At 36.9% G+C, this 125,162-nt stretch overlaps 6 protein-coding genes across 11 annotated transcripts; 2 read left to right on the forward strand and 4 right to left on the reverse strand.

Moving 5' to 3' along the window:
• Positions 1-17,294: 17,294 nt before the first annotated feature.
• Positions 17,295-20,445, reverse strand: LOC137958781 (superoxide dismutase [Cu-Zn] 1). 2 transcript variants are annotated; one of them, XM_068805910.1, is made up of 8 exons: positions 20,336-20,445; positions 19,505-19,593; positions 19,239-19,340; positions 19,029-19,124; positions 18,877-18,908; positions 18,715-18,790; positions 17,648-17,701; positions 17,295-17,543 (listed from the first exon to the last, which is right to left on the reverse strand). In XM_068805910.1, the coding sequence occupies exons 2-8, from the start codon at positions 19,578-19,580 to the stop codon at positions 17,521-17,523; spliced, it is 459 nt and encodes a 152-aa protein (XP_068662011.1). In that variant the 5' UTR covers positions 19,581-19,593; positions 20,336-20,445; the 3' UTR covers positions 17,295-17,520. The 2 variants fall into 2 exon arrangements, with proteins under 2 accessions (XP_068662011.1, XP_068662012.1); XM_068805911.1 differs by lacking the exon at positions 20,336-20,445 and adding an exon at positions 20,255-20,317.
• Positions 20,446-21,550: 1,105 nt separating this feature from the next.
• LOC137959221 (coiled-coil domain-containing protein SCD2-like) lies at positions 21,551-67,220 on the reverse strand. Of its 5 annotated transcripts, none has more exons than XM_068806588.1 (24): positions 66,936-67,220; positions 66,779-66,831; positions 66,301-66,630; positions 66,066-66,200; positions 65,789-65,932; positions 65,535-65,702; positions 64,857-65,012; positions 64,224-64,388; positions 63,885-64,057; positions 54,450-54,528; positions 54,185-54,226; positions 53,982-54,044; positions 52,009-52,058; positions 51,905-51,932; positions 43,897-43,968; positions 43,739-43,813; positions 43,587-43,647; positions 43,147-43,260; positions 42,814-42,929; positions 40,453-40,528; positions 39,731-39,775; positions 39,548-39,588; positions 26,732-26,858; positions 21,551-21,951 (listed from the first exon to the last, which is right to left on the reverse strand). In XM_068806588.1, exons 3-24 carry the CDS (start codon positions 66,577-66,579, stop codon positions 21,854-21,856), a joined length of 2,307 nt encoding a protein of 768 aa, XP_068662689.1. In that variant the 5' UTR covers positions 66,580-66,630; positions 66,779-66,831; positions 66,936-67,220; the 3' UTR covers positions 21,551-21,853. The 5 variants fall into 5 exon arrangements, with proteins under 5 accessions (XP_068662689.1, XP_068662688.1, XP_068662690.1 ...); XM_068806587.1 differs by having other exon boundaries at positions 66,301-66,708; XM_068806589.1 differs by having other exon boundaries at positions 64,857-65,009; positions 66,301-66,708; positions 66,791-67,220.
• A 25,891-nt stretch (positions 67,221-93,111) lies between these two features.
• On the reverse strand, positions 93,112-106,892 carry LOC137959583 (protein NETWORKED 3C-like). Its single transcript, XM_068806944.1, has 4 exons — positions 106,802-106,892; positions 106,245-106,269; positions 93,492-93,873; positions 93,112-93,354 (listed from the first exon to the last, which is right to left on the reverse strand). Exons 1-4 carry the CDS (start codon positions 106,890-106,892, stop codon positions 93,112-93,114), a joined length of 741 nt encoding a protein of 246 aa, XP_068663045.1.
• LOC137958383 (uncharacterized) lies at positions 94,428-103,904 on the forward strand. Its single transcript, XM_068805363.1, has 6 exons — positions 94,428-94,516; positions 101,553-101,626; positions 101,723-101,754; positions 102,753-102,994; positions 103,154-103,390; positions 103,564-103,904. Exons 2-6 carry the CDS (start codon positions 101,574-101,576, stop codon positions 103,570-103,572), a joined length of 573 nt encoding a protein of 190 aa, XP_068661464.1. The 5' UTR covers positions 94,428-94,516; positions 101,553-101,573; the 3' UTR covers positions 103,573-103,904.
• On the forward strand, positions 94,431-99,470 carry LOC137958382 (U3 small nucleolar RNA-associated protein 18 homolog). The gene is made up of 2 exons (XM_068805362.1): positions 94,431-94,516; positions 97,376-99,470. The coding sequence occupies exon 2, from the start codon at positions 97,392-97,394 to the stop codon at positions 99,087-99,089; it is 1,698 nt and encodes a 565-aa protein (XP_068661463.1). The 5' UTR covers positions 94,431-94,516; positions 97,376-97,391; the 3' UTR covers positions 99,090-99,470.
• Positions 106,893-114,051: 7,159 nt separating the features above from the next.
• LOC137959105 (acyl carrier protein 1, chloroplastic-like) lies at positions 114,052-117,110 on the reverse strand. Its single transcript, XM_068806409.1, has 4 exons — positions 116,920-117,110; positions 116,086-116,190; positions 115,027-115,149; positions 114,052-114,419 (listed from the first exon to the last, which is right to left on the reverse strand). Exons 1-4 carry the CDS (start codon positions 116,971-116,973, stop codon positions 114,291-114,293), a joined length of 411 nt encoding a protein of 136 aa, XP_068662510.1. The 5' UTR covers positions 116,974-117,110; the 3' UTR covers positions 114,052-114,290.
• Between the last annotated feature and the right edge of the window lie 8,052 nt (positions 117,111-125,162).

A 125,162-nucleotide genomic window follows, 5' to 3' on the forward strand; every position in this document is an offset into this window, starting at 1 on the left:
TTTTGGCCCTCATTTTGTGTCTTTCAGGACATTCTAACCCAGAAGATTCTTGGTTATGGTGTTAGACAGGGCAAACTCTACTATTTGGAGTTGACAAAGAACGGGGGATCGAAAATCAGTCAGACAAATCAAGCTAGCAGTGAAGATACTGCTCAAACAACTGTATGGTTATGGCACCGACGATTAGGCCACCTTTCCTTTGGTTATCTTAAGAAATTGCGACCTCAACTTTTTTCAGATATGACTGATGTGCATTTTCATTGTGACACATGTAAATTGGCTAAAAGCCACCGTATTGCTTATTTCCCGAGTTTGAATAAAATTTTCGAACCTTTTGCGGTTATTCATTCTGATGTTTGGGGTCCAGCCAAGATTCCCTCTATTTCTAGAGCTCGTTACTTTGTGACATTTATTGATAAATGCACTAGAATGACTTGGGTATCTCTGCTTATTCACAAAAGTGATATGTGTCTAGCATTTAAAAAATTCCATACAATGATACATACTCAATACCAAAAGCAGATTCGTGTTTTGCAATCTGACAATGGTACTGAGTTTGTTAATGCTTCTCTCGAAACTTTTCTGACCACTCATGGAATTTGTCACCAGACTTCTTGCACCTATACTCGCTAACAGAATGGATTGGCAGAAAGAAAGAATAAACAACTTTTGGAAGTAGTGCGTGCCTCTCTCTTTGGCATGAACATGTCTCGACTTTATTGGGGCGAAGCTATCACATCTGCTGCCTACCTCATCAATCGAACACCTTCTAGAGTACTTGATTTTCAAACTCCTCTACACAAGCTGCAATCCCTGATTTCAATTCCTCATCTTCCGAATCTTGAACCCCGAATTTTTGGGTGTACCGCTTATGTTCATATCCCAAAGATCTTGCGAAATAAACTTGATCCATGTGCCAAGCGATGTGTATTTGTTGGGTACTCTGATTTTCAAAAAGAATATCGGTGTTATGATCCATACACCAAAAAGCTCTATGTGACTTTAGATGTCTCCTTCCATGAATCAGTCCCTTATTATTCAGGGGGAGTTTCTTGGACATTTCTTTAGGGGTAGAGTTCAAATGAAGAGAATGTTCCATAGGAAACTAACGGAGATGTTGAAAGAGGTGCCGAATTTATTGAGTTAGAAGCGGTGAATGAATTTTTTTAAGTGTCATGATGTGCAACAAAACTGTGATTCGGTAATTTCACCTGAAGAACCCCCAGAGTTTCCCCCGTCTGCACCAACAACTGAAGAATCAACCCGGAATGTTCCTCCTCAGGTAAATACGAATCCTGTGTTTGATGAGTCTAATGAAACATGCTTCCTACAGAAAACATAACCTCTAGATATCCACAAAGATTGAATAGGGGAGTTCCAAAAAAACAGTATGAACCTGATCTTGAAGCCAAGACCAAATACTCAATCAATAACTATGTGTCCTCCCATAGGTTGACTAAATCGTATGCATTTACTATTGATCAATTATTTAGGGTTTCTATTCCTAGTAATGTGCAGGATGGATTAGCTGATCCAAAATGAAAAAAACGATGAACGAAGAAATGGAGGCTCTACCAAAAAATGCCACTTGGGAACTTGTTCCCCAACCTAAAGGAGTAAAAACAATTGGATGTTGATGGGTATTCACATTGAAACTCAAACTGGATGGAAGCATTAACAGATATAAAGCTCGGCTAGTTGCAAAAAGATATACGCAAAGGTATGGGATAGACAATCAGGATACTTTTGCACCAGTAGCTAAGATCAATACAATTCGTATTCTTATATCTATAGCAGCAAATCGAGACTGGCCTCTGCAACAATTTGACGTTAAAAATGTCTTCCTCAATGGAGACTTAGAAGAAGAAATCTACATGGAACTACCACCAGGTGTAAAAAGTGGTTCTTTGTCTCAAGGTAAAGTTTGTAAATTGAAGAAATCATTGTATGGGTTGAAACAGTCACCTAGAGCATGGTTTGGGAGATTCTCAGCTACAATGAAGGAGTTTGGTTATAAACAAAGTAACTCAGATCATACTTTGTTTATAAAACACAAAGAAGGAAAGGTAACAACATTAATTGTATATGTTGATGATATGGTCGTGACAGGAGATGACCCAGGTGAAATGCAAGCTTTATAGGAGTATTTAGCTACTAAATTCGAAATGAAGGATCTCGAACAACTTAAATATTTTTTGGGGATTGAAGTTGCAAGATCGAAACATGGAGTCTTCCTTTCACAGCGAAAATATGTGTTGGATCTTCTAACCGAAATCGGAATGCTTGACTGTAAACCAATAAAGACGCCATGGAAATGCATCATAAACTCGAAATTCTTCCAGATCAAATTCCAGTAGACAAAGGGCGTTATCAGCGATTAGTTGGAAGATTAATCTACCTATCCCACACAAGGCCCGATGTAGCATATGCAGTAAGCATTGTGAGCCAGTTCATGCATGCACCAAGTGAAGAACATATGGAAGCAGTCTATCGGATCTTGAGATACTTAAAGAGTGCTCCAGGAAAAGGTTTGTTAGTCTAAAAAAATGGTATCTCTAGTATTGAAGGGTATACAGATTCTGATTGGGCAGGTGATCAGACAACCAGAAGATCCACGTCGGGTTACTTTACTTTTGTGGAAGGGAATCTTGTCACTTGGAAAAGCAAAAAACAGAAGGTAGTATCAAGATCAAGTGCTGAAGCTGAATTTCGAGGTATGGCTCATGGTGTATGCGAGTTGTTATAGATACGGAATATACTGAGAGACTTAGGGATTGAATACGACAAACCTATGAATCTTCACTGTGATAACAAGGCAGCTATCGCAATTGCACAAAATCCAGTTCAACATAATCGCACTAAACATGTTGAAGTTGATCGTCATTTCATCAAAGAAAACCTCGATGCAAAGATTATACAATTCCCCTTTATTCAATCTGCGAGTCAGATGGCTGATATGCTCACAAAGGCAGTATCAGGAAAAACATTTCATGGTATAATTGACAAGTTGGGCTTGACTGATATCTATGCACCAACTTGAGGGGGAGTGTTGAAATGTATAGTTGTATAGCGTGATCGAAGGAAACTGTATAGCGTGATTGTTTCCTTCGATCCCGTGATTGTATTCTTGATTTTATTCCTTGATTTTAGGATCTAAATTGATCCTAAAATCGACTTGTAATGTATTATAAATAGCCTCTTAACGGAGAAGAATAAACTCATCGAAAAATCATTCTTTCAGTCTTTGTTATTATTTTCTGTTCTCTCTGTTTTACAGACTCTTGCCATATCTTCCTTCTCTCTATTTGAAGAAGGCCTTCGCTTCGTGTTCAACTTAAAATGAGTAGAAAGAGAGGAGAGCTAATTGTCTTAGCTTTATTCATATTGAATCTGTTGAGTTCTTTTTCAATATATCGCTCATGTGACACACACAACTTATTCTCTTTTCTATCTCGGTAAATTAGGATACAAACAATTTGCCTTGCTGGCCCCAAGTCCTTCATAGCGAATGACTGTTTTAATTGCTTCTTTCGATTTTCAATTCTTGAAAATTTCCTGCCAACAATCAACATGCCATCAATATAAAGCAGTAATAAAATGAAGTCATCATCACAAAATTTTTGCACAAATACACAATGGTCAGAGGTGGTCTTCTTGTAGCCTTACTCTTCCATAACTGACTCAAATTTCTTATACCATTGTCTAGGCGCCTGCTTTAGATATAAACTTTTCTTTAGACGACACACATAATCTTCTTTTCCTTTCACCCTGAAACCCTCTGGTTGCTCCATCTAAAACTCTTCCTCTAAACTACCATGTATGAAGGTAGTTTTCACATCCATCTATTCAATTTCTAAGTCTAGGCTAGCTACTAAACCAAGAACCGCACGGATGAAGGACATCTTCACAACTGGAGAGAAGATATCATCAAAGTCGATACCTTTTCGTTGACTAAATCCCTTAACAACCAGTCTAGCTTTGTATCGTGGTCGGGAAGTGTGTTCATTGTGCTTCAATCTATAAACCCGCTTGTTCTTAAAAACTCTTTTGCCTTTGGGTAACTCTACCAGTTCAAAAGTGTGATTGTCATACAATGACTGCATCTCATCTTGCTGGCATCAACCCATTATGCCTTATGTTCATCTTTCATGGCTTCTGCATAACACTCGGGCTCTCCCCCGTCAGTCATTAACACATACTTGTCTGTAGAATACTGAGTGGAAGGACGTCGTCTCTAATAGACCTAATGAGTGGAACATTTGGTAGCATCTCTGATTCTGGCAGCTGATCAAGGGTTTCATTTTGCAAGGAAGCATATGCATCCCTTGCACTCTATTGGTCATCTTGAGTAGCATGTTCAACCTGCGCTGGCAAATCGGTCAATGGCATCGACTTCACGTCAATCGAACAATCATTGCACCGTATCACTACTTTATTTGTCTTCTCAATATCTTGTATGGTTTGATCTTCAATAAACACAACGTCACGACTTCTCACTAGTTTCTTATCAACTAGATCATATAATCTATACCCAAACTCATCAAGGCCTTAACCAAGAAAGATACATTTTCAGATCTTTGCATCGAGCTTAGACCTCTCATCCTTTAGAATATGCACAAATGTTTTACAATCAAAGACAAGTAAATGATCATAGGTAACATCCTTACCAGTCCAAACTCTGTCTGGTACATCAAACTGAAGTGGAACACATTGTGTCATATTAAGAACATGTACAACTATATTCAAAGCCTCACCCAAAAAGATCCCGGCAATTGTACCTGTGAAAGCAAACATCTCGCTCTCTCAATCAGTGTTCTATTCATCCTTTTAGCTAAGTCATTCAATTGAGGAGTCTTCGGAGGTGTCTTTTGATGCCGAATACCTTGCTGTATGCAATAATCATCAAATGGACCTGAATACTCTCCCTCGTTATTAGTTCAGATGCACTTCGGCTTCTTTCTAGTCTGCCTCTCAACTAAGGCATGAAAAAGTTTATACATTTCCAATACTTGATCATTTCCTTTCAAGGTATAAACCCAAGACTTACTTGAATGATCATTTATGAAGGTCACAAAATACAAAGAACCGCCAAGTGTTCTTGTCTTCATAGGACCGCAAACATCTGAATGAACTAGATCAAGTATACCTAACTTTCTTGAAGGAGACTTTATTTTGCTTCCCTGCCAAACAGTGAGTACACTTTTTCAAAGATGCACTCTTCTTTCCTAACAGAAAGTTATTTTTAGCCAATATTGCCAAACATTTCTCGTTCATGTGGGCAAGTCTTTTATGCCACAATTGTATTGTGAGTTCATTCTCCATAACATTAATAATGCTACTGGAGAGTCTTGCTTGTAGCATGTACAACTTTGAAACTTTTTTGCCTCGAGCTATCACCATAGTACCCCTTGTAAGCTTCCATTGCCCATTACAAAAGGTGTTGCAATACCCTTCATCATCAAGTTTACTTGTAGAAATCGAGTTCAAATGGATATCAGGAATGTGCTTCACATCTCTAAGAACAAGCATCGTGCCGTTATTAGTTTCCAAACACACATCTCCAATGCCAGTAATTTTAGCTAAGCCACCATTGCCCATTTTTACTGTGCCAAAACCACCGGGTACATAGTTTGTGAAAATATCCTTTCTGGATGTAGCATGAATTGAAACACCACTATCAATCACCCAGCTAGTTTCATGAGAAACAATGTTTGCAAATTCATTTTCATCATTACCAATGAAGAAGTCTCTAGTAGTAGTTGTGACAAGTTGATCATCCTTCTTTTCATCAACATCCTTCTTCTCATTCCCTTTCTCCTTGTATTATGTCTTTAATTTTCTATAATATTTCTTGATATGCCCTTTCATTCCACAATGATAGCACTCAACATTAGCAAACTTGTTTGACTTGCTTCTGCCTTTATCTCTGTTCTTCAAACCTCTGCTTTTACTCCTCCCCCTCTTTTCTGTAAATAAGACCTCTGATTGCGAAGAGCCACCCTATGATTTTCTTCTCATCTCTTCTTTCAAAACACTACTTTTAGCTAAATCCATATTGATTATACCATCTGCGGCTGAGTTAGATAATAACATTCTGAATGTCTCCCAAGAATCTAGTAATGCACCAAGTAAACACAAATCCTGTAACTCATCGTCGAACTTCATACCCATTCCAACCAACTGATTAATTATTCCTTAGAATGTATTCAAGTGATCTGTCAACGAAGTTCCATCTTGGTATTTCAAAGACATCAAATGCTTGATCAAATACATTTTATTGTTTCCTGTCTTTCGAGCATATAACTGTTCAAGTTCATTCCAGAGTGTATTTGCATGTAGGGGTGGCATCGAGCCGAGCCGAGCCGAGCCCGAACCTGCTTATGTTCAAGCCGAGCTTGATTTAAATATTTCGAGTCGAGCTTCGAACCGAGCCTCGTCTCGAGCCTAAAATTGTTATCGAGCTCGAGCCCAACGAGTTCGAGCCGAGCTCGAGTCTCAACATACATTTAAAACTTTTCAAAAAATATATATCGAATAAAATGTATATAAAATTATGCATACATTTTACATAAAATTGGGCATAACTTATATATATAATATGTGTTAAGATTGGGCATAACCTCTACTTAAAATTAAGCATAATCTATATATATAATACTTGTATAACATTCGGCATGACTTCTACTTAAAATTGGGCATAATCAATATACATAATACCTGCATAAACACTCCATAAAATTGTCTATACATTCCATAAACACTTCATGAAATTGTTTATACACTCCATAAAATAGTTTAAACACTCCATACATTGCATAACATTATAAATAAACTCCATACAATAATCAAACACAACAAAATTAAATAAAATATCACTATCAATTTACAATCACCCAAATAAAAACTATAAATCCTTTAAATAAAATCCTATTACTATTACAGACTTACTAGAAAATTACAAGAAATATTTTAAATTTTTCTTAGGAAAGTTAAATGGACCTCTTATTGCCTTTTCTAAGGAAATAAATAAAAATTAATAATTAATCTAATATATTATTATACTTATCGATAAATTTTTAATCACATAAAATTTCAAACACAAAATTGCTATGAAAATTGTCTCATGCTCAAAGTATTGTATCATCAATTGTCAAATACTTATTCAAAATTTTTCTATATGGTTTTCTAACCCATCTTGGCAAGAAAATCTTACTTAGAAAATTATATGCTTTTTTAAAAAGAATTTATAATTAAAAAAATATTTTGAAAAAACTTGAGGCACTAATAGTCCTTATATTTCTATTAAAAATGTCTTTTGAACATTTATTGAAAAAACCAATAGTAGTCTCTAGAAACGTATTTCAACTAAAATATCTTTTCAATTTATTTAAGAGCCATGAGGAAGAGACAAAGAGTTTTTTTTTCCTTGTTTATGATCTCACATGTAGTGGTGGCTTTGAATAAATTATATATAAAATTATGCATGCATTTTTAAAAAATATAATGATAGGGGTGGTTCAGGATTGAATTTCAATAATGGATTAAAATGCACCAATATTAATATTTTTTACTCCAATTGTTATCTAGCTTGTTTTGTAATTTTTGAATCTGGCCATAATTTATTATGGCCTCCTTAGTGCCCTAAATTATGGCCTCCTTAGTGCCCCTAGATAAAAATTTATATTCTAGGAAAAACTAAAAATATTTTTCTTATGATACATATTCCCAAAAAAACCTTTAAATAAAATCTTATTACTATTAGTGACTTATTAGAAAATTACCGAAAATATTTTAAAATTTTGTTAGGAAAGTGAAATGGACCTTTTATTGTCTCTTCTAGGGAAATAAATAAAAATTAATAATCAATCTAATATATTATTATACTTATCGATAAAATTTTAAGTAAATAAAATATCAAACACAAAATTGCAATGAAAATTGCTTCATGCTAAAAGTATTATAGCATCAACTGTTAAATACTTATTCAAAAATTTTCTATATAGTTTTCTACCCTATCTTGGTACGAAAAATCTTACTTAGAAAATTATATGATTTTTAATAAAAAATTTCAATTAGAAAAATGTTTAAAAAAACATGAGACACTAATAGTTTATAGAAAATTATTTCTATAAAATTTATTTTTAATTTTTTTCAGAGGAAAAAGTTTTTTTTATTTTTTTATTTTATGATCTTGCACGTGCGAGATCATCTTCGCGCGAGGGAGAGGGGAGATTATTTCTCCCCTGTTCTGGTTTTTCACCGAGACGTCGCGGAGGGAAGGGGGTTACGGCGCCGGGGTGGTCCTATCGTCGGGGATGATGGCTACGACGGAGGCGGCGGCGACGGAAGCGGCAGTGACGGAAGCGGCGGTGACGGAAGCGGCGGCGACGGAAACTGAGGTTACAACGAGGAGAGGAAGAAATCGAACGGATGGCCACAAAGGCGGTCGACGATCAGCTGCAACGGCGGTAGAGACGGCCGACGAACAGCTGCGTCGGCGGCGACAACAACCGATGGGAGGGGTCGACGGTGACGAGGGGGGAGGAAAAAAATTTCCCCCCCTCGCTCTCAATCCCGCTCCCGCTCCCCCGCTCGCTCGCGATCCCGATACCGATCCATACCGATCAGACTCACTTCGAGCCGGCCCGCGAGCCGACGAACCGGATCTGGCTTCGGTCGAGCTCGGCTCGTTAAGGTAAACGAGCCGATTTTGGTGCTCGAGCTCGGCTCGAGCTTGATAGATGACGAATCGAACCGAGCCGGTATCGAGCCGAACCGAGCTGGCTCACAGCCGGCTTGGTTCGAAGCCACCCCTATTTGCATGTATCTCCCCACTAATATCGATCAAAACATTATCATCCACCCACTGTCTGATGTATCCACAAACTTGTTTATGTTGTAAGGTTCATTCTTCATTAGATTTATTTTTCAGGTTTCTCAGTAGCAAACACCGGTAAATGAAATTGCCTCACAAATGAAGGGGGGTTAGTCCACAAAGAATTTGAATTGAAGTGAAGAATTGAATTGAACTTAAATGAATTGATTCAACTTCAACTCATCTTTGGGTGTTAATGTAGACGAGTTCAAGTGTTCTAAAAAACATATTCCAGTGTTAGTGTCCCCAAATGAAAAGTATGATATAAAGAAGAGAATGAGTAACCTTTTTTAATATACTTAAATAAAATATATACCTAAATATATAATTAACCAAAATAAACATGGTTACTACACTTATAAGTGATTTAACTTGTAGTATTAGAATATATTAATATCCTAATTAATTAAAAACTATATTATATTACTTAATGATTATAGTTTATTATAAATTAAAACAATAACTACATGTGACTAGAATAAATTATTTAAAATAAATAAAAAAGTTAAAAATAACATAAGTGAATATAATAAATAAATAAATTATTTTTTAATAACATAAGATATAGTTTAACATTAAAACACACTATTTTAATACAAAAAAATATATATATATAGTAATTTATTAATAACATAATATATATTTTACATATTATTAATTAATAATATATTAACAAAAAATAAAAAACTAATGATTTAATTAACTATGACAATGGTTTAATTTTTCCTAACTTAGGAAAAATTAAACATCGTCTTCCTTAGCGCGTGTCGTCTACCTGAGTGGCGTGTCGTCTACCTGAGTGACGGGCCAGCTGGCAACAACGACGGAGGTGACGCTCCAACGGTATGCCGAGAGGGAGAAAAGATGGAGGTCGAGAGAGAAGAGAGGTCAGGGAACCGTGCAACGGAGGTTGAGAGGGAGAGGAGAGGGAGGAAGGCCGAAAGGGGGGGGGGGAGAGGGAGGTTGAGAGGGAGATCGAGAGAGAGGAGAAAAAAAAAACTTTGCTGAAGGATCGCAGGGGGAGAGGGGAAGGAACAATATGCTTCAATCGGTTGATTTGCAAAATAGGTATGAATCAGCTTTCCCCAATTTTTGCTTGAGCGAATGAAGTGGTGTAATCTCACTTCAATGTAATTCATTCTACACTAACGCCATTATTTAATGAACTAAGTAATGCGGGGAGAATTCATTCCACTTCATTGTGGACTAACCCCCCCAAAAGGTCTTCCATTTTTCCTTTCCAAGTATGATAATTAGAACCATTCAAAGTAACCATTTTACTCAAATTAACTTTCATTATTCGGCACAAAGTATTGAACGGCTATAATCCCGCTTTGATACCACTTTGTTGGGAGAAATGTTAAGAGTGAATTAGAATAACCAAATCAATTATCAAACAACGGAAATAATACTCTCCCACTTTGTGTGAATTTTTTGGGAAGTAATTTAAAAAAAAACACACACACAAAGAGCCAATAATATTTTACGTGGAAAACCCTTCAAAGCAAAGGGAAAAACCACGGGACCTAGTCCAGTTAAAACTTCCACTATCAACAATGATGTGTACACAAATATTCTCTCTAGATAATACTAGATGCATACAATCAACAATAATCTCAAGAAAAAACAGTCTTGGTAACCAAACAATGTGATAGAAGAGACTTTACATAAGAAGATGTGGTATTGTTCATAGATACAAAACACTATAAAGACTGCTCTAAATCCGATCTCCACCGTTCAGATTGTAGAGCCTTGAGTTGTGAACGTGTTTTCAAAATTTCAGCTCGATCAGACCACAAACGATGCCAATTGAAACGTTTGACGAAATCTGTACAGCCTCCTCTGCTTTGACAGCCTCTTTGTTTTCTCTACTCTCGCACGCTCTTTTTTTCTAATGACAGAAGGACTTAGGTTTTAGTAAACCTAAATGAGCTGGACCTAAGCCCTCTCTCCATATGGGCTTAATGGAAGCACATGGGTCATCCTCCGTATAGGAGGGAACCCACACAGGAGACGGCTGACCTTCTATGGAAAGAAAACTTTAAAAAATGAAAAAGAAGGGAAAAAGGAGAGGAAAGAGAAAAATTTTAAAGATGAAAGAGAAGGGAAACAAGAGGGTGAAAAAGAAGATAAGAGGATGGAGAACTGATCGGAAACGTAACTGAAGGTAAAGGAAGATGAGAAGAGGAAGAACAGATGAAAGGGGGAAGAAGTGGAGGGAAGAGGAAAAAGACGAGAAAGAAGGGGGAGGAATAAAATGTCCTTACCAACTTCCTGCACTCTCTGACAAGCGTGGGGGTGTCAAATTTATCATTAATGAAATGGAACAAAAATTCTTAGGTATTTAAATAATTTTATCTGATTAACGAATTACTGTTTATTACATGAAGTAAAAATAGATAAAGAGTCATTCCACATCTGATTGACTATTACCTCATAATATATGAGAATAATTAAGAAAAAATTTATTTGAGTAAATGTCTGTTTAAGATAAAATATGATTCAAGTATTTTTTATTAAGAATTGTATGATATTATTTTAGGGATTTTATCATACTTTAAAATGAGTGTATATTATAATATAATTTTTATACTTTTATTTTTTTAGTAGAATTATTAGTATTTTTTTTTTATTTACCCAATTATCTGTTCAATATAGTAATATATGGAACCACTTATTTAACATACCGATAATACTGTATTTCGAGATACCGCGTATAAATAGAATAATATATGGAATAACTTATTCTGTTCCGTTTTATATATCGTTTACAACCTTAAACACGCATAGTACTCTCTAACAAGTATTTATTGTAAATTGATATATTTTTCATAAGATAAGTTTACTCAACATTAGTTAAAGTGATGAAGTCGAAATTTAACAAATAGTTAAAAATAACTAATAGTTTATTTTTCTTTTCAATCCCTTGGACGAAGTTCCTAACTTGTTTTGGTTAACAAGTGTAAATCAGTGTTCAAACTTCTCGAGTTTAGAAAATTATAATCAAATTAAGCAAAGCTCGAGCCACTCACAAACAGTCTTGGTTCAGTGCCATGTCTACCCACGAGATATGTAGCATTTTAGGCTGGGTTTTGGATGTAAATTAGTTAACACGTCTCAAAAGATTCCTCTTCAATGGTGAGTATAAGTTTAATATAAAAAAGACGACTCCTAATTAGAGAAAAATTAGCAATTTTTTTAAAGGATTAACTTGTCCATAAGTTAAAATTTTGAAGGTAAAAACCCAAAGGGTGATTGTTATGTAAGACTCTTCTATAATGCTTTGTTGTGGAAATACAAACTTTCATAGGAGGCTTGGCTACTATATGTGCCAAGGGAAGTCTGTTTAGACTTTTAAGGGAGTCAATATTGGAAAAAGCATTGGTGATCGATGGTTGCATTGTAATTCTTGTCACAAAAAAATAAAAATAAACAAAGCAAATAAAAGATGAAGAATTTGTTGATATTTATCACTCACATAGGTTAAATAACACAAAAAACCCAATATAGGAAAGTCGGTGTTCAAGTGTACTTCTTTGTTGAACCATTTATATTTAAGAACACAACAACTTTCACTCGAGGATTTTTTAGAGCACAATGATTTTCAGTGTTAGGGTATCACTCTCGTCTTGTGTAGCTCTATTTATAGAGCTCTCCGGTTGCCTCGGCCTCCTTAATCAATGGGTTGATCTAGCTGTCCAAATTCATAGTTGTTTGATCTAACAGTTTAGATAAGTAACCACCTAATTTGATGGTTCGGTTATGATCTATATTTGCCCTAACAATTGGATCAACCCGATCATTTTAGTTAAAGAATGCACTTACCTATGAGCAAATATCTTGTCTTAAGAGTGCCTCTTAGAGAACAAACCCCAATTCTCTATTAGAATGTCATACTCACACAAGTGATATCTCCAAGGGTATATTGTATCTCTAAACTTTACTATAATAGCCCCGATATAATTAAGGTATTACACCATCCATATATCTAGTGTTGTTGAGCACCTACTTTATAGATAGAGATGAGATGTAAAATGACTTAACTTTATTTTGGTGCTCCTCCTAGCCCCTCAATCAACTTATTTTTCCCATAGAATGTTTATCTTAGGATATCTAGTTAGATATGTTTGGCTGACACCGAAGGTGACTTAAGAAATAGGCTTCGATCCCTTTTCCCTCAAAGCTTATTGTACTTATCCTCTCTATTGATTTAACATTGCTAAAATTTTAGTGGGAGAAAGTAATTTGTTAATGGTGTATAAATTGAGTATATCAAGTCTCTATCTATACTAGAGAGAATACATGAAACAAAGTATAATTAAATTACCCATATCCATGTCACACCTAAAAAAGAACTTTTAAGTAGAAATAAAGTAAACAACAATAATAGAGAACTAAAAGAATTAAAGCACCTTTCGACTGAAATACTTTTATGCGGTTTGTTGCCATGTTAATTCTTCCAATATGAGAGTCATGTAAGACTCTTTTATATATGCTCTTCAACGCTTCCCATCAACTTGGAGTTCTAAATTTAGCTTACAAAAAATTCTTGGTCTTCATCTTCAACTGTTTGGGTTGCCAAAATTCTTTAAACATGTAAGGTCTTTATATTCAATTCTCTCCCTTATTTGTTTTTTATATAGGGCTGAAATCTCTCCCTTACTTGGACATTCTTTATTATTGGTGACAAAATGTTATTTTTACCACAATACGTGAAATTCTTCATTGTAGGTTGTATAAAATACGACATAATATCTCTTTATGGTACTTCTACTTTTTTTCCCACAAAGTGGGAGATCAAAAGGACATAAGGACCTAACTTGGATAAAACAAATATGGGAGAAGAAAAAATTACTTGTAACCAAATGACAAAACTTCATATACCAGTTAAAACGGTCTAAGTTTGAAAAAAAGGAATACCTCAATGTCAACAACAAACAAAGGAGCCTAATTTGGGGGCATTGAAAAAAACGATTATTGACTTTTTTAAGGGTTACTCGAAAAAATATCATCACTTGAGTGAATAAAAAGGTTGGACGTTAGACACTCTTGTTTTATATAGGCAATGGGTTTATAACCATTGCTCCAAAGTGATAAGAATTGTGTAAATTAGAGAAATACAAGAAGAACTCAAAGATAGCAACACTCATACTTTTACATTAACTATTTAAATTTAGAAATTTCAATAATAAGGAGGCACATAAATGCATTAGAACTCATAATTCCCAATTTAAAGATTTAAGTAATAAGAAGGTTCTCACCAAATCAATATAATCAGAAGAACTCATAATATCTTTCTCTCTTTCTCACCCTCTTTTTGAGGACCTTATCATGGGATGCTAAATCCAATATTTAGGATCTCGTGACAAGGAAGAAGATTGGTTCCGCACGTGAGAGAGATAAGCAATACTACCTGGAGAGCCATCGAAAAAATAGTATTCAGGTGTTACATACCGCATATTCTCATCTACAGTGGCACTTGCGGCTAGATCATCCGTCAACAGCAAAACTGACTCAAGTTTTTCCAAACTTTCCATCTAGTTCTTCTTTTTAGTGCAAGTTGTGTCAATTGGGCAAACACCACAAAAGTTCGTTTCCAGTCTTGTCTCATAAAACCGACCATCTATTTGAGATTGTATACTCAAATATCTGGGGTCCTTGTCCGGTGACTAGTCAGTTTGTTCATAAGTATTTTTTTTCCTTTATTGATGATTTTAGTAAATGTACTTGGATTTACCTTCTTAAGGAGAAATTTGAGGCTTTTGATGTATTCAAAATTTTCTTCAATGAAATAAAAAACCAGTTTGCTCATTTGTTTCATATCTTGCATACTAATAATGGTCCCGAGTTCATGAGTCATAAATCCCAGTCTTTTGTCAAGAATAAGGAATTATTTATCAGACATCGTGTGTCTTTACCCTCAACAAAATGGTATAGTTGAACGTAAAAATCACCATTTACTGGAGGTAGCTAGGACAATGATGATAGATATGCATGTGCTCAAGCCGTATCGGGGTGATGTTGTTCTTACAGCCTGTTTCTTGCTTAATAGAACATTTTCGTCTATGTTAGAAGGAAAAATTTCTATGTAGGTTATTTTGTTGTCCGCACCATTATTTTTTGTTTCACCCTACGTGTGTAGATGTGTCTGCTTTGCTCAAGTATTTGGTCTTCCAAGGATAAGTTGACTCTCCGAGTAGTTAAGTGTGTATTTTTGGGGTACTCTCGCACACAGAAGGGGTACAAATATTTTTGCCTGTCCTCTAGAAAGAAATTGTATTTGCTGATGTTACTTTCTGGATATTGTGTCTTCCTAGGAGAAAATTTGGTTTGTTGGCAAAGTAAAAAGTAGAATGTTGTAGCCCAGTCTAGTGCAAAAGCTGAATATAGGGCGATGACTCACACAGTGAGTGGGTTGATGTGGGTTAGGTTAGTTTCACGAGAGTTGGATTTCAACTAGAATGAGCCAATGATCATGTTTTGTGATAATCAGGCTACGATTTTTATTGCAAGTAACTCAGTTTTCCATGAGAGGACTAAATATATAGAAGTGGATTGCCACTTTATTCGAGATGCGGTGATGAAAAAGGAGGTAGTGATTTTGTTTGTTCGGTCTGGAAATTAGTGGGATATGTCTTCACTAAGGCCCTTAGCAAGCAAAAAAATTATACCATTCTACAACAAGTTGAGACTCCTGGATAAGTACGATCCATCTAGCTTGAGGGAGAGAGTTAGAAAATACATCTAGGGTTATTATAACTCAAAACACCTATTTAAGAAGTCTAGGAATTCGTACAACGTTCCCAATGAAGTGTATAGGGGTTTTTTTTTTATAATTTATAACTCAAAACGCCTATTTAAGAAGTCTTGGAATTCATTCACAGTTCCCAATGAAGTATTTTAGACTCTTCAAAAATGTCTTCTTCTCCTTTCATATTTGTTCTCTCAATTTATCTTCGTTCACCCAAATCTGGATTTCTACAAGTAACCCAAGCTAGTTGGAAGAAAAAAAAAACTTATCTTGGCTGATGGACTTCACCTCTTCTTGTCTTCCCTAAGTGACCTTTGTCTAAACAAAAAGACCAACATTGAGCAATAGATGAAACCTTAGAGCCGCTCTCTTTAAATTCTAAGGCCTTAATCAGTAAATTCGCTAGATAATCAAGTGAGGAAGAAGAAAGAGGAAGAAGAAGGTTGATAGAAAAAGAAGGGAAAGAGAGAGAAAAGCATAGAGGATGGAAGGAGAAAGCCAAGAGGAGGAAAAACTGTCCCATACAAGTGAGGGCAAGTTCTCCCCTTCCCCTTTATTTATTGACAAAAGGAAAAGATTAAGAGCATTTCCAATGACGCCCTTTGGTCTACACAAGATATTCCAAGAAGAAAAAAAGAACTTTTTAAGTATTTCTTAATCTCTAAAAGAAAAGATTCAGTCAATTTAACTATTCAAATTACCTGTTTTTTTACATTGTCAAAAGCGTGGACAAGTGAATAAAAAGCTGGAGCAATTCAACGAAGTTGTTGAAACAGTATTTACCCACCTTAATAGTTAATTGTAACACAATGATAGATATTAATTATTAATATCATAATTTTTTTAATATATATATTTATTAAATTAATAAATTATTTAATCAAAGTTTTATAACATGGTCAACCATGGCAGAACAACCTACAACAGATGGGTCTTTGGTTCACAATTCAAATCACTTTACAAAATATAATAATGTTCAGTATTTTTAACTTAGGCCGTTTGCTCATAAGACCTCAGCCATCGAACCATTCTTCACTACTGATTGGATCCTGTCCATAAGTTTGACTCGAGGGTTCATATATCAAGTTACTATGTGGAATTCTAATATTAATCATCTAAATCAGGAAAACATATCCGTAAAATTATCCAAAATAAGAAGAAAATAAATCAACTTAAATTGCATTAATCCGTTTCAATCATGCTTGATTCAATCTACAAAGATGGATCGCATAAGGATTTCGAAGTATCTCAATCCGATTCACAACACACATGAATAAAAAAAATTTACTTACAAGGCTTTTCCACCCTCCTGGACTGGTCAGTTGATTACGCTGGATTGCAGCTGGGTAACTAGTTTAATCTTGATAAGGGCTAAAAAAGAGTTCCTTGTTATAAACAACAGGACTAATTGAAATATGCACAAAATAATAGATAAATTTTAATAATACCATCATATTCCCTATTCCTTAAATTAAATTCTAACATTATTTCCCCTAACTCTATTTTAAAAACTCCATACCTACTATCATTTTATAAACTTATACGTCTACCAACATTTTACAACTTCACTCCTTTTAAAAATGTAACTTATTTTAATTTATTTTAATTTTTTATGTAAAACTCACCCTTTCTACTACTAGTGATTCAACCACTAGTGACAAAAGGAAAGAACATGAAAGCAAGGGCATAACAGTTTTAACTTTAGTCTTGCTCCAAACACAACATCCATGGGAGTAGAAACACTTAGTATATAACCAGGTTGCACAGTACCTGGGCCAAAAAGAGAACTTCCACTACAGATGAAACTTTATTTATGATAGGACTAGATTGTTTCTCCACAGTCAGCCAGTAACGCAAACAACTGCTACGTTTGCCATGAAAAGCATGTATTAGATCATCCCTGAAGGCCGATAACCCCTGCCAAAGATAATCATATGAAGTCATTTCCAGCCCAAGAAAGAGATGAAGCATGATCCACCCCCCCTGAGTAAGAAACAAAAGCAAAAAAAGACAGCACCCACCACAGGCAACTCGACCACCAGCATTTCCAGTAGACTTGCTAAGCTCATGTCCACCTGAAAAGAGGCAGAGAATGGAATCAATATAAAGTATACCTACCACACAAAATATGTCCATTACTTCCAATTTTTTAACATTGGTATTTCCAAACAAAAAGCAGTCACGTTTTCAAAAACTTCTCTTTCAGTTCTCCTGAATTTAGCATTGGACTAGGAACTGACGGTTAAATTCAGGAGTATATCTTTTTGTATCTCCTTTCTAGAACATATTAGTTTTCCTTCAGAACTCAAAAGTCAAATCTAAAACTGGCAATTTCACCATACAAACCATTGTAACATTCTATCCGTCTAGTTTTTACACATACAGAATAAATAGGGTAGAGGTCATCTAGGACCCACTTACCCAGATATAGACAGGATAGTTCAGTATCCTCTCTAAGCTATATGTAGTGCAAGAAATTACCCCTCTCAAGGGTGACTCAATTTTAAAGAAACTTCAGTTAAAAATAATTTAATCATATGTTTAAGCAACATTTTAAAGTGTTTTTATAGGTTTTTAACATTATTTTACAGGTTTTTACACATTTACCTTTCATACCTTATAATGAAATCCTACGCTGGTAAGAGACTTGACCCTTGACTTTACATTAAAACCCCCATGTGGCTTGAGCCAAAGGCCCAAGCCACTTAACCTTATAATTTGTAAGTATACACATTTGTTGGTTCAGATAATCCGGACAATCAGTAAAAAACAACCCTTAATCACTCCAAAAGAAACTACTGCAGTATGGGTATCGAATAATTTGAACAGATAAGAGAGCACCCCTTAAGACTTCCTATTAGTGCATGTCTACAGTCCCAAGTCAAACATCAACAATTGATCTGGTTTAAACATCAGACCACCCGACATGGCTAGTGGCTACTTATTACCGTGACAGAAACTTGCTAACTAACTGCAGTTGCATACCAACAAGAAAGAGAAAAAGCAAGTGCAACTTTGCTTTCCAAATAATAATTTAAAAGTATAAGGGTGAAACAAATTAAGCAGGTCATTTGGAAAGCTGTCTCACCCCTTCCAAGATCATCAGGATCGGCATGGACAACAACAGCTCTCCCTACAATGGAATTTGGGCCAGTAAGAGGAATCTGCCATGAGAAGCAGAGATAGTATTAGAAAATGGAATCTAGGAACTTCATGTTACAGCGGGTAATGGTGAAACAAATCAAATCACCTGACTGTCCACAGTTGTGAATGTTACAGTACCTGAAAGGTTCAAATCAACATGAAACTGTCAAGAAAATTTAAAGAAGCACATACAAACAGATCTTAAATCATAATAAACAATACTAGAAATACAAACTGAAAGGATAAGAGGAGATATACCATCATCACCAGCGGTGACATTCCCAAGGTCACCAGCATGACGGTTTTCATCATCAGGAGCACCGTGCTCTTTTCCAGCCGGATTGAAGTGTGGCCCTACAGTTTGAACAAGTTAAGCAGATGAGTATTTGCAAGCTTTCATTCTTCTCTTTAATTTTTGCTTAGTGACTAGGAAGGATTAGAACGAAAACGGCAAACAAGTAATAATACCAGTGGACATGCAGCCATTAGTAGTGTCACCAAGGGCATGAACATGAAATCCATGTAGCCCAGGCTGAAGACCAGAGAGAGAGGCGGTGACAGTAGTTGGGCCTGGAAAGAAAAAAAGAAAAGACAACAAAATCAAGAATTAACAAGAAAAATTCATTGTACACTCTCCATGTCCACTGTGAACAGGTAGGTGCATCCCGAGTTAACCACTGAACTTGTCAAGTACAGTAACATCATCCCAACTTATCAGGTTGATATGTAATTACCATCTCCTTCCTGGGTGAAGTAGGCAGAGCCACTAACAGCCTCCTTTCCGGTAAGCACAGCAACCGCCTTAACCATTGTCACCTGTGATCTGATAAAAGGATCATATCAACTTAAGCACATAGAAACGCTCACCAAGCAGAAAATGTCAAGAAGACAATAAAAAAATGAACATACTATGAGAAGTAACCGATTAATCAAAATATACCCCAGGAAAACCTAAACGAACCATAGTCGGTAGTTCCAAATATAAACCGTCCTTAGATCATATGATATAAGCGGATCAAGCACTATGAACCTTCAAGCAAGATACTCTAATTCCTAAACAGGATAAGAGGTGTTTAACTAAAACAAACCGTGCTGCAAACTACAAAATCAGACGCCAAAACCAGTGCGACGGGTAAAGTCAACAAAATTTCAATCTACACAGTGACCAAACCATGCTCGGAGTTTTCAAACAAAAAAAAAAGTCCATAATCGCATACGAGTGAAAAATTTAAAGAAGTAGTTAGATCAGTGAACTCTCCAAGTCCAAACACAAACAGCATGAAAAGGAAATGACAAACACAAAATAATCATCCAACGCATTACGGAGCACAAACAGCATGAAAAGGAAATGATAAACACCAAAATAATCATTGAAAGCACAATATATCACCATGACAAAAAAAAAGAACAATGATAATGGATCAGGAGAAGCGTGAAAGAGCAGAATTGAAGAAAGAAAAGCCAAAAGCTGAAGTCCAATTCACCTTCAAAGCACGATCAGATTATTCAGTGCCCAGAATATCGTCACCAAATAATAGAGAAAAATGCGAAGAATGATTGTTTACCTCAGAGCACCCCTTAGAGAGAGAGTATTGCAGTTGGTTTCACCACTGAATCTGCTCGATCGGTCTCCGGTTGGTCCTAGTCTCTGCCCTTATGTATGCAAATGAGCAGCCGGCCCCCCTTCTTTTTATTAATTTCTAATTTATCGACTCTAATTGGCAAATAAATTTTATTGGCGGAAAATATATAAAGGACAGCAGACGGTTGTCATCCATTTCCAATTTCACGGTTCCCATTTTTAGAGATACGAAATTACGGAAATAACCTTGTCAAATTTCTTTCAGTCAATCGTCGAAGTTTCTAGCGTCAACTTCCGCGTGTCGCGCAGACGACATTTGCTTACCTTTTTCTTTCTTTTCGGTAAAGAATTAAATTCCCGGGTTTTAGTCGAAGGCGAGGAAAGCCGCTGGGCTCTTACGAGAAGCGCGTGGGATATGTATCGCGTCTATAAGCCCATCAACCGCTAGAAGAACCCATGAGGTTGGGAGACCTAAATCAATCAAGTTCTTAGGAAAATATTAAATGATTTTTTAAAAATTTAATATTTAAAAAATAATAGTGAAAATTTTATTTCAATAAAACTAAAACCCACTAAATAGCAAAACATTTTATCTTAACCCCTAATTAACTGAGAATGTTTACTTAACAGTTCTATTAAAATATTCAAAAATTCAATTATAAAATTTTGTATTCAAAACTTTTAATTGAATTTACGATATGAATTATAGTTCGTACTTAGGAATAAAAAATACACTTTACTTGATTCTTTCTAATTTTAATAAATTATTATTTTATTGATGATAATTTATTATCATAAATTTGTGAGTAATTGAAATATTAAAAAAAAAATTACAATTGTAGTTCAATATAGTTCTATTCTTTCTTTATTTCTCGAAGGTGTTTACATATTTACTATTTATTGGGTATTAATATTGATTAATAGAATTTTAAGATATCAAAAAATTTATAATTTGGTTTTTAGATACTTTATTAAAGTCATTTTAATTTTAATTTATTTTTAGTAGCTGGTGTTAATGGATTCTATTAGAGAAGGGGTTAATAGAAATCATTTTATCATGTGGATTTTATTAAAATAAATTTTAATTAAACTATTTTTTAGATTTAAATTTTTTATAGAGAAGCATTTTAAGATATTTCTCACTTTTTTTCCTGTCAAATAAGCAAACCGAAAATAAAGAGATTAAAAGATGCCTAAGCCACCTTAGGGATAAGTACCAAAAGACTTGGTATCTTAAGCGTCGGGAACGGTTTTGCATTTCGTGATCTTATTTGTTCAAATGGATTAGCCCCTCGTACCACCAATTCATCAAATAAATAGTGTTCCAATCATCAAACAAAGGTAGCCCATGCGTAATTAGATAAAGATTTCTGTCAGTGAATAAATAATATAAATTCACAAAGGAAGAGGAGATACAGAAGAAGAAAATTGAATAGTAAGAAAAGGATTTAGAGTTCACCCATAGATGCCCTGCCCCCAAAGCTTCAAAAGCTTCCTTCTTTCATAGATTAACAGAGTCTTCGTCAATTGCTCTTTGTGATGCTTCCCATAGTTGAATATCAAGCCCTAACTTCCTTAGTTCTAGTAAACCACTCTCGACTGTCAAACCAGAGAAATATGTGAAATTGCATCATTCACCAACAGTTTCTGTTAAAATGGTATTTGTGTGTTCTCAAATAAGTGAAATTGCATCATACACCAAATTAAATAACTCTGCTTTCATCCTTTTAAAGGCGATATAAAACACTAGGAGGCAGCTCTTTAGATGGTAGCGATTGAAACATGACTAATTTTGACTATGATGACTATGAGTCTATAAGATTTGATCTATTTCATCTTCATCTTTATTGTTCCAATTTAGCATGACTAGCTTTGCTCATGATAACATATTCATGACAATTCATCAGTTTCATCTCTACCATTCCTATGACTTCAGATAATTGTTCCTTGATGGGCTAGATATTAACCACAAATAATATCCACGTTGCCTGTGGAAAAAGCTGAAGCAGGATGAAAGAGTTCTTCTAGCCTGACCCTATCACAGGTTTTAATAAAAATCACTGGTTTGATTGACATTTCTCAAGGTAATTTTCCTGGAATGCTTTTGTGTCTGTTCAAAAGAATTGATGCATCATCTTTCCTATAACCAGCAACTAGGACATAACAAGCTATTAGCCAGGTTGTTAACATGTGTAGTCGTATCACTATTAATTGGAAATTTCTCCTGACTGGTTTTCCTGATGGCAATTCTAAAAAGTAGAAATCACATTACCTACAATAGAGTCATATTTTACAATAAGAAATCGAGAAAATACACAAATTTTCCTCTTTTTTAAAAAAAAAAAAAAATGATGAGAGCCTTGTTAAGAGAGAAGAAATTACAACAAATAAAAGAGACAAAAAAAAAAAAAAAAAAAAAAGCTAGCCAAACGCAGCAACTAAAGGAACAGGAAAAACCACAACTGAAAACAAACATGCATTCCTAGTCATCTATTTCAGACAACCCATGCAAAGTAATAACCTCTTCTATAAAGTGATCTTGTTACGTACAAAAAGTCCAAATTAAGGTTGTAGATCCTTTTTTTTTTCTTTTTCTTTTTTCATTTGAATGAAAATTTTGATTGAGTATACATAATACAAAGAATAGCAAAAGAGACCACCTTGAAAACACAAATAAATGAAATACAGAGAAAATTAAAAATGCAGGAAAAACAACCAAACTAAAGAATCAATCCTGAAAAGTTGCAAGAATAGAAGAGATGGAGGAGGGAAGAAGAAGAAAGGAAGAAGAGACAAGAGAGAGAAGAGAAGTGTGCATTAAATAGGCACACAGTAGGGCTGAAACCCAAGCCCTCTTCTTTTAAATAGTCACTTAAGTGAAAATTGAGAGAGAATACAATAATGCCCCTCATTGCATAAAAACCAATAACTTCCTAAATACTTCTTAGAATTACTTGAAACTTGAAACATAGACTTCTATCATGTTGACAAACATAAGGTAACTCCTAGAGGGACATGTACACAAATATAAAATGACCAAAATGCCCATATACATGTATTTTAACACTCCCCCTCATGCCGAAGCATGAATATTAAAAAGTCCCAGCTTGTCACAAAATGAATGATGCTTGCGTCTTCCAAGAGGTTTGATAAATATATCACCAAGCTGATTAAATGACTTCACATATGGGTTAACAACCTTTCCTTACATTAAACATCTATGATGAAATGACAATCCACCTTGATATATTTGGTTCACTCGTTAAAAACCAATTACTTTTTATAAAAATTGTAACTTAGTTGTCACACTTTATAGTCATTGGCTTGTGATGTAAATGCCTTATTCAACAAAGATTGATTTTACCCATATGAGATCACTCTCTGTATGAGTCATTTCTCTATACTCAGCTTCAGCACTGGATCTGGCCACTACACTTTGCTTCTTACTCTTCTAACTAAAAAGATTACCTTCGACAAAACAACAGTAACCCATAGTGTCCTATCCATTTTGCACCCTGCATAATCTGCATCTGAGTACCCTAGCACATCAATTGTACCATGAGAGGTACACAACAAACCTTTTCTCTGGAGCACCTTTAAGATATTTCAAAACTCCATGTGCAACTTCTAAGTGTATCTTGCATGGGTGTTCCATAAATTGGCTTATTACTCCCACTGTAGGATATACCTAGCCTCGTCTACCTCCTCTATGACCTCTGGAGGTGTCAGACCTGGTAGGGGTACAATTGAGATTAAGCGTTGATGCTTCAATTGGTTGTTAGGAATTAGACGCCCTAATTCCCAACTAACGAGAACAATAATAATAATTACAAAAGAAGGAAAGCAAGCACGAAAAAACACAAAATTTATACAGGTTTACCTCAAGGTGAAACTACGTCTTGTCATCCGCCGCTGCAGTAATTCACTATGAAGATGAAATAGTTTACAAGAGAAATTACACACACTTACATGTGTTTTTCTCTAACCTCTCTCGGCCGCAACTAATGATGCTCCTCGGATGATGATCAAACCTTAATAGCGGCACCCACCAATTATAAAGAGAAAACTAGGGTAACCGCATTACAAGTGTGGAATCCCCAAACTACCCTTAATGAAAAAATAGTCAATATATCGTGGACCTTTCAGGAGCTTCGTCTCCTTCCAATCCCCACGGCGACCTTACCGCGAAGGTCGATCCGCGGACCGACTCAGTGTAGGGCATTGATTAGGCTCCACAACTTAATATTGGTACATTTCGTTCTCACCTGTATTTACCACTACACTTTCGGGCCCCCGAATTACACGATTAAAGGTTTTCTCAAAGGTAGTTACTTCATCATCAGCTAACATCTATGCTTGGATTGCATCATATTTTGGTTCAAGCCCTTCTAGGGAGTGTGCAACTTGAATTTGGTTCTTTGCTTTCCAAAACTGCTATGTTTGTGAATGGATGGAAAGCACTAATTTCTTGTAGTAGTTGCCCCCATCTCAATAAAACAATTTGTGACAAATCTAGTACCTCATCGCATGCTGAAATATCTGGTACATAGGTCATATACCTTGGACAGATTACTCTCCTAAGACAGGATTGACTCCAAGGTTAATCAAATCTCTCTAGAGCTATCCTAACTCCTCACCTAATCACTGAATCTAGCCTCCAAATTGTTAACCAGCCAAGAACCTGGCTATCTTCGGCTTTTTAGTCTTCTGTCATAGGGCTAGGGGATCTTCCTTAAGGTATTTTGCTCTGCTTTTTACTTTCAAGAACATAAGAATTGATAGAGACCAATTCAAGCAATTCTTCCCATTCAACGAAATCCGAATTGAATAGAATCCTTGCTCTCAAAACTCCAGAAGAGGTACTGTGATTAATAACTTCTCCAGGATCGGCCATCTTATCGCAGCCCAATTACTATTACTATCCAAGAACAAACACCACAAACTACAATCCAAAAATGCACAAGAAGAACAACACAAATAGGTCTTGATCAATATACGCAGATGCAACTAGGCCCCATATCATACAAAATCGAATTAGATCAAGTTGTAGTCCATCAATTCAAAACTTCCAACCTTCATTTAACAACCAACCAGCACCAATTACAAGTCAAATCTGCAGTTTATGCAGATGCACATACAAAAACACAGACTAGGCTAGTTTGCATAGGAGTAGGCCTGACCAAATTTAGGTCAAGGCAGGCACAAACCCTCTAGGGGCATAATCAAACACAGGAACTGCTCGAAAAGCAGCACAAGCGATCGACTAAGTGGTTGTGGCAGAAAAGAAAAAGAAAAGATTGGACCTTTACTCACTTAGATGTGACTGATGAAATACCCAGAAGAGAGGTCACAAGTCTGTAAGTAGGAAGAGCAAGGCTGAATAGGGCTCCCAAGTCTTGCACTTCCCTACTCTGATACCATAAAAAGCTGCAAGAATAGAAGAGATAGTGGAGGGAAGAAGAAGAAAGGAAGAAGAGACAAGAGGGATAAGAGAAGTGTGCATAGAATAGGCACACGTTAGGGCTGAAACTCGAGCCCTCTTCTTTTAAATAGTCACTTAAGTGAAAATTGAGACAGATTAAAATAATGCCCCTTATTACATATAACCCAACAACTTCCTATATACTTCTCAGAATTATTTGAAACTTGAAACATAGACTTCTATCTTGATTAACTTACTGTAACTCCTAGTGGGACATATAAAAATTAATAAATGACCAAAATGCCCTTATATATGTATTTTCAAAAATTCATATTGGAGGAGCAGTGCCACTTCAATCCTTATAATATAGTAGCAAGCAAACAAACCAAATAAAAAATATAAAACATCTATTCTAAAGAAATATTTTTATCTTTTGTTATCTTCTATGTATCAACTAATGTTAACAGCAAAGATCTTGGTGTAATTTCAATTTTTTTGGAAATTATGGACAAACGCTGTTTTCTTTGTGGAATGAGGGAGGCAAGAGTAAGGAATGTCAAAAGAACATTAAAACTGAAGTTTCAGCTAACCAAAAATGTAATGTACAAAGTGATAAGTAATGTGGCTTCGGTCTTTAGCTTAATGGTCACATGGGGGATTTCTAGTGTGAAGTCTTAGGTTCAAGTCTCACTACCGTAGAGGGAGGTGTGTGGGTGTGTCATCAACATTTAAAAAAAAGTGAAGTAACATCATTAGTTTCTCTCAAGTAACTCAAATTTAGTAGAACCAAACATGCAGTAAGACGTGGAATTCAGTGATTCAGATACATTACTTTCTGTTAATATGCATAAGTACTTTAAATGAGATATTTAAACATGGTAACAATCATTTTGCTCACTAATTCAAAGCACGAAAAACAAATTATTAAAAAAAGAAAATGTGTTTTCTTGTAATTACCGTCAACTGCATCATGTGAGGTTGGTGCCTGGCCTCTCTGGTTGATCCAGAACTGCAATCTCTCATCTGCAATGTCCTGCTCCAACCCATGATTTTTTGCCCTTCTCCAGAAGTATGTAAGCCATGCCTGGAGCAAGCAAAAGAAACAGAAACAACCTTGAAGGTGAAATTGCATTGGTCTCCTTGTGGACAAGTTTAAAGAATGAATTTTCTATTTTGGGATCAAGTTTTAAGAATATAAAATCCTAAATTAAAAAGTGTCTCTAAATTGCCATTTCCTATTTCAAGCATGCTGAAATTAGAAGTTTCAACAAACCAAGTGACTTAGTATTCTGGTTCAAAGCTTCGTTCAGAAAGTCTTTTCTAGTGGGGGTTTCATGTTCTAAGTGTGAGTGTTTGTTTCCAAATTAATGTAGCCTAAAGTTAGCAAGTCTTTATGTTGGAAACAGTTTCCTGTTTTCATTTTCTTTTCCATCAAGTAAACATAGATTTATAAAGTCCTAATTGAAGTCTATTTCATATTCTAGACAATATAGGAATTTTCTATTTTGTTTATTTGTATGCTTTTTTTTTTTTAAATGATGTTGAATTTTATTAAAAGAGCTCAAACGAGCAGATTACAAGAGGGGAAGCCTTAATAATAATTGTAAAAACTTTGAAACCCATGTTTTTTTGGAGCTAAGAGAGTGATTTAGGCGATTGTTTTTGCTTAACGTGCGCCGTTAACGATCGTATCGTGCGCCAATCATTTCGAAATTGCTAAAGTGTGCCAAAACCCCAAAATGAGAGAGAGAGCTCCCCTGACGGTCATCGTCCCTACGGCCGGCAACCGGACCACCACCACTCAGGCAAGGCTACCGCAAGCATTTCCGACGCTGGTAGAAGATGCGATGATGCGACGAGAAGAAATGTCTCTCCACGGTGAGGAAGAAAAACCCACAGACGGTCGGATCCGTCCTGCACCATTCTGGCGAGCTCTCTGAGGCTCCGACGGAGGACTACGAAGCTTGCTAGAAGATGGTCTCTCGCTGAAATAAGCGAAATAATCTTTTTCCGCTTCAGCTACGGAAAATGCAAAGTTACCGTTGAGAGAACCGTCCGAAAATCTGGTCTGGTGATCCGTATCTCCTCAACCGACAGATCAAAACTTTCATTCATCTGCGTCCCAATAGAAGTGATCCACAACTTCAGGTTTTAGTTCCAGAGAGTTACCACGGAAACTAAGAAATCCTGTGAACTCTGGTCACGGGACTCGATTTTCCTCTTCTCAGTGACTACCTTCCGTGGTCGCCGAGAATGTCGGGTCACCCACAGAAGAGGAACCTCAGTTTTGGCCAGATTGTTCGTACCCGAGGCCACAAACTCGGGTTTTGGCTGGAATGAGCTAGCCGCTGCACTCCAGAGCCTCTCCCCGACGCTAGACCCAATAGAAGAGCCAATCCTCTCCGGTAATACCAAAGTAAGATTCCCACCTCTCCTCCCCGCAACCTAGCGCCACCAAATCACCCCTCCCCCCCGGACATCCCCTCCTACTCCTAACAGCACCACCTCTTCCCCAAAAATTCCTGATTTGCCCCAAAACCATACCTCAGTCCCCCCTGCTCCCACAAAAACATCTGAAATCATCCAAATCCCACCAAACCTTCTCCATGACGGGTGCAGAATTTTGACTCTCTCCATTCTCGTCCAAACATCCCCCGACGTCATGCATTCTTCACTGGCTGATTAACAAACTTCACCTCTCTTACACTCCCAGAATCTCCTATCTCAGTCCCCAAACTTGGTTTGTTCATTTCAGAACCCAGCAGGAGTCTTTTGCGACTCTTTCCCTCATACCCCACACCAGCTCAGGCATCATCAAGGTCTTAGAGTGGCTCCCCTCAACACCCTCTAGCCAGTACGGTCAATGGGTCACTGTTACAGGGCTTCCTGCTAAGCTATGGCAGAACGCGGTCTTCTCGAGAGTTGTGTCTGAGTTTGGCTCTATCATTGCTTGGACCCACTCACGGAGCATTGGCACTGTCTGGATGAGGCCCGGTTCCTCATCAATCCTCTTCACCCATGTGAAGGGCAATATTTCAGATGTGTTATGGTGGATAAAGCGCAATATTGGATCCATATCAACATCGATGTGATGGATGATTTTAGAGATGTGGTCCCCAAAAGCACAATCAAGCCTTCCGCACCAACCCATTCTTATCCCCTCTCTGCACCAGCCCACCACCACAAATCCCCCGTACCTGGAGCCGAACACGCCTCTGACCTCCCCCACCAAATCTCCTCATCTGACATCTGGAAACCTTGGGCCTTGCAACATCTCCAACTCCGACCTCTCACACCTAGAGCCAAGAGCCTTTCTGACTCCTATCATTCACCTACCACACCCCCCATCTCCCGAAATAAACATTTCATTTCAACAGCCCCTTCTATCCACATCCCCTCCCCCACTCGTCAACCACACCACCCCCGAGACAAATCACCTTCTCTGGGAACTCTGTTCCAGCAGTCACACACCAACTTGCCATACTCCAACCTCCCATCATCTGCAACCGTGTCAATCCTCTCAGGATACTGACACAACCCATCCCGCCCCCGATCTATCCAATCTCTCCCTAGAGACCCGAGCCCCCAATCCAAACCTCTTGAACCTTCTAAACCCAAGCTGCCAATCTTTCTCCCACCCAGACAGTCCCTCTCTCAGTACAGATCCTCTCCATAGTACAGATCTACTTTGGCCTGTCAGTTCCCCCCAAACAAATGATGCCTTTATCCCCCCCTCGGGAACCCCTTTGTACCCTGATCATGCTAGCTCTAACCTCACGAAACATCCCAATGATAACAATATCCCTCAAAACTCCTCAAATCCCTCCATCGAAACCCTTCCCTCCTTTAAAAGCCATCCCCCCCCCCCCCCCCTCCGATCAACTCATCTCCTTCCGACCTTAATCCCTACCCCATCATCCTCTCTCTTGCTCCTCTGGCTTCAATGGATCCCAACACTGTAAAAGTCTATAGAAAACCCTATTAATACTCCCGCTCAGCATGAAAACAACACCCCCACTTCCTCCCCCATCACCTACTCCAAGCACAGGCCCAAACAAGGGAAGCCACCCATAAGTATTACCAAAACTTACTCTCGGAAAAAATTTCGCAACAAAAGCCAGCGCCACGCTCCAGACCCCAGCAATCCAAATCAAGACCTGCCTTCTATCCCATCCCCCCCCCCCCCCCCCCACGCTCGGAATATCTCAAGGACTACCCTCATCTCACTCAACAAGAACGATGTGAAAATATGCAAAAATAGATTATGGCATACTCGGCTGGCAATGTCTCCCCGAATCGGCTCGAGAAGATGCTGGAGCTATGTTGGGACTTCTCCCAATACTATACCTCTTTTGTTATTCAAACGAGGATATTCGCAAAATCTCTTGGCCATGATTGTCTTATCCTGGAACGTTCGAGGAATCAACTCACCCTCTAAGCAAAGACTTTATCAAAGCAACACTTTTTGAATGTAAACCTGATATTGTGATACTCACAGAAACAAAGCTGCAATGTTTTGATATCTTTGTAGCTTGCAATCTTTGGTTTAATTAGGACCCCGAATGGGCGGTGATCGATGCGGTTGGTCACTCGGTGGCATTCTTGTCATCTGGAACCCGAACTCGGTTGAGGCCATATCCACAGATCTTGGTCGTTTTTCACTTTGCATTCGCTTCTGTGACAAATCCCTGGGATCTGAATGGGCCCTCGCGGGATTTATGGACCTTCGGGTAATGGTGATCAATCCATCATCTGGGACGAAATCATATCTAAAGTCCAATAATGGAGCGTCCCTTGGCTTTTGGTTGGAGATTTCAATGACACCCTCCGTTGTTCCGAAAAAAACCCTCCCTCTAAAAGAATCACATCCACCATGAGAGCCTTCTCGGACCTGATTAGTTGTCTAGAGCTCCTTGAAATTCCCCTAGCTGGAAAAAAATTTTACTTGGACCAATGGCCAAACTCCCCGTCCTCTCCAAATTAGACCGTTTTTTGGTTAATAATGATTGGTTGCTTCTCTTCCCCCTCACTGCAGGCCAGGTCCTCAACAAAATAGGTTCTGACCACTGGCCTATCCTCATAAACACACACTCACCCCGTTTCGCTTTGAAAATTCCTGACTTTTGGAGGATTCCTTTACTCCTACCTTGCAGAAATGGTGGGAAGATCTTCCTCATCACACAAATCCTGGGTGGGCGTTCCATACTAAACTTAGAGCACTCAAATCAGTCATCAAACCCTGGGCTCACGACCTTAATGCTGCTACTGCATCAAAAAAAGCCTCCACCCGTCTCAAACTCTCTGAGCTAGATCTCCTGGAGGAGCAAAGGTTTCTTTCACTTGCTGAAATCACCTATAGAAATAACCTGAACTATGATCTCTCAAAAATTCTTACAAGTGAAACCACTCACTGGAAACAACGTGCCAGATTCCGCTGGCTATCTGATGGGGATGGAAACACAAATTTTTTTCATGGTATTGCCTCTGGCCGTAAGAGAACTAACCGTATATCCTCCCTTCTAATCAATGGTGAGGAATATACGGATAGTGCCTCTATTGCTAACGAGTTTATCAAGTTTTTTTCAGATCTATATTCGGAGGAGAATTTCAACCGCCCTATCCTGGACCTGATTGAATTTCGTCGAATCTTTGAATCTGAAGCTACGCATCTAGAAAGACCTTTCTCCCCAGAGGAAATTAAGGTAGCAGCTCTCGGAATGCCTAGAGATAGGGCCCCTAGTAGGTTACCATGGAGAATTCTACCGCCAATCTTGGGCCATTATCAGAAATGATGTGCACAATTTTGTAAACAATTTTCATCAAGTTGGTATCACCTGCAAATCCATTGGCGCCTCCTTCATTGCCCTTATTCCAAAAAAATCCAGCTCCGTCTTGGCCAAAGATTATAGGCCCATAAGCCTCATCACAAGCTCCTACAAAATCCTAGCCCGTCTTTTAGCCAAACGATTCAAATATGTCCTCCCAAATATCATCAGTCCCTGTTAGAGTGGCTTTATTACTGGTCAGAACATCCTAGATTCGTCTATGGCCGCCCAGGAAATCCTTCACTCTTTCAAAAAATCAAATCACCCAAGAGTAGTTATCAAGCTTGACTTCGAAAAGGCCTTTGACAGAGTCAACTGGAAGCTAGTCAACCACATCCTTAATAAGATGGGTTTTTTTACCCGCTGGCGATTCTGGATGAGAAGTTGTATTTCTAATGTCTTCTATTCTGCCTTGGTAAATAGCAAACCTTGTGGTTATTTTAAGGGCACTAGGGGAATCAGGCAAGGGGAGGACACTAGGGGAATCAGGCAGGGGTACACTCTGTCCCCCTTTCTGTTCACTCTCATTGGAGAGCAATTAGCTGCCATGGTCCGTCTAGCTAAAACGTCAGAATGGCTAAATCCTAGCTCTCCTGACCCTGCCCTCGACATTAGCCTCCTCCAATATGCAGATGATACAATTCTTTTCTGTGATGGCTCCCTCAATCAAATTCATAATTTAAGTGCCCTGTTGAGCTTATTTGAATTCTCCTCGGGGCAAAAAATTAGTTGGGAGAAATCTTCTATCTTTGGTTACAATATTGAACCTAGATTACTCAGTTCCATGGCAAACTATCTTGGTTGCAGCATTGAATCATCTATTGGAACCTATTTGGGGCTCCCTCTGACACCCCGTCTCCCCTCTAAAGCTTATTGGCACCCTGTCATAGAGCGTTTGGAAGGGCGACTTGCCTCCTGGCGGGGGAAATTCCTATCAAAAGCAGGCAAGTTAGTTCTAATCAAATCATGTTTGCAAGGCCCACCTATTTTTTATCTATGTTCCACTGCCTTGCCTCACTTAGAAACTGAATTGAGACTCTAAAGAGGCGTTTCCTCTGGGGTGGTCCAAATGGTGAAAAAAAATATCATCTGGTTAAATGGGAGGAAGTGTGCAAACCAAAATTGTTGGGTGGATTGGGTATCCAGAACATCAATGACACAAACTCTGCTCTTCTTCTTAAGTGGATATATAAGTTTAATATACAGCCGACTTTGATTTGGAGAGTTTTGTTGCAGATAAAGCAAATATACACTCTAGCTTGTGGACAGAAGGAGGGAGAATTTATTCTCTCTCACCTGCCTAGAAAAAAATCGTTCAGCTTCTTCCCAAATTCAAAGTGGCAGCAAAGTGTTACATTGGAAATGGAGGCTTAACAAAATTCTGGAATGACTGGTGGGCTGGTCAATCTCCACTCAAAATAAGCTTTCCAGAAATATCTGGCCTCTCAGGTAACTTGGAGGTTCTTGTCTCAGACATCTGGTCAGAAAATGGGGACTGGAATTTAAATCTTAGAAGACACCTCACTGGCAAAATTCGGAACTTCCCAACAATCTCTCATTGTATGGGAAGGGTTCCCTCCTTTGTAATTTGCTCTTTTGAGCTTTTAACTTAATAAAAATCAGCATCATTTCAAAAAAAAAAAAAAAAAAATGGGGACTGGAATTTAAATCTTAGAAGACACCTCACCGACACCAAAGCTCTCCTTGCATCCGAGCTCCTTCACCACCTTCCAATCAGACAACCAAACAACTCAGGTGACACTCTAATCTGGACTCCCAGTCCAAAAGGAAACTTCTCCACATCTTCGGCCTACAAATTCTTAAACAACCATTCCACAACTCACCGAAAGCACCCTGTTGCCTATGTCTGGGACCTCCTTGCCCCTCCACGTGCCAAATTCTTAATCTGGTCTACTTGTAGGAACAAAATCCTAACTTCTGATTCCTTGATCCGATGGGGCACCCCTATCCTAGACCCTCTCTGCCCTTTCTGCAAAAATACTCCAGAAACAACAACCCATATTCTTCTATCATGTCAATTTGCCCACTTAGTCTGGACATCCCTCTTAAGCAAAATTGGCCTCCAATACTGTGCCTCCAGGATAGACACTGTCCTCTCACTCATTAGCTCAAACCTCCCAAAGCTAGATAAAATGATTATATCTTGTTGTGTGGATCATATAATCTGGGCTCTCTGGAAATAACGTAATAAGAGGAAATTCAAATTCAAAACCTCCTCTATTGAGGCTATAACTGAGCAAATCTCTAACCAAGTTTCTGTCTGGTTCCTGAATAAAAAAGAATTCAAAAATCTCAGTGGTTCAAACTTCAGGGGTAATTAGCAAACTATCGTTGGGCTATCTCTGCCCCCTCGCCCCCCTACTATGGCAATATGGGTCCCTCCTCTCCCTGGGCACTTAAAGCTCAATTTTGATGGAAGCGTTCTTGGCTTCCCGGGTCCAGCAGGGTTCAGTGGTGTTATCCACGATGAAAAAGGTGACCTCCTCTTCTCCTATGCAGGCCCCCTCGGCAACTTAGATTCTACCACAGCAGAGATCTCGGGTCTTTTACACGGGCTCAAAATCTTCTCTGACAACCTTTCTGGTCCCCTTTGTATTGAAGGTGACTCAAAAGTGGTCATCAACTGGTGTGCAAACCACGGCCATTCCCCATGGTGTCATTGGGATATGTTCAAGGAAATATGTAATTTAATTTCTCCTTTAAACTGTAAGTGGAATCACATTCCACGATCTACTAATCACCTGGCAGATTCCCAGGCCAAGGCGGGTATCTCTCTTCAACACTTTGTTGTAGAGTCAGGCCCCCTACATTAGGTTTGTAATCTTCTTTCTTTTATTATCAATATATGCACCATAATTCAAAAAAATAAAATACAAGAGAGTATAAAGATTGGAAAAAATGGGTGGGACCATCCCACGTCTCCCCACATAGCAGTACTTGTTTTTCTAATTTATAAAAGAGAATAGCGAAAGGCGGATGGGTTCTTCTCCCAGCATGGTGACCCAATGAAAGAAGTTCTGCCCCTTTTCTTTTGTTTGCTTTCTAATCAGCCGTGTGAGGAAAGAGGGAATGTCCTACCTCCCTTTTGCTTCTTGATCTTGTTTTAGATATTCAAAACCGAAGGGTAAGACAGTGGCCTCTCCCATGATAGCCGGTATGCCTAATCAAAGGGTGATACCATCCTTCCTCTTGAAACTTCACAAAAAACTTGAATTCAGATTGTAATTTTCTTATTTTTCTGAAATCTAGATTGCCCATACACTAGAGGAAGCATTCATCTTTGCTATTCCTTGAACCTAAACCACCGTGCTACGTCAAGGGTGTCTAGTAAATTATTTTCATCACATTTCAGTTGGATAATGTGGTCCAATCTCACAAAAACTTCATCAAAGTACAAACAGCAGTTGCAACTAAAGGCATCAGTATGCTGATATGCTGATGATACTATTTTTTTCGGAGAAAGTACCCTTTCTCAAATCTCCCACTTGAAAGCTCTATTAAACCTCTTTGAGTTGTCTTCTGGGCAGAAGGTAAGTTGGGCTAAATCTTCCATTTTGGGCTTCCATATTGATCCTTTGGTTCTTAATTCCATGGCAAACTACTTGGGTTGTAAAGTTGCCTCCTCTCTGGGCACGTATTTGGGTCTCCCTCTTTCTCCTGCATTACCCACAAAATCTGTTTGGCACCCTATTATTGAGCGGCTTGAAGGTAGGCTCGCATCCTGGAGAGGGAAGTTTTTGTCCAAAGCTGGTAAAGTCACTCTGATTAAGTCATGTTTACATGGTATTCCATCTTACTTTTTATCATTGTACTGTTGCCCTGCCTCTGTAAGGTGGTGAACAAACTATGGTCTTGTAAAATGGGTTGATGTATGTAAACCTTTTGCTAAGGGTGGCCTTGGAATTTGCAACACTGCAGCAACAAATTCGGCTCTGCTTTTGAAGTGGATCTGGAAATTCAACATGGCCCCATCTCTGGTTTGGCGAAACATGGCTGCTAGTAAAGCAAATAAGTTCTTGGGATGGTGGACTGAAGGAGGAAGGTATAACAAATTATCTCATGTCTGGAAAAAAATGGCTAAGCTGTTGTCTATTTTCAAAAACGTTGTCAAGTGTTATATTGGATCTAGCAGTAGGACAAGTTTCTAGACAGATTGGTGGATAGGTCAGGCTAGTCTAAATTCTTGTTATGGTCAAATCTACTCTCTCGCCAGAAACAAAGATGCTAATATTTCTACTGTCTGGCGGAATTCTTGTGACTGGAACTTAAATTTCCGTAGAGGGCTGACAGAAGCAGAAACTATTGAAGCTGCCGAACTCATTACGAGACTCGCTTCGGCCCATGTCAAAAATGGCCCAAACACCCTGATATGGACACTTTGTCCCAAAGATACGTTTTCTACTTTTTTTTTGATAAAGTCGTTTTCTACTTCATCTGCCTATAAAACTCTTCTCTCCCCCTCTCCCATGCTCAATCCTGTCACCCATCAGCCATTGTGTGGTCTCTACACGTACCCCCGAGAGCAAAATTCTTTATCTGGACAGCATGCCAAAACAAAATCCTAACATCAGATTCGCTAATACGTCGGGGAACGCACGTTTTGGACCCTTTTTGCCCATTCTGCCTGTCCTCCACTGAAACTGCGGATCATATACTATTGCATTGTAATTATGCGCACTCGGTATGGAAAAATCTCATCAACAAAATTGGCTTGCAATATTGTTCCTCCCAAAATCTCATTTCTACAATAAACACGATTACAAAGGTTAATCTCCCCAAAATTGGAAAATTATTAATCTCCTGCAGCGTCGATCACATTATCTGGGGCCTCTAGAAAGAACGGAATAACAGAAGGTTTAATAACAAATCCCTTCCTGACTACATTCTTTGCAATCAGATTGTTGGGCAAGTCTCTTCTTGGATTCGTATGAGAAAAGAATTCAAAAGTCTTGAAGGGATCAATTTTCATGAGAATTGGGATCTTGTTGCAACACTGTCCTATCTCCCCCGCCCTCCGACTGTGGAGACTTGGTCTCTTCCTCTTGCTGGATTTTTTAAACTAAACTTTGATGGAAGTGCGTTGGGTTGTCCGGGGCCAGCTGGATATGGTGGGGTCATCCATGACGATAAAAGAACTTTGCTCGTTTCTTTTTCCAGGCCAATCGGCATATCAGACTCAACAACAACCGAGTTATCTGGGTTGTTTAATGGCCTGAAGTTGTTTCATCAGAGAATGGAAGGACCTTTATTTGTTGAAGGCGATTCTCAAGTTGTTATCAGTTGGTGTAAAAAGACATGTAAACCTCCATGGCGTCATTGGGATCTTTTTGATGATATATGTGCTTTAATTTCCCAATTACGATGTATGTGGAATTATATTCCTAGATCCGCAAATCACTTGGCGGATAGTCGGGCTAAATCAGGTGTTTTTCTCCAACAGCTTGTTATGGAGGAAGGTCCTGTTTAGTAAGGTTTGTATTTTTTTCTCTCAGTAATATATTCACACCTTTTTCAAAAAAAAAACTAAAGGCATCAGTGACCATTTCTAACTCATTTTCAGGAAAACAAAATCACGATTTCTAGTTGAAATCTTGTGAAGTCCTTGGAGCATCATGGTTGAGATGTCTATGTCATAAATTACTGATGGTTAACATGAAAAAGAGAAAACTCATCTTTTAAGAATTATAACTCTAATTCAAAAACTGCGTGTTGTATTGGGACTATTTGAGTTGGCTTCTGGTCAGAACATTAACTGGAAGAAAACCACCCTCCTTGGATATCATATTGACTCTCCTATACTTCAGGGAATAGCTGAATATTTGGGGTGCTCAGTGGGAAATTTGCCAGCTACATATCTTGAACTACCATTCTTTGACTATCGGCCTTCGGCGACGCTGTGGTCCCCACTTATTGAGAAATTTGAGAAGAGACTAGCTACTGGAGGGGCAAGCTTTTATCTACGGCTAGGCGGCTCACTCTCCTCAAGTCTTGTTTAGCAGGACTGCCAACCTACTTATTATCATTCATGCACTGTCCGGCCTCAGTTTGCAACAGGATTGATGCCATCCGTCGACGCTTTCTCTGGAGAGGATCAGAGGACACCTTCAGATACCATTTGGTGAGTTGGAAGGATATTTGCATGCCTCGAAATCGGGGTGGATTAGGCATACGGCCTACGAAGGAGATGAACAATGCCCTTTTGCTCAAATAGATTTGGAACTTCAACATCAAGCATAACAGCCTATGGGGTGATATGGTTAGGCTCTATCTTCAACCTTTGGGTGCCTGGTGGAGGGAGGATGGCGCTACTCGGCTTCTATCCCCGATATGGAAATCAATTCAAAAGCTCCTCCCAATATTTAGAGATGCAACTTCCTTTCACACAGGAAATGGAAGGACCCTCCTCTTTTGGTCGAATGAATAGTGTGGCCCCCACCCCCTCTTTGAGGATTTCCCGGGACTCTCTAGGATGGCGAGGGATCTCTCTTACTCAGTGGCTGAATCTTGGAGAGATCGCTCATGGAGTCTTACATTTCGTCGGGGATTAAATGATGAGGAAACTACTGCTTTTTGCTCTCTCCTCTCCAGGCTCAGCAGCACTACTATTCGTGAGCATGCAGTTGATAAACTGATATGGAAGCCCAGCTTTAATGGCCGATTCACAGTTGCATCCGCCTACTCTCACATTAGAAAACAAGATTACAGCATGCATGAACACAAGGCAAACCTGGCATGGAAGCTCTCAGCGCCTAATAAAATCAAATTCTTCATGTGGATGGCCATTAGGGAACAAATTCTCACCTCTGATAACCTCCATAAAAGAGGTTACACCGCCCCCGATCGCACTTGTCCCTTTTTGTGGTGTGTGCAATGAGACAGTCCAACATGTTCTCTTACATTGCGACTTTTCATGGCAAGTTTGGATGAAGATATTTCAGAAGATTGGTCTCCAAATGGGGCTACATCAGGACCTTTTTGGCAACTTTGAGATGGTTATGGGGATGCACCTTCCTAAGTTGGGCAAGATAATTCTCTTGGCATGCCTTGCGCATGTCCCATGGTGTATATGGCTAGAGCGAAACAACCGAAGATTCAATTCCAAGGCTAGCAACCCGGATAATATAGCTTCTCAAGCAGTGGACCTTATCTCGAGCTGGCTACATTCTAGGAAGGAGTTTGATTCTCTATCGGGCATCTCCCTTCGAGAAAATTGGGGTTTGGCGGGCCCTCGTAGGAATCCGGTTATGGCCACCTGGGATCCTCCCCCTTATGGCTGCATCAAACTCAATTTTGATGGCAATGCTTTAGGCTGTCTTGGGCGGCTGGAGCTGGTGGTGTTTTCAAAGATAGCAGTGGAGACCCTATTTTATCCTATGCAGGGCCGGTGGGTATCGCTGATTCAAATACTGTTGAAGTGAGTGCTCTTCTATTCGGCCTCCAAATCTTTAAAGAGCGGCTCCATGGCAAGCTCATTATTGAAGGCGATTCAAAGACTCTCGTCAGTTGGTGTTCAAAAGAAAGCTCCCCTCCTTGGCGCCATTGGCCAGTCATTGATTGTATTGCTGACATTGTGTCATCCATTTATTGTAATTGGAACCTCGTTCCTAGATCAGCCAATTCTTTGGCTGATAAATTGGTAAAATTCGGAACCTCCCAGCAATCTCTCATTGTTTGGGAAGGCTTCCCCTCGTGTAATCAGCTCGTTTGAGCTCTCATAATAAAATTCAGCATCATTTCAAAAAAAAAAAAAAAAAAAAAAAAAAGAATTATAACTCTAATGCACACATGAATCCAGTGAAGATATCTTGATATGCAAATACCTTTACCTTTTACCTTTTTATGCTTGAAATATGATGTCTGAGAAAATATAACATTGAAAATTAACAGCTCAAGAAAATAAAAAAATCATAGACAAAATGTCACAAACCTGCTTGAAGCGCACATCTTCGGATTCCTTCTGACTCAATTCTGAAAATGACAGATATATGATACCTTTAAGTCCATGCATCTAAAACTAAAATATTCAGAAGGTCCAGTTCTAATTGCTATACAAGTGAACTGGATTTAGCCAATGACAGAGAATCTTACATGATATGAGCAAGCAACTTACCAAATTCATATGCCTGACCCTCCATTGGCGAATCATCAGGAAGCGCTGGGCATATCACAGAAGGATTTCTTAGTCATCCAAAGAAACTTGAATAGAAAGAACTTTGTGTTGCTTAAGAAAATTGTAACATTAACAACAGTTTAAGACTTTTCTGTTCATGAAAAGAAACTTAAATAGCATGAACTTAGTGGTGCTTAATAAAATTGTAAGATTGACAACAGTTTAAGACTTTTTTGTTCATCTTTTATGGAATATATTTTGGTTGGTTTGGTCTGCCTTTCTAATACTTGACCTCGTGCTTCCAGAAATAAGGCATGGGTGGGGTTGTCAATAGCGTAGAGTCCTGTTTGAAGTGTTTGGAAGACCTTCTGATGGTTGGACTGATACAGGTCCCAGTTCACAGACCCAACTCCATGAATCCCAAACAAACTTCTCCGATGATATATTTTCTATTGAAGAAAAGTTCTCCATTCGGCTGTTTTGAGCACTCATTCTTCAAGGGGTCACCTCAATTTTGCATCCAATGATAACATTTTGCTAAAAGTGATTAAGACCCAGAAAGGATTCAAGTGGAGAAGATAATACAAAGGACAAATGTCACTTGCAATGAACAGGTTATATGCTATCATTTTAACTAAAATGATAAACCAGAATTCATATCACAAAAATGCTAAAATGATCTCAATCACTGGAAGGAAAGGGAAATTTATATGATGATGCACCTGAATCAGGTTTATCAGCCGTCAACAAATTTGGTCTCCTACATTTACCCATGGCAATTGCTACAGCATCTTCAACCTTCAAAAAATCCATAAAGAGATATGAGATAGGAGAAAACAAAAATAAATGATATAGAATTTACAAAGAAAACAATAAAGAATTAATAAATTTAAAAAAATGCTCAGACTTAAAGAAACATATTTCAAATAGAAAAAGCTATTATAGACTGATATGCAGGCAGGGTTGACTCGGTCAACCCACAGAGATAATGTGATCCTTTTTTTATCTATTATCTTTAGAGTTTAGGTTTGTATCTATCTTTTTTCTCTCTTTTCAGTCCCTTTACCCGATGTTTGATTTGCGTTCTCACCTCTATACTGAGTTTTTCATATTGCATATTATATATTTACGAAAAGATATTCGAGTCAACTTCCCAACACAAAATGAATTTTGGAAATTGGAGTTTTGTACAAAGAGAAATCGATATTTGAACCAGAAAAAGGTCAGATTGCAAGAGAGGTTCAAGCAGCAACAACTTTCGATCCGGCTTATGCCATCAAGAACGAGAGTTTATGGGGAGAATTATAAATTCAAAGAAAGATTTGTAAGTCTATTTTCTTACTTATTCAACCAATTCTCAATCTGAGTTTTTTAGATGGAAATATCGATCTTGGAAGAGTCAATGGTCATTGGCCAAAGAAGAAAGAGTACTTAGTTCGGCCAGATTATAGATTCCGAATTCTATCAGATTCTTTTTCTCCAAAAAATATATTTTATGAACAGAAATTATATCTGGATGAAAGGTATTGAAGTCTAGTTTCAAAAGGAGAAAATTTCATGTCAATCTGATCTATATTTAAGGAGATATTAGCATTGGAGTCAGCAAGGGTCTTGATTCGGAATAAAGAGAGTCAAGAGATCATAAAAGATTCAAGAACAAATATTTTTATGTCAAATTTGATATCAAATTAAAGATATTTGAGTTAAGTTTCTTGATCAACAAACCGTTTGTGATTTTGAGCTATATTTTTGGAGATATTGATATTAGAAGTATTAAAGATTCCCTATTCAGGAATGGACTCGGAGTGGATTATTGCATGTGTCCTTATTAAGGACTTTTATTATTTGGTACGTGTTATTTGGGCATTGGCCCATATCCGTTGTTGCTATTGTCTCTCTTTGACTGAGACATTATTATGGAAGAAGGACTCCTTGGTTGCTGACTATTGTCAGTGTTGGTTATTTTGATGAAGATTTGAATAAAGAACATTGTGGCCCCATCTTCTTATCTTCCTTTGATTCCCATTATCATGTTATTGTTATTTGGCAGACTTACTCCTATCGTCCTTTATTTGACTCTCACTTACCCCTTTGGTTGACCCCTTTTGAAGCATTGTTTTGGTTGGTCCATTTTATTTATATGGTTTTTATACCATTGAGACTTTTTATCATCGTCTTGTGAATAACAGGCATTACCCACTTTAGTGATTATTATCACTATTTTTGTTTGAAATCCTTTGAGTTTGGGTTCAACTTATGTTTTATCACCAATTTCTACCTTTGAGAGTCGGTGCCCGGTGTTGGGACACCGTGATGGAGGAGCTTATTACTATATCTATGTTATTTGGTTCATGCTGGGATCACTGCCATTACCTCCCAGCTTGAGGGGGAGTGTTGAAGAGCAAATATGGAAGGCTCTTATAGAAGTCTCACATAGCCAAAATTAATATGGTGGAGTTTTACAAGAGTTTCATAGAAGAATCTCAATTTGAAGGTGTTTTAGTTATGATAGTCTTCTATTTATGTTGAGTTATTTAATTATGCTAGGACTTATTAAGTGTTAGAATTTGGGTGTAATTGGGACAAGGGTAGTTTAATTGTAATTGGACTTTATTACTATCCTCTATTATAAATAGGGGTTCATGTACTCAAATTACATCAAGTCAATGAAGTTTTCTCTTTTCCATAAATTCAACACTCTCATCTCTTTCTCTCCTTCCAGATCAAACTTATTTCAGATTTCTAAAAATTCTAAATCCAGATATTTGTTAGAGATATTTCTCTATTAGAACGTTAGAAATTCAGAATCAAAGTTCAAATGGGGAAAACTACATCTAGGGAGGGAATATGTGTTTTATATTTTTAAGTATTCAGAGAGGGCATTCACTTGCATCCCTTTGTTCCTATATCATTCAGATTTTCAAATGTCAACATTGCAATACCCCATACAGAGTTCCTGCATCAACCTGATGAAGTCTCGACATTACTGAAACCATGCAGAATGAAGTTATGCATTTTCAATAAATGAAACTATTATTGTTAAATACATAAATAATAGTTTATAAAAAGAATACAATGGAAACCTTTAAAGAAGCCATCTCACGCAAGCCCTTCTCCACTAAAAGCATGCTCTCAATAGTTGCCTCCGCAGTGATGTCACTCAATTCATGTGGGGTCGTCGACTTTTCCTCTATGTCATCTTACTCCGTTCAACATGCAATTAAAAGAAAGAGGTTAAAAGTCAACAAGAATTATATTAAAAAATTCAACAAGAATTACATTCAAAAAAGTCAACAACAATTTCCTTTCCAAAAATAAAATGTCCATAAGAACTTGCAAAGACAAACTTTCTGATTGCATCATTGTACTATTCATTAATCTAGCCATGTTCCATGCTCAATGATTAATAAACTAACCTGCTGAATTTTCCTCTTTAGCATTTCGCCCAGCAGACAGGACAACTTCATTAGGATGGGGTGCTAAAGATGACCAGTACTCATGTTTCTGTTCAGCAATATCCGCATAAATACCTAAAAGAAGTAAGACCAAGCACAGGTGAACAATCACTCCTTACTCCGAGTCTGTAGTTTTCAATCATCAGTTGTTATTTTGTTCTGACAGCATTAGTTTTTTTTTCTTTTTTTTTCTTTGGTTTCTACATCTGGCAGTAGCTACCTTCTTGGGCAACAATGACAAAATACATCCACTTGGCAACAGTGCATTGTCCAAATTTTCTCTAAAAATGATCACTTTTGATTCAAAACAGCAAAAAAGAATTCCACATAACATATATGAAAAATGAAAATAGCTTTACTGCTCCCAGTTTCAAAATTAACAAAAAGTAAAAATACAGTACCTTGTTGAACACATAACTTCCAATATCTAGCAAGCCAACACCTCTTGAGAACCACTTCTTCCTAAAGAAGAAAAAAGGCTATTTGTGGGTAATTAATAGCTTAAATTAGGACACAAAATGGGACTAACATATCCATGTTACGAAAAACAGACCATTTGCTCTTTATTGAGAACCATTCTCTCTGTCATTACTCGAAGAGATTTGATTTCGCACTCAGCTTCTTGGAGCTGTTTCAATTTCACAGTGAACAATACAATACATTAATCCTTGACAGGAGAATGAATATTTTTTAAATATAGATTTATAATACCTCTAATTCTAATCGAAGGTTTGCATTGTCTTCATTCTTAGAATAGGTTTGGGCTGCTGCTTTCAGGGCAGCCTGTAACAAAACTGAACATTAAAACAATGGTAATTCAAGTGTGAAACATTTCACAAAACTTTGAAATTTCTCAGAGTAACCAATTTTACCGTAAACAATTTAAAACTCAAAGTTATATCGTCAACAAAAAGTCAAACTCCAGTTGTTGACCCATATAATACCTAAAATTTTGTGTTATCCCTCCCGAACTAACATAATCAGAACTGACCAATAAACAGACAATGTTCCAGTCCCTCTCAGATTCAAGCTTGAAGTTCTCAACAAAAAGAAACACAAAACACTACTAAACCCAACCACATTTGTTCAAATACAAAGGTATTTATGTAAGTTAAATATCAAGCAGGTGTATTTTGGTCATTTTATAAATTCTGTATGAGACTACAAATCACAGAGGGATTGGACGATTGATACATCATTCTGATGTGTAATTAGTGAGATGGAGAGCTTTGAGTCATGAGGAGTATTTATGTAAATGGACATTAAGACACTTAAGTGACAAATAATAAGAAAAGGGGGTCGATTTTTGCCCCCTCAAGGGCCATTCAACACACTCTATTACCCTCATCTCTCTCTTTCTTCTTTATTCCTCTTCTCTTCTCCTATTTTACATATTTTCACAATGTAATTGTGCTCTACTCAAACTTTAGGATAGAAAGTGGTTGTTTTCTGTAGGTTATTTCAGTTTGACATTCAACTTCTGTATTCTAGAATTAAGTAATTGAAAGATTCAAGGAAGAAAGAAGGAGAAGACAGAGAGAGTGAGGAGAAACTCCTATGAGAGATGGCAGTCTCAATGGGGCTGGAACACGGAAAATCTTTGATAGACTCACTTAAATGATTACATACAATGACCAAAACACCACTCATCATTTTCATTACTTATACAGACCAAATAGATTGAAATAAAAGACAAACTATAGACTACAAGAACAAGATAGCAATATAATAAGATGAATACGTGAATGGGAAATGACTAAAATACCCTTAACATTCTAGCGCTCCCCTTCAAGTTGGAGTTTATGTATAACAAACCCCATCCTGGGACAAAAATTGATAAATTCACACCTCCCAAGAGCATTTGTAAAAAAAAAAACCATCAAACACACGGTTATGACACAAGAAGAAAGGGAAAAATCTATCCTTGAAGGCCAATCAGCAGAGAAATCGAAGAACTTCCTTCTTGGAGAAGTCACTAGATCAGAAGAGAGATGAAAATCTGAGAACTCCTCATCAATTGATTTTAATGCTCTGATGCAATGTAAAATTCTGTAATTAAGGAGAGAAAAGGAAAAAGGAAGCAGAGGAGAAGAGTTTTGGAAGAGAACTGTTGCGAAAAAAACTAGAGTCTTGTTGGGGGTGAAATTCAACCCCTAAATTATTTTATTAACTCAATTCAGTGATACTACATAGAGTAATCAGAATGCCCCCATCTCTACGTGACTTATAAATCTCATAATAGACAGAAATAAAAAGGAAATTACAGACACTATCCATCTCAGATATAACTTTATCGATAAGGGACAAAATAACTGAATTACAAGGATAGGAAATGACTAAGATACTCTTAACTTTCTAACAAGAAATTTAATTAAAAAGGGGCCAAGAGATCAAGTAAACACAAAAGAAAAAAAAATCTAAAGCTAACCAATTTGGCCAAAAGATATCCCTCCTTGGCTAAATAATCAGCTAACACATTTTTCGAGAGAAGAACATGCTTCCCAAAGACGAATGGAGGATAAGTCAGCAATCTGTAGAAATGCCTATCAAACGCCAAGGTGGCTTCTTTTGCCAGCACCCCAACTGATAACTAACTATAATGGAATCACTTTCAAGAGGGGTTAAGAGGAGGGTATGACCGTCATTAGTTCTAACCACCCATCCCCCCCCCAAACCAGGATTGCCCTTGGAGCTCCTATCACAGTTTAATTTGAGGAAGTCCTAGCAGCAATTTTAGGCCTTTTGGGGATGCTAGAAATAGCAATAATATACCATCTGATTCGCAGTGAGGAGATGCAATAATCTGAAAAATAGGGCGTGAACTGAGTCCAAGCAAAGACAGATGGACAGACTTTTTTATTACTGCCGCAAGAGAAGCACTGCAACTAGATAAGGCGCTACTTTTTTTTTCTTTTTGAAGTGAAAACTCTACTAATCTTTCCAACTACAAAATCCAAATAACTAGTGTTAGGAAGTGCAGGAGAAAAAGTGTCATTCCTCTATATGTATGTTGTGCATAAATTGAATACGTGATTACTTTCTCCTTTATTAAACAGGGAACATTTTAAACTTTCTTGGGGTTAGAAGGAAGGGGAGCACTTTGGTGCTTTTGTAACTTACCACTTTAGTAATAACAAAAACTGGTTAAAGGTCATGCTTTGGACCTCTAATGCTACTACTATTCTCATGGCAGTTACTTCCTCTTCTTCTCTTCTATTCTCCCTCTCTCTCTCTATTTTCAACCTATTTTCAGAGTTTTACATGGAATCAGAGCATTGTGGTCATGCTTTGGACCTCTAATGCTACTACTATTCTCATGGCAGTTACTTCCTCTTCTTCTCTTCTATTCTCCCTCTCTCTCTCTATTTTCAACCTATTTTCAGAGTTTTACATGGAATCAGAGCATTGTGGTCCAGCCTAGAGGAGTTTTACATGGAATCAGAGCATTGTGGTCCAGCCTAGAGGAGTTTTACATGGTATCAAAGCATTGGTAGTCTGTACATTTTCCTTTCACTTGTAGTATGGAGATGAAGTGGACTCTTCAGGTCCTACTAATTTAGTTGAATGATCAAATTGTATCAATTGTTTATGTCTAATAGAGTATTCCATGAAGCATTTTAAGATAAATTCCAACTTGGCTCCTTGAGGCCAAGTTTAAGGCCTGGGCTTTGGATCGCGGCTCTACTCTCTACGTGGAGAAAGCCTCCCTCCTCTCCAGAATTGCTGATTTGGACATAACCAAGGAAGGTACCTATCTCAAGCTGAATTTTCCTCTAGATTCACCCTCCAACTTAATCTTCAATCTATTCTTCCTTTGTAAAGAGTCCATTGGAAGCAAGGGGCCAGGTTCAGGTGGTTGTGGAAGGTGATGCCAACACCAAATTTTTTCATGCCATCACTTTGGCGAGGCAGGGGACTAAACCGAATTACCTCATTATGCATCGATAATGAAGTAACTTCGGATAGAACCTCCATCACTGATGCTTTAACCAGGTTTTACGCAGATCTATATTCTGAGGAGTGTTCTTGCAAACCCAAACTTCAACATCTTCGCTTTGCCAAAATTTCCAATGTTGTCACCTCTTTCCTAGAATTGCCTTTAATGGGGTTTTTATAGAAGATGATGGCCAATTATCAAACAGGATGTGATTGCTATGGTTAGGAGTTTCTAAAATAATGGTATAACTTTCCAGAGTATGGGGGACTCGTTCATCTCTCTTGTGCCAAAAAAGTTAATGTGGAACACTTGGGTGATTGTCGTTCTATGAGTCTAATTTCCAGCACTTACATGATTATTGCAAGATTGCTTGCCTATAGAGGCTCTCCTCCCCTTGGTTATTCATCATGGACAAGGGACTTTTCTCAAAGGAAGGAACATATTGGGCTCCACTATGGCGGCCCATGAGCTATTCGACCATTTCCTTCACTCCAACACCCCTCGATTTGCCCTCAATCTCGATCTTGAAAAGGCTTTTGATAGGGTTAACTGGGTGCTACTGGATGACTTGCTGGGGCAGAGATGGGATTTGGTGACCGGTGGCGTTTTTGGATCAAGAGTTGCATCTCCTCGGTGTCATACTCCCTTGTGATCAATGGTATTGTCTGTAGTTTTTTCAAGGGCTCTAGAGGAATCAGACAAGGAGACCCGATCTCTCCTTTGTTGTTCAATATTATTACAGAATTCCTCTTATCTATGATCTTCACGGCTAGGGACCTTGGCTGCCTTGTATCAGTCAACAATCATGCGGCTTTTGATGTTATCATTCTTCATTTCGCCAATGATACGCTCATCTTTGGGGAAGGGACACTCGAGTACACTATGAAGATTAAGGCTCTACTTGGCCTATTCGAGTTGGCATTGGGATAGGAGGTTAACTGTCAGAAGACTACCTTGATGGGCTTCAACATCAACCCTGATGTTCTTCAGTCTATGGCTGACCTATTGGGATGCTCTCTCCTCTCCTCCAACTATTTATCTCGGCCTCCCCCTCTTCACCAGTCGCCTTAACAAGAACCTCTAGACCCCGGTGATTAAGAACTTTGAGGTGCGTCTTGCCCCGTGGCATGGTAGACTTCTCACGAAAGCCGAAAAAATCACCCTTCTCAAGTCTTGTATTGTTGGAATTCCAAACCACTATATATCCTTCATGCCTTGCCCTGCATCCATTTGTCAAATCGTTAACAAAACCAAAGAAGATTTCTAAGGTGAGGCACTAGCTCGGATTTCAAATATCATCAGGCAGTTTGGACTGATGTTTACCTTCCTAAATCTCAGGGTGGATAGGTAATTCGTCTTACAAAAGATATGAATCAGGCTTTGCTCCTCAAGTTGATTTGGAAGTTTAATAACCCAACCGCCCAACCTTTGGAAGGAAATGGTTGCTTCAAAGCTTCGTTGGAATGAGCACTAGTGGACCTCGAGAGGGAGATGGTGTGGTCTCTCACCGAATTGGAGATCCCTTTATCGTCTCCTCCCCTTTTTAGTTCAGAAATCCGGTATCATGCTGGCAATGGGCAGAAGATCAAGTTTTGGGATGATTGGTGGGTTGGTTGTGGGCTTCTTTGGGACACTTTCATCAATATTTGGCAAATCTCCAGCCAGCATAACCTTTTTGTTGTCAATGCATGGGGAAACAGCTATTGGGACCTTCACCTTCGGCACAACCTTGATGACTCTGAGACCTTGGTTTCCTCTCGCCTTCTGGAGGAACTTAGGTCTTTGAGGCTTAGGGACAATTTGATTGATAAAATGATTCGGTGGCCGGATATGAGTGGTATATTCACAGTCTTCTCTGCTTACTCCTTCAACAAATGATGAAGCCCTAGCTACACTGATCACGATGCGGCCATTGTTTGAAGCCTCAATGCCCCTCATAAGGTCAAGTTTTTACTCTGGATTGCCAGCCTTAACAAGATCCTCACAACCGACAATTTTAGACGAAGGGTTAACCATAATGCAGCACTCTTTGCCCTTTTTACAGTTTCAAGGAAGAAACTGTCAACCATCTCCTCCTTTCTTGCCCCCCTTCTCTTGGACGGTGTGGATGGCCATCCGCAACTGTGTTGGTCTTCAACTTTGTTTGCTTGAGGACTTCATTTCATCTAGTCAGATGCTCCTTGGGATAGCCTTTCCCAAGATGGGCAAATTACTTATTTCTACATGCACCGTTTTCCTTCCCTGGGGTATCTGGAAGGAAAGAAATAATAGAATGTTTAATGGAAAGGCCATGTCATTGAGAGGGCCACTTGCACCATCATTGGCCTGATCGCCGCCTGACTAAATACCAGAAAAGAATTCACCTTCCTCATGGGTTTCTATCTCAGGGACAATTGGCGCGCTTTGGCCCAAATGAGCTCCCCTTCCAAACCACCCACTATTCAAGAATGGCATCCTCCTCAACTTGGTTTCCTCAAGCTTAACTTCGATGGCAATTCTCTTGGTAACCCCGACAAGGCTGGCTACATGGCACTTTTTGTGATTCTGGAGGTACTCAGCTCATCACATGCTCCGGTCCTCTGGGCATTTTGAACTCCACCTCAGCTGAGCTCCAGGCTCTCCTCCACGGCCTCATTCTCTTCCGAAAGCATCTTTGTGACCACTTCATATCGAGGGTGATTCCAAGGTGGTGATCAGATAGTGCTCCTCCTCCTCCAACCCACCTTGGCGGCATTGGGATGTATTTGTTAAAACATCAGTTCAGGGATATTTTGGTTATTTCCCAAGTTACATATTTCTCTTATAGTATGGTTGTTAGATAGACAATGTCTTATTTTATCTATGGTTCAATTTCCATTCAATTTAGACATGTATTTTAGGAGATATGTAATTTTTAGTATTGAGGAGCATTTTTGTCCTTTTGTAAAATATCACTTAAACCCTAATTAAAAAGAGGACATGATTTTCTGGCACCTTCTCCAAGGCAGCAAGGCTGCTCTTCTCCCAGGTCTCCTTTTCTCCTCTTTTCTCTTCTATTTTCTCCCCAAATCTCATATTTTTCATGGTATCAAAGCAGTAACACACATCTTGGGCTGATTTCTTTCACTTTTGTAGACCTTCTCTCCATTTTCAGAAATCTCCTTGAAGGATTTTCCCAGATTCCTGGACTGGCGGTATTTAACAGTATTCATTCAAATTATGGATTTATTCCCCACATTACCAATATCTGGTCCAAAATTCCTAGCTCAGTTAATTTTGTCGCTGATTTGCTTGCTAAACAGGGAGCCTCCCTCCAATCCCTTGTTGGAAAGGGTGTGTTCCCCTAGCTGGCTTTCTGTTGTTGTTTTGAAAAAAAAAAAAAATCAAATCTCACTTTCTAAAAAAAAAAAAGATAATAATAATAATCTATTTCAAAAATTCTAGAGGAGTCCAGTAATATGTGAAAAATGATCTTTTGATCAAATATATATTTAGTGCTAGGCGACTAAAAAACTGCCCACTAGCAGTAACCACCAACAGTACAACATAAATTGATATAGAAGCTCTTCCCTGGTTCACTCTTTTCTTTGGTAACTCGGTTCTTCAGTTAATGAATTTTTTATGAGAAGCTACCTATTGAAGAACAAACATTTAAAACCCAGAAGACCAAGTAAAAAAAGATCCAAGAATTGAAGCTGAAAAATCTAGAAGCCTAGAACCCACAAGAAACAAAAGGTCCAAGCATCATAGCTGAAATATTTGAGAGCCCAGAAGCCCAAGTCACAAAAGGTCCAAGAATCAAAGCCCAGTATCCAATTAAGCTTATCATTGGCCCATTACTAGAAGCCCAAACCCAGCCTGCACAAAGGACAACCAAGGACATGTGACCTTTCAACTCTCATGAACCTTTTCCTGCTGTAACTCGTGAATTTTAAGTTTTTAAGTCATGACTTTTTTAAGTTTGTAATTCATTAATTTTGAATTTATAATTCACCAATTTTGAGCTTCTAAATCATGACTTTTAAATGTGTAACTCATGACCTTCGAGCATGCAACATATGAAACAGTTCTCCCATGATCTCCCTTAAAATGGCCATAAAAAACTCTATGCAGGAGATCGTCAGAATGAAGATGAGTAGGAGGGAAAAACTGCTGTGATCTATTGCTCTGCAACCAGAACCAAGAGTCTACAAGTCCAGTTGTTCATGCATACCAGATCAATAAGCTTTCAGCAAACAATTGAAAGCATCTTTTTTCATTCTGGAGGAGTTAGGTTTGTGTTTTTTACAACAAATTTGTCATTGTAACCACAGAAGGGTGTACCTATTATCTTTGAACAGTTTTAAGTGATTTGATTCTTTCTTGGCAATTTCCTTTCTGTATTTTTTATTGCATATGGATCCAATCAAACCATTTCACCCAAAACACTCGCACTCCCTGTTTCTCTTTCTCTTCAGCTCTACACTCACTTCAGATAAGCCCTAAGATACCTCATGTTTAACAAGAAAAAAACATGTCATTGTTTGGGACGGTCCACCTAATATGTAATTCAGCTCTTTTGTAGCTTCCTCTATTCATAAAATCAGCAATATTTAAAAAAACAAAATGAATAAAACTTAGGATGTCAAGAGGACTTCTCCAGTCGATTCATGCAGCTTCATAGGCATACAACATACATCATGGAAACATGTTTATACATATGATATATCTCTAAAAAACTTACAACAAGATATTGAATGCATGTATCACATGCAATCTAAAGGGGGAAAATACAAAGACTGTCCTTGAGTTGATTACACATACCTCCCTCTGCTGCAGGGCTGCCTCCTTCCTGAATGGATTATGGAAAGGGTAAGTTGTACAGGAATATAATAGAATAAAGGATATAATATTATCTCTAACCTAACCTGCTTATGAGACGAGCTTCTAATGATACACCATCTCCCAGAGAAGCAATCTAAGTCACAAAAAAGATGCCTTAGAAAGAATGAAAAGTAAGAGAAAAGGACATAAATCTGTATATATTTGAATATTAAACAATGATCATGTAATCAAGGGCACATCCAGAAATCAGTCAAGAAACACCTCAAACACCATGGGAACTAATAATTTCATGCTGATCTATAAAAATTATTGGTTTTTTTGCTTTGATTTTTATTTATACAAATCTGATTATGACCAGCTGAAAGAGTCAAATCAATGAATTTCTAATGGTCATTCATGTTGTAGTCTTATTGGGAAGCAACTTCTGTGTATCTCTGTGAACAATGTACATGAATTGCAAGGTTATCCTTCTCAATTTCCTATAATATCCTTATTTTGGCTATTTCTGGCTTGATATTATCCTTGTCTTGTAATTTTTCCTACTGCACTATGATTTATTAAGTTAGGTTAACAATAATGCTTCTAATTTTTATTTTTTTTTGCTGTGTGCAATCATACAATCTATTATTCAAGATTCTCTTTTTTTAATTCAGTACACCCAAAATGTTGAAGAAATAATTCTGAAAAATTACAAAAATAAAGTTTTGGAACAAGGATGGAGTATGAGTAACACAACCACTGCAGTTTCAACTATAAGAATTTCTAGTTCTCAAAGTTCCAAGGCAAAAATTGAACCTCTGGTTTCTGGCTAGCAGTAGCTAGCACACAAAAAGAAAACTACTTAAAAATTTGTGAAGTTGGGTCCAAGGCCCATCACAAAATGATTAACCAACTTAGGAAGCCTCTTTCCCAACTAATAAACTCAAGATCTTTGTACTCACTAATCCATGTGGGACTATTCTTTTGTGGCTCTACAAGAGGATAATATAGGTGTAGGCCCTCTTTTGTGGCTCTACAAGTGATAATTTTAGGTGTAGGCACTCTTTTGTGGCTCTACAAATAGATAATTTAGGTGCAGACCCTATGCCCTCTTTTGTGGCTCTACAAATGAATAATTTAGGTGTAGGCCCTCTTTTGTGGCTATACAAGTGGATAATTTAGGTGTAGGCCCACATATGAGTACCTGCTCTGATACCATGTGAAGTAGGGTCCAAGGCCCATCCGAAAATGACTAGCCAACATAGGAAGCCTCTTTCCCAACTAATAAACTCAAGATCTTATTCTTAATAAAAAGAAAGAGAATTAATGGTGCTCCGGCTACGAATAGAAAACTTGTATTATTCTTCAAAACTGATTCAAAGTTACAAGAGATTCCCCTATTTATTGACTTTAAAATAACATTGAACTCATCAAAATAAGTTACATCACCATCATAGAACTTTCCAAAGAATAAACTTTCTGATGACAACTGAATATTAACTTGCTAAGTTGAAAACCAGTTGCCAAGAAAGAATTCCAACAACAATGGATTTACTAACTTTGAGACTTTTCTCTAATAAAGATGGCATACTAACTAATGACTTTCTCAAAGAAAATTCTCCAAATTGAGACTGTAAGAAACTAGGAAACTACTTGAAGTTAAAACTTGCTAACTTTCCCTAGAAAAAAAATACGAAAAGTGAGGTTTTCCTAAAACAGTAACTGTCCCAAACAAAAAACTGTTTTGTCAGTGTTCTTCTTTTCTTTTCCTCTTCATTATTTTCTATAGCTTCAATTGTTTCAAAAGAATTTCTATGTCGTCATATTATTTAGCCTTTTCTTCCACAATTGAGCCATGTGCTAAATCAAGACACTAGATAATGCTTTTCACATGTCAATTTTACGTGGACATGAAAATTCTTTTGACAAATATCAACTGCAGGACAGGCAACATCAAGCCAGAAATAGCCAGGATGTGTTTGTTCACCATATTAGTCTACATAAATCTAGCTAGAGATTGTAATAATGTGTAGGTTGAGCCAAAAAAAAATTATTTAATACAGAGGTGAGAGAAAACCTGTTTCTCGAGTTGCCTAGTTCTTGCCTCTGCTTCCTCACACCTCTCCTCTGCAAATCGGAGCTGGGTAGCACGTATCATTATGAATTTGTGATCAACAAAGTCTTAAAATTGTTAAGATACTTCCTAAAAGAAATACAAATCAAGATGAAAAACAGCATGGTCATTAAATTTGTGACAGTGAAGTTTTTTAAGTGTCTAACCTTTTCAACTATGCTCTCATTTTCCTCCTGTAGCATATCAAGCTGTAATAAAAGCTGGGGGGTCAGTGTCCTACGAAATTTTGAAAAACAAATAATGTTGCCTTATATTAAAAAATAGTAGAAGATAATAGTGGATGATAGCAGATGCTCTGTTAAGGAGAAAAAAGTATGATATAAATACCTGAAAGTACTATTATGTGAGTAGAGAGAGGGACAGAGAGAGACAGAGAGAGGGGGAGAGAGAGAGAGAGAGAGAGAGAGAAACCTCATCTTGAAGAGCAGTCGCAGAACGCTGGTTGACTGTTTCTTGCATGTTATTCAAATTTCCCAAATCTATGGAGAACCTGCACACATACAAGTTATTGAAGCCTATAGAGACCTTATTCAACCACAATATAACATATGAAAATCAAATATAAGTATTGAAAACGAAAATCAAAAAATTCAGTTTTAAAATAAGCTTCTGAATATTTCAGATGATTCAAGAATCACATCCAAATAGGCAATAGAAACTTAAAAATGATAGTGTTGAATTCTAATAGGATGGCTAAAAATACTTATTTTAAAGTAAATCCTTCAATAATCTCAAGTTTTGGGAATCCAATTAGATAGAACAGAACCCATGGTAGCGTTTTGCATAAAAAGCTTGTCCCAGTCATTTCTCAAAATCATCAAACTTTTGTTTTGGAGGATAAGCGGTACTGGTAGGGAATGATGCAGCTTTAGAAAAAAGAAAAGGGATAAGTTAAAAGAAGAAAGATAAATGTAGATAAATTAAGCTAGTAGAAAGATAAACTAAAATAGAAGAAAATTCAGCATCAATGAGAAAAACAAAAGATACAAATTCCTGTGAACATCCCTTGACATGTATTTTTATCCATGTAAATGCTAAATCAAACGACTATCTTCTTCTAAGGTGTCGAATAATTCTCCTAAATACTCAGACTAAAATAAGAGAACCATTCAAAAGAAATCAGAGCACAACTGACAACTGCATATAATAAGGTTCTGATTCACTTTACACGACCTGACAAAGAAACCAAGTAGAACACTTTCCTAAACACTAATCATAGACTTCACTTAGGGACTAGTTCTAACTTGAAATAGTAGTAAGACATTCCAAATAAAGCTAGAAAAACCATTGGGACTGTAAACTGAAAATAGAAAGAGGTTCTAATGTCTATAGCTGGAGTTCTCAATGGATAATTTTGTTGTTCTATGTTGAAAGATGGGCCCAAGCTCACACGACCAAGGAAGACCCACATATCCAAGTGTATTGGAAGATGGGCCCAAGCCCATAAGATATAGACCCACCATGATCACACGAGCTGGTGGGACCCACCATGAACACGTGAGGTGGCATTATGAGTCTTACAGATCCACAATTATCATGGAAGGAGGTCTCACAGAAGAGTTTCAGTTTAAAGGTGTTTTAGCTATGTTAGTCTTCTATTTATATTGGTTTATTTAATTATGCTAGGACTTATCTTTAAGTGTTAGAGTTTGAAGTTGAACTCTACTACTTTCCTCTATTATAAATAGAAGTTCATGTACTCTGATTATAATAAGTCAATGAAGTATTTCTCTTTTCCATAAATTCAACATGGTATCAGAGCAGGTTCTGTGAGTTGACTTGGTCAACCCACAGAGGTAATGTGATCCTTTTTTGATCAATTATCTCTAATAGTTTAGGTTCGTATTTATCTTCTTTTTTTCTCTTTTCAATCCTTATACCCGTTGTTTGCTTTGCGTTTTCACCTCCATACTGAGCTTTTCATATTGCATATTATATATTGACAGAAAGATATTTGAATTTATTTTCCAAGGAAAAAGGTTTTTTTGCAATCAAAGTTATCTAAAAAGAGAAATCGATATTTGAAGCAGCAAAGGTCAGATTGCAAAAGAGGTTCGAGCAGCAACAAAAAGTTTCAACTTCCAAGCTATTTTATGCTATCAAGAACGAGACTTTTATGAAGAATTATATATCAAAAGAAAGATTTGTAAGTCTATTTTCTTACCTATTCAACCAATTCTCAATCTGAGTGTTTTATAAGGAGATATTGATCTTGGAAGAGTCAATGGTTATGCTGGCAAAAGGAGAAAGAGTACTTAGTTCAGCCAGATTATAGAGACCAAAATCTACTGGATTATATATCTCAATAGAAGTATATTTTATGAAGAGAAGTTATACTTGGATTAAAGGTATTTAAGTCTAGTTTCAGAAGGAGAAAATTTCATGTCAATCTGATCTATATTTAAGGATATATTCGCATTGGAAGAATCAAAGGTCATGCTAGTATCCTGTTGCATTGAAAAATCCAAATTTAAACCGAATTATTTCACGTGTCCTTATTACTCTTAAGAACTTTCATCATTTACCGATTATCTATTGCTACACTACTGCAAATTTGCTACATCTATGTTATTTGGTTCAAGCTGGAATCACTGTCATTACCTCCCAGCTTGAGGGGGAGAAGTAGAAGAAGAAGTACAAGAAAGAGCAAAGAAAATCGAAGACCAAGAATCCTAACTTGCAATAATAATTGTGGTAATTATTGGTGATACCTGACTTGCTCGACTCGATCCAATTTCTTTAACTGGATTATTATTTTGAAGTATTCGCAACATATTCCTTGGTCAACATATTATTTGGTACAGACTCACATCGGATTATTTCATGGGTCTTTTTACATCGGATTATTATTTTGGTTCGTGTTATATGGGCCCAGGCCCATTTCAGCTGCAGCTATTGTGTCTCTTTGGATGAGACATTATTATTGAAGAAGTGGTGGCCTCAACATCCTATCTTCCTGTTTACCCATTACCTATTGGTTATTTGACAACCTTACTCCAACCATCCTTTATTTGACTCTCACATACATCTTTGGGCCAACCTTTTGCGTGTTGCTTCGGTTGGGAGTTTAAGTCCATCATGGTTGAGTGTTTTAAGTCCATTGAGACTTTATATATATATATATATATACCCTTGGGTCTTTTATCGTCATCTTGTGAATGACAGGCATTACCCATTTATCACGTCTTTTATTGTCGTCTTGTGAATGACAAGCCTTTATCACCCATTTCTACCTGTGAGTGTTATCATATATTTGTATCTTATAAGTCATTATTGTAATTTCTGGTGTTTATAACTTAAACTTCTATATCTATGTATCGAACAAAAAATCAAGACATCAAAAATAAAAATTGATCTCTCGTTATTACCTTGGTCTTGGAGAAATTGATTAACATGGTATCAGAACTGCGTTTGGAGATCATCGGCGCCATCTGAGTAATCCTTCGACACTTTTGGCAGTCTCAGAGGTGAGTGATCTTCCCCCTCTCTCTCAGTTCGTCGTATCTCGGATCTAGGCTCCCGTTCTTGATCTGTCGTTGATTTCGGCGTCTTTTGCTTCACCTCCGACATCCAGTAAGGTTTTGATCGTCGGGGACATCCCGTAACGGGACATCCCGCAGCATAACAGTTTGGCCGAGTGGTCTACAGCGCCAGATTTAGGCTCTGGTCCAAAAGGGGCTTTCGTCTTTTGAATCCCGCATCCTGTTCAACGAGGACATCATCCAGTCCAGTCTAGTTTTCGCATGGTGTTCAACGGGGACATCATCCAGTCCAGTCCAGTTTTCACATGGTGTAAGGAAGAAGGTTTGATGCTCGGGCCCTTTGGACTTGCGACTGACGTCAGCATTGGGACCACCAGTTCTGAAGTCACGGGGGTTCCGGGTAGTGCACGTGCGAGAGGGTGCACGTGATTTTCAGATTTGTGGTTGTTATTGCTGAGACAAAGCAGCGAGGTTGGATAATTTTTTTTGGTTGTTCATTTTGCCGCTGCTCGTGATTTTTGGGCTTTGTGTCTGTAGATACAGAACACCAGTCAAGTGCGTGTACGTAAAGAATCTGTCCAGAGAGGTGTCATCTGGATTTTATCATGTTATCTGATAGGTTAGACTCGTTCCCTATCCGTTTCACGGGTAAAAATTATTCTGCCCGGGAATTTCAGTTTCGTTTATTCGTTATGGGAAAAAAGTTATGGGATCATATAGATGGGAGTGATCCCGCACCACGAGAGGCCGAGGCTTTGTGCAAGTGGACAATCAAGGATGCTAGGGTCATGACCTGGATCCTTGGCTCCGTTGAGCCTCACTTTGTTCTCAATATGAGGCCTTATAGAAATGCGGCTGACATGTGGAGTTACCTCGCCAAGGTTTGCCATCAAGACAACACAGCTTGGCGTTTTCAATTGGAGTATGAGTTGGCTAATTTCACACAAGGAATTCTCTCCATTGAGGAATATTTTTCTAGTTTTCAAAACCTTTGGGCTGACTATGCAGACATTGTTTATTCTAATGTTCCCGTTGCAGCTCTCTCTGTTATTCAAGTAGTGCACGAAACCAGCAAGAGAGATCAATTCTTGATGAAGCTCCATTCCGATTTTGACATTACACGGTCTAATCTGATGAATCGTCATCCTGAACCATCTCTAGATGCTTGTTTCAATGAACTTCTTCGTGAGGAGCAGCGTATAGTAACTCAGGCTGGCATGGAACATCGGGCTAATGTTAGTACCCCTGTTAATGTGGCTTATGCAGCACAAGGGAGGAATAAAGGAAGAGACATGCGTGTTGTTCAGTGCTTTAGTTGTAAAGCTTTTGGTCATATTGTTTGGGATTGCCCTAGGAAGTTCTGTAACTACTGCAAGAAACAGGGTCATATCATCTCTGCCTGCTCCATTCGACCTGAAAGGAAGCAGGGTACTGCTTATCATGCCTCTGCTGGTGCCTCTAGTTTTACTGCATTGCCTGTTGCCTCGCCGGTTGTTCCTATTCCTGCTACACCTACAACCTCAGCAAACCCGAACATACTCACTCCTGAGATGGTACAACAGATGATCATTTCTGCTTTCTCTACTTTTGGGCTCTTGGGTAATCATAAAGTTTCTTCTAAGCCATGGTATTTTGACTTCGGAGCTTCTAACCATATGACCAATACTGTTTTTTCTCTTTCCAATGTCAGAAATTATGATGGAAATCAGAAAATTAACACCGCTAATGGCAGGTCTCTGCCTATCAGTGCTGTTGGTGATTTTTCCTCTTGCTTAACTGATGTTTTTGTGTCTCCAGACCTCTCCACAAATCTTATTTTTGTTGGTCAATTGGTCGATAATAATTGTAATGTCCATTTCTCTCGATTTGGTTGTGTTGTGCAGGATCAAGTGTCAAGGACGATGATCGCGAAGGGGCCTAAAGTGGAACGACTCTTTTCACTTTATATTTTTCCTTCCACCATTAGTCCTAGTTTTCCTTTCCTTTCCTTTGCATGTAATGTTGTTGGTTATGGACCTAAGATGTGGCATAAACATCTATGCCACCCAAACTCTGATGTACTTCAAAAATTATTTAATTCTGTTGTATTGGGACAACAAGCATGTTCTTCTCTTGATCTTTTTTTTGAATGTCCATCATGCAAACTTGGCAAAAGTAAAGTTCTACCTTTTCCTCATCATGCATCTCATTCCTTACAATGTTTCGATATTATTCATACTGATGTTTGGGGGATTACACCTGTTGTTTCTCATGCGCATTACATGTACTTTGTCACCTTTATTGATGACTGTAATCGGTTTACTTGGGTTTACTTCCTACGGGCTAAGGCCGAAATTTTTCTAGCATTTAAGCATTTTCTTGCGCTTCTAGATACTCAATTTTCTGCCAGCATCAAAGTCTTACGCTCTGATTCTGGCGGAGAATACATGTCTAATGAGTTTTAGGACTTTCTTCAAAGCAAAGGGATCGTCTCTCAGCGTTCTTGTCCTTCAATACCGCAACAAAATGGTGTTGCTGAGCGAAAAAAATCGTCACCTTCTTGATGTGGTCAGAACCCTTTCACCTGAATCATCTGTTCCTTCTCGTTTTTGGTGTAAAACGCTTTCTACTTCGGTTCATTTGATCAATCGCTTACCTTCTCCTACATTACATCATGTTTCTCCCTACTTTAAGTTGTTGGGCTTTAAGTTGTTGGGCCATTCTCCTTCATATTCTGATCTTCAGACATTTGGTTGTGTGTGTTTTGTGCATCTCTCTACTCATGAACGACATAAACTTACAGCCCAATCAGTTAAGTGTGCTTTTCTTGGTTATGCTATACCTCAAAAGGGTTATGTTTGTTATGATCCACATGCTCGTCGTATACGTGTTTCTCAGAATGTGGTTTTTTTTTTAAAATCAATATTTCTTTCCATCTTATGTTGAGCTGCCATAAGCATCTTTTATCTCTTCTGCCTTGCTTTGATGATTCTCTGACAATTGTGGAACGGTTCAAACTTGGTTTTGTGTATGGAAGACGTAGTAGACATGAGTCTGGTTCTACTTCCTTTGTGCCCACTCACGATCTTGTCCTGGCGCTGATCCTACTCCTGCTCCAGCTTCCACCGCTCTTCACCTGTCTGCTCGTCCTTCCCGGCCTCCTCATTGGTATGGTTTCTCCTCCACTGTCTCTCATGTGGCTACTTTATCCTCTATTTCCATTCCCACTTGTTACAAACAGGTCATGGCACATGAGTGTTGGCAGAATGCAATGCAAAAAGAACTTCAAGCACTTGAGGAGAATCACGCTTGGGATATTGCTCCTTGCCCTCCTACAATTAAAAGCCTCTTGGGAGTAAATGGGTTTTCTCTGTAAAACTTCGCTCTGATGGCTTTTTGGATTGGTACAAAGCTCGCCTAGTAGCTCTGGGCAACAAACAGGAATATGGGATTGATTATGAGGATACATTTGCTCATGTTGCCAAAATGACCACAGTTCGTACTATCTTAGCTATTGTTATTTCCCATTCATGGCAACTGCATCAGATGGATGTGAAGAACGCCTTTCTTCACGATGATCTTCACGAAGAGATCTACATGAAGCTTCCCTGTGGTATGACTACTTCTCCTCATGATGTCTGTAAGCTACAGCGTTCTCTATATGGACTCAAGCAAGCTCCCCGGGCTTGGTTTGAGAAGTTTCGCAGTACGCTTCTTACCTTCCGGTTTACACAAAGTCAGTATGATTCTTCTCTCTTCTTCCACAAGTCGGCATCAGGTATAGTCCTTATCTTGGTTTTTGTGGATGATATTATCATTACTGGAACTAACTGTGGTTTGATTACTAAGGTTCAGCAGTTTTTGCATGCCACTTTCCATATGAAAAATCTTGGCCAGCTCACGTACTTTTTAGGACTAGAAGTCCATCATCGGGCCAATAGTATTTTCTTAAACTAGCATAAGTATATTCAAGATATTATTACCTTGGCTGGTTTGGAAGACACTTTTTTCTGTTGATACTCCTATGGAGGTAAATGTCAAATACAGGAAAGATGAAGGGGACCTTCTAGATGACCCTACTCTCTATCAGCGCCTGGTTGGGAGTCTTATCTACTTGAATACTACTCGCCCTGATATCTCTTATGCCGTTTGTCAGGTCAGTCAGTTTATGTCCTCTCCTCATCATCTCCATATTGTTGCAGTTCGACGCATCATCCTCTATCTTCGAGGTTTTCCTACTAGTAGGTTATTCTTTCCTATAGGTTCCTCTCTTCAACTTATTGTTTATAGTGATGCTGATTGGGCTGGGCGTCCGGATACACGTCGATCTACTACGGGTTGGTGTATGTTTTTAGGTGATGCCTTAATTTCTTGGAGATGTAAGAAACAAGATCGTGTTTCTAAATCCTCTACTATAGTTGAGTATCGTGCCATGCCTACTGCTTGTTCTGAGATTGTATGGCTACACGGTCTTCTTGAGAGCTTGAGTTCCCTAAAACTACTTCTACCCCTCTTCATGCTGATAACACTAGTGCTATTCAGATTGCCACCAACCCTATTTTCCATGAACGCAGCACATTGATGTTGATTGTCATTCTATCTGAGATACCTTGGATAGTCATGTGATATCTCTTCCTTACATTTCTTCAGATCTCCAAGTGGCCGATGTCTTCACCAAAGCAATGACTCGACAGCGGCATCAATTTTTGGTTGGCAAATTGTTGTTGGTTGACTTACCAACATCAATTTGAGGGGGGATGTTATCGTATATTTGTATCTTCTAAGGGCATTATTGTAATTTCTGGTGTTTATAACTTAAACTTCTATATCTATGTATCGAACAGAAAATCAGGGCATCGAAAATAAAAATCGATCTCTCGTTATTACCTTGGTCTTGGAGAAATTGATTAACAGTGAGAGTCCCGGGTTGGGACACCGTGATGGAGGAGCTTATTACTACATATATGTTACCCCTCTTAATTGGCATTTATTACTCCTACCACTTGAAAGTCGTTGTCTTATGGAGGGACACGGTGATGAAGGATGTTTTACTAGACTTCTAAGCACTACATATAGACCCACTACCTGCAAAAGATAGGAGTGCCACTACCTTAGAATGATAGGAGTGTGCCCTACATCCAGCATGGGTTATGACTGGAGAGCGATGTCATACGGCTTGGCATGATTTTACTCTCACTTATCTTATGCCAGTTGGGCCTCATGGAAGAGAACACAAGTGTGAGGGGGAGTGTTGGAAGATATGGGGGACTGTCATTTTATACAAGAAAATCCTATACATCATTTGTAGCAAGCTGGGAGTTCATGATGTTCTCTCACCCCCAGCTTGAGGGGGAGTGTTGGAAGATGGGCCCAAGCCCATAAGATATGGACCCACCATGATCACACAAGTTGGTGGGACCCACCATGATCACGTAAGGTGGCATTATGAGTCTTACACAATAAGAAGCCTTACACAAGAAGAAGTCTTCCAGAGCCACAATGTAAGGAGGTCTTACAGAAGAGTTTCAGTTTAAAGGTGTTTTAATCATGTTAGTCTTCTATTTATATTGGGTTATTTAATTATGTTAGGACTTATTTTTAAGTAGAGTTTGGGTGTAATTGGGACAAAGGTAGTTTAATTGTAGTTGGACTCTACTACTTTCCTCTATTATAAATAGAGGTTCATGTACTCTGATTATAATAAGTCAATGAAGTATTTCTCTTTTCCATAAATTCAACATTCTAAAAGCAAATTCCTTTTAGTCCTATTTCTAAAAGTTGTAGAAAATAAACTTTAGGCCACACAAATTTCAAAATTTCACTCCTAGGGTCCATGCCAAATGTCAAACATAAATAGCATTCTTTTTCATTAAAGATAAAACTTCTTTTGGTCCCTCTATAGAGGGAGACGACAAGGAGAAAGAAAGATTTTGGAGAAGAGAACTTGTCAGTGTCTAGTGCAATTATCATGTTTTAATGTTCGCTTAAAATAAAGTGAAGATTTGGAAGTCCTCAATCAAGCTATATAAAACAAAATCAAAATGCATAGACCAACATGTAACCACACCACATTATATAGCTCCAGAAATGAAATTGAAAATAGAGATTTATTCCAATTAATCATAGACCATTTTTAGACGCTATTATAGTCCACTTTCTTACATTGATTCTCAAATTGATGGCTTGATATAATTTGTTGGCAAGTATAACTACTTGCTATATTATGCCAATTCAAATACCAGCACATATCCATTCTGCAAGTGATTTATTGCCGCCCACAATATTTGCAGTTGAGAGGGGTAGCTCTATCACCACAATAAGAGATGTTTAACAAAGACTAGTACAATATGAATGAAACATTACATGTGTCAAATGCATAGAATACCTTTTTCCTCTTCGACTGGGAGTGTCAGGTGGAGGTGTAGAGGGGGGAGGTGGCCTCAATAATGGTTTAGCTGAACTTGGGGGAAGCATCGGAGATGATTTTGCTACAACTAATGGTCGAGAAGCTGATATAGGACGTACAGATGGAGTCTGTTCTATGTGATTACGACTTAACTAAAAGAAAACAAATTGCAGGATTCAGTATGCTATGCTTGCAGAAGAAAACCAAATATAAAGTACCTTAGATCAGGCAATCCAACTTACAAAATTGAAATGGCAGTAAATGAGGGTCATCAAACGAATTACTAAAGAATATAGAACTAGAAATACACATAATTACCGCAGGGGAAGGAGATCTTGTTGCCTTTCCTAATTGAATCCCAACATTGCGAGGGCTACTATATGCTCTAGGGTCACAGGAGAGATCATCTTCATCGCTATTTTCAGGTGACTTTTGGGGCATGATCTGGGAGAGCCTATGAGCAGCAATGTTTGCAGAATAAACCTACAAAAGATTATTAGCATTAGAATCTGAAACTCTTTTTTTTTTTTTTTTTTTTAATGTTGAACCACATACACTAGTGAGAATTGAACCCAAGACCTAACACAATAATCCTCCATGTGGCCCACAAAACTTAAATATAAGAACAGAAATATGAGCATATTATTCAATTGTTACTTGAATGACACAGTAATACTTGTATAACATAGATCTCTTGATTGCATAGTGCCAATTTCAAGGCGGACCAGCTAGCGCATGCAGGAGTTAGTTGGATTTGGTTATAAGGGTTTCATTGCCTCCGGTATACATTTTTTTTTTTACCTTTCTTTTTCTTTTTTTAGCTAGCATGGTTAGTGTTTAGTATATTCTTCTCTTGCATTAATGAATTTTTCACTATTTTAAAAAAATGGTACATATTAAACTACGCTTCCAAAAATTCTGACAAAAAAAAGATAGTGTTAAAATAAATACTGCAGGAGAAGGAGATCTTGCTGTCCTTCCAGCATGAATGTTTGTGTTGCATGGGGCATTTGATGTCGAATCAAGTTCTTCCTCCACATGATCTTCAGCCATTTGCTGTGAGATTACTTGATTAAGCCTTTGAGCAGCTGTTCTTGCCCCATACTTCTGCATATGAGTTTCATTTATTCATACACAAGCTCAAATTTTTCAGGAAAATGAGATTTATCTTCATCTAGTTTAATAATTGTAAAATTTTTGTTTTAGAAATACAAGGTGTGTTCTCATTGGATCCAACAGCCCCACACCACTGACATAGCAAAGAAGATTGTGGAAATTACTTTAAATAACAGAATGAAATTCATTTGCAAATTCCATCAATATGTATTTTTCTTTTTTTTGGAACGTGCACTTTATTAATCAAACAACAAGCCTGGGTCCATCAATATGTGATGTTCCTCTTGTCATATCCAAAACAATAAATAATTAAAATGGAAGAGCGAACACGAAATAGGGAAGCATTTCCCATCCATTTATAGTCATTGAACTGTGAACTTTTTCTCATGCCTCTGGACAAAAATTTATAACATAATTGGAACTTCTCAAATCAATCTGATCTCACGTAGGAAAAACATAAGATGTACTCATCGGATGCACTTAAAAAATGTTCAAAATTAGTAAACCAATTACCGCAGGGGAAGGAGATCTGTTTGACCTTCCTGTAGAGTATGCATTACCACCACGAAGACTCCCATAGTTCTGGTCAGCTGGGTTGCTCTCACCTTCGTCATTATCTTCCACTGATTGATTTGAAGCAACACCGGGAAGTTTTGGCGCAGCACATTTGGCATTAAAGTTCTGGAGATTCTTTACATGGTCACAATCTTGTTGTCATTAAATGGATATAGAATGAAAATTACACCAAACAGGAAGAAGTGACTTGCCGCTGGAGAAGGAGTTCTTTGAGACCGTCCACTGGTTGAGCCGTACTCGATTACTGAGAGATTGTCATCCTCGTCATTATCGTCCAGAGATTGACTGGACATGACATGCGTAAGCCTTTGTGCAGTAGCTCTTGGCTTGGAACTCTGTGAAGTCTTTGTCCGTGAGATGTCCAATGCATCAATTTCAATGATATGCAAAGATTCATGCAACATATTCTAGTTATGTCGTAGATATTGTTTACTGTAAACTAATATAAAGAAGAGATAATCGACTTGCCGCTGGAGAAGCAGATCGTCGTGCACGCCTGGTAGAAAGATTAGCCAAATTGAGATCATTGGAAAGATCATCTTCGTCCGTGTCTTCACCCTGGTGAAGCGAAAGCCTGTGCGCAGCCGCTTTTGCATGGAGGTTCTGTAATTTCAATTTATTGTCAGGTCCATTTGATAGGACACCTATTCATACTGCTTCACATTTCAAAGAGAGAGAAGCAGAAGAAAAAAAAAACACTTGCCGCCGGCCTTCTCGTAGAGCTATTGGCCAAGCTGTACTCAACTGAGACGCTCTCATCATCATCCCCATCCCTTGACTGGTGAGCCATGACTTGTGCAAGCCTTTGGGCCGCTGCTTTTGCGGCATTGTTCTGTGTCCGACGGAAAGTACCGAGGCCGGATCCTGATCGTAAGTGGCGATGAATTGGAGACATCATTGGAGAGTTCGTGGAAGACGCAGAAGGGCTTGAAATGCTCTTCTGATGAGCGTATACTGGACTGTCGGTTCTCACGCGATCCATTGTTAATTCAGATGAAAATTAACCTCGACAATGCTGAAACAGAACCTTGTCCTGTCGATGTTCGTATTAGCAATGTAATAGAAGGTTCTCCTCCCCTAATGCTGCATTTTTTTTATTTTTTATTTTTTCCTAGGAAAAGGAAAAGAATTAGTGAATCCCCGCCCAAACAAACAGAACTAAAATAAAACCAAATACTCACAATTCAGCCAACCTCTAAATCTTCAAGTTTGGTTGTCAATTTACGAGTCTTCGCTGTAAATGTTTTTTCTTTCAACAAACGCGACATAGAAACCGAAGCCGATTTCTCACCAGGTCAGTGAAGTTTTTCAAAAGCAAAAAGCTGGATTCGAAAGGACCTGTTTTGCGAAAACGAGGAGCAGAGAAATCATCCCATGAACCGCTGAGGGAGGAATCTGGTACTGTAACAATCTTCTCAATAATGTTGTCACCAACATTGAGCCTATTGGATGGATTGTGAAGAATTTGGTTGATTACATGGCTGAAAACCTGGAAACATTCCAGCAATGTGGCTCCGAAGAACCGAAGCCATCTCTGGTTTATCCGTTGAGAATTCTTCCGGGTAAGGAGGCGAGTTTTGTACGAGTCCCATCGAGAGAAATGGAGGGAATTGAACCAAACTAATAATGACCATAAACGCGGACTGCAGTGAGACGCCGTTCAGAAGCTCCATTTGTGGATCTGGAGAGAGGAGTCCGGACAGAGGTCTCCACGGCTCGCGTTTTTTTTACCCATCGGAAATATTTAACTTACGAGGTAATGGTTTTCTAGCTTTGGGTGTGGAAACGAGCGTCTGTAACAGACTTTTATTGAACCCGAACCGGTTGCATCTCTTGTTCAGGTAAGGTAATGCTACGATTGTTCAGGTAGCTCTCCAACGTCAAACTTGATTGAACCATATTCTAAGAGATGCAAGTCACGTCATTAGGTCCGTTTTTGTAATAGTGAATTTTTCGAGTAGTCGTTGTGAGCTGATTATTATCACGTGTTAGGTAGTGAACTACTTCTTTAGTGCTGAATTAATTAAATGCCCGGAGCCATAACTGTTATTGGCTTATGAACGGTCGCACCACGGTCGAATTTAAATTATTCTTTATAGAGATGATGGTGCAATTTCACGTCTTCAAACATAGAAGGGTGGGGTATTGGTTTGGAGTTGCAGCTGGTATCAGGGAGTGGGCACCGGTCGGATCAGAGTCGGGTTTCTCAAAACCTCAATTATAAACCCAAAACCCGAACCTGAAAAAAAAAAACTGAACGGGGTTTTTCCAACCCCATCCCAACCGGTTCCTACCCCCACCCCCCGTCCTCAACCCATCCCCAGCCCGAGTCCAAAATGGTGACAGCAACAGGAATAATGGATGAGGATGAGGGAAAAAACTACATTCATTTAGGATTCTAAAAATCTTAGAATGGAAGTTAAATTAATCATAAAAATCAAAATTTGAGTAATTAGAAAACTTATCATTTTTGTAGCAACCGGCACAGGATCGAAATATCCAAGGCCCGGGGATGGGAAAGATTGAAGAAGAAAATGAAATTAGAAGGCAGGGTCAGGATGGCGATAGTGGTCGGCCTAGCAGCATGGCAGGGAAGGGAACGAACTGCAAGAAATTGATTAGATGGCAGCCAGTTGGGGAAGGGATGAGCCGCGGGATAAAAATATTTTACCATTGTAATATTTTTCACATATTAGGCATTTTGAAGAAGCACCCTTAGAAGATGATGTCAAAGTGAAGAGTAGAGCTTAGGATTTACTGAGAAATGTCAAAACTCAGTCTATGTAAAAGAGAGTTATCCAAACTCTTTCTATTTGAGGTACAATGAAAACTTGGAGCTTTAGGACACATGTTTTAAAACTATCATATACATTTTTCAAGCATGTTACAGCACTTAGGATCATTCATTCCTATGTTTTCAAAATTAATTTAGTTGAATTGGCACTGGAGTAACTGATCAACATCTGCCAATGACTGTTCATCCAAAAGTACACATTCCAATATTATAAAGCATGATCGATCAACCCATGCTGATTGATCGATCATTCAAAACATATCCAAATCATGCTTGGATTGGTCGATCAATACTATCAAGGCAAGTGAATTTTATGTTGATTGATCGATCAACCCACATGACTGATCGATCATACAGAATCATGCCAGTTAGGGACATAAAACATGATCAATCATGGAAAGTTCATTGATTCATCATATTTGCGTTGCACTACCAAAAAGAATTCGGATTGATTGATCATACCTTGGCAATGATTAATCAAATTAAAATGTTAGACCCAATGGGAAGATATTGATCGATCATACCATTGATCAATAAGACATATTCTGATAGAAAAATAGCTTTTACACTTGATTGATCAATCCAAAGACTGACTTTTACAAACTGGCAAAAAATAGATAGTTTAGCTTGGGAAACTTATAAATACCCCCACCAAACCTCTCATAGAGAAGTTAATGAGTATTTATTAGCATATCCTTGAACCTTTATTCTCAAATACTTGAAAAACTTCTCAGAGTGCTTTTGAGTGAAAGAAAGTTATTCCTTTGAAAATTCTTATACTTTTTCCTCTATTTCTCTCTTTGCATCTGCATTAGATTTGTTATTATTCTTTTCATTGTGCTGCAAAGTTGGATATTTGGATCTCTCAAGGAGAAAATATTCTCCAAGTGATAAAAGGTGTAAGTGTTTGACCTTTTCTTTATATTTTCTTTTTTGAAAGATTCATCTAGAACCATTTGTAATCTAGATAGAAAATGCTTAATTAGAGCTATAATTTGGTCAATATCTTAGGGAATTTGTTTGTAAAAGTGTGTACTTGAGCTACACGTCGCTTAAGATAGTCGAAATCTCTTTGATGTAAATTTTAGCTATTAGAGCTAAAATAGTAGAATTTCCTAAGCACAAATTCTTGGGCAGTGAATACCAATAGGGGAACTTCGATGACAAAAAATATTGTGTTATCCCTATCGATGACAAAAAATATTGTGTTATCCCTATGGTATGTGAATGCCTTTATTTGAAATTGCATGTTTAACGTTTCCATTCCTTAGTTAAACTTCAATTCAAATTATCAATCTCCCCCCCCCCCCCCCCCCCCTTGATAAGCTACCTGGGCCAATAATTGGTATTAGAGTAGGTCAAGCTTTTAACTTGAGTCAAAATCTACTTGATTTTGAATCAATTAAATGGTGTCTCAAGACAAATTGTTCCTTCTCGAAGGACAATTTGTGAATTGTCCCCCATTGTTCAATGGAACAAATTATGATTGTTATTAGGAAAGAATGAAATCCTTCCACCAATCGATGAATTGTGACATATGGCATGTGACCAAGAATGGGCCATTTGAGCCTCAAAAAATAGAAAATGACATTCTAGTCACAAAAGAATTCTTAAAGCCGACTAGGGAAGATAATGAGTAGCTCAAAATGAACTCTAAGGCCATTTGCCTTAGGACCCGATGAGTTCAATTGGGTCTCTACATGTAAGATTATCAAGGAAATTTGGGGAAAATATAATTCACACATGAGGGACCTACTAGAGTCAACGACTCTACAATTGGTCTGTTGATAGTTCAATACAATGAGTTCAAAATAAAAATGGGTGGGTCAATAGCTGAGATGAACTCTAAGTTCACTCATATCATCAATGAATTGAATATTTTAGGAGAAAAAATTTCATTGTATAAGCAAAATGATATGTTTTTCAAAGCACTTGCAAAGTCATGAGATATGAGGACAACAACCATTCGTGAGAATGCAAACTTAAAGAACAATGAGCTCAGAAGAGCTACTAGGAATCATTTTTACATATCATATAGAACCTCAAAATGTTGAGGAAGAACAACCGAAAAGAAAAACAGTTGGGTTGAAGATACTTCACCTTGATTAAAGGTTAATCTTTGTATATTTTTTGGTGATTATAATTAGCCTCGACTACAGGTTCCTGCATTGTAAACTTTCTGTTTCAGTTTTAATCAATTCTGATATGTAAACTTCTATATAAGGATACGTAAAGGTTATAAATATATCATACACACCACCTTCGAAGTGTGGTGGTTTTTATCAAATACTCTCGTGGAATCAGAGCAGGCGTTGTACCCTGTCTTTGCTGAGCAATTTTAGATTTTTTTGCTGTCGAAAATCATTGCCGAAGTTCTCTCGCCGTTCTCCGAGCTTTGTTGCTCAAATTTATTTCTCTGTCGTAGCACCCTGTTTTTCGCTCTCGAAAATCTTTGTCGAAGTTATCTCTAGCCATTCGCCGAGCTTCGCTGATCGAATTTTTTGTTCTCTGCCGCGGCGCCGCTGTTTGTTATCGTTGATCGCTGTTCACCGTTTGTTGGTGCCGTTTACCGTCGTTGTTGCTGTTGTTCGTCCATCGGTCGTCGCTGCCTTCAAGAATCTGATTTGACTGCTGTCGCTGTTTGTCGTCGATCTCCGTTCGCCGGCATCTTCTCGGACTTCCAGTTTTCATATTTACAGAAACTCCTGTTATGCCTCCTGACGAATTGTCCGCTTCATCGAGCAGAGAGTATAAAATCTCTCCCGAATCCTCTGTTCCGTCGAGCAGAAAGAAGAAAGTCACTTTGACGTGGGTGCACAGGTATAACTCCAGCGAGTAAAAAAAAATTCACGCCTTCCGATTCCTCTTCTCATCTTCTTCCTTTTAACACTTTAATCCATATGATTACTATAAAGTTGTCTTCCTCCAATTATTTTATCTGGAAAAGTTAATTTCTTCCTGTCCTTCGGGGTCAGGAACTATTGGCATATGTTGATGGAATTTTTGTCCAGCCACCCCATTTTGAACCAACTTCCTCTACCACACTCAACCCCAAATTTCTGGCATGAAAATCAGCCGATCAACGACTTCTCAGTTTACTGCCCTCTTCACTCACCAAAGAAGTCATGACTGACATTGTTGGCCTCTCCACTGTCCGTGATGTCTGGGTGGCATTGGAGAATACATTTAGTTATCATTTTAAAGCCCGTGAGCTACAACTCAAGGATGATTTGCAGCTGATGAAACACGGCACCAAACCCGTTGCTGAGTACGATCGTACCTTCAAAGTTATCTGTGACCAGCTTCATGCCATTGAGAGACCCGTCGAAGATATTGACAAAGTGCATTGGTTCCTTCGTGGCCTCGGTGCAAAATTTTCTAGCTTTTCCACCGTTCAGATGGCTCTCACCTCTCTCCGCTGTTTTGCAAATTTAGTTTCTAAAGCCAAAAATTTTGAGTTGTTCCACGAGTCCCTTGAGCCTTCTGCCACCACTGCGGCGTTCACAGCCACTCATCGCGGCCGTAACAATACCCATGGAACTTCCTCTACTTCCCGTGGCAACCAGCGAGGTCGTTCTCATTCCCATCGCAACAACTCTTCCAACCGAGGACGCACCCACTCTTGTCAAGGTCGTCGTCCACCTCGCTGCCAAATCTGTCGTATGGAGGGCCATTATGCTGACCGTTGCAATCAGCGGTATACTGGGACTGATTCCTCTGCTAATCTTGTTGAAGCCTTCAACACATCTTGTTCTCTCTCTGGATCTGAGGTTGCTGACTGATTTTTGGACACTGAGGCTTCGGCCCATATGACCACCGATCCATCTACTTTGGATCAGTCCTAAAATTACACGGGTAAGGACTCTGTGATCATAGGAAACGGTGCATCTCTACCCATCACCCACACTGGTACCTTGTCTCCTATTCCAAATATTCACTTATTAGATGTCTTGGTTGTCCCTCATCTCACTAAAATCTTCTTTTAATTAGTAAATTAACTTCTGATTTCCCTCTCTCCGTTACATTTACTAATACTCTTTTCACTATCCAGAATCGTCAAACAGGAAGGGTGGTGACAACCGGTAAAAGAGACGGAGTGCTGGAGCGCGGTAATTCTGCTTTTCTTTCTGTTCTTAGAAATAAATCTCTACGTGCGTCATATGATTTATGGCATTCTCGTCTTGGTCATGTGAATCACTCTATTATTTTATTTTTAAATAAAACATGACATTTTTCTCTTACGTCTTTATTGTCTTCTCCCAAACTATGTAGCACCTGCCAACTTGCTAAAAATCATCGTTTGCCTTATTCTCGAAATGAACGCAGGTTGTCTCATGTGTTAGATCTCATTCATTGCGATCTTTGGGGTCCTTCCCCTGTCAAAACCAATATTGGTTTTCTCTACCATGTCATTTTTATTGATGATTATTCCGGATTTACCTGGTTTTACCCTTTGAAATTTAAATATGATTTCTTTGATATTTTTCTTCAATTTCAAAAATTTGTGGAAACTCAACATTCCACTCGTATCAAGATTTTTCAAAGTGATGGTGGTGCTGAATTTACTAGCAATTGCTTCAAAGCCCATCTACGTTCTTCTGGCATTCATCATCAACTCTCTTGCCCCTATACACCAGCTCAAAATGGTCGTGCTGAAAGAAAACATCATCATGTGACTAAGATTGGCCTAACACTTCTCTACCACTCTCATCTTCCTCCTCACTTCTGGGTTGACGCTTTTAGCACTGTAGCTTATATCATCAACTGGTTGCCCACTCCGCTTCTTGGAGGTAAGTCACCCTTTGAACTTTTATACGGCTACTCTCCGCATTATGAAAATTTTCATTCGTTCAGTTGTCATGTTTATCTTTGCTTGCGTGATCATATGCCTCACAAACTTTATCCTTGTAGCATTCCTTGCATTTTCTTAGGTTATAGCCCCTCTCACAAAGGGTTTCATTGTCTAGATCCTCTCACCACTAAACTGTATGTCACCCATCATGCTCAATTTGATGAAACTCACTTTCCTATAACCCCTAGCTCTTAGGCTCAAACTCTTTCTTCTCTTCACATTTCCAATTTCTTGGGACCGCGTCTTCACCATATTGAACCACGCACCCCTTCCTTTCCTCCCCATTCCCTGCACATTCCTCGATCCAGCTCCTCTCCGTGTAATATTTGTTCTGACCCTTTGGATGAGTCTGTGCAGGTTGATAATCCTCATGCAGGTGTTTCTTTGCCACCCGCGGCCTTTAGTCCGCCTTCTATTGAGACCGCTGCTCATCCTTCTTCTCCCTTGGGCTCTCATCCTATGATAACTCAAGCTAAAGCTGGTATTTTCAAGCCTCGTCATCCAGCACATCTTAGTGTTTGGGCTCCTCTGGACTTATTTCGGCTCTTTTTACTTCCACTGAGCCCAAAGGATTCAAATCTGTTGCTAAGAATCCTGTTTGGCTTGCTGCCATGGATGAAGAAGTTCTAGCTTTACAACAAAATGACACTTGGATTTTGGTTCCTCATCCAATCAACACCAACATCGTGGGCTCTAAATGGATGTTTCACACTAAATATTTTCCGGATGGTTCTGTTGAAAGTCTCAAAGCTCATCTTGTTGCCAAAGGATATACTCAAGTTTTTAGTCTCGACTACACTAACACTTTTAGTCCAGTTGTCAAAGCTACCACTGTCTGTGTTGTACTTTCTCTTACTGTTACCAATAAATGGCCTATTTGGAAATTTGATGTCAAGAATGCCTTCCTCAATGGCACCCTTACTGAACATGTTTATATGGAACATCTTCCTAGGTATATTGATCCTCGCTTTTCCACTCATGTTTGTCTGTTAAAGAAAACTCTCTATGGCCTCAAGCAAACTCCTTGTGCCTCATTTCAGCGTCTCCTTTCTTCTCACACTTGGGTTTTCTTGCAGCCGCACTGACACCTCTCTCTTTGTCTTTCATCAATAGACTAGCCTTATATATTTGTTTCTTTATGTTGATGACATTATTGTTACCGGTAACAATCCATCTCTGCTTGACAGCTTTACACATAAGCTTCATTCTGAGTTTGCTACCAAGGATCTGGGCTCCCTCAGTTACTTTCTTGGTCTAGAAGCTTCGCCCACTCCTGATGGTCTATTTATCAGTCAGTTAAAATATGCTCAGGATATTCTCACTCGCACTCAGTTGCTCGATAACAAATTTGTTCACACTCCCATGGTTATTTCCCAACACTTGTCTGCTGATGGTTCTTCTTTCTCTGCTCCTACTCTCTATCGGTCTCTGGTTGGCGCCCTTCAGTATTTGACTATTTAATGCCCAGATATTGCTCATTAGGGGTGGCTTTGAACCGAGCCGACATGCGAGCGGCTCGAGTTCGACTTGGTGCCAGCTCAGTATAAATAGGTATCTCTCGAGCTCGAGCAGAGCTCAAGATCTGAAATCGGCTCGTTTAAATTAAAGAGTCGAGCTCGACCAAAGCCAGATTCGACTCGACGGCTCGCGAGCCGGCTCGTTAATTTAACAAGCCGCGGATTCGGGGAGATTTGGGAAATTTTTAGCAGTTTGCCATTTCCCATGCTGCTCTCTCTCCCAATTTTTTTTTTTTTTGGTCTCTCTCCGTCGCTCTCGCTCTCTTGGTCTCCTCCTTCCCTTTCTCTCTTCTTCCTCCGAAATTTTTTTCTCCCTCTCTCGGCCTCCATCTCCCTTCTCCCTCTCGCCGCCGGTGCCCCTTCCGTCGCCGCCGCACCTAATCCTTCTCCCCGCGCATCGCCTTCTCTGCCTCTCATCGCCATCGCCGTCAACTCCCGTAGCGTTGCCCTCACCTCGTCATACCCCAGCTAGAGCAGCTGCTCAGAACCCTCTCCCCTCGTCGTCACCCCCTACCACCGCCTGCTGCCGCTGTTAGATCAGCCAGCCACCACTCTCGCCGGAACGACAAAGAACCCCCCAGATACCTAACTTGTGAGGGGGGAAATTATTTCCCCCCCTCGACGCTCTGTCCCGCACAGCGTGCGAACTCGCACGTGAAGTTCTTCACACATGCGAGTTTCGCACGTGTTTTTTTTTTATAAAAAAAAACTTGCAAATCCTATTCTCAGCCCGTTTTTCCTCTGGACGATGCAATTTTGTAGCCCTAACCGCCTCCAGTACTGCTTTTCCATCAGACGATGCAATAATACGTAAAAATATAGTGTGTTAAAGTTAGCATATGATCAAATTTTCCTATTTATTTATTTATTTATTATAATTAATCATGTGCACAGTTAATTGGCTCATGTAATTATTGTATTAATGTACAATAATCTGCAATCATTAAATAATATAATATCTAATTTAATTAATTAATATATTAGTTTATTTTAATTATACATTAAATTACTTATTCATGTTGTAATCATGTTTGTTTTACCTAATTTTGGGTTTAAGTATTATGTTTTAATTAAGTTCCTCATTTTCTTGTTTTTTATATTTTTCTCATTTTGGGACACTAACACTGGAAACTGTTTTCCATGTACATGAACTCGTCCACACTAATACCAAGTTTGAAATTGAATTTCATGTAGATGAATGAAATGAATTTGAAGTAGGAGATGAAGATGAACTTCAAATTTTAAGTTTGTTGACTAACCCCCCCCCCCTTATAATTCTCATATCAGCAGTAGCTTCAAATTTTAAATTTAGTAATAGACTCATATTGTTCTTCCTTGGTAACAAATACAGTTCAAGCTTTGATTTGTGACAGTGATTGGGTTTGGGCTCTTCACGGTGTAAAAAAAAATCAAAAGGTGGATTTATTTGATTAATTATTTACTATGATATTTTTTAGTATTTTTTTAGTTTTATTTATTAAAATTTTTTTTTATGATTACAGCCTAATAAGAAGAGTGTAGAGATAATGCTAATAGTTACATGATTTTTCATGTTTTCCTCATCATGGTAATTTTAATATTTTTAACGACATTAACTAATATATTTTTTTATTTGACAATAACTAATTTTATTTTTTTGTTTTTGTCATAGGTGGAGATTTTGCTCATGCAGGGACGCATATTATTTTCTAGCACGAAGAGCAACAACTATAATTTGTAAATTTATAATGGATTTATAATTTTTATTTGGGTGATTGTAAATTGATAGTGATATTTCATTTAATTTTGTTGTGTTTGATTATTATATGGAGTTTATTCATAATGTTATGCAGTGTATGGAGTGTTTAGACTATTTTATGGAGTGTATAAACAATTTCATGGAGTGTTCATGGAATGTATAGACAATTTTATGGAGTGTTTATGGAGGTATTATGTATATAAATTATGCCCAATTTTAAGTAGAGGTCATGCCGAATTTTATCAAGGTATTATATACATAGATTATGCTCAATTTTAAGTAGAGGTCATGCCCAATCTAATACATGTATTATATATATAGGTTATGCCCAATTTTATGTAAAATGTATGTATAATTTTATATACAATTTATTTGATATATATTTTTTGAAAAGTTTTAAATGCATGTTGAAGTTCGAGCTCGGCTCGAACTTGGTTAAAATTTTTGGGCTCGAGCTTGATAACAATTTTAGGCTCGAGACGAGGCTCGGCTCGAACATAGGCAGGTTCGGGCTCGGCTCGACTCGATGCCTCCCTTATTGCTCATGTTGTCAATCTTATCAGCCAATTTCTGCATGCCTCTACTGAAGATCATTTTCTTGTTGTTAAGGGTATTCTTCGCTATGTTAAGGGCACCCTCCATTTTGGCCTTATTGTTCGTCCATCCATTGTTCCCAGTGCGCTAGTCACTTATTCGGATGCTGACTGGGCTGGTTGCCCCAATACTCGTCGTTCCACATTGGGCTACTCTATTTATCTTGGTAACAATCTGATTTCTTGGAGTGCAAAGAAGCAACCTACTGTTTCACGCTCCAGCTGTGAATCTGAGTATCGTGCCCTAGCAATGACTGCTGCTGAACTTCTTTGGCTTACGCATCTTCTGCATGATCTCAAGGTTCCCGTTTCACGGCAGCCTTTGCTCTTATGAGACAACAAAAGTGCTATCTTCTTAAGCTCTAATCCTGTTTCCACAAGCGGACTAAGCATGTTGAATTAGATTACCATTTTCTTCGGGAACTCGTTGTCACTGGCAAACTTCGCACCCAGTATGTGCCCTCCCACCTATAGGTTGTTGAGATCTTCACCAAAAGTGTTCCTCAACCTCTTTTTGAGTTTTTTCGATCCAAGCTTCACATTCGTTCCAATCTAACGCTCAGCTTGCGGGAGGGGGGAGAAGGGGGTGTTAAAGATACTTCGCCTTGATTAAAGGCTAATCTTTGTGTATTTTTCGGTGATTGTAATTAGCCTCGAATGCAGGTTCCTCCATTGTAAACTTTCCGTTTCAATTCTAATCAATTCTGATATGTAATCTTTTGTATATAGATATGTAAAGGTTATAAATATATCATACTCACCACCTTCAAAGTGTGGTGATTTTTTATCGAATCTTCTCAAGTTTCTCTTAAGGCTAAAGTGAGTGTTGTGGGCATCTCTAGTGAATAAAGCTCTGGTGATGTGAGTTTCATTACTAGACACATACAAAAAATTTATAAGAAATAGAAAAATTTAGAAATGGCAAAATCGGAACTCAAAATGATAAATTATTTCAGATATCTGATGTTCGTTTTGAGTGTGGAAAACCAGGACATAAAAGGAAAAAATGCCCAAATCTTGAAAGAAGAGCCTCATCCTCAAGCAAAGATCCAAAAGCAAGAAGAAAGTCTTGATCTCAGTTTGGGATCTTATGGATCAAGAGTCAAGCCACTCAAAAGAACAAGAAAGCTATATTGGTCTCATGGTTATTGAAGATGATAATGAGTCTACCACTTCCGAAGAAGTAAGTGACTCGAGCTATGAAAATGAGCTTGAATTGTTATTAGAGAGATCAATTCATAATCTAAATAAAGGATAAAAATTTTACCCTTTATTAATTGTAGATAATCTTCTCTTTGAAAATTCAAGCATCCAACTTTGTAGCAAAATGAAAATGATGAAGTTTGTCTAATGAAGATACAATGGAGATGATTAGAGAAAAGAGGAAGGAACTTTCCAGGGTAGAGGCTCACTCTTTCTCACAAAAGCACTTTAGGAGCCGAAGAAGTAAGTGACTCAGACTATGAAAATGAGCTTGAATTGTATTAGAGAGATCAATTCATAATCTAAATAAAGGATAAAAATTATACCCTTTATCAATTGGAGATAGTCTTCTCCTTGAAAATTCAAGCCTCCAACTTTGTAGCAAAATGAAAATGATGAAGTTTGTCTAATGAAGATACAATGGAGATGATTAGAGAAAAGAGGAAGGAATTTTCCAGGGTAGAGACTCACTCTTTCTCACAAAAGCACTTTAGGAGGATTTTCAAAGGATTGAGAATCAAGGTTTGTGGACATGCCAATAAATGCTTATTAACTTCTCAATGAGAGGTTTGGTGGAGTATTTATAAGTTCCCCAAGACAAACTAGCCATTTTGGCCAATTTACAAAAAGCAAAGTTTACATTAATCAAATAGTGTAAAGTGATTGATCGATCAATTAAGTGCAATGGCTATTTTTCTGTTGGAATATGTCTTATTGATTGATGGTATGACTGATTAATATCTTCGCATTAGGTCTGACATTTTAAGTTGATCGGTCAATGACATGGTATAATCGATTAATCATAATTCCCTCTAGCAGTACATTGCAAGTATGATCCATCACACTTTAAATCCTTGAATGGGAAAGTTTTATATCATCAATCAGTCTTAGAGGTTGATCAATCAATCAACATGAATTTCTTTTGCCTTGACAATATTGATCCATCAGTTCAAATGGGATGATCGACCTTGCTTTATAGGACGGTTTGGCCATGTTCTAGATGATCAGTCAATCAATTGAGGTTGATGGACCATGCTTTACAATTTAGGCATGTACACTTTTGGGTGATTGATCATGGGCAAATGTTGACCGATCATTCCAATGCCAGCTCATCTCATATACTTCGAATACATGAAAATGAATGGCCTTGAGTGCTTATAACATGTTTGAAATGTGTATATGATAGTTTTAAAACATGTTTAAATACATGTAATTAAAATACACAAAGAAATGATTTGTGTGTAATCTCCCTTGTTCATTTCAGGAGTCAGTATGGCTATATATAGGTTGTAACAGATAAGGTTGTTACATGAACTTGAGATAAGATAAATAGATAGGGCTCTATTTGAATACAAAAGGGAGTTGAGATATTATCTCAATCTGATTTATCTCTATTTGTGTTGATTTGCTGTTGGTAAGTAGATTCACCATTATCCTTAACACATGTTATATCCTAAAACTCCAAGTTTGCATTGTACTTCAAAATTGAAGAAGTTGACAACTCTCTTATACAGACTGAGTTTTGACACTTCTCAATATGTCCTAAGACTTTAGTCTTCAAATTGTCTTCATCTTTTGAGGGTGCTTCTTCAAGATGTTGTGACTTTTCATAATGTTAGAGGACTTTGAGAAGCTTGTTTCATTTTGATGCTTTAGACCTTAAAATGAGTGTCTCTTGAAGAAAAAATATTTGAAATACTAGATTTGTAATTCTTAGCTCTATTAAACTTTATTATCATCAAAATCAAGAAGAGAATCAACATACGATCAACAACTAGCGTTATAGTTACATAAAAAACTAGTTCTTCCCCATCAAAACAAGTTATGGCAAACAAAGCTTCATTATGAAGGAAAGACATGAAACAATATCCCTTTCCAAATCAAGATGTTCCAGAAATACTAATAGAACTTCTAGAACAAAAGTTGATAAATCTTCCAATCTAAAGTGACCAAAATAAGTTGACAAGACAAACGATTCAAGGGATTGCAAGTACCATCAAATTGTTGGGCCTCTGATAGAAGAATAATTTACTATGAAAGATAGATTCCTCTAGCTTATTGAAAAATAAGAAATAGTTATTGATTTAAAGAATGAACAAACTACAACATCAAATTTCATCCCATAAAATAGTAGTGGCAATGGTGCACAACTCAAAAGTTAAGAAGTTGGACTTATTCCAATGCAAACAAACATTGTTCAAAGGAAGTCTCTTCAACAAGTCTAAGGTTCTTCAAGTACAACGTCATTCCACATTGCCATTAGGACAACAATTATGGTAGAAGTTCCCAACTTGCTTTTGATACAAAGAAAAATCAACCAAAAAAAGGTCAAATACAAAGCACACTTGTTCATTGCAAAGAACCTAATCGAAATCTTCTATTTGACCAACCTTACAATAATTGGTCACGGTCTCCCATCACATTGAAAAATCTATGTAAAAACTTCTTAGAGCATGTATTATACAACAGGAAAGTGAAGGCAACTCAAAGTTATAGTAAGAAATATCTTCTAGTGTAAAGTTAATGTTGTAAGTAATGAGAGACAAAAGATTGCTTAGAAATTCCAAATTTTAAGTAACCCAAGGGCGAGTTTCCTCCAAATCTCAAATTTCAAGCTATCTTGGGGGCAATTTATTATCCTTGACTCAAAATTTCTAAAACAAGTAGAAAATGACCTACAAATTTCAAAATTTCTGCCAATCAAGCTTTACAAGAAGCAAAATTTTTATCATAACTCTATCAAGATTTCCTGAAGCTATTACAGAGCTAGCAACAAGCAAGCACTCTACAACTATTACGGAGCTAGCAACAAGCAAGCACTCTACAATAGTCCATCATACCTCCTTTGGACCTTCAGATAAAAGTGAGATCAAAGTTCCTCTCTTGTATGTCATACAGAGGCCTAGTCAATCAAAGAGACCAATCTAATTGTTGGTTTAGTTATAAGACTAGTAAAGATTGTTTTTGGATATCAAATGACTAAACTTGAGATAGGACCTTTTCTACAAAAGAAAATTTTAAAATATTTTATTGATTATTCTTACCAATGTGCGTCTTCGCAAACCGCAACCCTTTGTACAATCGGGGTAAATCCAAATTGATTAGCCTAACAAAATAAATTAAACACACACTTAGAGATAAATATATAATAAAACTAATTTTATTTAGATAGTCGAAACATGAAGCACATCAGATAGGTTCAATATCTTTTCAATGAAAGGTAGAACACTACTTTTCCATGGCCTATTACTTTGGCGAAGGATTTCCAATATATACTTTCGTTAGATCGTTTACAAAACAAACTTCTTGGTTACTACAAATATGTTTAATAGCTCTTGTAACTATTCACTAATCATTTGCATAACTTACAAAATTAATTTATAAAAATAGTTAACAACTAACAAATTATCTTCTACTGCATTATTCTTAAGGAGGACCATCTTTCTTTTGTCTACATGATCTAATGTAATGACCCTTAAGTTTCACGAACATCACATATTGAACAATTTGCTTTATGAAGATGCTTGTTTTGATGGAGCTTAATCTTTTTCTTTTTAATATATGATGAAAGTGGACCTTGGATTTGTGCACCATTTTGTTCTCTACCACAATGGCCATGAAGTAAAGTTTTCCTTGTTCTCTTGTTTTCCTTTTTTCCTTCTTTGTTTTACTAACTCTTCCATCTTCTTCTATTTTGGGACATGGAAACAACTCAGCTAGAGTCATGTCTTATATTCTTTACATGAGTGAGTTCTTGACTCTTTTGAAGATGGTGGAAGCCTTCAAATTATAGTTCTTATGCGGTGTTGCTTGTGAATAGTAACACCTTTGGGTGCCATTCATAAAGCAATTCTCTAAATTTCTTTGCTTCGATCCATAACAAGTTTTTCATTTTTTTATGTAGAAATTTAAAAATTTAGCAAATGAATTGCTATTTCAATTTATTTTAAAGCTCATTGGTGTTTGACATTTATTAAAATATAATATTATGACTTGTAAAGAGCATTTAGGATCTATTTTTTACAACAATAATCTTACTATTCATTTGATATTAATGAGTACATAGACTGACTTGAAAGTAGTCAAATAAAACTTCGAGTTTTCATGCAATCTCTAAAAATATGATATCATAAAAATCTCATATTTTGGATTTTATGATGACCAAGATCTTTTGAAGAAGGTAATTCAAATGTAGAAGAAAGTAAAAATGGACAATTCACTTAAATTGTAGGATCCATAAACAAGCAATAAGTAAAATAAATTAAATAATAACCACTTACCATGCCTAAAGAAATTTAGTTGTCCTTAAGGGATCGTTTGTGCCTCATAAGAAAATAAAATAACGAAAAAATCATTTTCCATTTGACTAATTTTCTCATTGCAAATATTTTGTATAGAAAAAAATTATTTTTGACCGATTTTCTTGTGTTTGTGTTGCCATAAGAAACAATAAGAAAATTATTTATAGTGTATAGATTTACATTAGAAATAAGATAATTTTTAATAATAATGAAAAAGTTTAAAACAAGAGGCAAGTGATCAAAAACTACTTTAGTGCTTCTTATGTTATTTTTCCTACAATTTTCTAGTGGAGATTTGCGAATCTCATTTTCCTATTCTTTTTATAATTTCTTAAAGGCAAGAGAAATTAAGAGGAACCAAGCTAAAAAAAAAATGGACTCTTTAAAGGGTACAAACACTAAATATTTGGTCAATACAAAAAAAAAATCTGACATTATTTCTTCTACTTTTTTAAGGGTTGTTGAAAGCAATTCATCCATGGGATAAATAACCCTCCAATCACTTAGATTTCTCTTTAAGGTGTTGGCCATGATGAGGCTATTCTTTGAACTATCAGAATAACGAAAACTTGTGTTGCTACATTTGAAATTGTGCAATCTTATATATAAATAATAAAATAGGCGTGTGAGAAAGAATAAATTGTTAGGAATTAGACATTCTAATTCAATACTAACGAGAACAATAATAATCGCAGAAGAAGAAATAATCAAACACGAAAAACACAAAATTTATATAGGTTCACCTCAAAGTGAGACTAAGTCCTACCTTCCGTCGTTGCAATAATTCACTATGATGATGAAGTAGTTTACAAAATAAATTGTACACACTCAAGTGTTTTTCTCGAACCTCTCTCTACATCAATTGATGATCCTAGATGATAACCTTAATAGCAGTGCCCCCAAATATAAAGAGAAAACTAGGGCAACTGAAATACAAGTGTGAAATTCCTAAATTACCCATAATGAAACAACAATCAATATATCATGGACCTTTGTCAATATATCAATGTGCCGACTCTGCATAAGGCATTAATTAGACTCCAAAACTTAACACAAATAGGAGATAAAAGATTTGTATTCCCATTGCACTCTAGAACCTGCAAACATGTTCTTTTATATGCTCCAAAAGTTCTTTTATAGGCGTGTTCGACCAACTAATCCATTTGAGTATTACAATAATGGCAACACCTCTTTTTTGGGCTTAGTTTTTAATACTATTTCAAAATTTAGACTAATTCTAAGTATAGTGACAAATTTATTGTATTTCTACTTATCACCAAAAATTTAAAGTGACTAATGCAAATTTTTAAAAAAATGTTGGTAATTGGTATAACTATTTTTAGTTTTAAATGTTAAATTAAAAATTAATATCTACTATTCTGAAAAATAAAAACCCATCTTTTCCTCTATGATGTTGGTGAAGGGAATGCTCTACATTCATATCTTCATGAGAGACAATGAGAAGTATTCCATTTCCATTCTCTCTTGCACAAGTTACCTCCATGTAGGAATAAACGAGGAACTTGACATGGCCTGACCTAAAAAAGCTGGCTTTGCAGTTTCATCCCTCACAAGTGGTATAGGGACAGGATTAAAGGAAAAAGACTTTTATAGGTTTAGGTTAGTCCAAACTCTACTGGAATGCTTTATATAGTTTTTAAAAGAATTAATAATACATACATATTTCAAAATAAATAAGGCAGAATTTCTTTAATTTCTTGGGTGTATTTTTATTTTAAAAAAATTGATTTTATGTTTTATAGTAAGTTTTACATTTTAATGTTTTTTTTATAAGGTGAAATGAGTGGTGGAATGGGATATGGCTTGAAGAAGGGATGAATCAAATATATGAGGACATGTCGGAGATGGGTTGGATATCCAACTTTTGTTCTTTTCTTTTTAAGGTTGGGATTTTGAGTTTAGGTATGAGTTTTCAAAAAGCCAACAAATGCTCACCCTTAGACTTAAGTAGAAGAGAAAGTCAGATAGTAATAAAAAATAATGGAGAAGAAAGAGACACTGGAAGAGTAGGCAATGACACTAATCAACCCTTCCATACAACAAAATGAATGGAGTTACCCTTGAATTTAATAGAATATTAAATTAAAACTTTACCGGGGTAATTAAATAGTTTATGTCCTAAATTTTGAGGGGCCTTCATATCCCTCTTGACTTGTAACAAGTTGAAGAGGGCAATAGGTCCTTTGGTTCTATATCTTAAATAGATTGGTTGACTAAGTAATTTCTTGGTGAAGCCAAAATTTCCCATTCCACTTTGATAATCTTGAGTTATGTCTTGAAATAGGATAAACCAAGTCAATCGCTTAGCTCGATGTTAACGGAACCATACCTATCATGTGTCGGACATCCATTTGCATCCATCAACCGCATGATCCATCCGACTGTGTAAGAAAATTATGTGGCAATGAGTCAACGTTTTTGGACCTACAATACTAAGGTTATGTTTGAAACACAAACAGTTGAGAGAAAAGAAAAGAAAAGAATTTTTTTTTTCTTGTTCATATACCCATGAAAAATGAGAGAGAAAATGGAAGTGATATATAATTTCTCTTGTTTGGATACATGTGAAAAATGAAAAAGAAAAGAAAATTACTAATATTTTAAAATTTTGATAATTAAGATTTTCTCTTAAGTTTCTATTTTTTTTCTTACTGTCCAAATTTCATGATTTTGTGAGAAAAAATTATTAACTAAGAGAGAAAGTGATTTCCTCTCTTATTCTTTTTTTTTTTTAATCTCTACCGTCAAACAACAGAAAATAACTTTTTCTCCTATTTTCTTTTCTTTTCTATGGGTTTCAAACAGAAAAATAATTCTTTGGTCTTGGTGGTTTAGGAAAGACATGCAAGATCTCAAAGCGACCACTCCCTGATACAACGAAAACTGTTCTTCTCTGGTTTGTCTCTTAGCTGAACATGCCAAGTTGTGTTCTCCCACAGTCGGCCAATTCCCACCTGCCCCGTGTCAATATCCCCACTCTTTCCATCCCAGGATCCTTTTAAGGCCTCTCTCTCTCTCTGTGACTCCTCTCACGTCCTCACATCCTTCGTTATCACACTTAAACTCCTCCAAACCATTCCCATGGCATCTGCTTCACTTCCCATTTCATTACTCTTAGCTACAGTGGTACTCACCTCTACCTCATCCCCCACCTGGAGTCTCTCCTATCCCCTAAAGCTCGAAATCTCCACCATCTCCGCGGCTCCGGCGTTACTCCCGGAGGTTCCTACGTCGTCGCCATCTCTACCACCTGACATCACGCCGCTGCTGCCTTCGCCAAAAGGCGGGGACGCCGTATCTCCAAGTGGGTCGCTGCCGACGATTCCCTCCACTCGCAGCCCTCCGAACCCAGATGCGGGGGCTTCGATGGGGCCAGGTTCGGCCCTTTCGCCCGCGGGGGGTTTCGATGCCATGGCCGCCTCCAACTCGGTCTCCGCTTCCGGTGACTCTCTCAGAAGCAGTCGCACTTTCGTGGGGCTGATGGTGTTTTTCTGGTTCTTCAGTAGGTTTTCTTAATGAAACGTCTTCTTTTCATTAGCATTTTCTGTTTGCTTCCAGATTGTCTTCTTTGATCTGCCTTAGTTTTGTTTCTGGGTTGTGTATTATTTGATTATTTATGTAATGAGAGGGTATGATGGATGAATAATGAGGCAGTAAAGAGGGCAAATCGAGGATGTGTTTGGATTTTTTCTGTTGGAATGATTCATGAGAGCATGTTCTGTGAATGTGAATGCACAGCAGCTGTGGCCATTATCTTATGCTGCTTACCTTATCATGTCTCTATTTCAGGGGCACTTCACGTGAATTTTTCTGTTCTTTCCCCTGTCCAGTACGGTTTGGGACCTGGCTGGGTTCAAAGGAGAAACAAATAATTTTTTCTCAAAACAAAATGACGAGAAGCTTGTTTTTTTCAAATAATAAACTCAAGATTTATGTACTTACTAATCCATGTCAGACTATTCCTTAACACTCTCAATCACCTGTAAGCCCTCAAAAAATTGGGTGGAGACTGACATATGAATACATTCTTTGATACCATGAAAAGTTGGGTCCGATCATGACACACTTGTCATCCTTTCCTGTGCCCCATTCCATGGGATTTGCCCCCAGTTTGTCTCAAAAGAAGCTTTTACATACTACAATTCGAATTGCAGCACCACTCAATTCTCACATTGGACTCTTTCCTATTCGCTCACCGTTACTAGGAAAATACGTATATTGATATGTTTAAACTCAGTAGGTGATCTCACTTGACTTGGGGTCACCTTTTGCTCTCTCACTAATGAGACTATTCGTTAACAAATGCATCCCTTTTTAAATAAGATCTCCTTTTTAATTGGGGTGGTTTTAGTGGGATGAGTTTTACGATGAAGAGCTGTCACAAATGTCTCTTGTGAATAAAATAAAACCTTGATGTAGTGATTTAAAGGTATTTTCTCTCTCTTAAAAAGAATGAAACACTATTTCCTTTATTTCATAATTTGATTTAGGCCAATGATCGCCTGTAAGAATAAGAAAATGAAGGGAGTGGGAGCCATCATTCGGTGGTTTGAACCAGACATCTCTTATCCAGACAAATGACAGAAAAAACAGTACGTCTGCTTGCTGTCTCTTAAATTTCTTAATCGTTTCGACTCGTCCACTGTTCGCTTTAAGGTTCTACAATGGCGTCGCCCGGACACGAACCGGAGAGGCTGACGTGATAAACAACTACACCACAACAGCGTCATTTAGAAGTCGAGACTTTTGACCAAAGCTTAAAATGAAGAAAAAATAATTTTAAGAATTTTCATGAAATATTTGATCAAGTTCATAATCATATTTCAAGCTTGCGAAAAACCTACTACTCATAGATAATGACGTTAGAAAGTTTTAAATTTATCTTTAATTTTATATACCATGGTATATATTAAATATTATAAAAATAACAGCAGAAAAGGGGGGAAAAAAGGGTTGAATTTACGTAAATAATTTCATTTAATTCGAAAATTAATTCCATAATATGTATATACTCTATTTGCTTTGTCATAGATAATAACTTCCCATGATAGTTATAAATGCCTAGATCATACTAGCCAATTCAACTAGATTCAACTCGACCTCGTCCTTTATTTGGGTTATCGGTGTTACGAACTAAGGATGAGATAAAATTTTATTGACCCGGGGTTTGTTGGTTTCAAAATCCCCATTAAGATAATTTTAATGATAATAAATATTTAAATTACTAATAATATGCATATAGCATGCCTTGACTAGATTGCTTATATGACCTAGTGCAAAAAGGGAGCAAGCAACTCATGCTAAAAAGTATAGCTTCTAAATGGTCCAATATAAATCGTTTGATCAAACATGAGATCAAACATGAGAGAGAATACTCAGGAAGCCACCATCAGAGACATTGAAAGATTAATGAAGACCGTTTGACTAGATAGCCCCCATCCAACCAGACAGGAGAGAAAATGTATTATAAGTATCTTTTGTATGGACACCCAATGAACCACACTAAAGAAAAAAAAAGGAGAAATTTATGAAGGTAAATTGATCAAATTGAGACCATATTCAGCAAAGCATTCAAATGGCTTGGCAAAAGAACCCAAAGGTCTTAAAGAGAAGAAAAAACAGAGGCTCTCGATGAAGAATGTCCTACTGGTCTACAACTGTCCAAATGGCAACTTATAGAAAAACTACAAAAATAAGAGTAAAGATTTCGATTTGGACAAGATAGGTCTCCAAACTCTATAAGTGACCTATCTATGTGATTAATATCTCATGATGAAAATTTTAAGTATTGTTCAAGATTTTTAATTGAGATTTCATTAGGTTTTGCAAAAGGTTCCTTTCCAACTCAATGATTCAATTTTAAGTCGAATTCACTTCAAACTATCTCTTTGTCGAGTCCTAAAGCTCTCACGACTACTCCAAAACATACATACACCTTGAATTCAACTTGGAGATTGCATTTGGGCTTTCAAAAAGGGAAAACATCATCTCTTTCTCAGTCCTACATCTCCCACGACTACTCCAAAGCATACATGAACCTTGAAGTCAATTTGGAGATTGCAGTTGGGTTTTCAAAAAGGGAAAACTCCAAACGATTAAGTATTTTTGTGCTTTTATTTTGAAATCTTTATTTACATAGTATCTCTTGTGCTAGAATTATTGATCTCATACTTTGAAAATATATTACTCATTCTACCATTCGGAATTAAATGGTTTTTTATATAGTAGTGAAAGTTTACGACTGAAAATTTTAAATCCAAGTATTTATGATTTTAAAATCCATTGATTATACTTGGTTGAACATATCTGAACTAAGTTGTCTTTACTTGAATCAAGTTACCTATTCAGATTATTACTTGTTGGGGTTGATTTTTAAAATCCAAGAAAGTGTATGGTTTTGCTTTTAAAATGAGCTAATCATACTTGGTATCTGAAATAGAGTTCTCTTACTTTGACATTGTCAAAATTGAGGCTAAAGTATGAAATTACTACTATATTTGAGTAGCATTAAGTGATCTCTAGATTTAAAAAATCAATCCGATTTCATTCTAAGCTTTTGAATTTTGAAATCCGATCAATTAAGGACCTATTAAGCTGCTATGTACATAGAGTAGGTACTTAAGGATTAGTGTATCTATTCATGCATGCATGAATTGTAAAATACTACTATATTGTGGTGAAGTATAAACAAGTAAGCTATATAAAGTTAGCCAAGCTTTGTATACGCAAAACTATCCTCATATCAAGTGCTTTTTGAAAAGTATGTGTGACTGAGGAGTGAGGCTAAGAAGCCTTGTTTGTTGCTAATGAGAATAACTCCTTTTTTGTAGACCGATGTTGCTAAAAATCCTTGTATGGGTCTAAGCTGGTGTACATATTGAGTTTTGACAAAATCTCTTAGTGCGTCAAAGTAGGATTGCCTAATTAATTGTTAGAAAATCCCTTTATGGGTCTAGGTTGAATAATTTAGTTTGCTACTGTAAATTTATGTGAAGGTATGTATCGTAATTGGTGTAGTCAATTGAATGAATTAAATTTCAAACAATTTAATATACATATTTTACAATCAAAGACTAAATACAAACATTAAAGGCACAAAGAACACAAAGATTTATAATTGCTTGTAGAGACAATTAGAGTGCCATTTGACAATTGAAATATAGTCAATTAATTTTGAGGTGCAAACACCTTGGGAGTGGATAGCAATCCAAGATTGGATTGTGAACCACTATAAATCTCTCTATGTGTTCTTTGTGCCTTTAAAGTTTGTATTTAGTCTTTGATTGTAAAATATGTATATTAAATTGTTTGAAATTGTGAATACAATCAAGAGTAAAAATATTTAAAAAAGTAAAAAATTGTTCCAAAAGTAAACAAACTTATTCACCCCTTAGTTAGGTTTCTTCATGGGACCTAACAGGGTTTTTTTTAATAATTTTAGACCTAGTTTTCATCTATTTTTTATAAATGTAAAAAATATAGTATCCATTCATAAAGACTAGTTTTTTTTAAATGTTGTAAAGCATGCTATTTAACCCAAACTCAACCCAAAAGAAATCTCTCTCCCCACAGTAAATACTATGCCTTCAAAGCTTTGGCACATGATTTGAGAAATTTTTACCTTCTCCAAAGCTTGAAAAGAAACCAAATTCGTCAATTTTCTTTGTTGAGCTAATTATTTATGTGTTTGTTCATTTAAATATTTATCGAATACTTAGATCTCAACTTTTTGAAAGTTTGCCAAGTAATTTTAAAATCATATTTTATTTAGCCATAAATTGTGATTAGTTGTGTGATTGACAACCATTTGAAAACAACTTTGTGACGACTTCTATTTTCAAATCATATAAAGGCTTGCTTATATGTTAGTTTATTGGGGCATTTGAAAGGTCTTTTATTAAGTATCGAAAATTGGGTATACAATTTTAAATCCTAGTTACATGCTTATACTTTGAGATATCTCAATTATTCTTGGTAAATAAGTTCATATCACTATCTGTTGGTTATACTTTGAAATCAATCATTATTGAGTTGTTGTATGTGCATTTCCCAAATTTTTATTAAACCTAAATCAAGTAATTAAGAATTATTTTGAGCTGACTATATTTCTAAATCAAGTAATTGAGGACTATTTAAAGTTTTTTATTATATTTGATAGGTACTTTGGTTAAAATATGTATATTGAGAGACACTTTATTTTGGATTATATTATAAGCAAGTAATCATTGTAATTGGGTCAACCATGGGTAGATGAGACCATCCTCACCTCAAATTATTTGAGAGAAGTTGTTGTGGCTAAAGAGTAGAAGTTGGGAACTTGTATTTGATGTGGGTAGGTGGTGTTAAAAATTCCCTTGTCAACAATATATTTAGGTGATGGGGCACTATTGTAAGTTGGTTATTGTTATTAATTCATTGATGTAAGTTTCTCGGTAGACAACATTGTAATTAACCTTAGAAAAATTTATCGTAGATGTTGTCAGATAACCCAAGCTTAGTTGATCCTTAAGAGGCTAAAACATCCTAGGAATGAACTAAAAATCTAAAAAATGATTGTGAACCACCTAAAAATCTTTTGTATCTTTGTCTGTGGTTACTTCCAGTTATACTTTGATCAATGTGCATAAACATAAGTTGTAATTGATTGAAAGAACTAATACACACATAGGAATTAAGTAAAATAAGTTAAAATTAAGAGCAAAAGTTAGCAAACCTATTCACCCCTCCCCCTTCTAGTTTTGTTCCTCATCGGACCTTACAAGAAGGAGATATAGATTGGCAAAGATGGGTAAGGGAGGAGCCCCCGCCTTTGTGCCGTTGTATGACAATATATAGGATGTTGGGACTCCTCCCTTGTTGACCCTAGAAACTGAGAGGGGTGGGGGGGCCGCTCTTTATGCATATCCGAACAATTGGCTTTGCAATAAGGAGGGAGATGGGGGAGAGACTACAACCCCTTCCCTTTGTGGTCAACCACCAAAAGTGGGATCCCTCCATTATCGTGGAAAATGTAGAGGGGGACGGGGGCCTTTGTAATCCCAAATCGAAGGATGTACCTTCTTCCTCCAATCAACTTTTTTACTTTTCTCAATTATGACAACATATTGATGTCATTCAAGTTAACCAGTGGTTAAACCTAGCTGAACTAGACTCAATCACCTCAGAGGGTCAATCTTTATACCAGCGGACGTCCCTTTTTCCTTCCTCTGTTTTTTTAACTTAATTATGTTCTTGACGAGTAGGTTGTACATAAGAACACTTCCATGCCTCCCCCATTTAAACTAATTTAATTGATTTTTATTCACTTTTTCAAAATTTTAACTATAAATTTCTCTAAGTGGCCTACTTACAATAATTAAAACAACTAGAGTTATAATTAAATTCTCGTTATTTTTTCTATGCCATGACCATTTAAGCATAAGAAATTCAAGTTTAAAACACTACAAGATTTTCGATCTAATATAATTTTGCCATTATAACTAATCATATTTATATAATATTATTTTTCACAACTTTTAAGACTATTTTATTCACTTGAGCCAGCAGATCCCATCTATTGAATGGGTATGATTGTTTATTAATTTGCCATTTTACATACCCTCTTTTTAAGGGTTTTTATATAATTATTTAAATGCAATGTATTCCATTTGCAAGGTTTGCATATTCGAGCACAATGCCAAGAGGGCACTAAAGCCTTAAACAACCTATGTCATGGAATGATGAATAGGACCCGATGAACCTAATTAGCTTTGGGAATTTACAGCTTCTTCTAGAGCAAAATAAGCAACAAAAGAATGAAGGCCTGAAAGCAGAATTTCTAAACGTGTATGAAATTCATAAAAAAAAAAATGAAAGTTGTAGCCCAAGATACGTAACTCCAGCCATGTCATTCAGATTCTAGGAATTTTCATAAAGTTGTCTAGTTTATCCAAAGTGCACATACTTCTTTGTTAGACCAGATCATCTTTTTACATATAATTTCACAAAGCCACTTTCCCATAAAAGAGGAAAAGTTGGAATTGATGGACAGTTACAAATGTCCCACTATTCCTATGTCTAACGGAAAACTAACTAATAATGGGTCAACTAAAAAAAGACAGTTTCTTGTTGGAATGACTTGTCTTTAATATTCAAGTTATGCCTTTGCTAATAGGTCAATTTTTTGGCACAATAGTTAGTAATATGGTATCAGAGCGGGAAATCGAGCGATTTTGCTTCGATTTTGCATTCCATCATTTTTAACATGGGCTACATAAGACGCCGTGCAAGAATTTAAGAGAAATGATATTAAGATTACAAGCCATACCTGAAAAGAATTTAATGAATGAATGAGTTTGATGCAATATCTATGCTGTCTAGGTCTTTTTTCTACATTATATACTGTCTAAAGAATTCTTGTAAATGCTTACATCTTATAAACAGTTATCTCGTCTGAAATATCCGGGCTGCACTTACACAAAACATGATTTGAAAAACCTAATTGTTGTCTGCGTTTTTATAAGGCCATAATGGAAGGCTGGCATTTCAGGCTAAACAATCTCCCAGAAAAGATTTCCTTCCATTTCCTGAACTCTGAGGAGCTCTTTTTCTTCATGTCCTTGATGCACTTCCTCAAACTAGAATTTTCCTCTTTCAAGATACTTATAGCAAAAGAAAGTTGCCTGATTACCTCTTTCTTCTCTTCATTTCTCACACTTAGTTCTGCAGTCTGCATTCTGTTCTGCTCTTTGAGCTTTCTCTATTACTTCCTTCAGTTTCAACAATTCATCGTCTCTGGCCTTCAACGCTTCTTTTGTGGATTTTTGAGTTTCTCTATTTCCTCTCTCATTTTAGATTATTGATCTTTCTCCACGGAAAAAAACAATACTGACTCGCTACGTTACCAATAAGACTTTCCACTCTATCTGTATTGGATACTTGTTCTCGTATGTTCAGATCCATCTGGGTTTCTTCTTGATCGGGGTCATCAACCTCAGAATCCTCTGAATCAAAGGAATCAGATGAGGTCACTGAGGATTTGTCTGATGAACATTTTAGGTGCTTTGCGGAGTTCTCTTCGGAGAACGGAGACCCCAACTGAGGTAGCACGACTCTGGTACCAGCTTCTGATTTAACTTGGTCATACTTCTCAGCCAGTGATTGGTTCGCCTGGTAAAAATCCTCCACCATTTTCACTAGTTTTGCCCTCTTTTTGTCGTGCATCTCGGCACGTTGAGTAAAACAGTCTGCATCTTCTTCAATCAACCATTTTTTAAAACTTAATTAGGATACTTTGGACTTATTTAGAAAAATACCTTGACCGGTTAATTGTACACGTGTACAATTAAAGGTAACACGCAGGTTTTAATTACGTGCCACGTCATCTGTTACGTAAGATGCCATGTCATTATATATTAACCCTCATCATGCCGTGTCATCTCGTGCCACGTAAGCCCTCATCTGCCTTCTTATATTTTTCGCTCTCTCCCTACTAGATCTTTCTCCTCCTCTCCTCTCCTCTCCTGTACTCTCCTCGAACCCTCTCGCCGTGCCTGCTGCCGCCGTTCCCCTGCTGCCGCCGTTCCCCACTGCTACCCTGCTACCGCCGCTGGGCCTAGCCCTCGACGCCCCCCTCTCAACCGCCCTCTCTTCTTCTCAACCCAGACTTTGTCTCAGCCATATCTCTCACTCTTCTTCTCCGTTCCCCTCTGTTCACCCTATCGCCGCCCCTTTCTCAAAACTGAAGCCTATCATTTCATCTCCTCGCCGCCTCCTCCCTCAAAACCGAACCCTATAATTTCCTCTCAGCACCCCCTCTCTTAATACCCTATAATTTCACCCTCTCGCTGCCCTTTCTCTCAAAACCGAAGCCCTACTCACCCTCCAAACCCGAATTTGAATTTCAGAAGCCGATTTAGCAGGTTATTTTTTAGGGCTTTTGTTACTTGAATCTAATTACTGTGTTTAATTATAATGTTGATTTGAATTTAGGTGTTTAATTACTGTATTGATTTTTTTGTGATTTACTGTTTAATTTCTGATTTTATGGTAATGAAATTTCTGTCAATTGCAGATAAATTAAAATTATTGTTAAGTTTAATTGAACCTTGATTGAATTTCCCTCTCTGTATTTATTAATTTTATGTATTTTAGTTTATGGATTCCTATGCCATTGAATGTTGTATTTTCTGAAGTTGCTAGTTTAATTTTAGTTTAATTTAGTTTAATTTTCTGATTTATGAAGTTGCAATTTACTCTATTGAGATAAAATTTTCAGGATTTTTAGTTGCTAGTTGTTGTTAAATAAATTTGAAGTGTCATGGAATAATCATGCCATGTGGTGAGGAGATTTGGGTGTTATAAAGATCTACCACATGGTTTTTTTTGTTTTGTTTATGTTCTCTTGTGTTTGCCCTAGTTACTAGGATGGGTACAGAGTCTTATTAAGAGTAGGTTGGGTAATGGAGTGTGGGTGGAGTCTAATTATCCTCCTCCTTATTGTCCTCCTTTTTTTCTCTTTTCTTTTCTATTTTACTGCAGTAACATATTCCATATTCAACATTACAAAAAAGAAGAAGCATATTCCATATTCGTTTGGATGAAATACACAATGAGACTTGAGAGGCCTCAACAACTTGCATTTGCTCTTTCCTTGTAAAGCTCCTAGGTAACCAAATTTCTTACTTTTGGTGTGCAGAGAAGTCTAAACCCCTTGGAGCTGAGCTGCAGGAAATGGATGTTGATATTAATACTAGAATTAATTTTAGCAAGGCTAGAAGTTAGAGTAGATTAAATCATGAGAGGGGAAAGCATGATATAAACTATGAAGAAGTGGTCAATAGTTCATTATGGTTATCGACCTTTGAACTTTTGTACTGTTTTCCTTCCTTAGACCAAAATGTTGGGACCTGGTTAGAGCAATATCATCCAAGTGTAAAATGTACGACTATAGCAAGATCAGGATAGTTTTGATTATTTGTATTGGTGGATTGTTAGACTTTTCATTGGTACAATCCATATTGCCATGGAAAGGTTCAAGTAGGTTGGTTGATCCTCATAGGACAATGCCAAAGGTTCAATGAACCTCTTGAGGAATTTTCCTTCCCATGTCTCAGGTCTATGTGTAAAGTCTAGAGGAGAGGGGGAGTGTTGAGTGGGTAAAAGTCCCACGTTGAAAAATAAGAAGGAAAATTAATTGGTTAAAAAGTTTAGCAATAGGCCTCCTAAGTAGCTAGTCATTTTGGGATGGATCCGGCCTCGACCCAACACCTAACACATGTAAACTTATAAATTTATTTTATTCAAGAGTATTTAAATAATTATATATGTTAATTTTTTTATGGGAAAATTTGTTACATCTTTGTTATTAAAAATATAATTTTTTAAACCTGGTTTGATAAGAAGGAATAGAGAAAGAGGGGAGAAAATTTAAGGGGATTTTATTATACTACCTGATTTAAAAGTTTTTATTAACTAAATACCTAAAAATAAAAAAAATATTTTTTAGAATAATCACAGTGATGGGGGTTAAGGAATAGTCCCACATGGATTAGTGAGTACAAGGATCTTGAATGTATTAATTGGGAAAGAGGTTTCCGAAGTTGGCTAGTCATTTTGGGATGGGCCTTGGACCCAACTTAACATGATATCAAAACAGGTACTCATATGTGGGCCTGTACCTAAACAGTCTACTTGTAGAGCCACAAAAGATGGACTACTCGTAAACTATCCACTTGTAGAGCCACAAAAGAGGGCCTACACCTAAACTGTCTACTCCCAAATTATCCACTTGTAGACCCACCAAAAGAGGCTCTATACGTGAGGGGGAGTGTTAAGGAATAGTCCCACATGGATTAGTGAGTACAAGGATTTTGAGTTTATTAGTTGGGAAAAAGGTTTCCTAAGTTGGCTAGTTATTTTGGGATGGACCTTGGACCCAACTTAACATGGTATCAGAGCAGGTACTCATATGTGGACCTGTACCTAAACTATCTATTTTTAGAGCCACAAAAGATGGACTACACCTAAACTATCCACTTGTAGAGCCACAAAAGAGGGCCTACACCTAAACTGCCTACTCCTAAATTATCCACTTGTAGAGCCACAAAAAGAGGCTCTACACGTGAGGGGGAGTGTTTAAGGAATAGTCCCACATGAATTAGTGAGTACAAGGATCTTGAGTTTATTAGTTGGGAAAAAGGTTTCATCAGTTGGCTAGTCATTTTGGGATGGGCCTTGGACCCAACTTAACAATGGGTATTGTTGGGTTTCTTGTGCTGAGTAATTATGGAAAATTCATTATACAAATGCATTAGATAAGAGAGGTTCTTTTGTAGTTGTTTCTCTTGGAGTTTGGTTGAATGGTGTTTGGTTTTTACCATTTCTTATTTTCTGTTATGCTCACATGGAGACGAAACTGTGTTTTATTGTTTCAACTGTGAATTCAAGATTGCGATTTGTCTCCTTTTGGTATCTCCTCTTAGGTAGCATAAGTGGTAAACCCACAGATCTCTTAGGTAGCATAGTTTAGAGTTGCACACCCTAAGTTATTATTTGTTTATTCTTTTTAACTTTTCAAAAACATTAAACTAGTGAGGCTATGCCTCTTATGCTATGGCTTTGAGGATTCCATATAGAATTTTATAATGATGAGTCAATTCAATCGCTATGTTTTTGTTAATATTGGCATTTATGTTTCTTTTCTCTTCAATATTGCTGATTATGTACACATTTAAATGAAATGGGAAGAAATGCAAATTACATATTATATGATTTTGCAGTCAAAGAACTACCACCATGAGTTTAATTTCTCAAAATGCACCTTCAAAGAAACTTGAGAAAACGATCAGCATGGATGGGGCTGATGCTGGTTCACATGACCAAGAAAATGAAGAAGCAAAAGTTTCAGATGGATCTGATGTAGTCAGATTGAAAAATAAAAAAAGAAGAACAAGACAATCAGAATTTGAACGAGAGCGGGAAAAGAATGAAATGAAGAAGCTAGAGAATTTCTTATTTGGGTCTCTCTATTCTCCGTTGCAGTTTGGGGAAGAAGAAAAAGAAGAAATGCAAGATCTAACCCATCGTGATTCTTTCTTGTTTTACATGGATAGATCTGCTGATTGCGAAGATGCCATTTATCAAGAAGACCTAGAATCACAAGATGACAGAAAAGGCGTCAATCATGAACAAGAAAGGAAACCTGCTTGGGTAGATGAGGAGGAAGAAAAGACTACTGTAGATATATCAAAAGTGAGTAGATTGAGGAAACTTAGAAAAGAAGCCAATGAGAACTTGGTTGCCGGTGCAGATTATGTCTCCAGATTGCGGGCCCATCATATTAAGCTGAATCCTGGAACTGAGTGGGCCCAGTTGGGGACAAATTTGGGAAATTATAGGTCTGATGATGAATCTGATGAAGACAATGGTGGAGCTGTTGCTACACCTGGTTATATTGGCATGGGAGATGATGATGATATTCTTCGTAGTAATGAAGATGTTGTTGTGAAAAGTGGATCCAAGCTGTTGCCAGGATTACTTGAGTACTCGAGGCTTGTCGATGCAAATTTGCAGGAGCCCTCAAATGGTCCTATAAATTCTGTTCAGTTTCATCGAAATGGCCAGTTGCTTCTTGCTGGTGGATTAGATCGAAGATTGAGATTTTTTCAGATTGATGGGAAACGTAACACCAAGATAGAGAGTATTTTTATAGAAGATTGTCCTATCAGGAAAGCATGCTTCTTACCTGATGGTTCCCAAGTTATATTTGTGGGAAGAAGAAAATTCTTTTACTGCTTCGATCTAGTGAAAGCCTCAGTTGATAAAATAGGTCCTTTAACTGGTCGAGAGGAGAAGAGCTTGGAAGTTTTCGAGGTTTCTACTGATTCAAATACTATTGCCTTTATAGGTAATGAAGGTTATATCCTTTTGGTTTCAGCCCGAACAAAGGAGCTGATTGGAACTTTAAAAATGAATGGGACTGCACGATCTTTGGCTTTTGCTAATGATGGACGACAACTTTTGAGCTCTGGAGGTGATGGACATATTTACCATTGGGACCTGAGGACCAGAAGGTGCTTCCACAAGGCTGTTGATGAAGGTTGCATGGAGGGAACTGCCCTTTCTACTTCACATGATAGTAACGTTTTGGCAGCAGGCTCAAGTAGTGGAATTGTGAATGTTTACAATCGAGATGATTTTCTAGGGGGCAAAACAAAACCCATAAAGGCAATTGAAAATTTAGTTACGAAGATTGATGGTTTGAAGTTCAATCATGATGCTCAGATTTTGGCCGTTACTTCCAGTATGAAGAAAAACAGTTTAAAGTTAGTGCATGTCCCGTCATTTACTGTGTTCTCAAACTGGCCTTCACCAAAACAAACACTTCAATATCCTCGTAGCTTGGATTTTAGTCCTGGTGGTGGGTTCATGGCTGTAGGAAATGCAGCAGGGAAAGTGCTTTTATACAAGTTGCATCACTATCAACATGCTTGAGCTGTTTTAGATCCAATTATGACATTGTTTATTTTTGCAATTAACATGTGAGAGCTAGGTTTTCCTCTTTGCAGTCATTATGTTGAATCGTGTATGTGCGAGATCTATCAATTTTGTCACAAGAAAAGCCTATTGGTCGTGTAAGCCCTGTGGGCACTTTTTTATTTACACTTCCTGAATCGTGAGAAACTATGTTTTTGCTCTCTTTCTCTTTTCTCCCTGACTTACTTTTTAGAGGAAATGTTGGATAGGATGTTCTATTCTTTTAGGGTAGTTAGGCCTGGAAGTCTTGAGAAATCTACTTCTGTGTCCCAATCATGGTAGTGTTATTTTCGTTTTTAATTGAATACTTGCGCAAAGAACTCATTTCTCTTCCTTCAAGTATTGTTGGATATATTTTATGGATTTATTGTTGCATTATATACTTGAACTTCCCAACCAAAGCCCTTTGCCTTCGTCTTCTTTGTTTTATCGTGGTTCTCCCCACATGACCTCTGTGCGTTTCTGGCTGCTCTGAAATCTGTTCTATCAGTCCCCCCTAGCTTTTTTCTCATATGAGTGCTGCCTCCTCTAGCTGCTCTTCTGGCTTTTGCTCTAGGTAAAACCTATCTCCCTTTTTTTTCCTCTCGAAATTGATTATTAAGAACATTTTTCAGTTCGGGATTTTGGCAACTTTGCCCCTTTTTTTTAATGGTTACTCAGAAATTTGGTTCTAGCGAACGGCATGGGTGATTCATTGCATAAGTGTTTCTTTCCTGTCGTTTAATTTGATGGTGCACATTTTTTAGTTTATATTCAGTTGCCCTCCTGTTATTCGTTGTTCCTTATTGCCACTGATGGTTATGACTAGTTTGAAGTTTAGATTTCTTTATTCACGTAGTCTTAAACGTTTGCTGAAGTTTCTCATATGTATGTCTTTGGTCATTCGTGAGATTCTACTTTTGGTGAGAAAAACATGAAACATGACAAAGGTGAAAGTGGGAAAGAAGAGGGAGGGGACTTGGCAATCTTCTGTGTGAATTTGTCCTCCTAACCTTCTTCATCGTTTTGTTCTTATTTTTTTCACATACTCTGGTAAAAGTTTACAATGAGGAAGATGTAAGGAACAACTCCGGCGATGTAAAAGAATCTTCAGAAGTTTCTCTCCCAAAAATTTATTTAGGCCCAATTCTGAGCTTTCATTCTCCATTAAAATTGCCATATACCCTAGTGTTGCCATGGTTCCTTTACACAAATATAATTTTGTTTGGCAACTCCAGCTTCGCAGTTCTCTGAGCCTTGGGCGTCTCTGCAATTTCGGGAAAAAATAGGTTTTTAATCAATTAAAGAAGGTCTCAACTCTAGTTCAGTCATGAAACCACCCCCAATGGTTTAGATATTTTCTTATAGGTTAGTAAAGTTTTATATGGTTGGTTGAGATCTCCTGTTTTCTGCATTGCTGTGGAAAAGAGAAGTTGACATTTTTATGCTAGTGGCATAGGCATTAAGACTGTGGACGAATACAACTTGATAGTTCAATGTGTTGACTTTGTTTTGAGAGGTAAGTGGTATTGTATCCTTAGGGAGAAGACTTTGTGTGAGATTTCCTAGTTATTCAGTGGACTGATTTCTAATGGATTGGGCCTTCAGATCCATGAGTGTATGGGGTGTATGCATGTATAGTCAACATTACAAAGCACAAAAAACATTAATTTGTGTTTTTAAAAAAACATTAAAAAATCAATGGGGCTATTTTTATTTTAGTTTTTTAATAAGCATGTGTTTTGCTAGATGTCCTATCTAGTCTTTTCTTTAAAAAATGAAATCTATCTAATTCATCATGTATCAGGAATATTTACATGAGTTTGTACCTTTGTCCTATTGTTATTTAACTAGCTTCTAAAAATATGAATTGATTTAATATTATAGCTTCGAGGAAGTGATGTCTTACCTACTATTTCCTTGACTCTGTAGTTTGTAGGCAAAGCTTCTATGTGATGCTTCATTGTTAGAAGTCTCAACTTAATGCTGGTAGGAAGTCTTTGTGTTTTATAAGGTATATATACACTGAAAAATGCCCTCGATATAATAATTTTGCAGACATCCAAGGCTTTATTACTTTCAAGTTTCAACATAATTTCTTCAATATTGGTATGCAGAAAAAAAATGTACAATTACTTGCACATCCTATGACTGCATTTCTGGGACCTATTTTTAGAGTTCAGTGGATTATGAGAATGGACTTTGGATTTTTGCTGACAGTGGTAACATTCTCTGCAAGTCTATCTCAACTTTATGAATAGAGTGAGACTTCTCATAGCTGAAATAGATTGGTTAGTCCTTATCCATGACTTGAGAAGAGTAGGGGTTTTATGCATGATTGAAAATTTGTACCGTGTAATATGCTGTTCAGTTAGATATATTTGTATATTTAAAATCTGGGATTCATTTTATCATAATGCAGTTTTCTTGATACTGTCACAGTTCCTTTGGATTGAATTGGAAATGTTCAAGAACACATTTCAATCAGGTTTCTTATCTATCTTATACAGCCTCGGGTATGTTTTTTCAAATTTTTCATAAACACATTATTGGTTGGTTTCCATCTTAGTAGTCGATTTTGAAGGTCTCACTTTCTTTTTCATTGATGATAGGAGCAAGCCTTTGCAAATATGGGACAAAGAAGGTTGTCACTTTTCCATGTCTTTTGATTATTGAATGATGAAATATCATTGTGGGTTTCTGTTTTTATGTGTAGAATTTATCATGCTTCATTTAAGTCGTCAATTTTCCCTCTTTGTCATGCTTATTGAGATGGATGCAGTATTAAGAACAAAGAAGATTTTGCCAAGATAACTTTGAGGGTTGACCAGCTTCTCCATATGGGAATTGGATATTTTATGCTAAAAGATAAAGTTTATTGCGAAAAGTACAAAGTGCAAACATTTTGGTTATTTCAGATGCTTTGATTGTGGTATTAAATTATATAAAATGGAGCATGCAGTTATTATCTATTGTCATTGGTTTGTACGGTTCTTGTTTGTGGGTCTGGACATATGTTATCTCAGATATCTGAGGCCTTTAGAAGGATTGCATGTGCTTGAGGCATGAAACATCCATTTGTTGCAACAAGCTGTCTGCATGTTGCTAAAACTAACTTACAAATGCAATTCCAAACAAAAATGAAAAACAGAGAAGGAATCACATTGGGAACCAAATCAGGATTTTAGTTGTCCTATATATTGAAATTTGATGCCACTACTTACTTTTAGGATTGCGGCTTAATCAAGTTTTTGGGGTTGTCAGTTACGACAGTATGGGGTAGAACTTGTGTGGCAGTAACGAGGAAGTTAAGAAGAGGAAACATCTTGGCAGAAAGTGATTGATGCTTTCTGTTTGGGAAGGGAACTTAGCGGTACATCTGCTATTGTAAAATCTTTTCCTTTCTAATAGCTCCTTAAGACCTTCACTAATTAGTGAAAACTTTTGACTAATCAAATTGAATCCTACTTGTTTCTCTCCTTTTCACTTTAAAAACAGAAATAAAATGTTGTAGTACTTGTGCTTGGGAGAACCTATCCTTAAAAACTAACATATAAATAGTTCACGTTTATTTTCTATCCATGTATGAATTATATGGATGTTCAAGGCCACTTCTTATTATTGATGACTTTTGTTCTGCAGTTACAAATGGTCATATAAAACGGCCACAAGATGAAGACATCCAATCCAATGTCCTTGAAATAGTTGGATCTAATGTGCAATCCACATTTATCACATGCCCGGCAGATCCCAATACCACACTTGGTATAAAGCTCCCATTTTTGGTGATGATTGTGAAGAACTTGAAGAAATACTTCACTTTTGAGATTCAAGTGCTGGATGATAAGAATGTTCGTCGGCGTTTTAGAGCATCAAACTATCAAGTGTGTAAGTTTTTTTATTCTGTTGTGTAAGGATAAGGAATAATATTTCTTTAATCATTGGTACCTCCTATAATTGTTTCCCGATTGCCAAGACAAAATCTGAAACGGATGCTTGAAAATGAAAGTAGTTATGTTACTTAATATCAAATTCTATTCCAGGCTGTTACTAGAGTGAAGCCATATATCTGCACCATGCCTTTGAGGTTAGATGATGGATGGAATCAAATTCAGTTCAATCTTGCTGATTTTACCAGAAGGGCATATGGTACAAATTATGTTGAAACTCTGAGGGTTCAGGTTCATGCAAATTGCCGCCTGAGAAGAATTTATTTCTCTGATCGTCTTTATTCAGAGGAGGAACTTCCACCAGAATTCAAACTGTACCTTCCAATGCAGGTGAATCGTCTAAGTTTCCTGATTTTTCATGCAAAAAATAAAAATAAAAAAATCCTGTAGTTTAAATATTGTAGTTGTCATATTTGTTTTTGTTGAAATAGTGCTTAGTCTTAAGACACTATCAATCGATACTTTTTACCAAATCTCCTGTTTTATGTCTATGATTGTTGCAGAAGGCTTAGATCCTTTTAAAGAGAGGCAATGAAGGACTCAAGATCTTCCACTCGCATGTGAACTCAGCGGGGGAGGTCTGCCACTGAGAACCTGCTATCTAAACATACTGCAAACTACTAAAGCGTAGGGGTTCTGACTATGAAGCATGTTTAAGTTTCTGGTGTTTTTAAGAGTAGAGATTTGAGATGTTTAAACTTCAAACGGTTTACTTAGAAACTTGTTTAGGCGAATGGGGAGGCCCAAAAACTTCAGGCTTAATCTAAGTTGGTGTAAAATATGGTCATCATCAGTTGGTATGAAACATATAATTTATGGGTTAGCTTCTCAGTAAAAACAGCTTGTTAGTCGACCAGTATTTTATCTGTTCAGTTATTTGTGCTCTTTCTATTTTTGATAGCATAAATGGAGAATCAGAGACCACTTTCTGTTCCAACTCCCGAGTGTGAGTGGATTGGAGTGGGGCATCGTAGACCCACAGAAGTAGGAGTAGTTTCTTCAAGAAAAAAAAGAATTGGTGAGTTGTGTACAATAGATTAGAAAGCCTAGAGACCCTTGTCAATGTTTGGCTTTGATACTGAGTCGTTCTAATTTTTTTGAGGAAACTATGCTTCTATGACCCCATAAACCTTGTAACCAACAAGTTCATAAACAACTTAATGGATAGAAATTAGTTGCAACTTGACATGTATGTAAATGATCCTTATTCCTGTACCATATGAATGACAGAGTTCCAGCGAGTGAAATAATATCTAAAAACAGAAGTTCAGCAACATTAAGCAGGAAAAATCCAGACGGGTGAATCCCCATGCCAATTCACTACAAAGTCTGGCAACAGATCTGTCGAGACTGATTCCACTCTTGAATCTTCCAACCAGGTCATGACCACATATTATGTCTGGTAAAGTAGATCGAATTCGCCTTGAATCCCCATTTCTCGGGGTTGGCGACAGTCCCGTAGGATCTCCTGAGCTCGGTCCCCTAAGCTCTGAATCTCCTCCCACACCCGATTCCTCGATTTGAGCCTGTACACATGAATCACTGTGGCCATGGGGATGGTGAGTGTTTAAAAGCTGAACAACCAAAAGCTCCCCGCAAGATTTTGCCAGGAAATGGTCACTCACATCCCTCTGCTCATTGTGCGGAAGCGTTCCCATTTCTTGTAACTTCATCTCCATGGTTTCCCCGTGTTCAGACGCTTTATGGCCACTCTGGTTTGGGTACTCAACATGTACAAGTTGTTCTCAAAGAAAGCCAGGTCCATGAGATCCCAACCATCCGGCGGGCGCTGTATCTCCCAACCTGAAGGTCCAAATACTTGCAGAAGATTGGAGGAGGCGAAGACGAGAAGCGACCGATTGGGTGAAACAGGGGTGGTGGTGAGAGTGGCGTAATAAGACGAATAGGTATTGGGTGGCTTTGGAAGTCGAATTGTGTGCATTGAGATGGGATTAATCAGAAGAGGGGAATATGCAGCCGTCATGATCAAATATCCGCAAGAGAAGCTGATGTAGCGGTAGGCGGGTTGCGTCGTGACGGTGCATCTCTTGTCTTGTAGGCTGTAGAACTTTGAAAGTTTGAGATGGGCTTCTGAGAGGGAGCAAGACGTACAAGATTGGGAAGCCATGAAATCTTTCCGAACCGCCAGGGAAACTGTTCTCCAAGACTTGCAGACTCTACCGAATGCCAGAAAATCGCATATGCTCGGTAGTCGTTTGATGCACTCCGGAACAGGAAGTCCCTGATTATCTGTCTCTTGGATCCTTTCCAGAAGAATGATTTCTTCACTGCAACTTTACCGAACGAGTTCTTGAAAGCTCAACCCACACAACAAAAAGGTAGAAGATGATCATAGATGAGACGTGCTCCAGCTACCGTAACTCGGCCTCTGCAGTCGGGGAGGCAGCTTCAACGGAAGGACACGGCCGTTGGAGAATAGGTCGTCGGCGAAATCCATGTTAGTTGGGATCTCTTCCGCCTGCTGCTCTCTTCTTGTTGTTGAATCGAGGCCCTATCGAATCGCTCGCTCTGTTCGAAACTGATCTCGAACTCGAAATCGTCCGAGTCGGAACCTGCTTCCGTCTTCGCCTTCTCCACCGCCGGCGCTTCTAACGCGAAGGAGTCGGCCGTCAGTCCCCTCGTGGGACTCAACGGCGCGGTGTAATACTGCGGACTGCCGATGAAACTGAGTCCGCTGGGGCTAGTGGGGCAACTCAGGTAAGCTGCGGACTCCCCTCTCATCAGAGGAAAATGAACTACTTCCATTGCTGGAGAGAATGAGAATGGTGAGAGCTGTGTGACTAGTCTACCCGCCTTGATTCAACAACAAAGCGTCTGAACACTTATCAAGAAGTCTTAACTGTGACAGTATCAAGAAAACTGCATTATGATAAAATGAATCCCATATTTTAAATATACAAATATTTCTAACTGAACAGCATATTACACTGTACAAATTTTCAATAGTGCATAAAGTCCCTACTCTTCTCAAGTCATGGATAAGGACTATCCAATCTATTTTAGTTACCAGAGACACAGCTATGAGAAGTCTCACTCTATTCATAAAGTTGAGATTAGACTTGCAGAGAATGTTACCACTGTCAGTAAAAACCCAAAGTCCATTCTTATGGATCCACTGAACTCTAAAGTAGGTCCCAGAAATGCAGTCATAGGATGTGCAAGCATCGCCTTCGTCTTCTCTTCCTGCTCTAATGAAATACAATGAAAGTAAGCTTACGTTAGAACTGTCAATTAAGTATTTCAAAACCAGGAAATCTTTAAGTGATCTTTTTTTTTTTAATATTTTAAATGTTGATTTCACACATACACGCAACCATTCTGGTCAGTTTTTTCAATCAATCACATCAAGATTATGAACTAGTCCTTGGATTTTATTACTCAACGCTGATATATGTTCTTCACCGGCTGTTAAGTATATGGCTGAACGAGGGAAATAACCCAAAAACAACAACTTAAATTTGTTTCTCTACTTTCTGCTATAATCTATTTGGACAGAATCTCAGTATTGTACAGTGCTTTACTTACGTGTGCCCAACCTAGTATACCATGTAATCTTTGAATAGAATCGCTGAGATCTATTCTTCCATGGTATCATAGCGAAATAATCCAGTTCTAAACATATAAGAGAAACCAAAGAAAGCTGCATCTCAGGGCAGTGAGACAAAACAGCCTTACAAAAGTAAAATCTCATCAGGAAAAGAAACAGCTATAGCAACATACCTGAAAGAGTCGATTGAAGCCATGGAGATCGTCTCGGGTTGATATGACTATCAAACCACCAGTAGTAAGAGGACTTCTTCAACAACATCATCTCCTCTTACCTGTAGTCAAAACACAAAGGTGTTATATACTTAGAGATGGTGCTCGACTCCTATGCATGGAGTCATAGGAGTCATCTCCTTGTGCTAGATTTGTATGGCTGATGAAAAGAAAAGAAACAGGAGCATGTACTAAATGTGTCATATTTTTTTATTTAATTTTTTGAAACTATAAATTTATTAAAGTTTTTAAACGTCCATATTGTTCTCTCATGAATGCTTAAATTTAAAAATATGGTATAAATTAGGACAATTAACTTAGAAGTTTCTGACAAGATGTTACATCACCATATAATAATATTAAATGTGAGTATATCATATATCATGTTGACCACTTAATTGGATAATTGAGTCTTGAACCTATCTTGATGACCTTCTTATTTCAATTTCTTTAATATTATGAAATGACTTGACTTTTAGGTGAGATATGTGATTCTTTTGAAGGGGAAAATATCACATAAATAGATTATTTAATGTATATACTAATTCAATATTTTTAACGAATTAGAAGGTTTTTATTCTAAGATTAAACCATCACAAGGGTTAAATTTAATTTAAAAAATAATAAATTAAAAAATATTGATTATATTCAAAATTATTAATATTGTGCTTCTCATAATTTTTTTTATAAAAAAGCATTGAAAAATTAATTCATAAAAATATTTTAATTTTTTTTTTAATTAAAACTTTATGAAAATTAGGTCTAGTGGATCCCATTTGTTGGGTGTCACATTTGTCATTAGGGAATGCTTTAATTAACTAGTGTTTTAGTAGGAAGTGAAGATGGTGGTTGAATCCTTGTTAGAGTCAGTTGGGTTTATTGGCCTTATGACTAGATCAAGTTGTTGAATTTATGGAAAAGAGAAAAACGTCATTGACTCGATGTTTTAAATAACTCAACATAAATAAAAGACTAACATAACTAAAACATATTTAAACTAAAACTCTTCTATGAGACCTACTTCCATAATAATTTTGGCTTTGTAATACTTCTTATTGTGAGAATTATGTAAGACTCTTCCATATTTGCTCTTCAACACCCCCCCCTCAAGTAGAAGTTTATAACTTCAGCTTGCAATGAAAAGGATTATTGGTCTTTAATTTTCTTTTGCAAAAAAAAAATTCTTCACAAAATACAATTCTTCATAGAAGCAAAAACTTCGTCTTTTGTGCTCCCCCTTTCTTCAATAATTTGGTCACATAAAACTTATCACAACATATGGAATAATATACCTCGTTCTTATTCTTCTTCTTCTACTTTCCCCCTCAAGCTAGGTGGTAATGGCAGTGATCCCAGCTTGAACCAAATAAAATAGATGTAGTAATAAGATCCTCCATCGTAGTGTCCCAACCTGGGCGCTAACTCTCAAAGGTAGAAATGGGTGATAAGTGGATAATGCTTGTCATTCACAAGACGACGATAAAAGACCCACGGATACATAAAAATTCTTAATGGAATTCAAACACCTATATATATATTTACATATATATATATGTATGTATATGTATATGTAAATATATATATATATATACATAGGTAAATCAACCAAAGCAACACACAAGAGGTTGGCCCAAAGGGGTATGTGAGAAACAAATAAAAGATGGTAGGAGAAAGGCTACCAAATAACCAATGGGTAATGGGTAAAGAAGAAGATAAGATGTTGAGGCAACCGTTTGCTTTATTTTTCTAAGAAATTCAAATTCCGTGTTAGACGAACCAATGCCGACAACAATCAGCAAATAATGAACCCAAAAACAAGCAATCAAAGAGTTCTTCTTCAGAAATAATATCTCAATCAAAGATCCACAATAGCAACAACGAAAATGGGCCAATGCCCAAATAATATGTACCAAATTTGTAGTAGTATTGCAGTAGATAACTGGTAAATAATGAAAGTCGTTAAGAGTAATAAGGACACATGAAATAATCCACGAGTCCATCAATAAATAAGGAAGTTTGACGAAATAGTTTGTTGGCATCGAGTAATAATCCAAGATAATTATTCAAGTGGAGATAGAGAACCGAGTCAAATCGAGTCAAATAGTATACTAATAAAATCGAGTCGCAAAAGAAAAATGTGTAGAACTCGGGACCTAAACACGTATAACTGAGGCAGAAAATAAGTGGATTGAGTCAGGTTGACCCGGACCTAAGTTGACTCGGTAAGGAACATAACCAGTCAACGATCCTCAGGTCTCTGGTTCATTGGGTTAAGCCAAGCGGAGCAAGGTGACTCGGGTAGTAACTCTCGAGTCGCTGGGTTGACCCGGTCTGTACTGAATCAGCGCATGATTAAAAACATTACCTCACTTGGGAATTAAATCCCAAAATATACCTTCGTCTTCCTCTCCACAACGATTTTGAATAGAATGGGACAACTTCATCGTCGCCGAAGCTGGAGAAGGAAAGGCCAGCGAGCTCGGAGAAGCAGCAAAAATCTTCTCGAAAATAGAATAGTGGAAATCTTTCAGCAAATCTCCAGATACATCAATGAAACAACAACCTAATTCGTTGGCAACGATTATTATCCCAAGCCAGCAACAATTACTTGAGATTAATCAGCAACCAAGGATAAAATGCCAGAGAGAGGCCAGCGAAGGAATCGCTGGCAAAGAGACGTATTAGAGTGTAAATAATGTATGTTTATTATTTTATTATTTTGTATAGCTGTATGTATGTTAAATAAGCTTCTGTAAGTTCGTATTGCAAGAAATTAGAAACCCTTGTTTTATTTTTTGCTTCTCTGCTCTGCCTCTTCGTCTTCTTGAGCTCAACGGCTCTTTGCATCCCGAAAGCCCAATAAGACGACCAGAGGATTTTAAAAAAAAAAAACAGCAACACAACAACGAAGATTACGGGAATTTCCAAAACTAATAGAGAGTTAGCGATTTTTACGGCCATCAGATAGCGACAAAAATAAACTTCCGAAGATAGATAGCAGCTGTCAAAATTAGATTTCTTGAATGAGATTACGAAGATAGCAGAGAATCCCGGGTCGCCTTGGTGAACAATGCTGCTTCTGATTCTTCCTACATTCCGGTATATTACTTTCCCAGATACACAATGACACTAGATCCTAAAACTTTCCAAAAACAGAGCGGGAATCAATCGAAGTTAGTTGTTGATCATGTAATGGCCGGATTAAAAAGCGTCGTTTCAGAATAGTGGATTTTCGAAATGAAATATCAGATTCTGTAGCTGGAAATTATTGTTGCTAGTTTCCTCTTTAGTGTTTTCTGATACCAAGGGGGAGAGCTTTGAACGCTGACATTTGGCAAGGCGGCAATATGAGGCATGGGATGAAACAAAAACTCCCGAAAATAGAATAGCGAGGTAGCAATAAACAAAGAAGAATAAAACTCCGTCAATATATAATATGTAATATTAAAAGCTCAGTTTAGAGGTGAAAACGTAAAATAAACAATGAGTATAGAGACTGAAAAGAAAAAGATAGATATTAACCTAAATTGCTAGAGATATTATATCAGAAAATGATCACATTAACTCCAGAACCTGCTCTAATACCATGTTGAATTTATGGAAAAGAGAAAACTTCTTTGACTTGATGTAATTAAAGTACATGAACTCTTATTTATAATAGAGGAAAGTAGTAGAGTCCAATTACAATTAAACTATCCATGTCCCAATTACACCCAAACTCTAACACTTAAAGATAAGTCCAAGCATAATTAAATAACTCAACATAAATAGTAGACTAACATAACTAAAATACCTTTAAACTGAAACTGTTATGTGAGACCTGCTTCCATAATAATTATAGGTCTGTAAGACTTCTTATTGTGAGCGTAATGTAAGACTCTTCAATATTTCATCTTCAACACAAGTCTAAGGGGGGGGGGGGGGGGGGGGGGGGGGGTGTTAATCAACTTGTCGCAGGAGATAAACTTCTGTCGCATTACTCAGTTCATCTCTTGACGTAGTTAGTAGAGCACTACGCCTGATTCATATTGATGAATTAGATGAACCCAAAAATCATCTCCACGATTTAATTTCGGGAAGCCAGACTCCGCAGTATATTGGGAATCATCTGGATGAAGCCGGTGGGATGTCTAGAACCCTCGTTGATTTTTTTTTTAGTCTCTCTCTCGCACTCTTCCCTCTCTCGGTCTCCTTGTTCTCTCATCTCTTCTGCCTCCAAAATTTTTTTCCTCCCTCCCAGCCTCCATCTCCCTTCTCCCTTCTCCCTTCTCCTTTCTCCCTCTCACTGCGAACGTCCTCTCAGCCTCCCTCTCTCGCACTCTCTCTCCCTCTCGGCCTCCCACTCGGTTCTCCCTCTCTCTTATCCCACTCGACCTCCCTCTCTTCTCTCTCTCGACCTCCCACTCCATTCCCCCTATCGCTATTCTCTTTTCCCCCAAAATACCTCCTGCTTTCGTTCGATTTTCCCCATTTCTATTTTGATTTTCTTCGATTTTCAACATTTCGACGTTGATTTCTTCAATTCTACTTCGATTTGACTTCAGTTTCACCCTTCAGCTTCTGTTTTCCCCAAATTTTAGATGGTATGCTTAAACCCTAATTTTTTCAATTAATTTAGTATTGTATTTGATTTAATTTTAATTTTTGTGCGTAATTTGTATTGATTGTTGCATAATTGTGGGATTTAGGGTTAGGCTTTATGGTATTTATGGTTCAATTTCGTTTTTATAGGGTTTAATTTTGGGATTTGGGTTAGGGTTTAGAGTATTTAGGGTTTGGTGCTTGGTATTTAAGGGTTTAGGGTTTATGGTATTTTTAGGGTTTAGGGTATTTTTTTAAAAAATTAGGGTTCTTAATTTTTGGGATGATAGGGTTTTGGGTTTAGGGTTTGGGGTTTTATGGGGTTTTAAGGTCTAAGGTTTAGGGTTCTTTTTAATTTTTTAGGGTTCTCAGATAGGGTTTAGAGTTTGGGGTGTTTAGTCCAGTTCAAACAAGGCTCAGTTGCCTACACGAGCGTCCATTAGCAAACGAAACCCGACCTCCATCACTGACGAGGTACAGTTCGTAGTGATTGCGAAGTAATATGGGGCTCTACCAGGGTGTTCGTTGAATTTGAACTTGATGTATGTGTTTTTGCTTTGTTTAGTGCATTTGCAATGAAAAAAGTTTGATTAATTAGGTGCAACGGATGGTGCACACGACGATGATAGCGATGGTCTTGTGGATGAGGATGGCCAATCGACAAGCATTCAAAGGCAGCGTGTATTAGACTCCACAAGAGGTGCAAAATTTCAAGATGCCACAACAACTTGCATGTATAATGATAAATGATGGTTGTATCTTATTGTTTTTGAACATGTGTCGTTCATATGTACTAAACTTGTAACTTGATGATTTTAATATTAAAGGCACAAACTCGTTATTTGAATAATCTTTCTTAGGTTATTAATAAAGTTGTATATTTATTTAATTATTATTTTCATTAAATTTTATTACTATATTTAACTAGATATTTAAGTCTGGTAAATAAAATATAGTTAAAGCGCATTTGATTAATTAATTATTTTTAATTTTGTAGAAATATATTATTAATTAATACCACGTTAAAAATCTGTGTTATTAATAAAATAATTTTTTTATTTATTCATTGTATATATATTAATTATTTTATTATAATATAGTGATTTAATAATGGTAGCTAATAAAATCAATGGTTTTAAATTTTAAAAAAATATTATTAATTAATGATACGTAAAAATATATAGTGTGTTAAAGTTAGCATTTGATATTTTTTCCTGTTTAATCATTCCTTGTTATGTTAAGTATATAATATGTTATTAATAAATTAATAACTAAACTTATTATATTTGTTTCATTTATTTTTAACGTTATTTATTTATTTTTTATAATTAATCAGGTGCATAGTTAATTGGCTCACGTAATTACTGTATTAATATATAATAAAATATAATTATTAAATAATTTAATATATAATTTAATTAATTACTATATTAATATATTTTAATTATACATTAAATTACTTATTCTTATTTGTGTAGTAATCATGTTTGTTTTACCTAATATCGAGGGTTTAAGTATTATATTTTAATTAAGTAATGTTACAATTTACTCATTCTCTTGTTTTTTATATTTTTCTCATTTTGGGGCACTAATATTAAAAATTATTTTCCCGTACAGATGAACTCGTCTACACTAACACCAAGTTCGAATTTGAAGCAAAAGATAAGATGAATTTCAAATATTAGTTTGTTGACTACCCCCACCCTAAAGAGGTGAAAATGCTGGAAAATCATTTATAGTAGAAATACATTTTCGGGGACATGTTTCTTAAAAATATTATTCTAACTAGAAATTCTTACTAACAAAATCATATAATTTTTCAAGTAAGATACGCCAAAAAACCATATAGAATTTTTTTAAATAAGTATTTAACAATTAATGATATAATACTTTTAGCATAAAGCAACTTTCATGGTAATTTTATATTTGGCATTTTATTTTATTAAAAATTATCGGATAAGTATGGTGATGTATGAGATTGATTATTAATTTTTATTTATTTCCCTAAAAAATACACTAACATGTGCATTTAATATTTAATTTTCCTTGAAAAATTTTAAAAAATTTCTTGTAATTTCTTAGTAAGTCACTAATAAGATTTTATCTCAAAGTTTATAAGATTTTATGTGAAGGTTTATTGGAAAAGATGTATCAAAATATTTATAGCATTTTATGAGATATAAACTTCTAATGAGGGTCACTAACGGGACCAGACTTTTTAAGGAAATGAAGAGTTTCTACCAAGAGGTAACTAACATCAACCTTTATTTAGTAAATAAAAAATTAAAAGTTACTTATAGGATAACAAGGTTAAGTATTTGTATAAGATGTTTCTCAAGTGTAGGTAGGTAGGTAGTAATTTATATTTGTGTAGCTCACGTTTCATTCGTTATGGCTTGTTTATTAAGTAAACAATTAACTAACAAACAAATGAGTGAACCAATTAATAAAGCAAATAACAAATAATTAAATAATTAACCAATTAGCAAATAAATTTGGTAAAGTACCTGTCAATGAATTCTTCTTTTGGGATGTTTGGCATTTTGGCTATGATGTTCAGGGTCACTCCAGTATCTAATATTTTTCGCTCAAACAGCAAAAATCAAGAACATTGTTTCAAAAAGAAAAGCTTTGACAACGAACCTTATAAATCCAGAATTTTTTTGTGATAAAAACACCAGTCTACTACACACAAGTAGGACCAGTACGTTGAAGTGACAACATAAATTGCGATAAATTGATGAAAAACGATCATCCAAGTTAAAACCAAGAAAATTTAGGGTACAGTCTAACTAAGCTCTCAGCTATCAAGAAGAAACGCCCTCTTATATCAGCAACCAAACGGAAAGCACCTGTCAATGAATTCTTCTTAACTTGCCTTGGTTGCAACAAGCTCTTCGATAAGATCAGCAGCATCCTGGACGGTTGCGATCTTCATTGCGCTTTCTTCTTCCACGCTGATCCCGAATGCCTCTTCCAATCCCATCACAATCTCCACCTATTTAAGAACAAAAAAGTCATTGCACCGGCCACCATATTTGCCAGCGATTTCTCACGAGCTCAGGAAACAAGAGGAGCATGGACATAAAAGGAAATAGCATCCACAAGATCGGATTATTCATTTATGTTTTCATTTGACCAATCTGCAGATAAGCAGATTTTCTTTGTAACCATATAAAAATGCCATGAACCCAAGAAGGACCATTCTGGCTAATGGCCAAAGGCCAACTCTTAACTACACAAAAAAAATTATTCTGTGGAATTTTACTATATTTACGTCTACGTTATACATAAGGTACGATCTTCATTCTGCCATCATTGAAATAAATAAATAAATGAACATCAAACAAGAACAAATATATAATATAAACATTTTAAAAGAGGAAAAACCAGCTTTTAAGCCTCTGAATATGTATTGAATACAGAGAAAACTATTCAATGGATTATGTTAGCTTATTAAGCAAAATGGAAGAGCACATTAGCAATTAAGAATCGTTATAACATCTGAAAATAGTTATTCTAAAGCACACAATTATTTAAATTAACAGCCACAAATAGCCAAGATGTCAAGAGGGCAACAAAATAGACAGAGACCAAGGGATTACCGTATCAAGCGAATCAGCACCAAGTTGGGCAAACTTTGATTCACCAGTGACAGTGGCATCATCAGCCAGAGCTAATTGTTTCTTAACTATTTCACATACTTTGCCTACTGTCTCTGGTTTGGCCTGTTCAATGTATAATAGCCAAATATTTGTCAATCACCCAAACACAAAAGAAACAAAAACACTAAATGAACACAGCGAAAGTTTTTTTTTTTTTCTGTAAAGGTAGTAAAAGTTATTTGTCAGATTTCTGATAAAGAATAAGTCATTTCTCAGGAAAACATTGCCTGCCCATGCCCAGATCAATGTGTTAGATCAATTTCAGTGTACAACAGAGGCCATCTTCAAATCAGGCCAAGTACTTTACTCAAGTATGACAGAAGGGAAAGGGCACATTTCATACGAATACGTTAAGCTATGTTTAAAAAATCAGCAATCCTTTAACCATATGCAGTTTTATCAATTCAAGAAACATAAAAAGCAAATATTAGAACCTTTACATGAATTAGTGAAATATATTTTCAATTTTTCTGAATGGGTCAAAACCAATTGCTGATTGCAAGGTCAACTGTGCCATATCTACTACAAAGTTTACAGCAGCCTATAATGAAGAACTTCAGTCATAAACTTTGAAATAAAATGGCATAATTCTTAAACGATTTGGTAAAGTACATATATGTAATACTGAAATCATTGTGTACCTGATAAACAAAGAAAAATAATGAAAACGAGTTATAACATCTCATCATCATATCATCGCAGTATACATTGACTATATTAGTTATGACAAAGCTTAATACACTTCATTAGCTAGTTCAACTCTTAAAGCTCAAACTGAGCCATCGCCTAAACCCAATTAATATTAATAAACTTGTGAAATTAAAAGAACATAATTTCTCCAAAAAAAAAAAAAGACAGATATAAAAAGTAACAAGCCTTCAAAATTTTCTATAGAATTGCTGTAGGCTTCCATAGACGTGAAAAATACAATAAAATTTCCATAATGGGGAAATATGAAACAACATTCAAAAAATCAAAGCCAAAAATAGAACTACTTACAGCACAAGACACCCGGAAGCGCATTGGCTGAACCATGACTGATGGAAAGCTTTTCCTTTGGGTAGGGAAGGAGACAGACCTCAGACTTGAAAGTGCGGTCGTTACCTATTGAACATTAACCGATGAATTTAGTTACATGAGGTTCACACGAGTGTACCAGATGCAAAATGACACGCAACTCTAGATGCCAGTGGGGTGAAAAATGTTAACAAGCATATATAGGTTATGATCCAACAGTTTGGTAAAAAATGATGACAAGCAAATAGATTATGATAAAGAGCAACTTATAGAATAGTTATGTCCGACTCTGCCAGTACAAGTAGCACGTATTATGCAGAAATTTAAATTATAGGTAAGAGACGTATAGACATGACTAATCTATCATACTAATTATCACAGAGATGACTAATTTATCATACTAGTTACCACTACAACTTTTTTCAGCAGTCTCGGGCTGCAGCGTAAGGAAGTCTCAGGGAAAACTTGACTGATTTTCCTAAACATTACTTGAGCAGGAAATCGTGGAGCAAGAGTATCTTGAATCAAGCTTGATAATCGTTCATAAAAGAAAAAAACAATGATGGCCAAAAGCTTGATAAAATGGTCAGTAACTACTCGGTGCAAACCAGTACACAGAATGTATTAATAAAACAGGCAGATCTAGCAAATAAATCTAGAAACGTAAAATCCACCACATTAAAAAAAAAAATGACAATAAAAATCTTTCGAACAAACTCGAATTCATGATCCATGACATAAAAAAACAAGAAGGTGAAACCTCAGATGTAAACCGAAAAAAAGTGGAACAGAAGAGCGAAAGATCGAGAAATTTACCCGCTCCTTCTGCAGGCAGAGAGAAAGAGAAGAGGTTCCGGTAACTGAAGCCATAGATTGAGGGCGAGTAAGATCGGAGACGTTAGACACCCCTAAGAAGGCAACGCAGAAGCAAAACGCACACAGGAGGCGTGAATGAACGAGGTGGAGAGAGAAAAAAAGGTAATAATATTTATAGTGGTTGCAAGCATCGTTAGTATCGCCGACGCTTAGCTCGGCGGAGACGGGTGTTACTGGAGTGAGAAAACCCTTTCGTTAAAGTGTAATGACGAATATGCCCTGCAGGAGGTTTGCCAATTGCGACGTTCGAATTCCAATTTGGGTGTACCTATTTCTCATCAGTCATCACCAAGTCGGCAGCTGGCGGAGACGTCTTTCCCGCACATGTGGAACAAGTGGAGCAGCACCGACCACATTAAGTAGAGGATACAAAAGTTGTGTCGGTTTCGTAATAAGTTATTATATCGGAATCCTTAAAATTGTGATATAATTTATGTATTGATCGTAGGGACATTTACTAAAATACCATATTTTCTTGTGGATTTTGTTAGAGCTAGGTGGGTCCGATCCACTTGGGTTAGGTTCCGTCCACCCCTGGTCCACCTGGGTTAGGTATTTGACTTTCCACACTTAATAGACCGGTCTATTGGTTATATTGGCTAGGCGCCTGACATGGTATTAGAGCTGGGCACCACGTTCTGTGTTCAAATCCCGGGTGAAGCGGTAGGGAACAGGAATGGTGGGTGTCAGAGCTAGGTGGTTCCGTCCACCACTGATGGGTTAGGTATTTGGTTTTCCACACTTAACAAACCAATTTGTTGAATAGTATTGGCTAGGCATTTGACATGGTATCAAAGCTGGGCAACACATTCTGCGTTCGAATCTCGGGTGAAGTGGTAGGGAACGGGAACGGGAACGGTGGGTGGGTGTCAGAGCCAAGTGGTTCCGATCCACCTAGGTTAGGTACTTGGGGCGTTTGACAGATTTGTGTATTTTTTTCTCATTTAAAATATAGCAAACTTCAGTGGTCTCTTACGAAATCATTGATCAAATTTATGTTGATCAAATTTACGTTGTCACTATATGTAGAAATTTATTCCAAAGGATAGCCCCCCACCAAAATGAATTTTCTTGTTTAATTCTGAACTTAAAAAAATCAAATTAATTAAGTTATATTTGATAACTTTTATGTGAAACCTAATCGAAAAACAATTAAGATGGAAGTCGAGAGCTTTGTCGGAACTTCAATATCTATAGATTTAGGTAGAAGATGCCAAAAAATTTTGACGTAAGATCCCAAAATTAACTTCTTAGATTCGTCGTTGGAATATTTGTTATCGAGATCTTATTCTCTCTCTTTTAAAATCAATTTTTTTTGAACATACGAGCTCTTCTCTTGAAAAAACATAAGCAACACATGTGTGCTTCTCATATTATTACTCTCATCTTATACATATAGAATGAAAATAGAGCATCTAAACATAAAACAAGATATAATTGTGATAAACTATAGCTTTTAGCTTAAATCTTAAAATTAAAACTCGATGAGTTTTGATGGGGATCGAATATGGAACCAAATGCTGGTCATTGTTAGTGTGTGCATAAATTCTATAAAAGAGGTACACATATGGAATTATTAGAACCAAAAGATCCCTTGGTTCTTGCCACTTACATCAACCCTACTATGACAAAGTTGCATGGTTTGTTACATGCCTTAGGTTGATCTCTAAATAACAAGATACCAATAATATTTATTACATAACTCTATAGCAAATAGAGTAATGGTTGTATTATTAATTAGTTTAACATACCCAATTTGTGTTTCTCTTTCTCAAAGTAGCATCAATAATGACTTTAAAGCATGTCATACAACTACCATTGAACTTTTATAGAAACATGAAATTAAATTATGTAGTATTTTATTGTTGACAAAAAAAATTATCGTCAAATTGTTTACATTGATCGACAATCAAAACCATCGATCTCGATTAACGATTCAAATCGAAAGAACTTGGTCACTAGTTGAGTAATGACTCATAACAATCAAAACATTTAGGGCTAGTAAAGTGGTCCATCAATCATAAAAAAATAGAAATTCGGTTAAAGCTTAGACTAACTATCAAGATCAAAACCAATTGAAAAGGTCAAGATGAAGCTATCATTTTGTGTCACCACTGAAAATAAAGTACAAGAGAATGCCACATGCCACTTAAGTATAAGAGTTGGCAAATGAGTAACACGTGGCACCAATAAGGCTCCACACAGCATAAAATGATCTACATCATTCGCCACATGTCGAAATCTCATGGGATGAGGACTTGGTCCTACCAAGTGTCAAAATCTCATAAAATGAGGACTTGGTCCTACCACATGTCAAAATTTTGTGGGTTGAGGACTTGGTAAAGAGAAGTTAAGGGAGAGAAAGGGACCCCTCTATCAATAGTGATCCCCTTTGCCATTTGAGGAGTAGCTCTGAGAACTAGAAGCTAAACTTAGTCGAGAGAGCTAAAGAAAGTCAAATTGTCTAAATGTTACTCCAAGCATCATATCCAAGTCAATTGACTCTTTTTTATAAAGGTGATCTAAACTTTTCGTGGAGATAAAATTAGAGGGACAATAGAGATAGGACCAAAAATCACTTGTAATCTTCTTCTTGTGTTATCATACTATAGACATTCATGTCTTTTTGTGAACCAGCCCATCTATACATTCACATTTTTGTCATACTTGGTCGGACTACCTCTACCTCTCATATCTTTCTCCATTATCAACTCAATGGTGTCCTATACCAATGGTAAATGAAAGGAGTTAATGTTGTCAACTCGACTCCCACTCACTCAAGCATGAAACCTTACGATGCAATTGTTGCTTACCCATGTATCTTCAAGATGACTACTATGCATTCAAGGATTTTTTTCTCCAAAGAGGGGGCACCTGCTAGTAGTTCTATTCACACTGGCCCAGTCACTCGCACGATGACAAAGAAAGTCTCGACCAATCAACTTTCCTCTATGAGAAGTGACAACAATCAAATGGTCGTCCTCTTTCCAAAAAACTTCAAGGGCGACAAATTTACTCTAGTATAGTGGTGACATCACCTCTCATCAATCTGCCAAAAGCAAAATTTCAATCCATAAGCACAACTTTAGTGCTCACGATGATTAAACATTTCAATCTCTAACCCACAAGTGAATATTTCAACACCCTCAAATGATGCGTCACCGTTGTGTCTCCAATCTTGGCAGCTTAAATCAAGGTTACAGGAATGATGATACGTGTGAGTACACTAAAGTTACAAATTTTTGAACTCCAGGTGGATGTTAAAGTTAAAAAGATCCAAACTATCACATTATTAATTATTGCGCTAAATGTCCTATGTATCTTTGAACAACTAATCTAATTTTATAACTTTCATCACTCTCATCTAATTTATAACTCACATTATAAACTCATTTTCTACTCACAACATTCTTATTGTTGGGTCATTCAACTCCCTCCTAAGTCTTGTTATAATGTATGACATTAATGTTTTCAGCCATTACTTGGATCCAATTTGGGTTGTTTTATAACCTCAACATATGAATGTGGTTTCCAAATTTTACTGATAGAACTAACAAAGTGGGGACACAAATTTGGTTACATAAATAGAAGAAGGGTACCTATTTGAAGGCTTCTTGATGCAAGTTGAAGGAGGTTGAAGAGGAGGAACAATTTGGCCAAGAGGAAGTGATGGAGATGTGAGGGTTATAATGTTGATGCCTGCCATGGATAAAGTAGACTCATTTGGAGGTGTGACATCATCTTATTGTGTAGCCTGACTCGATAAGCTAGTACCAGAACCCATGAGATTAGTTGAATTGTTTGGTGAGACTATGGACACAAAATCTACACTAAGTCTTGTCTTGGCATCCTTGGATTGAATTTAGATTCCAATGTTATTGAAAGGAACTTCAACACTTATCTATCAAACAACATCAACGTCAAAAGTAACATGTCTTGAAACATAAATTTGTGAGAAGTTGAGTCAAAGCAACGATACTTTTTATCGTGGGCATCATATCCAACAATTTGACATTGGGTAGCCTTTTGTGAGAGCTTATCGCATTGGTTAGAACTAATATGAACATAGATAGTAGCACGAGAGAACCTCATGTGAGAATAACTAGGGTCATCTCCATGAAGGAGCTTGTAAGGAACATTACCTTTTAACCGTTTTGACGACATTCGATTCAACTAAGTTGTTGTAGTATATGCTTCTGGCCATAAAAATTTAGGATGTTTACTCTGTGATGATATTGCCAAACCCATTTTAGTTATATATTTTTGTTATATTATACTATCTCATTTTGTTGAGTTGTGTAAGGATATGAACTTTAATGCAATATACCATTGCCTTTCATATACCTGAAATCAATCAACATTTACTCTCATCTATCATCACTCCATAGGATATTTGTGTACTAAAGAAAATTTTGACTTAGATAGGGAATTATTTGAAAATCGAAAATACTATCAAATTTATGTTGCTGAGTATATCCATGTGAACCTTGAAAAAACATCAACAAAGATGATATAAAATTGAAAGTGGGAAATCAAATTCAGTGTGGTAGGGCTCCACATATTTGTGAATACTAATTGTAAAAATTTTTACTTCTATTTTCTAATATCGAAAATGAGAATTGACTATGTTTTGAAAGTTGATGATATCGATGTAAAACATACTTCAAAAACTTATTAAACTCAAATAATTTATTCACAATTTTGATTGAACTATGATAAGTTGCCAACACCATAAATCACAGTCTTTGAATGAAAGTAAATCAGGTAATAAAATAAAACTATAGTTTTGTGACTCTAACTTTAATTGAAAATAATAAACTGGGGTTGTACAAATTGTGCTACATGCCTGTTCGGACCCTTTCTAATTTTGAATTCATCTTCATCACAGTAACTTTGCCCCCTAATGCATGCCTCCCAAGATAAACAGTCCTTAAAAGAAACATATAATGGGATAAACAAACACTTCATGAGAAGAAATAGATTGAGGTGCTAAAAAAATTGTAAATAAAGGTGGGAACAAAAGCACATGGGCAAGGGCTAAGAGACATTTAAGATTTTTAACTCTCAATACCTAAGTGGGCACTACATTTGTTCTCTACCTTCTCCTGTGATAACATGTCTAGGACCAAAATAAAGAGTGAATTGAAGAACCTTACCTAGATTGTTGGAGACATGTCAGGTAATCTCACTATTAATCACTCACGTTCAATCAGGAGCATCAGTAATATAGAGATTTTGCATGTCAATTGTTAACACATGATTGGTGGACTATTTCTCTGTATAAGGTATAATTAGCTTTTGTGAAGTCCAATTTTTAGTATTATGGTTATGTATGCCACAAAAATGGCACTTGACCCTTTCCTAGTTGAACTTAAAATTTCCTTGTTGTCCTCCTTTGTTTATATTTCTCCTCTACCTCCTCTTCCATCTGATCCTCATCCTTGTGAGGAATTAAATTGCTAGTGTGTAACTAAGGGTGCAAAACTATCTCTCTTCTCCATAGATTTCCAAAAATATTGTTCTTGTTGTGGAAGTAATAGGTGCAAAGCTTCAATGGTAGGTAGCTACTCATGAGTGAACAAGGATTGAACAAACACCAGATTTTTATCATTCAGTCCCTTCAATAAATACATCACTTTATCTCTTTAAGTCACTAATTCGCCTACAACACCCGATTCACATTTGTAATATTCAAAAGTAGGTCTATCTCCTTGTTTATACCTTGTAAATCTGCCTTTAACTAATAAATCCTTGCGTCGGTGATTTCAACAAAGGATTATTGCAAAATTTTCCACAATTCATGGGCACTCTTGATCTCTATAACTTGGGAAAAAAATTATCATTGGCAATGTTGCTTTCTTCCAACTCGCCACCCTTACATCTCTAACTTTCCAAACTTTGTAATTTGGATTTGGCTCTTCAAATGCTTTCGTCTTGCTATGAATCTTATTTCTAATAACCTCACAATGAACAATTGGTGGAGTAACTCACACTTTTTCTTTTACATCTTTAACTCTCCAACCTTTGTACTGTAGATTTGACTCTTCAAATCTTTTCTTCTTGCTATGACTATTACTTCTAATAACCTCACAATGAACAATTGGTGGAGTAACTCACACTTTTTCTTTTACATCTTTAACTCTCCAACCTTTGTACTATAGATTTGACTCTTCAAATCTTTTCTTCTTGCTATGACTATTACTTCTAATAACCTCACAATGAACAACTAGTGGAGTAACTGAACTATCAATATATTCTGTTACTTCTTCACTATGATATAATTTTCCATAAGATCTCTCCTAATTGGTTCATCTAATTTTATTGAAACCAGATGAGTCACCTTATCCTTTATCGTGTCCACATAATTAAACAATTACCAATAGATAAACCAAGATTAAGTAAAGTTGTTAAAGAAGATAAAGAGTGTAGTTCTAATCTCAAAACTTTCAATAGATATTGAAGAACGGGTCATAAACAATCATTATTATGTCAATTTTTCCAAAATCTATAGGGTTTCAACAACAATCATGCGTGTTGAATTGATTTAATAAGAAAATTGATTGGATTCAACATAGTTTGATGTTTATCAATATGCAATACCAAATAGAAAACAATATCTAATGACCAAGGATTTTGTGTAAATCTCCATATACAATCACCGAGAGACTATTAAAAGAACGCCTACCTCTTCTCCTTGGAAGATTTATAAGAAAATGAATAGTCTTTCTACGAAAAATGATCTTGAACAATGAGTAGGTTACTAAACAAAGTCTCAAACCCGTTTTGATACCATGTGATGTTTCAAACAAAAATAAGTGAATCAAAGACGAGTACTAACTAGACATAAAAACAACAACAATAAATGTTATGTAGTTCAGGTTGTGCCCTAATCCAGGCAAAATATGTGATTTTGTAAACTCAAATAATTGTTAATTGAGGATCCTTTTAATATTATATAGTTTGGTCTTTTATAATTATACCATTGCATAGATGCAAGAATTACACCAGATAGTTGCACTACATCTAGAGAAGGATATAATATAAAATTTGTTATTAATCACCCCATATTATCTTTAACGTAGTTACTCTGTAGCTACTATATAAGTTGCTTCAAAGTTATAAGGGTTGATCTTTACTATCTCTGATTGTGGCAAAAAGGTTGCCAAGTTTCATTTTGATACAGTCAACAATCGCTATTGACTGGGCTTGTTTTACAAAAAAAGGCCTCAATCTCTCTTCATTATGAGTTTTAGGTATCATGTATGTTATTTATAGTAAACAATGCGATAAGAACAAAAGACTACATATTAGAGTTGGTCATTGGGAGGAGGGTGACATGGGGGAGGGAGGGCTCCAAAGCTCTTGGGGCACTTTTGTTGACAAGGAAGAGAGGTAGGGAGGATTGTGAGGGCTGGTCTCAAGGAGTTGAGGAAGACATACACAAGAAATAAAATAGAATTGACGGAGGATCCACACTCCCTAATCTTTAATCTTTATTTAAAGATTGACAACATACTAGGATTAGGAAATTAATTAACTAGGATACTAACTTAGGGGTGCACTTTACCTAATGTAAGTGAAAGTTAATCACTTGTTGGTGTTAATATAGTAAATATAAAGTGCCCTAGAAAACACTTTCCTGTGTTAGTGTCCGAAATGAAAAATATAGTGTAAACAAGAGAATGAGTTACTTTTTATAATATACATAAATAGATCATATGTATATCATATACCTAAACATATAATTAACCAAAACAAACATGGTTACTACCCTAATAAGTAATTTAATATGGTATTAAAATATATTAATATACTAATTAATTAAATAAGATATTTTATTAATAAATTAAGATAGATTGCACTTTAGTCTAAATTAATACAATAATTATGTGTGACAATTAACAGGTGCACTAATTAATTATAAAAATAGATAAATAAAAAATAAAAATAAAAGTTATGAATATAATAAATAAATAAATAAAATATTTTATCAATAACATTAGATATATTATACATAGTATAAATTAATAATATATTTCCAAAAAATAAAAAATCATTAGTTTAATTAATTCTAAAAATGTAATAATTAAATAAAAATACTTGATGAATTGCTTACTTTAATAATATTTTAATTACCACTCTTAATTTAATATACTAATAAAAATAATGAATATAATAAATAA

Source organism: Aristolochia californica, unplaced genomic scaffold (assembly GCF_029961685.1).
Source record: "Aristolochia californica isolate CCGP_79_NKW_82.1479 unplaced genomic scaffold, dmAriCali1.0.hap1 SCAF_3, whole genome shotgun sequence".
In the NCBI taxonomy this organism is placed as follows: domain Eukaryota; kingdom Viridiplantae; phylum Streptophyta; class Magnoliopsida; order Piperales; family Aristolochiaceae; genus Aristolochia; species Aristolochia californica.

Coding starts and splice junctions, on each gene's coding strand:
- LOC137959583 (XM_068806944.1), bottom strand. CDS start 106,892: ATGATGTTGTTGAAGAAGTCCTCTTACTACTGGTGGTTTGATAGTCAT. Junction 93,874..106,244: donor GAAGAGAAGACGAAGGCGAT/GCTTGCACATCC, acceptor ATCCTAATTAAG/TTTTAAAAAATGGTTGATTG. Junction 93,355..93,491: donor AAAGTCTTATTGGTAACGTA/GCGAGTCAGTAT, acceptor AGGAAGTAATAG/AGAAAGCTCAAAGAGCAGAA.
- LOC137959221 (XM_068806588.1), bottom strand. CDS start 66,579: ATGGATCGCGTGAGAACCGACAGTCCAGTATACGCTCATCAGAAGAGC. Junction 52,059..53,981: donor CTAGGCAACTCGAGAAACAG/GTTTTCTCTCAC, acceptor TTTGTGACTTAG/ATTGCTTCTCTGGGAGATGG. Junction 43,969..51,904: donor CAGCCCTGCAGCAGAGGGAG/GTATGTGTAATC, acceptor GTTTTGTTACAG/GCTGCCCTGAAAGCAGCAGC.
- LOC137958383 (XM_068805363.1), top strand. CDS start 101,574: ATGTTCAAGAACACATTTCAATCAGGTTTCTTATCTATCTTATACAGC. Junction 101,755..102,752: donor GCAAATATGGGACAAAGAAG/GTTGTCACTTTT, acceptor TTTGTTCTGCAG/TTACAAATGGTCATATAAAA. Junction 102,995..103,153: donor TTAGAGCATCAAACTATCAA/GTGTGTAAGTTT, acceptor ATTCTATTCCAG/GCTGTTACTAGAGTGAAGCC.
- LOC137958781 (XM_068805910.1), bottom strand. CDS start 19,580: ATGGTTAAGGCGGTTGCTGTGCTTACCGGAAAGGAGGCTGTTAGTGGC. Junction 19,125..19,238: donor TAATGGCTGCATGTCCACTG/GTATTATTACTT, acceptor TTCAAACTGTAG/GGCCACACTTCAATCCGGCT. Junction 17,544..17,647: donor TGGTGGTCGAGTTGCCTGTG/GTGGGTGCTGTC, acceptor TATCTTTGGCAG/GGGTTATCGGCCTTCAGGGA.
- LOC137958382 (XM_068805362.1), top strand. CDS start 97,392: ATGAGTTTAATTTCTCAAAATGCACCTTCAAAGAAACTTGAGAAAACG.
- LOC137959105 (XM_068806409.1), bottom strand. CDS start 116,973: ATGGCTTCAGTTACCGGAACCTCTTCTCTTTCTCTCTGCCTGCAGAAG. Junction 116,191..116,919: donor TCTGCCTGCAGAAGGAGCGG/GTAAATTTCTCG, acceptor AATGTTCAATAG/GTAACGACCGCACTTTCAAG. Junction 114,420..115,026: donor GTGCTGATTCGCTTGATACG/GTAATCCCTTGG, acceptor GTTCTTAAATAG/GTGGAGATTGTGATGGGATT.